The following is a 144,179-nucleotide window of genomic DNA, read 5'->3' on the forward strand; positions in this document are numbered from 1 at the left end:
CATACATACACACACACATATATATACATATATATATATGTATATATGTATATATATATATATATGAGGTTGGGTTCTTTGCATTTTGTGAGACAGGATATCACAATGGCCTGGAATTCACTATATTGTACACTCTGGCCTCTAACAGCAATCCCTCTACACAGACTCCTGAGTACAAGGATTGGAATATGATTCACAAGTGTGGCTTTCCTTAGGTATTTTAGTATTCTTTCCAAAGCTTCATTTGCCCTTTGCTTGGTCCTGTCTCTACCTTGTTCTCTCCATCTTAGATATGTTATGTACACCAGTTTCATATTCAAAATTATTTATCATGGCCCTTACTTTCTTTGTTGGCCAATTCTGTTGTTTGAGAAAAATAACTCATTTTGAATTAATCATGAGGGTATTAAGAGCAGCACAGCTCTCGTGTTTGTGTATGAAGTGGGCACTGCACGCACTCATCAGCTGTCCGTACTGAGAAAAGGGTGACACTGTTGCCACTCATAATATCTGTCTCTCATGGCCTCTGTGATCTCTTAACAGGAGGGTTCTGTACAGCTTGCATTTCATGAAAATCTTTATTGTTCTTACACCATTATGATTATAATTTGAGCTGAGTATCAGAAGGCTAAAATCATTTTACAGAAAAGAATATTTTACTGGCATTTGGAAGCCTTCCTCTTTTACCAAACCATGAGACTGATAGAAAGTTAGGAATGCCAGCTGAACAAAGAAGATATTGGATTCTTTTAAAAATCAATTAATTAATTTGATTTATGTATTATGATGTTTGTGATGTGAATGTGCACAAGAATCCCTCAGCATGTGCGTGGGCAAGAGTCTGTTTTTTCCAAACTCCTTGTGGGATCTGGATACGTATGTAGCTCAGGATGTCAAATTGCAGGACTATGCACCTCTAACCATTGAACCTCCAAAGTAATAGCACTTAATACTTCTATGCACAGATAAATGCTAAGTTAAAATAAGAGTGGTATTTTCAAATTAGTGATAAAATCATATCCTTGTCAAGAAATAATGCTGAGAGAATCAGCTTCATATGGATACAGTAAACCATTATTTGAAAAAGATCTGCATAAAGAAAAATAAGAACAACCAGCATAAGACCAAACCAGGCTCCCTGAATGTGGTGTCAGTTGGGGGACTGGGCACTCTATTGGGCCTCTGGCAGTGGAACCAGTATTTAGCCCCAGTCCACCAAAGGGCTGTGGGAGCCCATTTCCTATGGAGAGATACTCTCTCAGCCTAGACACAGTGGGCAGGGTCTAAATCCTGTCACAAATGATGACAGAATTTGATGATTCACCATGGTAAGCCTCACCCTCCCTGAGGAGGGGATGGAGGTATTTTGAGGGGAATGCCAGGATGGGAAGGAGAAGAAACTGCAATTGGTATGTAAAATAAGAGTGTTTTTAAGTTAAATAAAAATTAATTAAAACAAGAGAAGTAAGAACATAAAAATGAAATGCTTCTGAAAAAATTATAAAAAACTTTCTGTGATTTTGAAAAGAAAATGGTGTTAATAACTAAAAAGCAAAATATTGAACAACACAATTATCTAGAAAATAATGTTTAATGGTAAATCATATTGTTATTTCCTTCTGACATTCTGTAAGTATGGACAAAAGACAGGGTGGAAGCATTCACTGACTGTTAATATTGAAAATGTTATTAATAACAATAGATCTAGGGAATAGGGAGGAACCACTCCTATCTCCATAATGTGCAATGGTCACAAGAAATCTATGGAAAAATAAATGCAGATGGCTAATTAATCTCTGATTAAATGCATAAATCACAAAAAAATCTAATTAAAAGAACCAAATTTATTCACTGGCACAACCCAAAGGGGAAGATTAATAATTACGTTTTCACAGGAAGTGCAGATATTGACATTCTCACACTCTGCTCAGTGAGAGTATGAATTCATGAACCTCCACTTTAATTTGTTTGGCATCTGAGTTTATTACGTTCACACTTAGTGCTTGTTATTTCAGCTCCTAAGTTCCGCCTCCCCTTCTCTATATGATGATCTGCTAGGAGAACAACTCAGAAACCTTTCTTCCTTCAACTATTCCTACTGTGCATAGGCAGCTTCTCTTGTGGCCAGGTGAAGATCACATACCCTGATAGACACATATTATTGGCTATTATTCATTCCCTCGATTTCAGAAGAAATAAATAAAATAGCTAATGTAACTGAAGTGTAAATCACCTAAAACTTCTCACAAGATGTGTAATGTTAAAGCCAACTTAGAAATAAAAATTCATTAATTTTACAAGTTCTCTGACATATGGCAGAAGAGTGAATTAAATTAAATTGCATTTGTAAATGTATTTGCCACATTTAAACAACAAATAACATATAGGAAAAGTGTCTATTTTATTGCCTTTCATTTCTGATACTAGTTTCCTGAAGATCTCTAATAATTATGTTTTCTCCTCTCAATCATAAACTCTACATGTATGGCATTAATCTTCAGAATACCAATCTGTCTAAAGTCACTTGGCATTTAGTAATAATGTATCCCCCTAATAAAGGCCAATTTACATAACAGAACAAGGAAATGCAGAAGAATATGTAAGAAAAGACCTTGCTTTCATGGGATTTGAATAAAATTGTGAGTGTTTAGAGAAATCATGATAATTAAGATTACTGTAAAAGATTATCTCCTGTTTTACCAGTACCAGTGTTCACATATTCCCTGCTGATGGTTGATAAAAATCTTTGACATAATTTGAACACTTTCAGAATAAAAATCACTTAGGCCAGTAAGTTTATTTTCATATGTGACTCAGGAAATGGACCATTCAAGAGGACTTTGATTGACTCAGTTCTCACTACATTGATATGTTTTTGGAAGTGCTGCTCAGTCACACCCAGTATTGTGCTTTCAGTTTCATGACACAGAACATTCTGTGAAAGATGCTGATTCTTCCCACAAAAAGAAGTAGTACTATCACTTTTCCACTGTCTACATGGATGTGCCAATTAGATTCTGCTCAGCCATGCTTAGAGCATGTTACAGTTTTAACTCTTGCCCCTTTAGACACATCATTGTTTAGCAAGACAGTTTAACGTTCCTGTACTGAGTTGCTAATCATAATTTATAGGAAATTACTCCTTGAAAGCAGTGAGGATATTCATTGCTCTAAACCTCAATGGTGAAGACAAGCCATCAAGACTTAACAGCAGGTAACTAGCTTTCAAAGGCACTAAGAATAGGATTGTTAACTTGACCCAAGGTGAAATTAAGCACTCTCTGCCTCCATTAAGCACATGCAGCCTGTAGCTTGATAGTAATAATTCCTTCAAAACAGTTATCATGCAGAGGATAAAAAGAAATATTTTAGAAGAATATATCCCAAGGATATAAAAATGCAGTGACAAAATGACTGATTAGTACACAAAATAGATTTTAATGAGTTGGAAAGGATTAAGCAGCAGATATCGTATGACTGGAGAATAGAGAACAGATACTGTGCTCTGGCAGATGGATCATGGAGTATCTATAAGAGGTCTAAATTCAGCTAGTTTGTACTTGTAACTTGTAACTAACCAACAAAGTTAGCTTCAGTAGAACATTGCAGAATCAGTTGATGGGTGCACGGACACAACAATGTCATAAATCTAGGCCAGTGTACCTAGTTGGCTAGCTGGGTATGGGAAGATGGACAAGGATAGAAGCTCTTAAAAGGTACACATCTCACCACTTCTTTCTTTTTTTCTGGCTCTTTTTAAAAATATATACATTTAATTTATACTAGAAACAATCTTGTTTTACATATCAATCCCAGTTCCCTCTCCCTCCCCTCCTCCCATCCTCCCATGCCCCCACCCCATCCCATCCTCCATCCACTCCCCGGGGAGGGTGAGGCCTCCCATGAGGATCATCAAAATCTGTCAAGTCATTTGGAGTAGGGACTAGGCCCTACCCCCCCCCCCAGTCACTAGGTTAAGCGAATGTCCCTCCATGGAAATGTGCTCCCAAAGTCCACTCTTGCACTAGGGATATATCCTGGTTCCACTGCCAGACTCCCCATAGACAGCTGAATCCTCCTAGGTGACACTGATGTTCTTTCTTACAGCACTGGACTATGGGAGAATCCCTTGACTGACATCTGTCATGATTCAGTCATATGCTTCTCTCTGACCACAAAATAATTACTTTAATGGTATGATGGGTGTGTGGTTATAAAGGGCTTAATCATTACATGTTGAGATATTTTAAAGTAGGATCATTTGTAGCATTAAAAGAACAGCACTGAACATTTCTGTCACTACCTCCAGTAATAATTGCAGAGTTAATGCAGATTCCCTTCTCTCTGATAGAACCCAATCTTTTCCAGCATCAGCAGTGTTAAGGATATTTCCCCAAACTGTCATCACCCAAGGGTAGTGATGCTGGGCAAATACATAAAGCCATAAGTCATTACTGGGTGTTCATTGGAAGCAGATGTAGATGGATGCTCCTTGACCACTGTTCATTTTGGCTGGAATTCCCACAGCCTTGCTGTGAACACACAAGGCCATGCTGTTATCTTTAAATTGTCTCACCTCCAACTAAAATTAATGCAGCCTGCAAATGACATTACCAAACCATTGCAGCAGCGTTAGGCTGTCACATTCCAAATTTCTGCGTGTACCGTTCTTTCCTAGTTGCTGTTTTTGCAGACAAAGTATCATGAAATCCTACTCCACTAAGTATGGAGTCAACTACCACTGGAACTGGTGTAGAATAGGTTGAATGTGGGGATGTTTAAAATAAGAAACTGTCTACTATGCTATTTTCATGAATGATTCAGAACACTGTTGGAGCTGTGATTTTCCTTCTGCATTCAAACCTTCAAACTCCACCTCCATTCTGAATGTAACCCTATTTCCTATCTTATTGCCTAATTGCCACTGAGATTGACTCATGGTACACAGCACTGTATTTGGGGAAAGCATAGTAAAAGCTGCCTAATTCCTCAGCTCTATACTCTTGTTCAGGCTTTGTAAAAATCATCCCATTTTGTCTGAACAGCAGGTGGTCCAGCCAGTCAGAGCTATCTTTCTGTACTTAGGAGGAGATTTCTTTTCCCAGTTTCCTGTCAGGTGAGGTTTGCCTTCTTTGTCATGCAGCTTCTGCCAATAGATGATTAGAAGAAGTCCGTGTGAAGCTTCCTGCAAACGTTTGCTTTCATTGATAAAGGTAGAGTCCCTGTGCATAGAATAAACTTTCTTGTAACTTGTTGCCTTCACTTTGAAATGAGTTCTGGCTACTGTAAGTGCCAACTGCCACCTTGGGCCCATGAGACAGTAAACCCAAACAAGAAATGTCAGCATGTCACTGGTGTAGAAATTCTGGGTCATGCTTGGTGAATCAGAGCTTGAAAGTATCTTTTTAGGATTTAAAGTGGTCTGCTAAATGACATTCCTTGGCTGATAAAATTCTGAGAGTTCACAAAGCAACTATTTATTAGGTTTTCACTGGAAAATTTTGTTTTCTATACTATGTTATCTAATATTCACAAATGTAATTGAGGTACAAAGTACTAAAAGAATCAAAACCCGTTTCTTTTCTCAACCAGAGGGTGATGCTATTACTCTGGTGCAGCTAACTGGATTCTTGTGACCATTGTTGACATCTGTGTGGCCAGTAGTGGCTCAAGTTTTCTTTTAACTTAACTCTTTAGAAATAATTGATGGATGAATATTGTCAGTAAAGAGAAATAACTCATTTCATCATACTTCTATGGGAAAGATCCAAGGCCTTCACCTGTCAATTTAAATCACTAGTTCCCAGTGGTATCAGAAGCAGAGTGGAGTCATAGGGAGTTGAGGAAGTCCTTCCAAGTGTCCTTAAGTGGACATGTGATACTGTGTTAGGAAGTTCTCCCTTCACAGAGTTGCCTTTTCTGATAAGCTAATCATAAAAATAGGGAGACAAAAGGAATTGGTTCTCCTCACCAGTGTCCTAAGTTCAAATATCTTTTTTTTTTTTTTTTATTGTGGTTTGTAGGGACTACAAAGCTATAGCATATAGAATAGTCCTGCCAATTTTTTTTCTGGTAATAGTTCTCTTTTTAATTTTTCCTTGAATGTGTCCTTGCATACCAAAAAAAAAAAAAAAAAAAAAAAAAAAACAGCTGTGAGACATTTGCTAGAATACAGTTCATTTGACTTAATTTGAGGAAAATACAGAAGACATTGTGTTCTGAACCCATTTCTTGTTTTGCCTTGATTTTAGTCGTAGTAAGTGGGATGAGTTTTGTTCATTAGAATCATAGCAATATTGTATTCATTGAACATATTTAACCCTCTTTCGACTTATATTAAATAAATAATATTTGTTGATTTTTAAACTTGCTGTTTGTCAGATTAAGTTCAATGAATTGCCAATACTTTAGGCTCTGTATCACGGCAGATACTTAATTGCATTATAGTCTACAAACTTGTTAATGTATTGTTTATGTAAAGATTATCTATGTATTGAAGAATAAACTAAAATAGTCTTTGCATAGTCTAAAATATTCTAGTAATTAGAAAAGAATAAAAGTTTCAGAATTTAATCCTCTCCATTGAAATTAGTAAACACAACACACCATTAAAATGTGTAGAGATCATAACCTGATTATATGGAGCAGTAGACGTTAACCTACTTTTGATCTCTCTGAAGATTTGTTTTCTATTTGTATAAAAAGTGATGCAGTATGTGAGTAGCTCCATGCGAAGGCGAAAACAAGGCAAAGGTGTGGGAGCAGGTGTAAATCAGGTCGCAGTTACTGATAGTTTCCTTTAGTCTTATGTAACAAATTAGTTTGACTTTTAAAAATGCAGTTTGTTTTTCAGACCAATACGTAAAATACGAAATTACATTTAGCCTTAATGTACAGTAGAACCTTAAAAATAATATGTTCAGAAGTGTACATGGCCTGATTTTAAGAGTAAACAGCACACAACTGATTGAGATTAAGAATAAAGTGTGAGAGGAGTTAGCTTTCAGCTAATTGGTGGTTCTTTTAAAAGCCCCTTCGTCTTATGGGTATTTAAATGACACAATTTTTGTTTTGGGATTGAAATCTTTACTGTTATGCTTGTTTCCTTCAAGGCTGGAGTTATTTAAAGAAATAAATGATCTAAGCTCATGCCTTGTGTGTATACAGTAGGTGGGAACTGCTGGAATATTCTTCCTGATTTCACAAAAATTTAAATTTACAGATGCAAATAAGATAATTATCTTTAATGTAAAATATTAATCTTTCAGTATGGAAGGATATGTGTGTGTGTGTGTGTGTGTGTGTGTGTGTGTGTATGTATGTATGTATGTATGTATGTGTGTGTGTGTGTGTGTGTGTATCTGAGCTATTGATGAAAAAATACAGATATTGAATGCCTGATACATATTTGGTGTATAGTAGTAGTATGAATATAAATGACTATAAAGTTAGAAATGTGTGTGAGTGTTTCTCTAACCAGAAGCATATTTGTTTATATATAAGAGCATCATTAGGTTTATAGAGAACACCAGTCTCTCTTTGAAAAACTCCCATAGGTTCCTGAACATTATATGTTTCAGTTTTTCAATATTTCTTTGCATAGTTGGAGAGTAATACATTGACAAATATTCTTCAAAGGATCTCATTTACATTAATGGTTTAATGAATGTGTTTTGGGTACTAGATTAAAATTTACTATAGCACACAAATTAGCATTTATTTACCAATCAGTGGTTAATGGGGTTGTAAATCTGATATTTTGTGATTGTTTCCCATCTTGTTAAGACATTAATAAGGATTTGTGAAATGCAGATGAAAGTTAAGCTCTTTTGTTTATGGTGGCTATCATTATGAAAACAATAAACCATTAAATAAGCAATATTTCAGACACAATTTAATACATCCTAGTTGTTAGTCATCATTAAATATTGCTACAATTTGATGAATAATATACAAGAGCCCACATCCGTTTGTAATACCCTAGTTAGCATAGTATTCCTTGGCCAACGACTAGTTGATTTTACATAGGGACTCGAGTAGTTCTTATTGTAGTCTGTAGAGGTGAATGAATGTGTTAAAATAACATTTACTTTTATGTTCAGGGTGTTAGAGGAACAAAGGAGAAAGCTTTCATTCATTGTACTTCATTGCTACACATAATAAGAAATGGGTTGATTCTCAACTATGCAAAACATTACAGAGAGTATATACTGCAGACAACCTTGTTCCCCAATTCCATGGTCTTGGAGAGCCAAGGGATTATGCATTTTCCTACTCTGATCAAGTGTTATCTTGTCTATATGTGGCATCTTCAATATTTTCATATTGGTAAAACTAAATCTAATGCTGATGAGGTGTTCCAAGAATAAAAGTGTCTGCTATCAGGCCTGCGTTCAGTCCCTACCCACATGTAAAAAGAGGAAAAACATTCTTATGAATTGTCCTCTGACAATCCCAAGGCCATGATACATGCATACCCACATGCATGCATATGTAAACACACTTAACAAATTAAAAATCTAATTTAAAATTAGAGTCATGAACACTCTTATTTAAAAAAAAAATATTTTATGAATGTTTTTAATTTTAGTTTTAAGCATGGCACCCATGTGTAGACATTTAGACATAATCCTATCTATGCTTTAAAGGACTGTGACAAGAAAATAACTAATATTTTCCATGTAATATCAAACCACATAGAATGAGACTGGCACTAAACAAATGCATTGGAAAACTTGAATAGAAGCTGGTAGAATATTATGCTATTAATGCTTAAGGAACATCAAGTCATTATTGGATGAGGACCACATTGAGAAAGGCATCTAGAGTGAATCTGAAAGTCTTTCCTTGTGAACACTGCACTGACACCAAATGAACCACTATGCCTCCAATATGAATGCATGTTTCTGAGCTCATGGCCTCTGTTGAAGTAACTGAAGCCTGACTCTTTGAGGCCAGCCTCTCCTGCAGCATGGTGTTCCCCAATTGATTACCAAATTGAAAGACTTGGCAAGCAGTCATACCTCAGAATTTTATTAGTTTGAAGCTGTCAATACTGTATCCCATGGCACATTCTTCTCATTGTTGCTTGGGAGTACTCTGATTTGTAAAGGTTGTGTGTAATTCAACACTGGAGTATTGGCTGAGACTGGGTGTTCTGTAACCACTAAACCTAGTTTAAGCCATAGAAAGAGAGAAAAGGTGCAAATACATGGTAGAAGTTAATAAGTCATATGAGGGCTGGTGTACGTTTTAGTAAATACATACATATGTGTGGGGTCCTCATAGCTGCATATGTAACTTCATTAAAACAGTCCAATAGAAAATATAATGGAAACAAAGCAGGCATATGGAAATCTATATACTTGTATTGTAAAAATAAAATGAAGAATATTATATTCTAGATAGACATTGCTGATAACTACGCAAGCACCATATAAATTCTACAGTCAAATATTTTTATAATTTTTCAGTAAACATAAGCTGCATAACATGACAAAATTACTACTCAATAATTTTCATATTCGAAGAAAAACAATCCTTTCTTATTTTATACAATAATCACTAATATCTATATACTTTTTATATGTTTTTTACATATTAATCATGCATATTTTATATTATAATAGGGTTTGTGTATTCATATTATAATTTGTTACCTTTAAGTAGTCCTTCTGTGTATATATAACTAATACAAATCAATATGTTAATGGAGTTTAACACTGACCTCTGGAGGGATACTCCCTTAATCTACAGGCAGGAGCAAGAGCCTAGTGTCTACTCCAAATGACTTGACAGATTTTGTTGACCCCTTCTGGAAGGAACCACCCTCCCTGTGGAGTGGAGGGAAATGGGATGGGAGGGTGGCCCAGGGACATAGAAGGGAGGGAGTGAGGGAGAGGGAACTGGGATGGATATGTAAAATAAAAAAATAAATAATTTAATTTAAAAAATAAATAATAAACACTAACCCCTACATAAATCTTTTTATTTTTCTTTATTATCCCATGAAACATTTTCTAATATTATTCTCATGTTTTTATATGTAGAAATAAGACTCATCTGGTATAACCATGCACAAATAAACAGAGGTTTTGGCTGTAAAGTTTTGTTCTTAAATCCTGTGAACAAAGTGATTCAAAAGCAGATAAAATCAATAAGGAGACAGGAGAACTCAGGGGGAGAGCCTAAATAATGAGGTCAGCATAGCAGCAAAAGTATGAGGTCATCACTGCAGCAGAAGGATGAGGTCATCATTGCAGCAGACTGATGAGGTCATCATTGCAGCAGAATGAGGTCATCATTGCAGCAGAAGAATGAGGTTATCACTGCAGCGGAAGGAAGGATGAGGTCATTACTGCAGCAGACTGATGAGGTAATGACTGCAGCAGAAGGATGAAATCATCACTGCAGCAGAAAGATGAGGTCATCACTGCAACGGAAGGATGAGGTCATCACTGCAGCGGAAGTATGAGGTCATCACTGCAGCAGACTGATGAGGTCATCATTGCAGCAGAAGAATGAGGTCATCACTGCAGCGGAAGGAAGGATGAGGTCATCACTGCAAAGGAAGGATGAGGTCATCACTGCAGCAGAAGAATGAGGTCATCACTGTAACGGTAAGATGAGGTCATCAATGAAGTGCAAGGATGAAGTCATCACTGCAGCAGAAGGATGAGGTCATCACAGCAGTAGAATGATGAGGTCATCGCTGTCTCAGAAGAGAGTATGTTTCTAGTTTGCATCCTAATGTGGGTAATTGATGCAAAAGTGGCCCTGAGCAACCGAACAGCTTGTGTAGAAGGGTATATATTTTATTCATATATATATATATATATACACATACATATATATATATATATACACATACATACATATATATATATATATCAGAACATACCAGATACAGAAGAAGAAAGGATCTCATGAACTGGTTGAAGATGTGTCTTGCTGATATTCCATAAACATGTGCAAAGGTAATATTTTTACATGGCTCTTAAAATGAATTGATTTGAAATCATTATTCATATTGGAACTCAGGTGGGCTGCTGTGCATTTTCTAGGAGGTACTGTCAAATCAATAATCAAAGGAAGGTACCTGGAATAGTGGTGAGAGCCACACCTCTGTGAACTACAAAACATCCAATTAGAAATGTAAGGATGAACAATTTGAGCAGCTTCAGTTTCTTAAAGAATGAAGTGGGTGACATTTGCAATAGGATTGGACTTTAAAAAAAAAAAGCAGCAACCCAATAAAAAGCAACCATGGAATGTGCAGAAATATAACAGTAAAGCTAAACAGTAGAGATTGGTGTATATAAAATTAAATGTGACAACAGTTCTTATTTATCTAAGATTTTCCCATTGTTCAGGGATTTTTGGTTAATGAACTGAAGACTTTTGACACAGGACCATTGTGGCAGGTTGATGTGAACTTGCTTTGGAACTCTAGAGATGTATGTCCTTGGACATATCACATTTTCCCCCAAAGCCATAGCTTCAAAATGTGTAAGTCATTTGTTTAGAATTATCTGTAAGATTGCTTCCTCTCAATTGTATAGCTCTGCTTTGGGATTCTCAATACTACAAAAGCTATAATGAACCTCTTTATTGAGAGAAGTTGAGACAGAGCAAAAGATATCATTAAAAAGTATGTAATTCCAGGCTGCAAAGGAGAACAGGCCAGTTCTTGTTTTCTATTACAAGTGATTTATGAGTCATTAAGTCAGGCTGAGAAGATTCTCATTCAATTTGATTTTGTTCCTTAATCCAAAGAAGGCTGCAGGCTCCTAGCAGCTGCCAACAAAGCATTTTGCAGGTGCACACACGTGAGTCAACCTAATTTAAAACCCCATCTTCTCAGGACTTATAGTCAGTCTTAATGGCAGCATCATGCAGAAGCAACAGCATGTCACCATCAAACCCTTAAAAAGATGCTGTAAAATCAAATGTAAACGCATATACTAACACTGAAACTTCAAAATAGAGAAGTAAAGCACCATAAAGGGAAGTTAGGCTTCTGTGACTCTCATGTACATAATGCATCATACTCTGTAATCTATAGTTTTCAACTTAATTTATGCAATTATTGGATTTTAATTTAAAATTCTTGGGTTTATGTATGCATCTTTCACCTTCCTTAAAAATTTACTTCACAGATATAAATGACATTGCTTATTAATAAAAAGATAATATAGTTAATTACATGATGCATTAAAAGTACACCGAGTACTGTCTAAGTATATGAGGGTGTTGACTCTACGAAATGAGTTTTATCTAATTTAATTTAGCAAATAGCTTATTTTTTGTTTTTAAATTATTGTCTTTGCCTCTCTCATTGGATCAAGTTCCCTTTCCTTCATTTCTGGTCACTAAACTCATTCCCCAGTTTACTGTTTAAATTAACCTGTCTCACAAAGACTTATCTATTCTGTGTCTCAATTTGATATTGATGTTTGGTAGTGAATTTCTGAGTGTGTGGATGTTGAATGTCTAATTCAAACAAGGTGCTTGGACCAAACATAGATACAAATATTGGCTTATAGATATCTTTACAGCCACTGTTGAGTATTGTTATGCCAGACAATGAGTTTTACTCAAACAAATAACATGGGAAAATACCTGAAATTCATGTGACCCTATAACAATATATGTCTCCAACTGAAGTGAATTATCTCATTTTATGAATAATCTTTCTTATAGGTTTCTCTCTTTTAAGTCATCTCTTGCCTCTTTCCTACTAAGCCACATGTGCATTTATGATGGACATGGGCTTAAATTGCCCATGCTACTAATTTGACAACACACAAAACAGAGAAAACTTGGAAATTATAGCCATAAGGAATCCTGACATAGTAGAAGTGGCCAGCAGTTCAGATAAAACGAGCAGCCATTTTAAATTCTAGAAAGACATCCACAAATAAGATAATTAGGAAGACTTGATTCAAAGCCCACTCCTTAATGTCCCAGATGGCAAATCCCATAGCAACTGGAGTTTCCACATACCGTGACCTAACTGAAGATAAACTGACCAGATGGCAGTGATGGTGGGAAAATTACATGAAAAACCTTAAGCCGGACGGCTGAGAAAACTCAATGAATTTCAAAGATATGAGAAATGGCTGAATATTCCAACATACCAATATAGTAAAGATGTGAAAGCAATATTTAAAAAAAAACACACAGTTATATTTGAGCTGACAGTTTAATGGTTTATCAAGTTTGAGAAAGAGTAATGGCATCAAGCAGAAGATATTTAAACTATAGAAATGATCTCTCGAAGCAAAGACCAGAAAATATTTGAAACTACACACAGATGTGAAAAGTCATGTGGAAAATTTGCATAGTATCAACACTAAATTTTCAGGTGGCTTAAGTACATAATACTAGAAACGTTTCAAACACAGAGGATACATATATTCAATGACAGGAAGGTGAAATGTTAACAGTCAGATTTACTCAAGTGAATCGACACTGAAACATCTTAAAATTACACTCTCAAAGGGAAACAATAAAGAGGAAAATTTTCACAGCTGCAGGGGAAAAACAACACATAACACATAGATGTGCCCCAACTCACCTGAGGGAAAAAAAAAATCTCACAAAAAATTCTCTATCTGGGAGAGACTTGTAAGATTTTCATTTAATGAAGAAAAAGTTATCTGTCTCTCAGAAATACTCTACCTGGTAAATTTATCCTTCATAAATAAAGAAGGTATAAAGATATTCTCAGACAAAGACAGAAATTATTTCCACTATATTTGTTCTAGAATAAAAGTAACAGTCAAATTGAAATCTATAATACTGAAATATCAAGGAGTTTTAGATATGCACTCTCCTCCAGAATACTCCATCATTAAAGGCACCCTTTATAGTCATTCATATCTTTAAATATGAATGTAAAAATTAATGTCACATAATAATTCTACATTAGTTTGTTATATGACAGGCAGAACAAAAATATTAAAGAATGGGATGAGAGACAAACATGTTACATACTCACTCATAAGTGGATATTAGATATACAGCAAAGGATCACCAGCCTACAATACACAACCCCTATAGAAGCCAGGAAACAAGGAAGAACCTAAGAGAGACATGCATTGTCCCCCAGTGAAGGGGAAAGGGAGGAAATGGGAGGAGGAGAGAGGAGGCTAGGACAAAGAGAGGAGGGGAAGGGGAGGGGAAGGGGAACATGAGGGCTCAGGAAGGCCAAGTTGGGGGAAGAACAGAGAAGGAGAGCAAGGAAAGAGGTAGATTGATAAGGGAGCCATTATGGGCTCAACGAGAAAACTGGCCCTAGGAAAATTCTCTGGAATCCACAAAGATGACCCCCAACTAAGAATCTAAGCAATAGCGGAGAATCTACCTGAAATGCCCTTCCCCTATACTGAGATTGATGATTACCTTAAATGTCATCCTAGAACCTTCATCCAGCAGCTGATGGAAACAGAAGCAGACATCACAGCTAAGCACTGAGCCATACTTCTGGATCCAGTTGAAGTTAGGGAGGGTGATGAGCAAACTGGTCAAGACCATGCTGGTGAAACCAACAGAAACAGCTGTCCTGAGCAAGTGGGAGCTCATGAACCCCAGTTTGTCAGCAAGGAACCAGCATAAGATAGAACCAGGGCCCGTGAACCTGGGTGTCCTTTGGTGGACTGGGCAGTCTTGGGCCTCTGGCAGAAAAACCAGTATTTATCCCCAGTGTTCCCAATAGGCTTTGGGAGCACATTACCTATGGAGGGATTCTCCCTCAGCCTAGATCCAGTGTGAGGGACCATGCCTGCCCCAAATGGTGTGACAGACTTTGATGATCCCCCATGGGATCATCACCCTCCCTGAGGACTTGATGGGGAATAGGATGGGGAAATGATGGGAGAGTGAGAGGACAGGAGGGAAAAGCTGGGATTGGTATGCAAAATAAGATTGTTTGTAATTTGAATTTTAAAAGAATATTGATAAACAAAAAATATGGTTACAAAAATTTGTTGGAAGAAATGGAGAGAAAGTATGAAATTTTGTTTGCAAATGTCCCTTTGCTATTTTATTTTTGGTCAGGTGTTGTCATTGACATTACTTTATCATCATTTAGAATGATGACATTAGAATTTTGGATAAATGTACAAAATTCATCAAAGGTGCATTTTCTCCATAGATTTAAGAGATACACAGGAGGTACATTTCAGAGCTCACTCTAAAGAATACCAAGAAACAAAATGTTAGTAGTACCAAGAATGAATGATTGTGCCCTCCCCCTCTCCTTTCCTCTCTCTCTCTCATTCTGTCTCTCTCTCTCTCCCTCTCTCCCTCTCTCTCTCTCTCTCTCTCTTTCTCTCTCTCTGTGTGTGTGTGTGTGTGTGTGTGCATGCGGTGAGGTTCTATGGTCATGTAATTTTAATGTAATGATTTCTATATGGTGTTGTTGGTCACATGCATGTCATATTACTCTCCATCCACATTGATTCATTTGCTTTTCAGGTGACTTGAATTTCATTTTCCTCTTTGCCTTGTGTACATAGTTTATCAGAATATACAAAGTACATATATACTTTCTGTGAAAGACCAAACTGTTTCTTTCCTTATGGCAATATCATTCCACCTGTCCATAATTAAGCCCTCATCATTCGAAGATGAGTTTATGGTAAAGAAAGCACTGAATAATCCTTCAATCACATCCCAAATATAAAATACTATGATGGGAATAATTTAATAGACTTTCCAAAATCTTTCCATTGCCTTTCCTGTATTAGTAACTTTAATTTCCAATATAATGTGAAATTATATACTTAATTAACTCATTAATTCCAGTCACTGCATAATTTCTTGACTGTTATATTTTGTTATAATGACATCATTGTGTTATGCCTGATGTCCATTTGGAAGTTAAAATTTCTTTTGTTAAATATAGTTATTAGAAGAAATTTGTGTAAAATATGAGTTTTTAAATAATGGTGAACATTATGCTCTTACATCACATTACAGTGTAAGGGGGTGCTATTAAACATAATAATTGCATTGGTATGAAAAAGAACAACATAATTTGCTGAAGATGTGGAGCGATGGGAAGATGAAGGCATAGGGAGGGGTCAGACACACAAAACTGAAGGTGAAGTCATTCCATCAGCAGACCAATTCTAGCTCTTGCAGGCTTTAGAATTTACTGGCAGAAGGACATAGGAAGATTTTGTTTGTTTGTTTGGAGGAATCCTTTGTAGGAAGGCAGGTATGATGTAGAAACAAACTATAGATGAAGTCCGTAGTGTGCTATAGCGGCTCAGACCACAGGCGACAAGGAAGCCTTCCAGCACATTCTGTTTCTATCTAATAAAAGCTGGAAGCCCAAACCTCTCACATGCAGACAGAGTGGGCTCTATACTGTTTGATAAACTAAGAGGTTTTTATAATGGCCCAACTGAGTTCTAAAAAGGACTAAGTACTCTTTCCTAACAATTCCAAATATTTCAGGAAAAGATGGGAATAATTGCAAGGTGGAGTTATTTCATGATATCATGGTGACATCACATGGCACCTTGTTCACAACTATAATCAAGCTGTGTGGAAATTATTGGAAGATGTAAAAAGTTTTATCAGCTCGGTTTAAGCGACCCTTGACAGTCACCCATTCATTGTTCACTTGCATCTACCACTCTAACCCTTCTGTCTTCATTACAAAACAATGACTGGCAGACAATTTAAAATGTGTGAGTGCTGTGTATGTTTGAGTGCACAATGGCTCACATGTGACATGTGAGTGTGTTGGACTGAACTCAGGTCCTCAGGCCTGTTGGCAAGTGTCTATAGGATGGTTTCTTGACTCTGGAAGTATCTCAATAGTTTACATTGGTTCGCCAGCATTCTACATAATTTTCCTCTAATCTCTTCATGTGCTCTTTCTGTTAGAACACGTTGTGACAGATTTTTTTCCTCTTTAGTCCAGGAATTTGCTTTCCCTCCCCATTTTTCTTCAAATTCCTTTTAGTATTTATCTCTCTGTGTTTAAATGTCTCTAAATTCCTTTGTTTAATCTGTTTCTGGATTAAACCATCATCAAAAATGACTCCAAAATACATCATTTCTTAAAGATTGCTGGGGTCCAGCCTCAGCTAGAGTTCAGGTCCTGAGACAGGGGAGGAGCCATGGAGAAAAGAAGAAATATGTCCATCAGGTGGATTGCACTCAAGTGGCCCTGAGTATCTCAAGCCATCTTTATTTATACTTTAACATGTAACATGCAACAATAACATGAAAAAGTGAATAGCTTTATTATTGTCTTCTATTTTTTACTATTAAGAAATATATCATATTTTAAGAAATGTGTCATAATCATTGTAAAGACCCCCATTGTTTCCCTTTATTCCCTGTATAACCTTATTCTAGGCATATAGTTCAGCACTTTTGCAGGCTTAACTAAATATCAAGCCAGACATATTATACTCTTGCATCACTTTCGTCAGCTGGCAGCTACCTGCTGTTATAAAGTTAACAAGTAATGGACATGGGCACAATGCTTTTAGGACAGCAATATTCAAATCCAAACAATTCTCCATGACTACAAGATATGCTATTAGATAGTTCCCTTTTCCACAACAGGGGCATGTTTCGATCTCTCTATATAAACAGCAAACTTTGAGGAGGCACTCTTTTTCTATCCCTCTATACATACTTTTCTTCACCAATGTAAATTCCTGTGAACGGTAAAGATGAATCTATCCATCCCGCATTTTGTATTAAATTTTATCCTTTTAGAACATATCTGATCCTACCATTGATGGTATATGCATGGTATCCAGGGTACTTACTATCAATAGTAGGCACTCTGTGTATTCTTGAGGCATTTTTCCTGTTCTGTGTACCCATGCCTTACTACTTTTTCCAGAACTGTGAGACAAGGTTAATATTCTAAGTGTTTTTGTTTTTCTCATATGTCCCTAATTGTCTCTATTGAGTCAGAAAAGTTCCTAGGATTAGGAGTTGCAGTTAGTAATTCCAGTAAGAGATTTGAGATGCATTAGCTCCCTGCTGAATCTTATGGGAAAACATTTGAGAAAGAACAGAATTGCCAAAGAAAATTACAGCTGTTGCATGTGTGACTGACGAAGTAAAACTAAAAACCACCCAAAGAATCAACAATAAAATAAAAAGAAAAGAGCCTGCATGCTGTACAAATTTTGCAAATTACTTTTCTGTCCTATGGACTTCTGATATTTGCCAAGTGAGAGTCTGTGTCCACAGGTGCCTTGCTCCAGAAAACCCAGTGGACAGGTTTTGCTGATCTGAGACTAGGCTGCATGGCTGCTGACAAATATATATGTGTGTGTGTGTGTGTGTGTGTGTGTGTGTGTGTGTGTGTGTGTGTGTGCTTGTGTGTGTATGTGTGCTTGTGTGTGTGTGTTTGTGTGTGTGTGAGTGTGTGTGTGTGTGTTTGTGTGTGTGTGTACATATTCAATTTCAGTATTATCTCACCATTTCCATGCTAGATAGGAATCTGGAATTGATGTATTCACATTTAACCTAATGTTTTTTGTTTCTTCTTGGTTTCATCTCTTACTGTCTTCCTCATCATTAGGGATGCATACTGCAATCTGACTACTGAGAATTCTTCATCCCCCAACATTTATAGTGATTATTGACTTATTCTTTTCCTATACATTGTTCTAGCCTACAAATTGTTACTTTCCTACATTAAAATACATTCTAATCTTGGAGATGAAGAGAATGTTCTGAATTTTAGAACAGAAGGAAACCTAGTTTGGATCCTAGGACCTACATAGTAGTTCACAGTCACATATGTCTCCTGTACCATGGTAAGCAGTGTCGTAATCAGCACTCCTGACTGGCACAGATGTACTCATAATAAGCCTTAAATATTTATCCAATATATACAGTCCTGTTTCTTGCCACTTTCACTACAATGAATCTTGGCTGGGTCCCACTATTTCTCTAGTTTTCAATTAATTTCTAATTGGTCTTACATCTCCCACTTCTAACCAACATGTCACCACCCTGGATATTTTAATCACAGTCATATTGTATCAGATTGTTACTCTGTTCAAATTCCCCAACTCTTCCAGTTTATCTAAGAGTTGCATCATTCATAGTTGTCAGAATTTAACCTTTATTTGTTGTCAATTTACTCTAATCATTTTCTTTCTTTCCTTTCTTTCTTTCTTATTCTGCTTTCTGTATCTAACCGTATTTTATTAACTTCCCACTGTAAATCAATCCAAGATTGGCCAAAGACAATTCTCACTTCTCTGTGTCCAAGAATTAGTTCTGTTCTTTCTCACCAGTGATAACAACACAGCCTTTTTAAAATTAGCGTCTTCTCTGCCCATATCTTCATTTCACGTCTTGTTTACAGCAAGTAAACATATTGTCATTGACCCCTATTTATATAATTTCTTCCCTCCACTGAGAAGTCCTCTAGAGTGTCAATAGTTGAAATAGTTTCTAATACATGATAGAACAACCTAATAAGTATCTTTAGGATGGACAAATGAAAGAAGAAATTATCCAATAAGAAACAACAGTCCCTGAAATAGGAAAAGTGCAAATACTACCAAATGGTGTGGCCTATCTGTCCCTTTAGAATCAAATCCACTTCAAACAGTTTTCTGTGTGTTAGGAAATAAATGAGTGATGGTGATGATTGCATTTTGTATGTGGTGTTGAAAACATGGAAGCATTATCAGAGAGAAGAAAACAATAAAAGAGAACAGTTGTTAAACAGGCATCAGGAGACAAGACCTGTTCTTAAAGAGAAAGAGATTTATTTTACATATACATTGTCAAGTGTTTGGATAAAATATTCTTTGGAGCAGAAAATATCTCACTCAGTATTGTATATCTTAATGTTAAAATTGTGCTAGTCACTAGAATATAAGGGGAAAACAATTTTACGTTATCTCTGTAGATAATGAGGGGCAGGGCAGAGGAAAACAAGCCCCTGGAATTATACAGCAATTCTGTCATGAATTTGCTTAACTTCCTACACACACATGCATGTCTGTACCATCACTGAACTAATGTATTGCAATAATTAAATAATTTAAAATATATATTGAAATGAAGCCAGGTTTACTAACTTTCTAAAGATGTTCCTATAAAGTTGATGTAATTTTTTAAAATTAAGTTTGGGTCTGCATATCTATGTGAATGTATGAGCACATGCATGTGGAAGCCAGTACAGCTTACATGAGTTTGTACCTGGAATTACAAACAGTACTGAGAGGTTGGACTTGGGTGCTAGGTTGGACTTGGGGCTTGAACTCTTGTCCTCATTTAGCTACTGAACCATTCCCTAGTTGATGTAACTTAACAATAATGTTCCCCATACCTCTGCACCTCAGGAATATTCTTTATATTAATGACTGTAGCAGAAGAGTAACAGTCACAATATGTCTCACTGCTTAGACCCAATCATATCCTTAAATCATAAAAACCCTGCATTTGCTTCTTGTGTGGTACCAGTCACATTGGGATTTATCTCCATGTCACTGTACTGTTTTGAGACTCAGCTAAAGACTTTATCTTTTATACTGAATCAACCTGTTAGGATATTATGGAGTTGGCAGTTTGTGTATGTGTGTCACTAAATATGCAGTTTTAGAATGGGATTGGAAATGAATTTAGATAGTACCCAAAATTCTTACAGCTTTGGAAAGTCAAGCTCATTTCAATTACATTTAGGTTATTTATGAGTATAATGTAGTAAGAACTATGGTTCCTGTAGTGAGAGAATAAAATTCTTTGTCTCAACTGCACCTTTTACTAAAGATCTTTACCTTTAGGTTATATTGGTGACTGTATTTAGTGATAGACAGAAGGAACGTACATATCTTTTGAAATATGAGCACATTTTTTTCTCCCATTAATTTTTCAATATTTTTCATACTACAATTTTAAAAGTGAACATTTGAAATGCCATACTATACAGAGTGTCAAATTTCCATGAGTGTCACTTTCATTATTATGTCATGAAGCGACTTGGTAATGAAGAGGAATGGTGTACTGCTCAATCCTGTACAGTGCATTTATGCTGCACAAGACTCCTTTGTTCACTAAAGTAATAGTTCTTCGTAAAGACTCCTCTGGGGATTAGCTGGCAGAGTGGCTTCTCACACAGAGGCCTCTTTTTCAATAACAATTCACTAATAAATTATGTATAAAAATACAGCTGCTCAAACAGATTAGCATTTTACAGGTGCAGGAGTACGATAGCAAGCCACGCACCCAGGGCCTTCAGTCATGGTTTCTCTGTTGTAGTTGTATAGAGCACCCTCAAGCCCTGGTGCCCTCCAAAAGGTATAGGCACAACAGACATAAAATTAGAAACCAAAGCTACCGTGCTTGCTCTCCAGTGCGTTTCACAGTTATTTTGTTTTGTTTGTTTGTTTTTAGGTGAGTTCTTCTATTAAGTTATCAAGACTTTTTTATGACAATTCACATTACATTTCATTTCAGTAATGTAAAACTATTTTTTGGATATGTGTGTTCTCATTCCTTGAGGTTAATTAAAAACTAAGAGAATTTTTCAGGCTCATTGAATGTCTCAACTATTAAGAGTTCTTTCTGCTCTTCCAGGGGAATCATACTCAATTCCTGTTATCCAGTTAAGAAGTTCATAAATACCTTAAATACCTGTAATCTTGCCTCCTACCTTGTTTCTTTCCTAGGCTTTTTATTTATTTATTTTATTTTGCTTACATTATTTGTTATTGTTTTCTTCTTGTCCCAGGCCAGCTTGTGGGAATTCTTTTGTCTTTTGTCTCTGCCTCCTATCTCCCTTGGTAAGGCAGAGATGAAGGCATGGGCTATTGTGGCCAGCTTTATGTAGTCCTGAATATTTTAATATATATACATCCTTATACTGGTAATATAAGCACTTTACCCACTCTGCTAACTCCCAAGAACCCATACAAGAGCTTTAAAAATATCTGAATTAACGGTGTTCAGAAGATACTGCACTTAGTATAATAGAGAAAAATACATTTTCAACATGCTCACAGATAAAAGCCTACTTATTGGGTTTCAAATTCTGATTTATAGTCTATAGCTATAATAATCAAACTCTCAGTGAGTATTATGAAATAGAGACAGCTCTGAAACAAAAAAAAAAATAGACACTTGTACATTTACCTAAGAATACATAAGACTAAGGAAGGAAGGAAGTGTAAATAGAGAAACTAGGTTGCCCCACACTTGGAGACACAAAATAGTGCACTGGTATTGTAAAAGAGAAACCTCAAGAGCAGGAGTTAAAGGATATCTGTCCCCTTCAAGCATGAGAGGGAACATCAGGGAGCGGTTGGGCATGGGAAGGGTTGAGGTGTGTGAGACTAACAAAAATCACACTGAGGAGAAGCAGCCAACAACCTGAGACTCCTGGGCTCATTCCTATAACAATTGCTTATTTATTACTGACCATGAGAGCTGATGAAACCCTCAAATAAACCCAAATGTGATGGTAAAGATGTTGAACTCCATAAGATGAACCAATGACAGTCATGTAAATGACTTGAAAAGGAGCCTAATTTTGTAAAATGAATAAATAAATAAATAAATAAAATGGCTTAAACCATTTGAACTCAAAGGTAATAGTCAAATTTTCCTCATAGAAGATCCCCTTTCTGCACAAAACCAGTCAGTGAATTAAAAAAAAAAAAAAAACGGTTCTTCTCCTATGCCCTTAATTAAGATCATTGTGAAATGCATTAAATGGCATTTCTCCTACTCTCATCTATTAGAATACATGTTAAGGATCTGAAAGCATTAATTCTAAAATGAACACGTCTGTGTCCAGATGTTAGGGCAAATGATATAAACTTCATTTTTAGTTGAAGCTTGGGAGCTCAAAGGATGTGTTTGGCTTAGTTAATAACTAGGGAAGAGAGAATAAGTCGATAAATAGGGTTATTTATAAAATAACTCATGAAGGCATAGGTTTATTAATGCATCAAAAGACAGGGTCTCTGATCAATGTAGACAGTGCCTCATACTATAAAAAAACAGAGGGGAAAATAGATTACTTCTTTAGAATTAATTGCACAACTATGAAATCTAATTTGCAGCTTAAATTTCTACCAGCATATCCTATAAGGTGTACTTCATCATATGCTTCCCTTTATGAATTTCTTCCATTATGAGCTACCCATGGAAATGGTCTGGTACTCCTGGTTCTTCTAAACAAAATAGAGGCTTTTTATGCTTCAATTTCCTTTCCCATCATAGCACTCATGTGTGCTAGATTTCAGTATCACTTCAGAGAAGGTTTTACATTTATCCTCAGTTGATCTTCCTCTTTAGTGGAAATCTGCTTATTAATAAAGTGATTTTATTTATCTGTACTCTGTCCCCAATAACTACTATTATTTTAATGATATTTTTTATCCAATGAAAAATATCACGCATGTATACAAAGTATTTTGGTCATATTCACCCGTTTCTTTCCTTCAGTCTCTTCATACTTCCCCCAATTCCCCCCAACTTCATGTTCATTTTCTTTTATAATTCATTAAGTCCAATTAGTGCTACCCACATATCTGTGGATGTTGGTATATTCACCAATATTTGTCCAGCCTGTCTAAGTTCAGACCCCTAAAGAAAGATAAAGTTCCCCTCCCGCAGAAGCTATCAGTTTCTAAGTTTCTCAGGTAGTGCAGGAGCCTCCAAAACCTCTTTTAAATGTATAATAACACTTAGAATGGCTTGGTTGTTCAAATATTTTGCAAATAATCACAATTGCTGTGACTTCATGTGTGCAAAAGTCATGTTATGTGTGAAAGACAACATTTTATTACATTCTTTCCACTTGAGTATTGAGTAAGGGAAGGTTGATACAGATGGCCCGTGTATGACTAAGCACTCATTGTCACTTATTCTAATGTACTTTGAACAGTATGAGTCTTTTCATTGATCAATGCCCACTGATAAAACAAGCTTTTCTGATCAATGTTGAGAACATAAATATATAGATGAAATATTAATATTTAGAAAACTATTTGACAACATGAACATTTAGCAAAACAAAAATAGAAGGTCACCTCCTAAACCACTTGATCTCCCCACTCATGGTTTTTTGATCAAGCATGGATGCCATCCTGTGGCGAAAGCCTCAAATCAGAAAGCAGCCATGTATCCCAATAACATTCATGGCAGTATTCCCCCTGACGGGGCATCTTTCCTGGCAGACTGCAGGATCCAGTGCTGTGAAGGATTAATAGTGACTTTTCTCCCCTAGTATACTTCATACTACCTTCCAGCACTATGAATATTACAAAGCAGACAAAATATTTACTGGTCAAATTGAGGATGATTTCGCTATTGTTTGCAGTCAAACTATGGTGTCTTGAGCAATAGGATCTTAACATCTAGTTTTTGTGAATAACCAAGAGCAATGGTGGTAGACTGTGCTATGCTGGGTGCCCCCCTCAACACCGTATAGGAAAATGGCTGTGCCCGGCCTTGGATATTTATGTAATAACTGAAAAACTGATGTCTTACTAAATTAACTCTAATCACTAGAATTCTCAGTGGTTATATTCAAATTTTAAAAAAAATCATTTTTTCTTCCTTTCTTTTATTGTATCTTTCTTTCCTCCTTTCTTGCTTTTTCCTTTACCATTTTAAGAGAATGTGAAATGGGACTTTGCCTCCTTTTCCCAAATTATGTTGAGAAACAAAAGGTAAAAAACAATGCACTATTCAGTGGCCACATTCCTTAAAGAGATACATTAACAATGTAAACAGATACTCTCCTTAGAAAAATGAAAGCTTTATCAACCATATATGATCACACGGAAGACCACAAAATCAATAATGCAGAGATTTAGGAGACAGTGAATAGAGAGGGTGGCTGGAAGAGAAGATGCCTGGGTTCTTAATCACTAATTCCTGTGTTTGCATCCCTGACAAGAATAGAAGATACTGAGAGAAAGGGCCGGGGGGAGACTTGGAGGCTGGTCGAAATTCTCAAATATTTCCTCTGTATTGAATAGATAATTTTATTTGAATCCCACCTCACAGAAAAAAAATGATAATTGAAGAATCATGAAGAGAAAAGGTGAAGGGGGCATGCGCCTAAAAGGCTGGGGCCAGTAAGCTGAAGGAGAGCTTCTCCCAAGCCAAGTAGTAATCGCAGGCAAAGATGAGGCTTAGTTTTGCTCCTACCTGTTCCAGTAGGCACATAGCCAAAACACAAAGTGGCAGAAAGAACTGCAACCAAAGCAGATTCAATAAACACAAAAACAATAGACGTTCTCTTTTACTGGTCAAGTAGCTTCTGCCTTGAGTAGTAGAATACGTAAGTCAGGGTGTCTAGGACGTAAGTCCTAGAAATCTCCTCACCAGTGTACTCAGACACTCTGGTGAAGGACATGATCACAAACCAACCCTACTGTTCCGCACTCTCCAGGCTTCTGGAGTGCCAAGCGTGACTGGACAAGGAAGAATGACGACGAAAAAGCCAATCGAGAGTTAAGATGTGTGCTCGCAACTGACCTGAAATGGACTTCTAATTAGGTAGGAGAGGAGCTGTGGGCATGTCCATATATCTAGAATAGTTACAATATTCTGAGTGCTTTAACACAATTAAATATCATAGGCCTTTTAATTTATTAAATTTTGTGTTGAATATCTTGAGGTTTACTTATTTTCTCAATTTTATACTCAACTAATAGATACTGCTAACAGTAAAAAAAAAGTTCAGAAAACCTATTCAAATTTTGGTTTCCTTTTTCTTAAAATATGATACTGCAAAGCCACTTGAAATGATTCACTCAACATGATACTTCTTGCACTGCACTGATTTTAAATAGGTAGATTCCAAATATTTTTTATGGAATTATCTGTTTAAAAACTTTTGCATGGGATTCCTGAATATAGAACTTTTTTTTATTTATGAAGTTGATGTTTCTGATTAGTAAGACTAGAATCAATACTAAGGGCCCTATCTCCAATATGGCCATAAAATTGGGATGAAAATGAAATTTCTACCAGGTAGCAAAGAGGGAACATAAGCAAATACAATCAAAGGCAAGATGAGTGAGCTAGATTGACAGAAATCAGAGCAGAAAAGAAGCAGAAGGATCAGCAGGGCAGGGGCTGTCAGTCTTGACATGTGAGGTTGAAAGCAAAAGATTCGTAGTTTTGAAACGATCTATGCTAGCTACACAAGACTCAGTTTCAAAGCAAGAGGGACCCAAAGAACCAAAAGCCAAGGACCAAAGTAATAATGGTGTTGTACATTGTATGACGTTTGGTTGTAGAATGTGGGAACTGTGTAGTAACACTAATAAAGAAAACAGTCATTGCCAACCAAGAAGTTAACCCTGATTTTCATTGGGAATTCAGAAATGATGACCAATGTATAAACATGGTAGCAGAAATGACATAGCAGAAGGAATACTACCCATTATTTGAGAATGCACCTGCCATTAAGCCCATCATCTGAACACTGATATAAAAGCCATGGCTAAAAATGGAAAGCCAGGCCTTTTCTGAGTATGTGTATGAAAAATCATATATTCCCTTGCAAAGTAAAAGAACAAGCCTGGGGTGATTATATTATTTATGATTTACTAAAGCTTGCCTGAGAGTTGCGTTTGAATGCAAACCTAGACACAAACCATACAGGTCAGGTAATGATGATGCACAACTTTAATCCCATCAGACATCGGACCATGCATCCATGTCACACATCTTTAATCCCAGGATGCAAGAGACAGGCAGATGGATCTCTCTTGAGTTTGGTGTCTGAATCAAGTTCCTTAACTATTACATATCACAGAGACAAATACCACTCAATTCATCCATACTTTTCTTTCTCTAAAGTGGGAATAAGTATGAATTCACTGTATAAGAGAAACAACCAGCTGGTGAAAACTGTCACCACATCTTTCCATCATCTTTCTAAGTTCCATGGCAGAATCATCCTCAAATGGAAGTTCAGGTGAGCACCTCTGGTAAACCTCCCCATGTCTGCCTTTGTTTCTCTTTACATTCAAGTAAGCATTCACTGAAGGAAACATCTCTTCCCAGGACCTTACAGACCGCATGCATTCGTTTGCCCCCTGCCTATCTTGCACGAATGCAATGATCTACTTTATTTTCAACTTCAAACTTCCCCTGAATGAATGGAAACTTGAAGCATCCACTCTGTCTTTTATTGGCAGAAGATACAGCACTATAAAAAGTAATCCAGTCACGTGAAGTGCATTCACAGGGAAGGTCCCTGACCTTATCAGGTTAAGTATTAGGCAATTGTGTGTGACTACTGTGATGAGTAAGACCTTTTCAGTCAAACAAAAGAAGAGAGAAGGGGTGGGGTGTGTTACCAAATGTTTTCAGTACCACGACCCAGAGGGCATAGAAAAACAAGAGCACTATTACAGGGCAATTCTGAAGGGCAAAACTCTTTTTTTTTTAAATTTTTTTTTCCTTTTTTTTTTTTCTTTTTTTATTTAATTTTATATAACAAAGTCCAATTAAATGAAAACAAACATTTATACACAATATTTGGGAATTTGGGCGTCGTTCTTTCCAAACTACTTCCTGCTGGTAAGGGGCGCTGTCTTGGGGGATTCGAAGAAGATTCAGATATCCTAGCTGTAGTCTGTAGGGCTGTTTTGTCCAGCTGTTTGGAAGGTAGGATCAGCTTGTACTCTGTTTCAGGCGGTCTGGCGTGATCAAACCACATTAGTCTGGAAGGAATCCACATCTTTTCATTTTCTGTGGAAACAAAAATAGAAATCCTTTTCCCCAGCAACTTGTCCTTGAACTTAAATTTTGGAGTCAAAGCGGTTTTTTTTTTTTTTTTTTTTGTATTGTTTTTTAATTTATTATTTTACATGTCTATCCCAGTTCCCTCTCCCTCCCTATCTCTTAAGTGACAAAATTATAGATGCTTGGCTCATGCTAAACACTGTTCTGTTGATGTAGTAACAATGACTGATTCAAAGAAAGGAATGAAATGAAACAAAACACTGGAAAAGAAGTATCTTGTTTTTCAAAGCTTTACAAAAACTAAGTTACAATTATTCTAGTGTTTTAGTCAAGTGCAACATTTTCCTTGTTAAAGAAAAATACAGTCTTTGAACAGAGAAGAAGCAATGGTAGAGACAATTTATTTTATTTTTTAGGTGCTACATTTTCATGGAATTACTTTTTTAAATATTATTTCTAAAGTTTTATTAATTTACAAATTGATCCCAGTTCCCTCTCCCACTTGTCCTCCCATGCCCCTCACCAACCCCTCCATCCCATCCCCTGTCCACTCCCCAGGGAGGGAGAGGCCTTCTAGGAGGGATCTTCAAAGTCATTCAAGTCATTCAGGGCCTAGGCCCTCCCCCATGTCTCCATTTTATTTTTCAACTAATTCCCCATTAAGCATATCAGTATTTTCTTGTTGAGAAAAGTATGTGTCCCTCTGACAGTTTTATTTTGTTGAACCATCACCGAAGGGCATGAAAAGTTAAAAATAATGTGACTAAGCCAGACAGGCAATATACCCCAGTAAGTTCACTAATGATGATGCTGAGGTAGGAGGCTTGCCAACTCCAAATCATTCTAGGGGACATTGTAAGATGCTACTTGAAAATAAATTGAAAGGAGGCTCATGTCTCCTTAAGTACAATTTAAATTACACCACCTTTTATTCGGAATACCTTCCACAATATCTTTGTGTTCAGTAAATGTCCCTAAAAGTATAAATTAACATGATGATGAGACAATGGTGACATTTTGATAAGAATCACATTGGTAAGGATTCTAAGGAGAGGTATGATGCAGTCAGGAGCATCAAAATGGCTGCATTTTCCGTCATACATAATTTTTATGAGACCTTAGATCTAAAATATTGGTTATGGAGCCTGAGCAGGAAACAACACAGCACAGTTTTCTTCAGGAAATTCTATATAGTGATTCTAGTTAGTAAGTAAAGGAAAATGCATCCAAATTAAAGGTCTAATGTGTGGAGACAGTTATTCTCTGACTGACACATTAATCTCAGCTCAAGTTCAATCCTCCCATATATGTGGGGGGGGCAGGGATTTTCTTTGGGCTTCTAACTCACACACACACATAAAAAATCCATGAAGACTTATTATTAATTATGACATTTTAGACTTTACTTAGACTTATTTCTAACTAACTCTTACAACTTAAATTAACCCATATTTGTAAATCTACATTCTTTCACACACTCATTACCTCATTTCCATTTACCCATCCTGACTCTTCTGCATCTGGCTGGTAATTCCTCCTTCTTTCTTCCCAAGTAGTCCCATCTAATCTCTTTATCCCCATCTGATGCCATTCAGCTCTTTAGTAAATAAATCACAGTGACACATCTTCATACAGATCTTCATACAGTACAAAGGGATATTACTATATATATATATATATATATATATATATATATATATAGTGTGTGTGTGTATAAACATATATATGTATGTATGTATGTGTGTAAGTACAATTTATATAATATTTTTATTATTATATTTGACAGGTTGCAGACAAATATTTATTTCGATTTAGAATTTCAGTCAAAGTGAAATTATGAGAGAAAAATGTGCAACACTGCTTATAACTAGAGAATTGTGTGAAGCCTCTACATTTATTTCTAGTGATCTGTAGAACCCATGTCTTACTACAGCAATGGGTCCCCCTCCTATCTTCTCGTGTCCATGTCAGCTGCATATGAATTGCTAATAAGGTGATTTCGTCTAGGATGGGCTTATGTCCAGCATGGTGATAAGCATCACTCCATGTGATCTCACTTTTAAGATTGTTTGCTCAGCCTAAACTCCCCCAATGAAGTGAGAATCACACTGTAACTTTGTAGTAATGGGCTCTTGGGTCACACAATATCCTCTCCCATACTTTCATCTGAAAAGGTGTTTCCTAATATTTGCTGCACACTCTGACGTGGGGATAATCACTTTAGCTAGACAGTCTATAGAGTTATGCTGGAAACAGTGTACAGGTGGATGAGGAGAGGTGAGTTTCAACTTGATCCATCTTGAATTTTGACTATAGGTTTTAGTTAAGTCCAACTTGAAAGGCAGAGTTGCTAACAAAAAATAAGTAAAACCAGTATGATCATGACTGTCAGCTTTATCAGTGTTATGTGGTACAGACATCACAGCTCATGCTTCTTGTTAACTCCATGTTCATTCCAGTGGCTGGGCTTACTTCATTCTGCTGTGGCTAAAAGTTCCCTATCTGAAGACAGACCCTCTTCTCTATAACAGGGCTGAAACTGACTACAAAATCATATTGTCATGGAAACTCTGAGTTTAAGTATTGTAACTACCATACAATTTCTCAGGTGCATTTTGCTGTGTAACCACATGTTTTTGTGAGATCAACATGTGTGAAGTACAACTTGGATTCATTTAGCTTTAATGGCTCTTCACAGATACTGCTGTTACATCTCTCTTTGGGAGAAAAACATGAGAGCTGGATAGTCCATCACTTGTTGGCCTTCTGAATATTTTGTTCGGGTTCATTGTGCTGGAAATCAAGCCTACAGGAATCTTGTGCTTTCTGAGCAAGGATTCTCCAGCAAGTTCCATCCAGGACTTTTAATGAGTGCTGTAACTGTATGTGTGTACTATGATGACAATTAATTCCAGCTGCCTCGTGTGCAGAGTGTGTGAGAGAGTCTGCTCAGCTAGCAGGAGCAAACCTGAAAATCCAAGTCAACATGAACTCCAAGCAGGGACAACCAGTAAAATAATTGCTTTGCATAGACACCAACGTCATTCCTTATAGGCCTCCCGATTCTTGACCTTGGAATGATGTCCCTGTTGTAAAAAATCCAAAATAAAGTTATCAAATGAAAGTTTATCTTAGTATGATAGCCAGAACATATATCCTAACTGAAACAAAACAAAACAAACAAACAAACAAACAAAAAACAAGTGAATATATTTCCTACACATATACACAAAGAGAATTGAAGATTGTAGATGGAGTTGGGGTTGCCAATCATCTGCCTATTGTTAGGGTTAAGATAGATCTGATAGAGTCAGTTTTACAGCTAAAAATGAGAGGAGAAAACAGAAAAACAGATATCCAGAGGAAGATGTAGACCCAGAAGAAAGGCACAGAGAATTCATCATGCTGAAAAAGTAGCATGAAACAAAACATAGATGGCCACTGGAAGAGGGGAAAGCAAGGGAACAAGTTCATTGAATACCTAGAAAGAAACACAAGCCTCAAGAACAGACACCTTGATTTGATTCCAAAGAGGTTGAGCCCAATGAACAATAAAGAACCACATTTATTTGGGCTTGTTTGCAAGAACAATAATGAGAAATTAATGTCACACAAGAACATTGTTTACAATTAGAAATGCCAAATTAACCGAACAAGTCCACTAATTCATACTATGTTCAAGATTATCTTTGGAATATTTATATGGATTTAAAGGAAGTGTTTTATTATTTTATCAGTAGATTTTGTTTACTCATCCACTTGGACAAAGTGGACTACACCAAATTCTCAGAGCTTGTGTAGGAGCCTGGGATTTTTTGAGTCAGCTATTAAAGTTCAGTGTAATTAGCCTTTATTCATGCCTGGCAGTTTCATAGAAAATGTAAGTTAAAACGACTTTGAAATCAATTCATTTTAACAATGGGGATATAAAAGTCCTTTAAAAACATAGGTCACAGAAAATTGGCAAGTAGCTCTAAGTGCACATAATGATGAAGATAAGATTTCATACACAAGAGAATTAGCTTTTGTCTTGGATTCTGTCACCAAAAGTGATGAAAATACTTTAAAATATAAGAAAAAATGCAAATAAAATCAGCTACATTCTTTATTATGTAACAAATTAGTAAATTAATCTAATTCTTAGTTAAATTTTAGAATTAAGTATTTTGTGATCTTAGATCCATTTTAAGTCAAAATATTTTTAATAAAATATAAAAATAAAGTTAAAAATAATACATCTTAGTAGCTATATACTTGTGGTATTTATTTCAATCATAATGGCATAGGCACCATTGACTATTGTATGGAGATTAGATATCTAGCTTTCTTCTAATTGCCCTTCTTTTTGGAAATAGCCACAAAGGTTAAGTTGTGAATCATATTTAAGGCATCTTAGAAATACAAAGATAGAAAGGTTAGAAGAAATGGAAAAAAAGATAAAGGAAAAGATGGATGATATAAGGAAGAATAGAGTCTAATATTTATGTAATAATAGTTGTGTTCAGGAAATATTGATAGGTTATATAGTTCCCTTCAATGCTCATGGTAAGGTTAGACCTTACTTTTCTTGATAGTCTTGCCTAGTTTGAGCACAGACTGTGATGAGGTTAGGGAGACACTGGTGAGGTTTTCTCTTGTGTTGTTATGCTACGATGTCAGGAGTTGAGCCATCTATCCTCTGGCCTTGGCACTGAAGCAGTTCTTAGGATTTAGATCACGCTCCTCCTCCTGCTCCCCACCACAGGCTTCCTGTTCTGAACATGGTTTTGCTACAGTTCCAACCTACTGGCAGGACAATTGAACATGTTCTCCAAGGAAATTTAGCGTTACAGGAAAAGAGATAATCGTACTCTTGCTCTTGCCATTTACTCAAAAAAATCACGAGTAAATTCTGTCCTATCTACATCTCTGTGCACAGCCTTGATGGAGTGTGAAATGGAAGAGTGTTAAAAAATAACCAAACTTGTACAGAGATCAGTATGGCGGCCCTCAGGCAAAAGGGAATCAGTTTACCACAGGCCCCGGCAATCCCCCTCTTAGGCATATACCAAAACGATCCTCATCCATGCAACAAAGACATCTGTTCAACTATGTTCATAGAAGCACTATTTGTAATAGCAAGAACCTGGAAGCAACCTAGATGCCCTTCAATTGAAGAATGGTTAATGAAGATGTGGCACAATTACACAATGGAATACTACTCTGCAGAAAAAAAAAAGGGAATCTTGAGATTCTCAGGCAAGTGGATGGAACTAGAAAAAACCATCCTGAATGAGGTAACCCAGTCACAAAAAGAGGAACATGGTATATAGTAACTCATATATGGATTTTAGACATAGAACAAAGGATCAGCAGCCTATAATTCACACCACCAGAGAAACTAGGGTACAAGGAGGATTCTAAGGGATTCATATAAGATCTCTCACAGAAGGGGGAAGGAACAAGTTTTCCAGAGCACATGGGGAGTGGGGCTGTTCAGTGAGTGGAAAAAGAGAAGGGGAGAAGAGGAAAGCATGTGGGTCTAAGAAGATTGGGTCGGGGTAGGAATAGAAGACAGAAGAGGGACAGAGAGGGTGAAAGAGAGAGAGACAGAGAGAGAGAAGAGAACATAAAAGAGGGAGCCATAAAAGAAGGATTGAAGAGAAAACTGAACCTAGAGAAATGTCCAGAGACCTACAAGACTGACTCCAACTAATAATTTGAGCAACAGTGGAAAGGCTACCATAAATGCCCTTCCCTGATAGTGAGATCAACAACTAATTTATCCACCATCACAGAGCACTCATTTAGTACCTGTTGGAAACAGAATCAAACACCCACAGCTAAACACTGAGCCGAACTAGAATCCAGATGCAGAGAGGGAGGACAAGACCAAACTGCAGAAACACATAGAGACAGCAAGGAGGAGCTAACGGACCCCCAGATTGATAGCTGGACATTCAGCATGGGACTGACTCAGACCCCCTGAACATGGGCCTCAGTTAGAATGCCTGAGCAGTCTAAGGGTCCTCATACAATGGGACAAGGATGTATTCCTGGAGCACAAAAGGACTTTGGAGGCACATCCCCTATGGAGGGATACTCCCTTAACATAGAGACAGGAGAAAAGGCCTAGTCCCTACTTCAAATGACTTGTCAGATTTAGATGACTCCTCCTGGATGGCATCACCCTACATATGGAGTGGGGGGATGAGAGGGAAGGGTGGTCAGGGTGCATGTGGGGGGGGAGAGGGAAGGAGGAAGGGAGGGAAGGATGAAGGAAGGGAGGGAGAGGGAACTGGGATCTGTATGAAAAAATAAAAAAATAAAGCTGAGTTTATAAGACAACATTTCTCTACAGCCTTCAGTGTGTGGTTCAATTCCCTGAAAAAGAACAAATGCCCCACAGTGAGATCTGCTCAGAGGTGACTGTAGTAGCAGCAGAGTTCAGGCCTATGCCCATACTGCACACTGCCTTCTTTCTGGGTGGTACCCAGCTTTGCTGGCTGCTATAGTGTGGTGCATTTTCTAGCTCATTGTGCTAGATGCAACTACTTTCTCAGCTGAGGACTTTCTGGAAAACGCTGATCCTTGAATCAGGTGAATTCACTTTTATTAAAAGACGTGCTCATCAAATACTAATTGCCTCAGGCACTCCAAATTTTAATAGCTTATTTTAAAGAAAAAGTTGTTCATCTTAAAAACAAATGAAATTTAAACTCAGAATGCCCAAGTATAGGCTGACATTTCTGCAGCTTTAAGTTAGTGTAGAATTATATGTTACCCTCAGCTATCAAACTGAAATGGAGAATCAGCTCTAAGACAGTCAGGTTGTTCTCATTACTTAAGAGAGTCTAACTCCCCACAAAAGAGCCACTTCTTGGTACTGTATTTTTCTTTTGTTCTATAGAATTCATGTCTACTTGGGAGTGGGGTTTGCATCATTTATCCATCTACTTTCCATAGACTCTAGAGTATAGAGAAAGCTGTTCATTCTGATAATAGAGTCAGACTAATGCTTCCTTTAGCTGCTAGGATTGGATCTGGTTCAATAGTCTATGTCTTCCTCTACATTTTCTTATCTGCTTTGCAGAATCACTCTTAGATTCCTTCCACTGAAAATTGTCATTGTCATGAGAACAAAATTTCCATTGTGTACACGGGCACACATGGCTCTAGACATCTATACAGCATGGTTAAGAGAGAGGCTTAAAGGACTACCCTCTTACCTGAGAAGTTTCTGGAAGGCATAGCTACTAGGGGAAGTAGATTCCTTTTTCTTCAAGAGTATAGATCCTGGTAGGTTACCCATCCCACTGATTAACATATAGTATAAGCAAAGGGTAGTGTGAAGTTGGAAGAACCATGACAGGAGTTGCTGGGAGAATCAAAGAAGGAGAGAAGAATCAATGGTCAAGATTCATTGTATTTATCTATGAAATTCTCAAAACTAAAAATATGCACAAAAATACGTGCAGTGTGATAAGTAAAGTTAATACATCTTATCATTTTTAGACTGAATTTCACAATGTTGTTCTATGGAAGTTGCAGTTTCATAACATTCTTAAATAAGGGAAAGAAATACTAAGCTTGTGAACAACATAAATCACATTAGTCAATGTCCTTATCTACCTATATTGTAGAACAATAACTGTCTGACACAAGATTGTGTAATTTATGTTAATAACTTTCATTTATAATAAATATCAATTTAATATAATGGATCTTAAAATTTAGAGTATGTTTACCATGTAGAACAGTGAGCCATCTCATATGGAACTACTAGTTTAGCATGCTTGTCCAAAGACAAAAAAAGCAAACAATAAACATAAACTTTAGTTGAAGAAATATTTCTAAAATGTGCACCTTGAGTGTAATTCCTAAGTGCCAAAACACTGTTGTTCTCTACTTCTAAATTCTTCTTGCATTTGCCTTCCATTTACAAATTCAGTCTCTCAAATCTAACTGCTAAATCTGAACCTCCATGTTGTTTTACTGAGTAAAGGTTCTGTGAACTTGAGCACAGCATCTATGAGGATGTTCATGGTACAGAACAAGCCCATATTTGCTTGACAGGATTTAATATTTCTGAGGTTAGAGTCTAATGCTTCTATACTGTGTGTCATCACCCTGACACACAGCCCTTTTACTGAAGAAGTCTGAGAGTTAATGTGTCTTGGCTACTGATTGATCCCTGAAACTACAATACACTTGTTATACCCAAGAATTTATAATTCTATGATAACATAACTTATAAGAAATGGTAGCACATTGCATAGGAAAGATTTGGTGACAGATCTACGTAGGTTCAAATCCTAACCAACATACAAACACTTCCTGTTATATATTGGTATGACACAAATTACTCCAAATTTCGAAGCATGTATGAGTTATTTCATCCAATTCTTGATAGTTGAGCACAGATAGTTTCTGGTCAGGGTATCTCATTCAGGAATAGTTAGTGATGGAGGTCAGAGACATCTGAAGCTCATCGGTGCTGTATGTCAATGTGGCAGGTCCATATGGTTAGGAACTGATATTGACAGTGATGTCGGTGGGTCAGTTAAACAGAGCACCTAATCACACCAGGCAGTCAGAGAGCAAGGTTCCAGCGGAAGCATTTAAGGGTGAGTCCTGTAAGGAACCCAAACAGAGGCATCAAATTTGTTTTAAACATCTTTGGAAGCCACAGCCTTAACTCTTCCAGACTTTCTTGGTCCAAGAGAATCAGAACCATGGGGAAGGAAAAGGAAACAGTGTTTGTCTACAATCATTTGTGATAAGAGTCAAATGAGAGATTTAGTTTTGAATTCTACAGTTGAGTTGTTATTATTCAACTTTGAGATAATTATTGTAAATTGTATTGCTCAGCTTTCAAAATAGTTTTTACTAAATGTATTTCCATTGTGTTAGTTTTATATATATATATATATATATATATATATATATATATATATATATATTTATGCAGCCAAAGAGGACTATTGTCATAAAATGTATCCACAATGAAGCAACCATCGCTGAGAGACATTGGAGAGCTATTTTATTGTTAACTTAAAATATCTTTATTTATTAATATGTTTTACTTAACATATAGATAATATTAGAATGAAACACTTTTGTTTTTTCTTTTATCTAAGAAATCAGATTTTTCCACCTACAATGGGAATCCAGTTCAATGCCTTGAATTACGTCCTACCCCTCATAGTATCCCAAAGGAAGCTTTTAATATACTTCCTTATTACTAATTTCAGAATTATTATCTTAGACTCTCTGGAGATAACCTGGGTATAGTATTGCTCTCAGCAACACTGATAACAAAAAACAATTTTTTTCTCCAACTATCCTTTCATTTTACTTTTTTACAATGTTGTTTTACAATGTTTTCCAGTTCCCTTAATTTATTTTACTTATTAAGTATAACACTCTGTAGCCTTTGTATATAGATATGGTATTATTTTATTTTAATAATAGTTTTTGAAATCTGTTGCTGTACCTTTTCAGATTACAAATTAATTCTTTTAAATTCAGCATATGGGGCACTATCATTCTATTTTCATATAATTTAAAATGGCTTCATTCATTTCAACTTTTCCACCTTCTTCAATTATTTTTATTACCTCTTAAGTGTGTTTACCTGAAGATTATGCTAACGATGCTCTGTAGTGTCTGCTTCTCTCCCCTCTCCCATGACTGTTACCATGTGCTCATTAATGCTCACGTACTTCTTGAGCTTTTCCTCTGATATCATTCTGTTCATTTCAGAAATATATCTCTCTCTGTGGAGATGGAAACTGGATCAGAAGTTTTTGAACATATGCTGGATCTATATATCTTGTTATCACTTTATAATATACAGAAAAATATGAAAAATATATTTAAGAATATAGTGGCTAGTAACATATAATATTGTATAAAATATGTAAGATACAGATGTCTTGGCCACAAACACTGATTCGTTCTGTAAAAAGAAAGAGAAAACTGTGCTAGAGTGGGGGATGTGCAAGCACTCTCAACTTCACCCTGCCCAGGCAGAAAGACCACTAAAACTCCTTTCCCACCACTGTCAACGCCAGGAATTTGTATTGAATGCGTTTAATAAAAGTCGTTTAAAACAAGTCAAAAATTAAAAAAAAAAGAAAAAGAAAGGTATGACTTAAGTTTGTGCCAACAACTGCAGAATGAATTCTTTCTCCCTGGCCCCTCTGTTTCTTTTTACTTTTTCTTTTTCTTTTTTATTTAAATGTGAAACAAGGTTGTTTTACATGTCAATCCCAGTTCCCTCACCCTCCCATCCTCCCCTATTGCCCCCACCAAACCCCAGCCAGCCTCCCTGTCTGGCAGTGTGAGTCATTTACTCTGTTATACAGGACTATGTTTTGTTCTGATAATTGTTCAATTAATAATGTAAATGAATGAAACTTTATAGTTTTATTTTTAAATATGAGGTTAAATATAGACCATAAATTTTGTCCTTTTCTACCTTGATTTTTATTTCTTTGTGTGTGTTTCTGTTTATATTAGATGTCTTCCATCCTTTGAGAATAATTCCTGAAGAATAATGACATTACTAGCACTAGGAAATCATTTGTAGTACTCTTCCAAGGGATCATTCACAACCTTCCAGATTTGTGTATCCCAATGACTGAAGGAATCCTTTGTATGAAAATATCTTAAATTAAATTGAAATCAACAATCAACTTGGAATAGCAACTTCCAACATTTAATTTTTATATATAATTTCAACCTTTCTATATAATTCAGTGTAATGATAGCATTTAATGCATTCCAAAAATTTTATTTCTATTTCAAACAGAGCTCCAAAGCACTACTAGGAAATGCAACATCAGCCTGATACCTGATTGTATTTTATAGAAGCAAAGTAGTTGCCATTTATGAAAAAATTCTTTAGAATTGTAGAATATGTAAAATAATTTGTTATAATAGATATAATGACTTGAAAAAGTTTAAAGACTAAAAGCAATGTGTATTTGTTTAGTGTCATTTGATGCCATATTTGATATGCAGATAGTAAACATCACGTATTTATTGTATTTTATACTTTAAAATTCTTTTTATGACTACTAGTCTAACAATGAAAGTCATAAATGAATATGCAAAGGCTTTATTATTAACCTAGTTAGCATGAATTAACTAAACTTGAGACAAACACAAATTAGTAATACTGTTGAAGAAGAATGTACATGCTAACAGTTCAGTGATTAAAACAGCAGCTTGTAGAGGACTGGAGCACTTAAAACCACTAACCAACCTGACATCAGGTAGTGAATCCTCAGAGGTCAATACCACATCGGAACCAACTATGTTTTAATGCAGAAGAACACTTCAACTGCTCCAGCTTGCTGGCCTTTGGAAACAACCTGCATCACCTAAATTTTCTGAACTCTGCAGATCTTCAGATTCACATTCAATGGAAATCCAAGAGGCCAGCAAACCCCAGGATATCAGTAACATCTCTTTAATATGTTTTCCTTTATTTTTCTTCTGCTTTAAATATGTCATCTTTAAATTAGATGAGTTTGCAATATATTTGTATTTACAATAAGCAAATAGAATATATTTGTATTTACTCTAGTAATAATATTTTGAATTGTTTAAAAGCTTCAACCCAGAATTCTGCTGCCAACACAAGAGAAACAAGTATTTTCAACAGAAGAATTTACTTATTACACAACATTCTCTGAACCTGATAAAAACAGTTTATATGCATGCAGTCTATGATATGGCTGTGTAAATCTTAGCATTTTGTGGCACATATTTAAAAATACAATAAAATACATGAAAACTAAAGATACCTTCCAGGCAGCAACTCGGAGGCCTTGGGTCAATGCATTAGGTCTGGTTTGATTTGTTTCAAATATATTTTTGGCAATAATAATGTCCTTCCCCAAATCATCTAGGAATGTTAATTAAATCTCTGCTTAATTTCACAGTTGTGTTTAATTAGCTCAATCACATTTTAAAATGTAACAAGCTATAAAAAGAACAATCTATTGACAGAATGTTTAATGGCAAATTGTTAGCTGACAGATTTGATCCCTGAATGATCCGTGTGTGTGAAGAAAAGAGGCAAGGCATCAGAAGTGAGGCATGTGCAAGCAGGCTTTACAACCTGAGGGCTGGCACAAACTGTTGCCTTTTATGTGGGAGGGAGGTAGTACCAGATGCATTTAGCGGTGTGTGTGTTGTATGCTGAAGCTTTCCAATAGAAACATAAAAAATTTGCAGAATGCTTACTGTGGTTATTTGAAATATGCTTCTCTTACAACGACCTTATGCTTTTACAATAGAAAAGTGTCCTGAGGTGGGTGTGGGCATTTTTCTGCTTAGGGCACGTTAATTAATACCCTAAAGATATATCCTTTCTGAAAAGCAATTACAGTGTGCTCCCAGAATAGGAGAAACTATGCTGCTTCCAATGCACTGCTTGTGAAACCCTACTGAGTCTCACATGCATCTACTTTTAATAGCTAGCAGGTCTTGTGTCATCTTGATTTGGCTAATACAGGAAATGTGCAACTTACAAACTGACAGTTGGAACATCATGTGGAAAATGGAATACAAGCCTATGGACCTTATAAAGACATCAATCAAATAGAATTCGTTGGAACAATAAATTCTTTAAGCAATGGCAATGAAAAATATGAGATATAATTAAAAGAAGTTGATTGAAAGAAAATTTGGGATTGCTGCGTGGTGGTGGCACACACCTTTTATTCCAGAACTCGGGAGGCAGAGGCAGGCATATCTCTGTGAATTTGAGGCCAGCCTGGTCTATAAGAGCTTGTTCCAGGGCAGCCTCCATAGCCACAGAGAAATCCTGTCTCAAAAAACCAAAAAAGAAAAGAAAAAGAAAGGAAGGAAGAAGGGAAGTAATGAAGGAAAGAAGGAAGGGAGAGAGGAAGGAAAGAAAAGAAAATTGGGGATAAAATATTGTAACTCTTCACAAATTAAGGGGGGAAAGCTATGTTGAAACAATGTAAATCATATTTTTGAAGGATTTTTTTTTTATTAAAATGACACCATTTTAAGGGCAATTTGCTTGGCCTAAGGTCCTAAGGTGCTAGGCATTCAATTGGGACAATGGCTCTAACCTCATTGTCTAAGGACAGTGACATAAGAAACCAGGACTGTTACAAGTGAAAGGAAGTGTTACAAGTGAAAGGATTTTAAGATTTATAGAAAAGTGAAAAATTGATGAAAACATGCAAAACTATGGAGATTGACAGAAATAGCATAAGTTTCCCAAGAGAAGAAAAATCTGTCTAACGCCTTTCTTTTTGTTTTTTATAAGGCCATGGCAGAAAGTGGATAAAATCTGAGAAAATCTCTGTAAAGACTGATTAATTCTTTGAGATGTCATGGACAGAGCCAGTGGAGGGCCACATGCCTTGTGTGTGCTCAGTTGTACCAACCATGGATGTGACTCACCCTGGTTACGTGCTGAGCACCCAGTAAGAGGCAGTTGGTTGAAATCCCACTCTTTTAAACCTGAGGTTTGAAGTTACTGACCATAGCTGGCACACTAGTCTCTATGGCCCCTGGGTGACTTTCAGGTTCTCTAGTGACTTGAGTGCAACTAGGCTGTCTTTGTTTACACATCGGCATGGCCACCCTGTAGCTCTATGATTACAGAGTTAGCTCTGTCACCTCTACCCAGATGTGGCTGCAGTGTCTTATCTTTGGTTCCTTTCCTAAGGGATGCCTGTTGAGAATATCCATCCTTAGTCTCCCACAGCAGCTGCATTAGAAGCAAAGATAAAGTAAAGGACACTAGAGCCTTGCATATACTCCTGAAAGACTGTAGGAGGGAAAGCTAGCCTGCTGTCACAGGCTCGGAGCCCTGTCTGTATCCTTATTCATCTAACTTGCTTATTTCAAACCCAACCCCAAGCATTCTTCTCAGGGCTCTATAATGCTTTATCTTCCCTTTAAGCCCCAGCCTCTGCTCTTACTGCAACACGCGTGAATAATTTCTGTATTCATTGTGGTCCTTCTCAGATACTACCTACCTGGTGTCCTAGTTCTATGACTAGGTACTTTACATAGGAACCCTGCATTGCTAGTCATATTGTAGAACAGAAGCCTGTGTTTTAAATTGATTCAAATTATAAAATGCCTTAACTTTCCATTAGTGGATGCTATATACAATATTAACTATATAAGACATTGGAAGTCCAACATAAATGTGGAAGAAAATTAGATGAAACAATGTTAATTAAATAGATTTAAAGATAAGGGAAAACACATGCTATTTCTGACATTATTCTATGGCTGTGATTAATGTCCTTATTTATCATTAATCATATACTTCAAAACACTAAATTCTCTATCACATTCAATGTTAAGACTTACTGATTTGAAAGAGAGTATTTTTGGCATTATAATATGAGACAAACTAAGGAACATATTCAATGTTTTACATCACAGATATATGTAGATAATGATAAATAACTGAAGACACAACTATTATAGTAAAATATATCCTAATAATATACGTTCTATAGTTTTTAGTAATAAGACCATAGCTTCATATGCTCAACTCTCAAGTTGACTGGAGACTTCTTTAATAAGTGACAGATATTGTTTTGAGGAGTTTTAAATTTATTCTTTATCATCCTAAACTTTTTTGAGCTGAGAGAGACCACCTGATTTAAAGGCTGCTAACAAATACTATTTTTTTGCACTAGGTCTTCTTAGCGATAACAATCAAGAAAGAGAATTACAGACAAGATTCCTTCATGAACTCAGATGCAAAAATACTCCATAAAATATCTGCAAACCAAATCTAAGACCATATTAAAGAGATTTGCAACTATGATCAAGTAGGCTTCATTCCAGATACGTAGAGTCAGCTCAGTATACGAAAATCAGTCAATGTAATTTATCATATAAACAAACTGAACGAAGCACTGATCATTTAATTAGATGCTGAAAAGGCCTTTGACAAAATACAACACCCTTAATGAAAAGAAAATTCGTGGAGGGATTAGGGATACAAAGTATATGCGAGAACATGATAAAGGCAGTTTATAAAGGGCTTATAGCTAACATCAAGTTAAAGGGAGAGAAAACTCAAAGCAATTCCCCTGACAAGAAACAACAAAATTAAACAAACATTCTAACAGATTAGAATTCAAAGATGTACTAACATGAGTGTACAATAAATGCAATTCATAATACTTTTGACGCCAGGTCTGAAAAAAATATTTCCCTTTACAAGATAAGGAATTTCCAACCTTCCATCATAGTTTCTTCTTTTTTCTCGTTTTTTCCACCTTTGTCTTAATTTCTGTAACTTTTCTATTGTTACTCACTAAAGTAGCTAATAACACCCGGAACAGTAAACTCATCATTTGTGAGTTTAGAAATATTCATACCCTAAACTCTAATGTAACCGCAATTCATTTGTCAACAGTTGACTTAGAAACTTCTATAGCTGACTTAGCCGCTGACCCTTCAGCTCTACTTGAGTCCTTACAGGCACACCCCATAACTTGCACCCACCCTCTGCTCCTCTGCTCAGACTGCCAAGTTTTCCCTTAGTCCATCACACAGATCTGAGAGCCTTGTGCTGTGATACCCATCTGCTGTTTTCCTGGGATTTCATTTGTTTTTACTTTTTCCTATGTGAAAACTGCCCTTCATTGGGCTCTATTTTCTCTTAGTCCCTTTTTTCTCATTTATTGTGGTGAACACCTGTTTTAGGAACAATTTCCTGTGGAAGATTATTTGTATGGAAATGGTTCTTTCATTTGTTCTAAATAATGTTGTGTGTTTAAAGCTAGGTTTCATCGCAGAGTGAGGACAGGCTGAGTGCTACTTTAGAAGATACACCCACACACCATTTTTTGACATTTATCACATACTTTCATGACTTTCAGAGAGTGTGACATTAGTGTGACATGTGTGTCATTTGGGGGTATGTGATACTGGTCTAAACATCTTGTTTAAGAATTTCTACTTTACAATTCTGAGAAAATTGTCATTTATAGTTATAAATAGTTTTATTTTATAATGTTTTTCTGTAGTAGTTTTATTTTGATGTTATAGTTTCATATTCTGCATTTTCATATATTTTATTTCTGTTCTTAGATTTTGGTTTCTTCATACAACTTTGTTGTAATTTTATTTCCATATTCAGGTATTGATTACAGATTATGTATTCCTTTTAATATTATTTTAATATCTACCTTATGCCATCATGCATTCTCTATAGGTTTATTTCTGGTGATTACATATATATATAGTTTATGTTTTCTTTAAGTTATCCTCTACACAATCAATTATTTCTCATTTTTATTAACTGAGATCTGTATTCATTTCTTTTATTATTCCGAATCTTCTAGTAATGGCAAGTTCCACATTGTAAAATGATGTATTTGAAACAATGCCCACTAGAGCACTATGCATTTCCATATGACTTACCAACTATTATCACTGTGAATTATTCATGGTCACCATAGTGCTAATATGCCCATTGGTTCCCAAAGGCTGCTTTCTTGTGACTTGAGGGAACACACATTTTCCTGGTACAATTTGAGTTGTCTTGAAAATTCTGGGAATCTTCCTAAAAAGATTGCAGGAATTGCTCCTTTATATATAAAAATTACTCTTAATTTCAGTGTTGTATTATGCCTCATTTCTGTATCGAACTATGCTACTTTGCATGATCCCAGGCTGTATTAATTTTCTTTTTCAGAGAATGTCCCTCTGCTCTGAATACAGTCTTCAGGATTGACAAAGAAATCTTACTTACTTAACATTATGGACTGTGGGAAAAGTTTAAATGGAAGATTCTGGATGCTTTTCCATTCGTCCCTTTCTAGTCTCAGAAAAGGTAGTATCAGCCAGTGAACTTCCAGAGCCTCTAAGCATCATGTTATTGTGATATCTAAACTAATTGACTTGTTAGCCTCCCATCTTCTGCTGAATCTTAAGATTTGTCAGTCTGATTTCAGTTTCCCACTTGTCTGGAAATCTTCTGTCTTCCAACTGTGTTGACATCTTGTCGTTTTCCACTATCCATTGTTCCTGCTCTTTTAAAAGTGCATTTATGCCATATGGAAGATATTGGAGAGGGAGATATGTAAGCAGTCTATCAATTTAATAAAAGTCTTAGCACATTATATTTAAAAACTAGTAATACTGCATTGGAAAAAGATTGTGTTGTGGATCTGGCTAAATAACTAAACTAGTAAATATTAAACATCCATGGTATTTAGAAATTATGTGAATTCCTTTCAGTTAGTCTATTGATCATTAATACTAACTACATAAAATATTTTCCTTAAGGGATAGCTGTTTCTCAAGTAGAAATATTCCTTGATAAAAAGAATAATTGTACTCTGAATCAACCAGGGACAATAAATGATAAAGAATAATCAAATGCTAAACCTCTGGATTTAGTCAATACCTACAAAACAGTTCCAAAAAAATCCAAAGGAAAGCATTTTAAGATTGTGGGATGATTGTCTGAGATTCTCAGTGATATTTCCTTGTGGCTTATGATGTACTTTGAAATATCCTTTGGATTTTACCATGGATTTTACAATAACTAAATTCTATCCAATTAAGGATTATTTTTCTATAATATGAGGCAAAAAGTTATGTAAATCTCCTGTTAACATAATCCCAAACATTCCTTGAACATTTTCTTTGAGTGCTGAGAATCAGTAAGTCCTGTGATTTCATTTTCCAAACAAATCTGGAAGCCTGGGCTGATATAAAGATGGATTTGTCATCGGTAATTTATTCACCAACCACTTTTGTATCGCTCTCTGTGTCAGCCTCTCCGCTGGTGTTTACTGATTATGAAAATGGAAATTCAGGGAACTGGGCATCGCTGAGCAGAGAAACTGGCAATTAAACAGGCTCCCTACACCTGTAATAAGCCTGCAGTAGAGAGGCTTGCACCCCAAAGTGACAGAGAAAGAAAGGACTGTCAGAGCAGAGATTAGTCTAAGCTATGCAAGCTGAGGGAATCCTGAAATAAAAAAGTAGGACCCATACAAAGAAAAGTAAATCTACAAAGGAAAACTTTTAAGAAAGACTTTAAGCTGCTCATGGTAGCACACACCATTGCCCCATCATTGTGGACATAGATTATAATGCGGTGGAAATTCATGGCTAGTGTTAGTTGCTGGGAAAGTTTGAGGTCAGCCCGGGCTTGAAAAAACAAACATCAGGAAATAAAGCAGTGTCCATCTCTCTGCCTGACAACTCAACATAATGAGATAGCAAGCCCATACTTTGAATTTAATCTTGAATCATTCTTTTGGTTATAACTCCAGTATCCAGAGCTTCAGAGTTTATGATTAACTGGAAGAAATCATGAATGTTATTTTTTTTTTAATGGAGCTAACAGACTTCCAATGCCTACCCCTGTAGGTGCTCCATGGGGATCTCAAAATCTTAGTTATTATTTTTGCTTCAAGTATTTACATGTGGATTTCCAATCCTCCTCCTACAAACTCCTGTCTGAACTTCTCAGTGTGAAACATCCTAAATTCATGTAGTTATATCTCAGCCATGTGGATAGTGAGGCCATTGAATGGTCCACTTAGTACTTCCCGAGTCTTAGATTATGGAGGAGACAGCACTATAGAGATAATGAAGAGAAGGAGCAGGGAGGCTCTCAAAAGCACCTAGGTGACAATGGAGGTTTGTCTAGGGTCCAGATGAGAAAGACCTGCTGAGGTATATAGGATAGATGTCAGTGGAAACAACCACGCGACACCATGAAAGATTTCACTGGAGTCAGAGAAACTGAAAGTAATGAAGCCTGGCAGGGAATTGACGTTCCATTCACTGGCAGGAGGACACCCACTGGAGAAGCACAGATGATTTGAAGCTGAGACAGTCAGATAAATTATTATTAATGAGATGCCTTGGGAGGATGTACGCAATTAATGTCTCAGTAAAATCATGGCCCCACCTCATTTGCATAGTCCCATCACAGCCTACCCTGTGAATTTGTTCTCTGCACTTTGGCTAGTGCCTCTGAGAGCTGGGAGGTCCACAGGCCACTTGGAGGTCTTGGGAAAACGTAAGGTACAAAAATCTAATGAGATATCTGACCATCTACATTTCTAATAAGCTCTCTCATGTAATGCTAATAGTTTTACCATCAGATGTACTTTGAGTAAGACTGTTCTATCCTACCCAAACACCTGCCTCCTACACTCATTTGTTTCTATACACTGAAGGCATTTCGTTATTCCCCAATGAAGATATTGCTGATATTAGGAGAAAAAACCCAGCCCATTGGGGGATTTTCTGTGGAATTTTATGATAAAATATACTCTCCCTTGTTCTAGAATTACTCCTCTTACAAAGAGCCTGCTCAGAGCCATGCCCATGTTTCTGCAGCACAGGCCATATTGAACAAAGGGAACCATCACACATAAAATAGAAGTTATTTAGTCCAGGAATATTGATAGGACTCTATCGTTCTTAATATTGCAGATGGAACTGGAGATGATCTAAATGTCATGATCCACACACAGTGTGTAAACCTTTTTCAATTTAAATGTACATTCAAAAGGAAGTTTACCTACTAAGAATTCAGAGTAGGATGGTGGTGGCCAGAGGCTAGAAAGCAGGAGTTAGAGATCAGATTAATTAAATGAAAATAGTAAGGAAGTCCCACTTTGCTCTCCAAAATAGAGTAAGTACTGACAACAGTTAGGTAGTGTTTATTATAAAAGGTAGAAGAAAATTTTGAATGTCTTCATCACAAACACACATCTTTGTCAGTGTTCTATTGCTGTGAAGACATATTATAATGAGGCAAATTCTCATGAAAGAGAACCTTTAAATGGAAGCTTGCTTATAGTTTCAAAGGCTTAGTCCATTATCACATGGCAGAGATAGAGACACACAGGGATAAAGACAGACTGGGCCTAGCATGGGTTTTTGTAACCTCAAATCCCACCACCAGTGGCACACTTCCTCCAGAATAGTTCTACTCCCTGGTGACCAAGCTTTCAACATATGACCCAATGGGGGCCATTCGTATTCAAACCTCCACTATACATATGTATATATGTATGAATGTATGTGTGTATGTGTGTATGCATGTAATATACATATGTATTCATATCCCATTGATGTTAGATAAATTGTATAGTACCGACAATTCTGTACATTCATTAGTCTTTATGTATAAGGTTAAAATTAATTCTTTGAATGTCAGAAAGAAAACCCACAAGCTTCTCGACAAATTCAATCTCTGTTAATTCCCTTCCTCCCCTTTCCCTAGGCATCAATCCTATAGTTCCTGCCTCCTTTCTAAGCATCGTGTATTGTCACATTTTATTGAATCACTCGCTTCAGCACTTGCATGCTGAGACTTAACCTGGCTTAAAAGACTTGTGTTGGCAACCCCTTACAGCCCTATTCCTTTGCAACCTTTCAGAGTGAAGCTCTTAGGAACACACCTTTCTTTTCCGCAGCTGCATCCTTTCCATTTGCTATGGCTCCTGCAGTAGACCTATTGTTAATGTCAGTAATGATCTTTCTCTTGCCGCATAGGCTGGCAAATCCTCTGTCTTCATTTCCCCTTTGCTACCAGGATCATTTATGGAGTCCTTTGAAACATGCTCTTCCCTTGGCCTCTGTGACACCGACTTTGCTTTGATTTCCTCTGACTTAATTGGTTTGTCTTTTCTGCCTTTTGGCTGGCTTTTAAGACTCTTTGACCTTTAAATTTCAAAGTATTTTAGAAACAGGTCGTAGAGTGTCTCATGTCCAGGTCAGTTCATACAGGGTCTGGCTGTAGCAACTACACCTTCTGCAGATCTTCCCACTGACCTTTAGATTTGTGTCTGAATAACTGTAATTTACTATCCCAAGGTGAATATTTTGAATATGGAGAGAAAGTATTGATCAATCTACACCAGCGATAGGATAAGCCGTTATGTTAACACCTATATACTATTAAAACACTGTAAACACCTAGAGTTTGGGACAATGATTTTGACACCCACAAAGGTCCATTTTATTACTCTTCTTTAATGATGGGCACCTAGATGTCAACTCATGAGATTCTTCAGAATAAGAAATCACGTCTAAACTGCATTTACAGTTGTATACACCAAACATTTGAATAGTAATATATAGGATGAATTGGTGGTGCATATAACTTTTAAAACATGGCTTCTTAAATACAATACATATTCATTTCCTTTATTTTTTGTTTCCTTCATAGATTGTGAACTTCTTAGACATGTAAAATTATTCATTGGAAACCAAATGCATTATTGAAACATGATGCACTGGTTAGTAAGTTAGTATGCTAGCTTTGTTCAGAGAGTCAGCAAAGAAGTCTCCAGAATGTTTTTGTTTGTGTGAAAAATGTCATGTGATTTTACTCTCCATTGTTAATAGACTAAACACTGCTTCTGTACCCAGACCCCTCAGTTCACTGTCACTGACATTCATCTATCTTTCAAAGAATATTTATTGGATAGATAGTTGGCCTTGTTAAGGGTGTGACTGTACACAGAAAATGGGCCTCTTGATATGTCATGCTGATATATGTTCATCAATATCATTAGTAACTACACCATGATAATAACCAATACAACAAACCCAAGGGAGGAAGTAGACAATACAACAAGACCTTGGAAATTCCAATAAAGCATTTCATCCATGAATAGATCTGGACAAATGTCCTCCCAGCAAATGAGATATCATACAGTCCCTAGGACATAAGTTTGCTTTTCCTAATCAGCTTAAGACACTGTATTATGGCTTTACTGTAGAGAGAATGTATTCTAAAATGTCCTGCTAATTGAGCTCTCACAGGGTAAGATTAAGATGGGGAGCCCATCCCACATAGAGGGATACTTTCTCATCCTAGACACATGGGGGAGTGCTCCAAATGATATGACAGACTTTGAAGACTCCCCATGGAAGGCCCCACCCTCCCTGGGGAGCAGAAAGGGGATGGGCTGGGGTTTGGTGGGGGGGGAGGATAGGAGAGGATGGGAGGGTGAGGGAATTGGGATTGACATGTCAGACAAGCTTGTTTCAAATTTAAATAGAAAAAGGAAAAAAAAATAGATGGATTCCTCTTCAGGGTGACACAATGATGAATGGATTTCAGTAGAATATGGTATGACACGATTTGACTGTGTTTGGTATTAAGTATAATTGACTTTTTAAGATTGACTTTTTCTGTTCATTATATGTGTGTTTGTACGGAGGATGTGGGCAAATGAATGCAGCTGCTGGCAGAAGACTGATGGGAGGGGCGTCAGAGTCCATGGAGTTGAAATTACAGAGGCAGCAGTCTCTGCACATGGGTGCTGAAAACTGAAGTTGGATCCTCTAGCCCAGGGATCTGATGATCCATCTCCTAGCTCCACACATTGGGTTTAAAGAGATACCACGTAAAGTGGTATACATGTAAAGTGATACACGTAAAGTAAAGAATGCTGTGGAATAGAGTATAGAACACTAAGCTCAGAGGCAGGAGAACAGTTGAGCAGTTGCTATGGAAATCAAGAGGAAGAAGGTGTTAAGAGCCCAAGCTAACCTAAGTCCACTGCTTGCCCTCTAGCTCACCACCACCTTCCGACAGTCACTGTCTTCTCTGCTCCTGTAGCTCAGCAAAGCACATTTTTCTGTGAGTTTCTCTAGAATCTCTGAGAGTAGAGAACACAGGTGTTTTCCATGTGCAGATTTTTACATCTCTTTCTCCTGAGGCTCGGTCCAATTCCTGCCCTGTAAGACACTGATAGTTTGGACATTAATTGTGTAGGATAATGCAACATGATCCCCCAAATTTCTTGCACATGATTTCCCATTATTATCACATTTTTGTTAGCAAATATCTTTAATTCCATATAATGACAGGGTGCTATTATTAATTAGAGAATATATGTAAGATGTATCAATGATTATTTCCAACCTCTGCTAATTACCATGGCTACTTAAATGGGAAATGTTTGTGTCATTTAATCCATACATTAACAGCAAAACTACCAGCTCAACTTTCCTGTTAGCCAGTAAAAAAACAAATAAAAAGTCAATCACAACTTTTGATAATTTGAGAACAAAAAAAATGTCTGCATTGGACCCCCTTGCCTAGGGAGCAGAGTGAAATGCATAATAAGCATTAAATCACTGCATTTTATATATTTTATTATAAATCATCTTATTTTACATATCAATCCCAGTCTCCTCTTCCTCCTATCCTCCCATGTCTCCCTACTAACCTGCCCCATCCCATCCCACATCCACTCCCCAGGAAGGGTGAGGCCTTCCAGGAGGGATCATCCATCCTCGTGTGTCTAGGCAGAAAGAATATCCCTCCATAGTGAATGTGCTCCCAATGTCCCTTGGTGCACTAGGGATACATACTGGTTCCATTGCCAGAGGCCCCATAAAGTGCCCAGTCCTCCTTGCTGACACCCATGGTCATGGTGTCTGGTTTGGTCCTACATGATTTAAAGGCACAGTTTCTCATTTGCTGTGCCATAACTCCATTGGGGAAATAGACATTAGGCCAGACAGCCTGACTACACAGTGAGTTCAAGGCATGCCTAGGCCACATGGTGAGATTCGGACTACAAAAGGGGAGTTTGAGAAGAGACTTGATTAATTTTAAAAACAGGGAACTAATATCTAGAATTATCCTTGGGTGCAGACAAACAGCTTTTAGGCTATAGTCTTTATTAGACTAAATGTCACTGCAATTCCATAGTCCAAATAAGTTTTCATATCAACTTTGCTGGTAATTTCTCATTCACAGACAACTTTTTAATCTTCCAAGCTTTTTAATGCAGCTTTTGAGGGATATCTTTCTTACTTAAAAATGGATAATTAATATGAGTTAATAATTGGAATTTCTTGTGTTGTCTCTAGTACACAGACAACAAACAGAGGAATTAAGTTTTCTCTGAAATTTAATTCTTACTAAAGGATGTGCTTGGTTGCTGTGTAAAAGCTGAGAAAGAAAATCTGCTTACACATACTAGTACTGTTACATGAATCTGGTTTGGTGTCTCAATGGTAAAATAAATGTCACATACATGCCAACAAAGATTAATATCTTAGATGTTCATAAAAATGAGAAGTCTCTGCAGGTTGTGATGTTTTACTTTTGTTCTTTTATAAAGACTAGCGGTTTAGGAACAAGTTGGGAGGTGTGAGGGAGGGGTTGAAATGGTGTAAATGTAGTGTTAATGTACACAATCACAATTACCAGCCTACAATCCACACCACCAGAAAAGCTAGGAAAGAAGGAGGACCCTAAGAGAAACATACATGGTCCTCCACAGAATCAGCTGACCCAAACAAGGGGAAGTTCATAGACTCCAGTCTGATAGCTGGGAAACCAGCATAGGACCAACCCAGACCCTCTGAATGTGGTGTTAGTTAGGAGGCCTGGGTAATCTATGGGGCCTCTGGTAGTGGATCAGTATTTATCCACAGTATATGAATGGACTTTGGGAACCCATTCCACATAGAGGGATACTCCCTCAGCCTAGACACATGGAGAAGGGCCTAGGCCCTGCTCCAAATAATATAACAGACTTTGAAGACTCCCCATGGAAGGCCTCACCCTCCCTAAAGAGCAGAAAGGGGATGGGTTGGGTTAATGGGGACAACAGGGGAGGGTGGAGGGTGCAGGAACTGGGATTGATATGTAAAACAACCTTGTTCAAATTTAAATTTAAAAATTGTATAAGAAAAGAAAAAATTAAAACAATAAAAAAGGATATTAAATGAATCTTATGGCTTGGGGCTGGACAGATGGCTCAGTGGTTAAGAACATTTGCTGCTCATAATACGGCGTAACCACCTGTAGTCCTACTCTGCTTTCCTACTCTGAATTCTGTGGACATTGCATGTACACATTACATATACAAGCATGCAGACCCAGCATTCACACACATAAAACTAAAATTAATAATTTTTTAAAGTAATGGCCATTGGATTTTTATCATCCCATGGCCAAGGATTGCAGGTTAGGTTTAAGTAGTCTTTAAAATTTTTTAAATGAAATAAACGCCATTTATTTCAACACATTTTTCCCATATCATGAACTAATGTTCATAATTTATAAATCCTATTGGAAATTACCATATGCCCTTATTTTGTCAGTTGCTATAAAAACATACTTCATATTATGTATTCATTATTTTCCTTTTATAGAAATTAGAAATTGTGGTTATGCTTTAATGAAATATATGATCCATAAATGTGTAGTAATTATCTAAAAATACTATTAAATGAGCACATTCCTCTAAGGCATTAAGGAAAACATTTTAAATTTCACCTTTAGTTCCTATAATTCAATGACAATACATTTACCTAGATTTACAAAAATTGAAATTAAAACAAAAAATTGATAACCAAAGTTTTAAATGTATGATGAATGCTTGTAATCATATAAATCATTGAGACTAAAAGATAATGTAGATCATACACATTTATTAAAATGTTGCAATTTGGGACTACAGAGATGGCTTAGAGACTGATGATTAATGTTCTTGCAGAGAGCTAAGGGTCTGTCCTAGCAACCACATAGTGGCTCACGAACACCTGTAACTCCAGCTTCAGAGTAGCCGACAGTTTCTAGCCCACATATACATACAGGCAAAATAATTCTGCACAGAAAAAAATAATTAAAAAAAATAAAAAAGATGCAGGCTATGTAAAAATTAAGGGATGTGTTTTCAGAAAAGAAGGAAAGGAGGGAGGGAGAGAGGGGGACGAAAGGAGGGAGGGAAGGAGGGAAGAAAGGATGAAGGGAGTGAGGGAAGGAGAATGAAATATACTAATATTAATTAATCCAAAGGGGTAATATAACTTTCAACTCAGACTCCACTTACCTCCTCTAAAAACTGCTCAGTACAGTAGTTTCATTCATATAATTATATATATATATATACATAATATATATATATATATAGTCTACTACTTTGTTCTCTTTCACTATTTCACTATTCATATAATTATTTTTCAAATTATTTTTCAAATAGATTTTAGGAAGCATTTTAAAGCTTAACATTAACCTCTTGTATTATAAGCCAATATTGCATATTATTGCTATGTTTGGGCATTAATTTATGCTGGGGTTCCAAAGGTTTGTCAGACTTATTTCATTAAGTATATACTTATTTCTTGATATTATATTTAAATGATAAATGTTTGTATTCCAGGTTATGGAATAAGGTTTCTAGTCAGTTTCTTTTTTATTTTGTTTTTTGTTTGTTTGCTTTTAGTGTTTGGGTAGTTTTGTTTTGTTTTTGTTTGGTTTTTTGAGACAGTTACTCTGTGTAACCCTGACTGTCCTGGAACCAACTCTGTAGACCAAACTGGCCTCAAACTCACTGAGATCTGCCTGCCTTTTTCCCACATGTTGGTATTAAAGGATTGTGCCACCATCACCACCTGGATCTAGTCAGTTTATGTGTTTGTATTCTGTCTTGACTGCTCTTAATTACTAATACTTCGATTGATCTATTTGATGAATGCAAATATTCTTTAACAGCAGTAATCTCAATAAAACTAAGAATTGATAAGTAGATGCTTATTGTGAAGAAGGGAAAATCTTCCCACTCCAGGTTTCGTCCTGGTAGGTAGCTAAGACTCAGTTGCCTTACTGCATGTGGGTGAAGGTCATGGTTTCCCTGAAATTCAAATTCCTTTTATATTTGCCTTCCTTTTCCACGGAAGCCCCAAATCCAGTGAAGAGCCTTCAATGATTGCCCTTAAGTCCATGACAAGGACTGCAGGGATGCATCCCAGCATTAGTGAACACTGTGTCCACACAGCCTGCTTTGTCCCGTCATGTCTTATCCGAGTCTAGCTTCACCATTGTGTCTGTCAAGTAGGAAAGTGAAGTAGCTGACCCTTCTCCACAGTTATCATTTCAGAGATAGAGGAATTCAAGTCCAGAACATCAGCCTTTTAAAAATAGGCAAGTTCAGCCAATTGCAAGTCATTACTGACTTCACATAATACTGTATGAAATCATCTTTGGGTTTGCTTTAATCGATGCACATATTCCTTAAACTTTAGAAATCAGCACACAAGCAACCTGTGAAACCTTTCTAACTCCCAGCTCCACAATCTCATTTTACATACAAATCCCAGTTCCCCTCCTACACATCTTTCTGTCTCTGTGTCTGTCCCTGTCTCTCTCTCTCTCATCCTCCCTTTCCACCCACTAACATACCATTCCAACACCCCCATCCACTCCTCAGGGTGGGTGAGGCCTCCCATGGGGTATTATCATAGTCTGTCACATCATTTGGGGTAGGACCTAGAGCCTCCCCCCATGTATCTAGGCTAAGAGAATATGACTTCATAGGGAAGGGGCTCCCAAATTCCATTTGTGCACTAGGGATAAATACTGGTTCAACTGACAGAGGCCCCAGACTCCCTCCACAACTGACACCCACATTCATGGGATCTCCTTTGGTCCTATTTAGACTCCCCGGGTGTCAGTCTGGGGTCTGTGAGCTCCACTTGCTAAGGTCAGATGACTCTGTGCGTTTCCCCAGCATGGTCTTGACACCTTTGCTTATCACTCCTACCTCTCTACAACTGGATTCTAGGAGTTCGGCTCAGTGCTTAGCTGTGAATCTCTGTTTCTGCTTCCATCAGCTACTGGATATAGGCTCCATGATGGCATTTAATGTAGTCAACAATCTCATTATTGGGGAAGGGCATTTAAGGTATCCTCTCTACTATGGCTTAGATGCTTAATTGGGGTCATCCTTGTGGATTCCTGGACATTCCCCCAGTGCCAGATTTCTCCTTCAACACATAATGACTCCCTCTATTAATGTATCTCTTTCCTTGTTCTTCTTCTCTGTTCTTTCCCCAAATCGACCTTCCTGATCCCTCAAGTTCTCCTCCCCACTCCCCTTCTCCCCTCTTCTTTATCCTTCCTCCTTTTCTTCCCGTGCTCCCAGTTTACTCAGAAGATCTTGTCCTTCAGGGGTCCATGTATGTCTCTCTTAGGTTCTTCCTTGTTTCCTAGTTTCTCTTGAGTTGTGCATTAGCTAAAATACCCTTAAGAGAACATTGGGAAGTTTAAGCAGAGTCCCACAATTGGAGATGTAGAACGAACTTAATGTGCATTTCTAGAAAGTAAGCACAGCCTGATCTTTCCTTGAAGAATTCCAACACAATGTTGTGCTTTCTTTATCAAATCTCTATTTGTCTTTTATTAGTAATGAGAACATTCAAACGTCTGTCTTTCCACTTTATTGAAAATATGACACATTGTTGCTGAGTGCCTGTGCCCCCTCCCCTACATAAGGGAGAAACCCTGGGACTCGCTCTTTAATCTATTGACTAACTTCTCCCATGTTCTCATCATCAGTGTACCCTTCCTCTGGTAACCATCTGTGAAACAGAGTCAAGTGCCAATCAGGAGAGTATTAGTTACATGAACTACCATAGAACTGTGGAAGATATGCTGGGTGGTGATGTTACCTGTCTCTTATCCCAGCACTCTGGAGGCAGAAGCAGGCAGATCACTGTGAGTGTTTCAGGCCAGCCTTCTCTAAACAACTAGTTCTTGGACAGCCAGGACTACACAAAGAAAACATGTCTGGCAAAACAAATGAACAGAAAAGATAGGACTGTAGAAGAAAAAGTAAAAAAGAAGAAAACCTTAAATTATGCTGGTTAGTTCTATGTCAACTTGATCCAAGCTAGAGTCATTTTGAAAGCAGGAATTCAACTGAGAAAACATCCCCATCAAATAGGCTTGTGTGCAAGCTTGTGGTGCAATTTCTTGATTGATGATTGATGTGGGAGGACCCACTCTATTGCAAACACCACTTATATTTGGAGCAGCTATTTATGACTTCCCTGAATTCGCAGCTCAGTGACTAAATAGTTTCAGTTCCCTCAAACATCTATTACAAGACAGTATTTCTAAGTGCATTGATTCATTATAGCCTACAAAAACGTCTCTTCATCAAATGAATTCCAAGTAGAAAAATGATCAGAATGTCAGTATCCCTGTCATCTTGACCTCAGGGAATGCAAAGTAATAAGCTCATTGCAACCAGGACTTTATGTTTTAAATAATCCAAGTAATATTAAATAAAGGGTTTTAGAAAATATGAATCAACATCAAATTACATTGTTTGGTAAAATTTAAGTGAGAATTACTGAAACTGCTTTGCAGAACTTACGAAGAAAAATTGTGCTATGTCTTTTTTTATTTTCTTGTGGTTTCTTCATTCCTAAAATTATGATGATTTTAAAACTATGCAATTAGCTAATGATGCTTTGGCACTTGTGCTGCTGTGCACATCTTGTATTTAGATTGTTGTACAGTGAAATTGCAAAGCACTGGATATAACTCTAAATGCGAAGCTTCAATAATTCTTGCTTACACATGACATTATAAAGCTAATCAAACGACTCTTGGCAGGAAAACCGCACTTGCTCCAAGATAGTGTCTGTATGAGATGCCATGAGATAGCACAGGTCCCATATATTTTCAGTGGGACCTACTCATTGTCCAACTGGTTAGTGATGGTGACTGACAGTTGATAACTGTTGGCTGTACAGAGTCACAAGACATCAGGCTATTATCATCCAATCTGGACATGTTCCTCAGGTGCCAGATGGCTTGTCTAGCATTCATTAAGCTCTGGATTGGATCTCCATCACTGTATAATCCAGATGTGGTAATGGGTGCATACATTCCCAGAACTAGGGAAGTAGATTTATTAAGTTCGGAAGTTCAAGGTCATCCTTGGCTACATGGTGAGCACATTGCCAACATAGGATACACAAAACCCTCCAAAAGAAAATATTCCATATGCTTTATCTAGCCTTTGCGTCTATTTTGCATCAACTATTGCTTTCATACATTTATGTATCTCATGTTTCTACATTTTTAGTAAAGTTTATAGTTTTGATAACTCATACATGATTTTCAAATAGTATATTTGTGACAAATGTGTGTCAATATTTAATTTTTAATTATTTTATTTACATGTATGGATATTTAACCTGTATAGACTTCTGCACATGCATGTATTGCCTTCAGAGTCCAGAAGGGGAATCAGACCTCGGCAAGATCAGCCAGTGCTTTTACCTGCTAGGCCATCTCTCTACCCTGACATTTCAATTTTTAAATCATGGGATTTGGGTTTGTATGCAAATTTGAATTTACTTATTGCTATTGGTTGATTCTATTTCCTTATAATTGCTTGTATTTTACAGTATAGTTTTATGTTATTTTATATGTCTTCTTCAAATGTATTGTGATATCACTTGGATCTCTCTTTTAGTACATGCTACAAAAGACACATAATTTCATACAACTGGTATTCTATCAGTGTTATTTGGGGGCTGCCATGATGGTTCACTGGGAGAAGGTCATGACTTCCAGGAGATGAGCTCAGCCCAATTCCAGGGATCTACAAGGGGAAGTTAAAAGCGTTGTCCATTACTTTGTCCTCTGAGCTCCACTTTTGCCCTATGGCCACACATGTGTACACAGCTAAAACTAACACAATAAGTATTGTATAATTTTTCAATTATAAAGTGGCCCTTTTGTCCTGCCATTAAATACCTGAGCTAATTTGATGTCATTTTCATGTGATATTTAGTAAATAAGTGCATGAAGATCATAATTTAGTATGGGCTATTTTATCTAAAGGCTTCACTGAATTCTTAATAGCACATTTAAAATAATGCTGCAATTTATTCAGTTTAACAAAAGCTTACAGGATAAATGGAAGACTAATGAAATATGACACTTGCCAATTTCTAAGTGATACCACAATCACAACTTTAATATGAATTATTATCGTTCATTACTCCATTCTTTCATCTATTTCAATACTTAATTCATAGTTTTTTTTACCTCGATAAAAGGTTCAAAAACACACTAAAATTACTTTTACCAATTGAAAGATAAAGCTAAGTTACAAATTATAACGAAAGCAGGAGACAGCATGGGGTCAATAAAAAGGGAATTGGCGTAAGGCATATTTTATTTCCTGGAAAGAAACCAATAATTGTTAGTCAGAATGTGTAAGCAGGACATGAATTTAAACATTTAGAGGGAATCATAAAAGCTTGAAGGGTTTCCACTAGGGTGTGTTGAAATAAGTTGTTTTTCCAAAAATAGAGACATTCTCCACGGCTTGGGTCCAGGGCTAGTTTCAACCACAGTGTCAACAAAAGTTCTGCTCACTACCCTTTCCATCACCACAGCCATGGTCACTCTGTGTCACTGTGGCCTGCATTAATAGAAGAAAAGTACACATTCAAATTGAATGCTCCAATTTCGTTGAAAATGAGAAAAAAAATATGAGTCATGATTTTTACAATTGTCAGAAGGTAAATTTAAGTAAATGGCGCTGTTATTGAAAGATGTCCAAAAGTAGAACTTTTAGGTGAGCAGAGTAGTGATTTTCAGAGACGTGAAGAGTCAGGGGACGGGGTGAGAGTGGCTGATCATTGTCTTAGGAGTTACATTCAAACAGGAAGAACTCTGCTGCCCTGCTGTGTAGAGACTGACAGCAACTGTCGCATGATTATGCCAGAGATTAAACGGGGTATGAGATGCACACACACAAGCATGAGAACGTTTTTCTAGAAAGTCTTGAAATTTAAAAACATTTTATACATTTTCGTGTAATTAACCTGGATCAGTCAGTGTTCACAAACAATGAAACGGAAAGTTAGTTCAAATACATCCGAACTGTACAGGGCCTTAGTAAAACATTATTCATTTACATTTCAATCATAGGTAGCATAACTTATTTCAATTGGAATAAAATTACATATTACAATTGTCGGTATTTGCCAAGGTGTGCAGAGTCACACTAGAAAAGACCTATAATGCTGTAAACTCCGCTTAGCATCAGGGTCCACTGGGAAAGACCAGAAGTCCCGTAAGAACGCTGATTGTGAATACTCTTCTCAAAATGTTCCAAAAAGAAGGGAGGGTTCTAGAAAATACACAAGACCACATTCATACAACAGCCTTGCAAAGAATGTATCTGCAGTTTTGAGAATAATCATGGAAGAGTGCTCTACAAGGAAGAGAGAACTTAAAAATAAGAACTTGGGGAGAGGCATAGCACATCCACAAGCAAGGGCAGAAAGGTGTGGACACTGCTTTTGTTATTGCCACTATGGAGTAACTGGGAGTTTCGCTCTGAGACAGTGGGGGAAATGCCATGGAAACTTCCACACACTGGCCTGTCCCCACCCAACACAGTGCAGCATTATGTGGGTGTGAGCTCATTTGAAGTCTTGGCTAGAGCTTCAGACAGGTAGTGGTGGCACACGCCTTTAATCCCAGCACTAGGTAGGCTGAGGCAGGCAGATCTCTGTGAGTTTGAAGCCAGCCTGGTCGACAAACCTAGTTCCAGGACAGGTTCCAAAGTATAAAACTAGAGCTCGCGTTTGCCCTAGGTCTGTGTAGCTACAAAGATAAACAATTTCAGAATTCAGATGCCTTGACATTCATTCGCCATTCTAACCCACATTCGCAGGAATCTGCTCAGAGCTTCATCTTGTCCACTGTGTGACAGGACCAGGATATTTTCAGACAAACTCTGAAACTATAAAGGGGAGGCCATTATGTGATGGGGGCAGCGGGGGCAGCGGGGGCTGCGGGGGCTGCAGGAGTGTCAGCCAGTGACAGCCACAGATGATCAGCATACGGAGAAGCGACATGCACTGAGAGTTTAATGGGCAGAAGGAACTCTATTTAGTCTTCAGAGTTAACTTGCTTTTAAACTAGTGATCAAAATATCTAAACAGAACAAATTTATATGCAGTGGGGTCAAAATGTATTCTCAACCATCACAAAGAAAGAAGTATTGGGCAATAGTATGCTCTGATGTATGCCCCAAGTCTAAAATATCAGAATTAATTTCCAGCTGAAATATTCCCACTTCCCTTTACCTGCTCTCTCCGACTTCCTCCACTTTTTCTCCTCATTTCTTTCCATTGCGTGTTTTTATTTTCCTCCTCACTTGTCTCTTTCATAACTATTTTTCTCTCTATTTTGAGTGAAAATAGTTAATTTTCTATTCAGATCATAGGTATAAGTTGTATTTTTCCCAGTTATCTATATCTAGAAGAATACACCAAAATGTTTTAAAGATTTGTCCATTTATCTGATAGGAAAACCATGAACACTAATGGGTAGATATTGATGTTGTCTTTTTTTTTTTAAATAACAGTTTTTGATATTTCAAAATAGTATGTCTTGAAAGTATCTCCTTAAAGAAACAGGGAAAAGCAAGAAAATATGCCTGGACCATGAAAGCTCATATTTTGGGTTAGCTTTTCATTATATAGCTCTCTTAAAGTATTTATTAGCAGACTTTAACCTCTCCTTGATGAAGTATATAGGTTAACAGTATTATTATTATTATTATTATTATTATTATTATTATTATTATTTTGGAATTTGTGTGACAGTTACTTAGTACTCTCCAAAAAAAATGCTTAGATTTTTTTTAATGCCATACAGTATGATTTCACCTTTATCATGTGACTACTGATACAAAAATGAAACCCTCTGTGTGTGTACCCCGAAGGGTTTAGTACACACACTGACAGCCTGCTGTGATACTCAGACATGTAGTGGAGAGAATCCCCCTCAGTACACTCACTGTTTCTACACCCCACCTTTGTTGTGATACTTTAATTTAGTCATTATTGTGGATATTGACACAGATCATTAGCATGCATTGTTAATGTGCTGTTTAATAGTATAATCATTTTCCATTATACTGGTCTTTAATGACATTCATTTTTCCAAGTGATCTGTGCCAAACAATGATGCAATATTCATATAATGTCTAAAATTGATGGAGATTTTTAAGTGTCTTGATAAAAAATCATTTTTATAATTGTGACAAGTTAATCACAATTTAGGCACATTTAAAAATATATTTTAAACTAATATTAATATTCAAGCAGAAATTGGTGTGTGTGTGTGTGTGTGTGTGTGTGTGTGTTGAATGGAGATGGTCTATGGAATCCTGGGATCTCAAAGTGGCTTTAAATATATATAATTAGTGATGGTGTTGGGGCTTCCTGTTCCATAATCTCAGACTCAAGGGGGCTTCATTATGCTGTGATTGCAATAAGATGTTAGACTGCGTGACAGTGACCGTAAGCATTGATGTTGTTACATAGTGAGATGATTGATAGTTTTCAGTGCTCTCACATAGTGATATTGGCAGTTTTAGCACTGAGTTTAGAGGGCTTATGTAAAACAAAACTTACCTACATTTGCTCCCAGTTTTATTCTATCCCCATGTACAAGGTGCATACATATTAACATGCACTTATGCATGCACACACACACACACACACACACACACACACACACACACCACATAAAACAAATATTTTAAAAATTAATCATTAGCTAAAGAGATTATTTTGTTTTTAAACTCTTTGATTTAACAATAGTTCCAATTTTGTAAGTAGAAGCAACTATTATTCTTATTTTATGTTATATCTCACTCTTTATCACTATCCTAGAAACTAGCTAAGCTATAAATCAGCATTGTTCCTGAAGCATTTTGCCTGAGGTAGTTTATTATGATAGTAACATCTTTATGGCAGAATAATTATACCGAACTTCCAAATCACATTTGTAAAACTTGTAAAAGTGTTGTCGTAGAAGGTTGCAATGTTTTCTAAAGTAATTTGTAAATGGAGAATCACACAAAAACGACATAATGGGGAATGGTGAGCAGGCATTATGCTACGTATCCATTAAGTGGGATCCTGTGATAATTGAGAGTAGCATGATACGAATTTCTCCAGGCATCTGGAAGAGGTGCCCAGTTTGGCTTAATATCTGTGGTGCAACTAGTAGGAACCTTAGGGAAAGAACTGGGTTCTGAGAAAAACAAGGGAGTTTGGCCCTGACTTTTTAAACCATGAGGAATTTGTTGTCAAGTATTGCTTAAGAAATACACTCGAACATAGTTCAGAAGTACAATTAAGTTAAGTCGCACCTTAAAGAATTGGTGCGACATGTACTGATATTACCATTTTCATCTCCTTGGCTTTCTCGGACTCCATGGTCTTCTTGGACTGTGGACTTCATTGCTACTGTTGGCTTGTGTCGCACCCTGCTTTATCATCTACTATATGACTGTTCTCAATTCAACATATTCTCCTTCATCCTCATAGCCTCTGGAAGTTGCACAATTAAAAAAAAATAATAGCTGACCAAGTATAAAACAGAAGTTAAGCCTATATTGCTCCAACAACCATATTTATTGAAGTCATGTTATAGAATCATCTGGTCTTACTTGGTATGGGATTCCAGGTTTGAGACTCTTACATAGTTGCAGTCTGAGGAAAAGATTTTGAATGAATACCGTGATAAATCCATGTCTTTTTAAGTGAAAATTGTATAATCACACCACAGAATGTGGAAGCCTTGTGGTTTTTGGAATGTTGCCTAACTTGGCAAGAGAACAGTTTGTGACTAAAGAGTCTAATTATCTTGTTACTATGCTAAAATATATTTTTGCATTTTTCATTGCTTTCCCAAATAAGAATAATGTATTTCTTGGAAACGTTATAATTGATCATAAATATATTCTAACAAGTGAGTAGTGTGGACATCAAATGAAATATCGTTATATTCAGAAAACTGATTAAAATAAAAAGAAGAAAAATTATAGTTTGCATGCAGACTTTATTGAAAGTGTATAATTTACCGTTCTTTATTTCTTGGGATTATAGATCACTTACATAACTCAGCAGCATGACAGGTATACCAGAGTTACCATGATCTTACACTTGAACAGAGACTTTAAAAGTCAATAATTCAAGGGACCTCTGTATCCATGGTTCACAAAAGGACTTTGGGAGCACATACTCCACTAACCTAGAGGCAGGAGAGAGGGCCTACTTTCTATTCCAAATGACTTGACAGATTTTGTTGATCCCTTCAGGAAGGCCTTACCCTCCCTGAATAGTGTGTGTGTGTGTGTGTGTGTGTGTGTGTGTGTGTGAGTGTGTGTGTGTGTGTGTGTGTGTGTTGGGGGGGAATGGGATGGGAGGTTGGTCAGGGGCATGGGAGGGAGGGAGGGAGAAAGGGAGGGTAGACGGGAGGAAGACGGAACTGGGATCAATATGTAAAAAAGTCAATATTTTAATAAAGGATTTTGAAGTAATATATTTCACTATTTTCCCTATGGGGCTTATTTCTAACCTTTAAATCATATATATAGTTTGTTTTTTTTTTTTTTTTTTTTTTTATTATTGTTTGGAGCCTGTCCTGGAACTCTTTCTGTAGACCATGATGGCCTGGAACTCACAGAGATCTGCCTGCCTCTGCCTCCCAAGTGCTGGGACTAAAGGCATGTGCCACCAACTGCCAGCTTACCTGTAAATTTTTGTAGAAACATTTTTATCATCAATAAATTTAAGATAATTTTTGCTTTCAAAGTGAGAAGGTGATTCAGTGGGTGAAGTGCTCACTGTGCAAGCTTGGGGACCAGAGTTCAAGTCCCTACTTCCAATGTGCATGCAAGGCAATGCAACTTAGACCTTTAACAACAATCATGGACAGTGTGAGGATACAGACACTGGCTCAGCCAGGCTAGACAATCAATGAACCCCATTCCCATGAGAGATGCTATCTCAAAACTAAGGTGGACAGAAGCAGAGGAAGGAAGTCTGTGTTGGCTCTCCACACACTGGCTCATATGGGGTGTACACTTTCATGCACCCACACTGTTTTCTCAGTTTTCAAAAACACTCAACCCATTGGTGTTGACATAGCAGGATTGGCAGGAGCTGGGCTAGCTCGAGGTTTAGTCAGTGTTAATTAACTGGAAAAGATTATTTTCTGTCTTGTAGTTTCAAATGATCATGTATTTGTTAAAACATGAGTGCACTGTGGTCAGAGTTGTTATAAAGGTTTCCTCCCTAACCAAGAAACAGATTATGTTCTGACAATCATAACATTTTGTGTACGTAAAGTTACTTGTAGTTTTACATATAACTTTCTTTTATATTGATGATGGATGGAAAATTCCTAGAGTCAAGTAATTTTGTTTCTTTTTTAAATTTAAATTGTAAACAAGCTAGTATTACATGCCAATCCCAGTTCCCTCTCACTCCCCTCCTCTCCTGCCCCTCACCAACCCTCTATCCAGTCCCCTTTCTGCACCACAGCAGGGGGTGAGGCCTTCCATGGGGAATCTTCAAAGTCTGTCATCCTTTGGAGCATGGACTAGGTTGAGATGACAGACTACCCCTCTATGTGGAATAAGTTCCAAAAGTCCCTACTATACTAGGGATAAATACTGATCCACTACCAGAGGTCCCTAACTGCCTCCCACTTTCAGTGGTTCTGGGTCAGTCCTATGCTGGTTTCCCAACTATCAGACTGAGGTTCATGAGCTCCCCCTTGTTCAGGTCAGCTGTCTCTGTGGGTTTCTCCAGCCTGGTCTTGACCCATTTGCTCATCACTCCTCCTCTGCAGCTGGATTCCAGGAATTCAGCTCAGTGCTTAGCAGTAGGTCTCTGCTTCAGCTTCTATCAGCTACTGGATGAAGGCTCTTGAATGGCCTATAAAGTAATCACCAGTCTCATTACCAGAAGGGCATTTAAGGTTACCTCTCCACTACTGCTTACATTGTTAGTTGGGGTCATTCTTGTAGATCTCTGGACATTTCCCTATTGCTAGATTTCTCTTTAAACCTATAATGGTTCCTTCTATTATGGTATCTCTTTTCTTGCTCTCCTGTGTTAATCCCCTGACTCAATCTTCCTGCTCCCTTCTCTCCCTGTCCCCTTTTCTTTCTCTTAACTCCCTCTCCCATCCCCCCATGCTCCCAATTTGCTCAGGAGGTCTTGTCCCTTTTCCCTTCTCCAGGGAACCATTTTTGTCTCTCTTAGGATCTTTCTTGTTTCCTAGCTTTTCTGGAAGTGTGTAGAGTAGGCTAATAATCTTTTGCTCTATGTCTAAAATCCACATATGAGTGAGTACATAGCAGGTATGTATTTTTGTGACTGGGTTACCCCAGGATGGTTTCTTCTAGTTCCATCCATTTGCCTACGAATTTCAAGACTTTTTTTTTTTTTTTTTTTTTTTTTTTTTTTTTTTGCTGAACAGTACTCCATTTTGTAAATGTACCACATTTAATTTTCTTTATCCATTCTTCAGTTGAAGGGCATCTAGCTTGCTTTCAGGTTTGGCTATTACAAACAATGCTACTATGAACATAGTTGAACAGAAGTCCTTGTTGCATGAATGTGCATCTTTTGGGTATATGCATAAGAGTGGGATTTCTGGATCTTGAGGCGGACAGATTCCCATTTTTCTGAGGAACTGCCATACTGATTTCCAAAGTGGCTATACAAGTTTGCATTTCTCCACTCTCCATATCCTCTCTAGCAAAAACTGTCATTTATAGGTTTTTTTGGTTTTGTTTTTTTTTTGTTTGTTTGTTTGTTTTTGTTTTTTTTGTTTTTGTTTTGTTTTGTTTTGTTTTTGTTTTTGTTTTTTGTTTTTTGCCATTCTGAAAGGAGTAAGATGCTATCTCAGAGTTGTTTTGATTTACAATTCCCTGGTGGCTAAGAGTGTTGAGAATTTTGTACCCCACTATTTTTTCCTGTTTTTATTTAAATTTAAACAAGGTTATTTTACATGTCAATCCCAGTTCCCTCAGCCTCCCATTCTCCCCTATTTCCCCCAACAAACCCCAAAACCCCAGCTCATCTCCTTTCTGCTCCCCAGGGAGAGTGAGGCCTTTCATGGAGAGTCTTCAAGGGCTGTCATATCATTTGGGACAGGACCTATGCCCTCCCCCATGTGCTAGGCTGAGAATGTATCCCTCTATGTGGGATGGGCTCCCAAAGTCCACTCATATACTAAGGATAAAAACTGATTCATTACTAGAGGTCTCAGAGACTGCCCAGTCCTCCTAACTAACACCCACATTCAGGTGGTCTGGTTCAGTCCTACGCTGGTTTTCTACCTATTAGGCTGGGTGCATGAGCTCCCCCTTGTTCAATTCAGGTCAGCTGATGCTGTGGGTTTCTCTAAACTGATTTTGACCCCTTTGCTCATCACTCCTCCCTCTCTGTAACTGGATTTCAGGAGTTTGTCTAGTGTTTAGCTGTGAGTGTCTGCTTTTGCTTCCATCAGCTACCAGATGAAGGCTCTGGGGCGGCATATAAGGTAGTCATCAATCTCACTTCATGGAAAGGACTCTCTACTATTGCTTAGATTGTTAGTTGGGGTCATCCTTGTAGATCTCTGGGCATTTCCCTAAAGCTCCCTCTATTATTGTTCTTCTCTATTCTTTCCCTGTCTAAGTCTTCCTGCTCCCTCATTCAACTCTCCCCTTCTCTTCTCCCTTTTTCTTTCTCCTAACTCGCTCTCCACTCCCTCCGTGCTCCCAATTTGCTCAGGAGTCCTCATCCCTTTCTTCTTCTCAAGGGAATTATATATGTCCTTGTTTCCTAGCTTTTCTGACAGTGTGAATTATAGGCTGGTGATCTTTTTATTCTACTTCTAAAATCCATATATGAATGAGTACATACTGTGTTTGTCTTTTTGTGACTCAGTCAGGATGGTTTCTTCTAGTCCCAACCATTTTCCTGTGACTTTCAAGATTCCATTGTGTTTTTCAGCTGAGTAGTACTCCATTATGTAAATGTACCACGTTTCTCAATCCATTCTTCAGTTGTGGAACATCTTGGTTGCTTCCATTAAAAAGTGTTACAGAACAAAATGGAGTATTCTCAATAGAGGATTCTAAAATGGCTGAAAGACAAGAAAGTGCTCAACATCCTTAGCCATCAGGGAAATGCAAATTAAAATCATTCTGAGATACCATTTTACTCCTGTCAGAATGGCTAAAATAAAAAACAACAAAAACAGTTTATGCTAGAGAGGATGTGGAGAAGGGGGGACAGTCTTCCACTGCTGGTGGGAGTGCAAATTCATGCAGCCACTTTGGAAATCAGTATGGCAGCTCCTCAGAAAAAAGGAAATTATTCTACCTCAAGACCCAGTAATTCCAATCTTAAGCATATACAGAAAACATGCACATCCATGCACCAAGGACATCTGTTCAATTATGTCCATAGCAGCATTATTTGTAATAGCCAGAACCTATGACACGGGTTTTAATTGTATTATTTGGAACTTTGTTAACTAACTTCTTGAGTTCCTTGTATATTTTGGAAATCAGTCCTCTGTCAGATGTGGGATTGCTGAAGATCTTTTCACATTCTGTGGGCTGCTGATTTGTCTTGTTGACTGTATCTTTTGCCTTATAGTAGCTTCTCAGTTTCAGAAGGTTCCATGTTTTTAATTGATCTCAGTTTCTATATCATTGGTATTATGTTCTGGAAGCAGTCTCCTATACCAATTAGTTCAAGGTTACCTCCCATTTTCTCTTCTAAGAGGTTCAGTGTGGCTGGATTTATATTAAGGTCTTTGACCATTTTGGACTTAAGTTTTGTGTGTGGCAATAGATATGGATCTATCTGTAGTTTTCTACATGTCAGCATTCAGTTATGTCAGCACCATTTGTTGAAGAAATTTTCTTTTTTCCATTGTATACTTTTAGCTTCTGTGTCAAAAATCAGATGTGTGGCTGATTGCAGGTGTGTGGGCTAATATCAGGATTTTCAGTATGATTCCATTGGTCTTCCTGCCTATTTTTGTGCCATTACCAAGCTCTTTTCAGCACTATAGCCCCATAATAAAGTTTGAAGTCAAGGATGCTGATCCTCCAGAATTTCCTGTATTGTAAAGGGCTGATTTGGCAAACGTGGGTCTTTTGTTTTTCAATATTAAGTTGAATATTATCCTTTCAAGATCTGTAAGGAATTGTGCTGGGATTTTTATGGGGATTGCATTGAATCTGTAGATTGCTTTTGGCAAGATTGCCATTTTTACTATGTTGATCCTACCTTTCCAAGAGCATGTGAGATCTTTCCATTTTAGTTAATGTTGTATCCTGCCTTTGCTGAAGGTGATTATCAGTTGTAGGTTTTTACTGGCCGCGTTTTTTTTTTTTTTTTTTTTTTTTGGGGGAGGTCACCTATGTAAACTATGGTATCATATAGTTTAAATAGTGAATGTTTGTCCTCTGCTTTTCCAATTTATATCCCCTTGATCTCCTTTTGTTTTCTTATTTCTCTAGTTAGAACTTCAAGTACAATATTGAAGAGATATGGAGAGAGTGGACAGTCTTGTCTTGTTGCTGGTTTTAGAGGAATTACATTGAGTTTCTCTCCATTTAGTTTGATGTTGGCTTTTGGTTTGCTCTATATTGCTTTTATTAGGTTTAGATATGTTCTTGTTTATCACTGATCTCTCCAAGACGTTTATCATGAAGGGTTGTTGGATTTTATCAAAGGCCTTTGCAGCATCTAGTGAGATGTTCATGTGGTTTTCCTTTTTCAGTTTGTTTATATGGTGGATTACATTGATGGATGAGCAAAGTAATTTTGTATACCAATCATGACTTTCTAAACAGTAAGATATTCATCTAATAACCATGACTAACTGTTTTCACAACTCTTAGCAGTTTAACCAATTTAAGTCAACTGCTATGAAATTAGAAGCCTGAACAGTTATATTAGAGACTAGGGAAAAGAAAAAAACCACCATATTTATGTCTTAGACCTTAGGTTCATTAGTAAATCTTCTGTAAATTATTTCAATCTGGAATTCTTATCCCTATAGGAATCATGTTTAATATCATGCCATATGCATACCCCACTAAGTGCAGTATTTGTTTTCAATCACAAATTAAAGTGTAAGGAGTGCATTATACACAGTTCCTTTTTATTACATCAATTTATTTATCAGTATATGGTGGCATAGGTTATAAACACGCTTGCTGAGTTCAAAGGACTACTTGTAGGTGTCAGTTCTGTTTTCCACTTCATGGGTACTGGCAATGAAACCTGTGAAGAGTTTGTTCTCTCTATCCAGATCACTGGATTGTAAGGAGTATGTTTTCCTCCCACCACTGGTCTTGTCCCGCCACCACGCCTGCCCCAATTAACACAGTGAGACTCTGTATTAGATATAATGCTGTTGGCCAGGTACTAGTTTCTTATCAGCTAGCTATGTCTTAATTATTAACCCATTTCTATGTATTTCAACATGGTCTTACCGAGAGAGGAGGAATGGCGGTTCTGTTCTCTCCAGACTCTCCATCTTGACTCCTCCTTCCTACTTCCTCTTTTCTCCTTGTCTCCTAGTCCCTCCTATCTTCCTTTTCTATTGGCCAATAGTGGTTTATTCACATGAGAAACATATTCATATGAGAAACATATATGCATAATTGCATCTCCCATCACTGATGACTGACTTACATCCCATCTTAAAACATTCTGCCTAAATCACTAGGAAAAATGCATGTCCTTTCTCCCTTCACTCTCTTCCTCCCTCACCCCCATCAATACATTTTAGGGGAAAAAATGACATTAGATCTTAGACTTAGCGTTGGTAATATTCTCTAAGGATTACTGTTACTTATTTTGTGAATCTCTATCCTAAACTGTAAAATCACTTCAATAAGATTTGAATATCAGGGCTAAAGAGATGACTCAGAATTTACACTCCCAGCGTCCACACAGAGGTAACTCAACATCACCTGCCACACCAGTTGCAGGGCATTGGGTGATCTGTTCTGGCTTCTGTTGTCACCAGGTGTGCATGTACACACACACGCACACTCACATGCACACATACACACTTTTATTATTTTAAAAAATCATTAAGTGTATTCAGTTTAAATATTTTCACTTCTGTTTCACTAAATACTTAAAAGCAATTGACAAGCAGAATCTTTAACCAGTGGACCTATGGGACCCAATATTTCTGTCTATATCCCATATATGGCTGAATCTCAGCACACAAACGGTTGGCTTATGAACTTTACTGTCAGCACCTTGCCCTTGCAGCCACACATACAGCGTTAGGGGCAGAGTTTGTGTTCAACATGACTGAAATCAAACTCCTTTTAAGTATGGAAATGGGGTAAAAATAAATGTTAAGGTGTTTTTAAGTTAATACTTACTCTTTTTACTCTTAACTGTCAATATATGAATAAACAGAGTGCCAGATTTGCTGAATTTTCCATTTTCTTGTATCCTAGAACCCTCGTTTGTCAATTAGAGAATTCACCCGTCTTTGTTCTACCCCTTTGCTTAGTTTCATTCCATTCCATACCCTGTTGCTCCACACCTTCAGGAGTTGATTTCCTTTCTTGAACTTCCTCCATATCTTACACAAAATGCCAGGCATTGTTTGCAGACCCACAGAGATAAGTACTCACCCTCTGATCGGGCCACGTCTTCCTTCTGGTGTGATGTCCTTAGAGAGCCCTATAGAAACCAGACTTTGTGCTTTGACTGTGACAACTCTGTTCTGCTTCACTGGAATTGCTGAACCACACAAGGACTAGGGATGAGCCACTCAATGACTGGGAATCAGTCTAAAAATTAGTTCTCTAGGATTGAAATATAAGGAGCCAAATCACTAAAATTTAACACAAAGCAGAATGATAGTATTTCTGCTTTTGATGTTAACACTAACTGAAATGTCGAACTATATAGTCTTGCAATTATGTTTAATATCGTGAATAAAATGGTGTTGCTCATAATGCGATTTTTCAAGTTTGTTTTTCTATTTTCCAATTTCTTTCACAATTATGAGAAGGAATTTGTGAATAAATACAGTCAGGTTGTTTTATGATTTCTTTAAACACCATTTACAAACAAGTACAAATATTTTCAAGAAAGTATGTATTAAATATATCTTCTGTTGCTTTCAAATCCTTATAATACTTCATTTAATTCATTTTATTTTAGTCATGCTTATGAACTCTTTCAGTCTAAAGTCCTATACTTGAAACAAACAAAAAATAGTATTAATGTAGACTCCTTACATCTTATCTTCAACACTGAAACAGATGAAGTTAAATTAAGTACTGAAAGGTAGGAGTAAAGTTTCAAGAAACATTACAAAATTATAAATAATTCTGAAGGTGTATGTGATTTTACAGGGAACTATGAATTAAAATTAAAATATATATGTATTTAGAGACAAGTATATGAAATTATTTCATGCAAAACACTGGGCTCATTAGTCTGGTGTCCATTAACATTTCAATACTTTATGACAGAGTCATGAGTCCTCAGAGAGACATAGGTTGAACAACATTTCACTATAAGAAATTCTTAAATCATATTAAATAAATCTTGAGTTTCACCATTCACTTTCACAACTACTATTACACATTCTACATGGTATTAATAGTATATTGTTTGTCTTTTCCAGAAGTTTAATAGTTTCTCTGTTTTATTTATAACTGTGACCTTAATGCCACCACTCTTGGCATATATGTGTTGAAATAACAAGTGAACATGCTTTGTATAATACCTAAGCTTTCAGCCTTTCCATCTTGAGTCATTTGTGAATTACACTTAGGGAACACTAAAAGTAAGCCGATATTTCTGAAACTGTTGTGGAAGCCAGTTAGATTATCCTACGGTTTGTTTAAAAACATGTACTTGAGGGTCCTATTCACTCATCTTAAACTTAAATCTTTGATACTCATCATTTTACAAGATGTACCTTCAAGTGATGGATGGGCACATAAATTTTTAGAATTGTTGGCCTGATGCAGTCTGGTGGAGCTTACATGAACCTCACTGTAGTGTCAAGCACATCCCTCCCACTGATCTGCGATTCTTCATTTTCAACACAGGCTTTTAGAGAAGAGGGAAGCAAGGGTTGAGCTCTTAGGTCACATTCATCAAACACTGATTGAATGACTAACTGTGAATCAGAAATGAGTCACCTAGGTAACTTCCATTAAAACATCATCATTACATAATATTTGCGAAATTGTTTTTAAAGTTTATGGTTTTGTTATTCAAATATTAGTTTTAATACACACACTCACATTTTTAACTGTTTCACATCTATGTTTTAGTTAAAAGTACATACCTTTAATTTTAGTGCTGATCTTTAAATAGCTATTAACCCTGATAGAAACTTGAATAAGACTCATGCCCTAAGGTGCATCTATAATTATGTTCCTTTCTGTATGTGTGTAATTTTTATTGTAATTGCATAAATATTTATGTAAGGTTTGGGCAGCAGTGATGAGAAGACATCTTTGAACAAAAGAAAGAAGAAAATAGCCTGACTTTATTCCACTGAAGTTCATTAGCTGAAGTTCAAATTTCATTTTATGTGTGTATTATGGGGAGGGAAATATGTGCCACCATGATCGTGTAGAGCACAGAGGATAACTTCCACTGTTCTGCTTTCTTTCACACCCTGCCTGTCCTAAGCACTGAACTGTGGACGTCAGTACAGGTAGCAAGTGCCTTTACCCACTGAGCCATTTTAGTAGACAAAGTGAAACTTTATTTGCTCATATAAACTGGGTTACCACCATCCATATTATCAACATTTTGGGTCAGATAAGTCTTTGTAGGAGAATATATAGGAAGATGTAGTCTTGAAAGATATTTAGAAGAATTCTAACTCTGTTCATAATGTTCCTATAGTATGGCATAATTTATACAAGTGGAAAATATTCTCTGGGGAATAAACTTGACCAGGTTGAGAACTCTCTGATCTTAAGGGAGGGACTGTTGTTTCTGGATCCATGACAAAGAGTAGTGTGGCTCTAAGTCATCTCTGCTCTCATCAACATGATAAATTGAACACATATTATTATTGTATGGTCCAAGAGCTGTGCTGATTATGCATTAACTTGACTCTAGGTCATCTCTTTTCACCATAGTCTTAGCTAGGAAAGTGGTACCATCCAGGGAACACGATTTACATTTTATTCAAAGCAGTTGATTCTGCCAAAACTAGTTATTCATCATCCTTATAGACATCCCAGTGATATTGATTACACTCTCCACACATCATTTACTTTCATTATACAATATTTGGCAGAGACTGGGCAGGTTATGGCTGTCGGTCACCAGACTCTTCTGGAACTGTCAGGCTGACTGCATGATCAAGTTGGCTCTAGTGACTGAGATTTACAGGTTAATGGCAGAAGGCTTACAGTTTAATAGTAAGTTCAGATTTATATCGTCATAGGACAGTTAGCTATTATTAAATAGAATGGCAGTGCAGGCAATGCCAGTTACAGGTTCTTGAGAAGTAGACATGATATCAAAATAGAAGCCTTTTATGTCCCTAAAGTTGTCTTCAAAGGCATGGTACACAGTGATGATGGCAATGCATCCCAACAGGTAGTGGGTTGGATACAAAGGTCTCTATGGAAAAAGACTCAGCACAGAAATGGTACTGAAGAGACTGTTCCCTACATCTGATGTTAGAAAATGGACTTTGATAAAAGGAAGGTAGTATTTGATAAAAGCAAGAGTTTTCACCAATAAGTGGCTGCACTCTTCATGGATAAGATATTGAGAGATAAAGTAACAACAGTTTAGAATTTATTGAATAATATTTTAAATCCTGAATATTTTTAGAACTACTCTAAAGAATTAGAACATTTCTGTATTAGAGTATAAACACCACATGATGTTAATTTCTGTTAAACTTGAGGCTAAATGATAATTTATTTCTTAATGCTTTATTGTATTTTAAGGTGTGTGTGTGTGTGTGTGTGTGTGTGTGTGTGTGTGTGTGTGTGAATTATTTTCAGTGGGTACGGATGCACCTAGAGACCAGAAGCTCTCAGATCCTGCTGGAGCTATATAGGTGGCCAAGAGCTGTCCCATATAAGTGTCAGGAAGTGAGACAGTGTGTTCTGCATAGGCAGCTCATGCTCTTACTGGCATAGCTGTCTTTCCAGTCCCCTGGAAGTTGTTTCAAATATGCTTTCAATAGGTCTAAAAAAATCAGAATGCCAAAATGACACATTTCAGTAGTGTACTCAAGTATTTAAATATAATTTTCTGAATTCTTGATCCTCTTTCATAACCTAGGAAGAGCCTTTCAAAGGCTCTTTTGATCACTTCACGGAGCTATCAACATTCCCTGACACTGTGTGTGAGCAGTGAGAGTATGTAGCAGCAGACAACAAAGGCATAAAATGTAGATTTCAGTTGTAAGTATACATATTCTGTCCTCTGTTTGGTGGTGTCTTTTCAGTGTTCTGAGCTCCATTTCTTTGTTAATGAAAGTGACTTGTGGGATAGGGAATAGCAGTGTTAATGGCAAGAGGAAAGAACCAAAATGACTTTCCAAAAAGGGTAGTTTATTTAACTCTGTCCCTCCTTATCCTCAGATAAGAGGATGCAGGTGTTTGTAAATGATATATCAAGACCTTGATGTTCTCAGTATAATAATTAACAAAAAGAAAGCATAGTAAGCATTTAATTACTGTGACCAATTAATTGGCAAAGGAAGACAAACTTTATTAAACAAAAGCACTGAAAGATGCAACATTGTAATTATTATGACAAGTCACTGAGAATGAATTACATGCCAGGAATGTTCTAACTCTTTAGAGATTACTGGATTCTTCAAAATTTGAAGTATTTCTCAGTATTGGAAAATTTGGGTTTTTTTTTTACATGTGAAATAGCTATGTAAACAATCTAATATATCATATCTAATATTTACAACAGTAGTATTCAACCCAAGAGAAAATAATGCATTACCAATCATCAGAAACCTCTGCTCTATTCAAGATTTTAGAGTTGTGATAAAAAGAATTTTTTAAGCATGGACAGTATAACCTGAACCTCTATATATAGAAAACCCCAGATAAGTGTAGCTACCAAGGCACAGTTATTTACTCTGCATTTAGATAGGTTGTAATAATGTATGACCCAAGAAAAGGTGTTTCATGTAGCAGAGAAGCATGCTAATGCAGCCATCTTCATTGTAGACTGTGGGGACCAAATTCCTCTAGAGGCCTCAATAGTTTCTCAGTGTTGGAGCACAGTGTGGTCTTGCATCACTGTGATGTTTTCATTGAGAAGGACGATTGACATTGACTTGGAGTGAATATAGTAGATGGAGCTGCAAATATTAATGGTTCTATTTCCATAATCAATCTCCGAACTTCACTGACTGTGTGGCAGACTACTAAACTCTACAGGGAATTGGAATAGTTCTGTAATGCTGAGTTCACTTAGTCATTATTCTGTTTGATAAATTCATTGGATGATGATTAATGTCCAGTGCCAGTGCAATACCAGGAGATAAATAAAGATATTAAATACTAACTGTAATATTACATCAATTTCATTTTTCAAAACTTAAAAATTGGGAAATGTTTGTTATTTCTTTCTGTCAGTTACTTTTTACTTTCAATTCTGATATGCTTCTGATAAAATTTATCAAAGTTTGACAGTTTATTGCTATGATATACTTCTATTGGATTTTGTCTGTGTGTAGTAGAGTTCACTGTTCCTATAGAACTTACATATTCAAATCTGAGACCACTATCTATGGGAGGCATGATATTATGATAGCAGAAATGTATTCATTCTGATTTGCTTTGGCTATATTAATATCTCTGATACCATATCATTACTGATACAACACAAACCATTTGTCCTTCCTAAGATCCAAATTCCTCATCTTACAATAATACCAATCTCATTACATATCTGATATTTTGTATTGGCAGTTTAGTTTAGTTGAGAGGAACATCAAGTAAAATTTGATAAAATTTACAGTGTTCTAGAATTCCATTTAAAGTTTTAAAATTTATATTAATAATAAAAAAGCTACTCTAAATTTGAATTTTACTGAAATATATATGTCATGATAATTTTGTTGATGTTTCAGTATACAAAGAATGAAGATAAACTTTTCCAGAAGATGAATTTAAATACTATTCGGTTCTGTGTTTTATTTACACATTATATGTCAGGTTGTATCAGCTACCTTGGGTCTTTAAAAATGATTCAATAAGAGGATAGAGCTGGCTGATAATAACACAGCTTAGTGTGAAATATGCTTACATGGTCTTCAAGCCTGGAAGGGTATATGGGTGGCCAAAAGGAAATATTAACTTATGCTGTTTTTGATGCCAGCAAGAGAGAGATAAAATCTCAATGAAACTAGTACATTATATATAATGACATCCTCAACATTTTAAATTGCAAAGTCCTGGCAATCTGCAGAGTTGAGAAACCTGGTCTCCTATTGGAACCCATTCTGTTAGTGTAAAACTGGAAGAAATTAACTTGTACTAGTAAATTTTTTTCTGAATTATTTTTCTGAAAATATTTTGGGAGTAACAATTTGTTTTCATTTGTACCCTGTCTTTCAATACCACCAAGAGGTAATTTTTTTCTGTTTCTATTCAACCAATTTTAACTCCACAGAAATTACCTCAGTCAAAATATAACTTATTTCTATATATGAGATATCATTACAGGGCTGACAAGATGAATCAGTGGGTAAAAGGTACATGCCACAAAAACTGAAAACCTGACTTAATTCTGTAACACAAATGTAAAATCTAGAGTCAGATATTGGAATTCAAGCTGAAGATAGAGAAGCAAATCAGCCAAACACTTGAGAGTCCTCACCTCTACTCAAGCCAAAGGGGTGATCCTGCCCTCTGATTGTCCATGCTCCTTAGACTGCCTAGACTGTAATGCTCTCCACCCAAAATCCAGGCTGCTCTCAGTGACTGCACTGAGCTCCTTATATCCTGTCTAGTGCTGGGATTAAAGGCCTGAGCTGTTTCTCTTTTAGACTGATTCACTGTCATGTAGCCCTGGATGGCATTGAATTCACAGAGATCCTTCTGCCTCGGCCTCCTGAGTCCTGGATTAAAGGTGTGTTCCACCACTGCCCAGCTTCTATGGCTGTGGCTAGCTTTGCATTCTGATCTTTAGTAGCCTAATTACATTGTAAACAATATATCACAACATAAATCCTCAAGACCCACAAGGTAGAACATCAGCACTGATGCCTTTCATGTCGTCTTCTGACCTCCATACCTGTGCTGTGATTTCTTGACCCACCAGATCCTGACACCCTTCTCAGCCCCAAATAAGAATACAGAAGCTATATTAGTTAAAAAAAAATTATTGTCCTATGGCTAGGGCTTCTTATTGGCTATCTGTCTTAATTCATAACATATAACTACTAATCTATGTATATCTACATGGCCTTATCTTACCAGAGAACTCCTGGTGCATTCTATCCTCCAAGTCTATACATGCATCTCTCTCTGCCTACCTTTCCCAGAATTCTCCTTGCCTCCTAGTTCCACCTATCTTCTTGCTTCTATTGGCAAGAAGTATTTTATTCATCACCCAATAAGAGAAACATACTTACAGAAGGATATCTCCCATCAAGTGTACAAATGTGCACACATGTACACACATGAATATATATAAATACATACATACACATATGCACATAAACAAATACATCCACATATGCACACAAAATTGCACATATGCAAGTACACAAGCATTCACAAGTATGTATTCACATGTACACATGCACATACCCAAATAAGTATTTCAAATGATTTAAAGAAATAGATAACCTTAAAAATCTCCAAGGGATTTTAGGTCTATTTAAATTGTTTGTGATTTTGATTTAACTTTGATAAGTTGTACCTATCAAGAAAATTGTCCATTGTGTTTTGATTTGCCAATTTTGTGGAATATGTGTATTTGAAATATAACTTTGGATGATTCTTTGGATTTTCTCTGTGTCTCTCATGTCCCCCTTTTCATTTCTAGTTGTGTTAACTTGAATATTCGCTTTGTGTCAGTTAATTAGTTTGGATAAGGGTTTATATATCTGTGTTTCCTTGATTCTTTGTATTGTTATCTCTGTTTCTACTCCATTCCCTTCAGCTCTCAGTTTGATGATTTCCTGCTATCTACTCCTATTAGGTCTGTTCTTTTTGCTGTAGAGCTTTCAGGATTGCCATTAAGTTGCTTCTGCCTTGATAGTAGTCGTTCAGTAGAGAGTAACTCAGTTGCTCTGAGCTTGTAGGCTTGTTGTTGCTTTTGTTGTTGTTAATATCCAGCTTTAATCCCTGGTGGTCTAATAGGACACAGAGTGTTATTTCAATTTCCTTGTATCTCTTGAGATTTGCTTTGTGACTGAGCATGTGATCTGTTTTGAAGAAAGTTCCATGTGGTTCTGAGAAGAACGTATATTCTTTTATGTTGAGGTGAAATGTTCTACTATTGTCTGTTAGGTTCATGTGAGTCACAGTGTCTGTTAGCTCCATTATTTCTGTTTTGTTTTGATCTGGATGAAAGTGGAGAGTTGAAGCCTCTCATTATTAATGTGTAGGGCCCCATATGTGAATTGAGCTCTTTCTCTCTCTCTCTCTCTCTCTCTCTCTCTCTCTCTCTCTCTCTCTTTTTTTTTTAACAAATGTGAGTACCCTTTATTTGGGACATAGATGTTAAGACATGAGATATCATCTTGGTAGATGTTTCCATTGATGAGCACAAAGTGTTCTTCCCTATCTTGTTTGATTAATGTCAGTTTGAAGCCTATTTGTTTGATATTAGGAAAGCTAAACCAGCTTGCTTCATGGTTCCATTTGCTTAGAAAATATTTCTCCACTTCTTTACTCTGAGGTAATGTCTATCATTGATGTTGAGGTGTGTTTCTTGTTTATAGTAGAAGGGATGGATCCTGTTTCCTTATACATTCTGCTACTCTGTATCATTTTATTGGGGAATTGAGTCAATTGATATTGAGTGATAGTAATGACCAGTGATTGTTATGCAATGAAATATTATTAAGCTGTTAAAAAAATCTGGAAATTTGAAAGTAAATATATGGATCTAGAAAAAAATCAGCCTGAGTGAGGAAATCCAGACCTAGAAAGACAAACATGGTATGTACTCACTCAGAAGTAGATAGAGGTTAGGTAACAAGGAAATCCATAAAAATCCCTGGAAGGGAAATAATTTAGATGTCACAGTTTGACTGGGGGTGAGTGGGGACAGGAACAGGAGGGATCAGGTATGGAGAGGATGGAAAGAGTGATAATTTGAATTGGGGAGCATGTCACGAACAAGATAGAAACCTAGCTCAATGGCAATCCCCATTAATGTTAAATAGTGATCCTAGCTAAGACTACTAACAACAGAGAATAAGGAGCCTGAACTTGCCATCTCCTATAACCAGGAAAGCCTTCCAGTGGAGGGACAGGGACCAACCTAGCCTCAACGTTTGACATATAATCTTCCAGTCTGCAAGATGCATTGGTGTAAATAAAGGTGGTACAGAAACTGTGAACTGCACAAGCAATGGCTGGCCCAGCTTGAGACCCATGTCATGAGAGGGAGTACATTCATAACTCTGCCTGGAAGACCAGGAAAAAGAGTCAGGATAGTCCAGAGACCTATCATAGAACCAAGCACAACCAGCAAAAACATACAAAATTCAATGAAATGGTATTCTGCTGAATTAATAGAGATAAACCTCACATAATTGTGGTCAGAGAGGCTTCGTCAAGCAACTGATGGAAACAGATGCAGACACCCATACCCAAACATTAGGTAGAGCTCAGAGGAAGGCAGAGAGGAAGGAGTCAGAGGGGTCAAAGACACCACAAGAAAACCCACAGTTTCAAATAGCCTGAACTCATATGGGCTCACAGAAACTGAACAATTAGGGAGCTTGCATGATACTGACCTAGGCGCTCTGCATGCATTTGAAGGTGGGTAGTTTGTTTCTCTTGTGGGACGCCTAATAGTGGGAGAGGAGGTTGTCCCTGACCGTTTGGCTTGCTTTTGGAATAATTTTCCTTCTCCTGGGTTGCCTTGTCTAGCCTTAATATGAGGGGAGATGCCTACTCTTACTACAATTTGATATTGCATGTTTAGTTTGCACCTATAGGAGGCCTGCCTTTCTATGAAGGGAAATAAAAAGGGGTTAATGGGGAAGTATCAATATTTTGAGTGAAAAATTATTTTCAGAATGAGGTTTAGCAATGGTTAAAACTGTGACAGAAAATGGTAAAACATTGACTCAAGGAGAAAGAGAATTAAAAAGAATCAATCAGAATGTTTGGCAAGAAGCATTTTTCTATAATGTATTTGCATTCGGCAACATTTATGAGATCAGTCACCTGTTCACAGCAAGAATGAAACTGTAATTTGGACATGGATGAACGATGTAGATAACAGATCTTCTGGAGGTTTGTGTAAAAAAATATTCAGGTAATTATTTTAGAAAAGAAAGGCCAGACAAAATTTGCACAGTTAATGAGGGTCATTCAGTAACTATAGACAATTTTGAATGAGGAAGAGGCCACAGAAAAAGAATAAAGAGATCTGCATGAAATAGGTTGTATAATATACAAATCAAAGAATGCTTTTCCACAATGGGAATTTTTTCAAATATTTTAGACTGCATAATATAAATTCACTGATATATAGAAGTAATAAATGCACCAGACACAATTGTGCAGACAGGTATACAAATCTAGAACGGCTTTAATTTTGCCAAGTGGCATTAAATATTTGGGAAATCAGCAAAGAACAGAAAAATGAATATTAACTTTATTAACAGCAAAATAGAGAGTTGCTGATTAGTAATTTGATAAGTACATAATCAGCACTCAAAATATTATGTATTTTGGCAAGATAAAATCATGTAGACAGTAATTTTTATTTCTGTATGACTTAGTTGGGTTTTCCTATATTTCTCCAATGTTTCTTTCCAAACATAATAAATTTTACAATGATGCTGAGTTTTTTATAATAAGTAAATCTCTGTATTAGTTTTGGAACAAATTAAATAAATATATATTTTAGTTATAATTTCATATTTTCATAAAGACAAATGATAATTGCTTTTTGTTTTTACAAATTTTGTACAGAATATAAACTATCAAACTTATTACATGCTGCTTCTGCAAAAAAATTATAAAGCAAGAGATACAATGCAAAGTAGGTTGAACAATGGCTGCACCCAGTCTATACACAGTATCAGTGGATTATGTTCTTTCATTAAGTAGACATACAGATGATTTAACATCATGCAAATGTCAAGAATTTGGATTTTTAAAGTATTTCTTTGTTCTCAATGTAATAAATACTTGAAAATACTTAGTTACTAAATTTTCCAGTTGCAATGAAGAGAATGAAGAACTTTTGTTTGGGGGGAAATTCTAAGAAGTTAGTTTACATTATAAACAGCTTATTTGCACTATGAACAGTTAGTTTAGGTTATAAACTGCTAGCTTGCATTATAAACAGTAGGAATTACAGCTAGTTTTCTTTATGAGAAGCTAGTTTGAGTTTAACCATCACTGCCATCTGGACAATAAAAGCTCTGCAGTTTTTTAATTACAATTATTTCACAAGTCTTAGTGATAACATAAAATATATTATCAAAATTAAGGTACTAAACAACTGATTCTACAAGCATATCATGTGTGTGTATTAATGGCAAAGAATTGTGTATGCCATCAAAAATATATTCACTCAAAATGTCCTGAAATCAGATGATTTACCTCAATGGTTACTGTTATTATTGAATAATTAATATAAGACTATAAATTTATATAAATAATATAGTTAACATGGATTTTATAATCTAAACACAAGCTAACATTATTTAGAATTCCTTTGAGTGCTACTGTAGTTTTCTAATAACATTTTCACCATAATTATTCACAGATGTATAGAATACACTTCACTTAAAGCAAGTGAAATGTATATGTTGAGCACCATATCACCTCGGCAATCATATATACATACTTGGACAAAATATAATGTTATTACCAGCATATTTTTGATAAACGTTGAACAGTCTATCTTCTGAGAGCAGAGTAACTGTTTTCTTACCTGAGATATTCTTGTATGGAGAAGGAGGAATCTTACACCTATTAGTTTTCATAATCTCCACAACACAAATCAACATTAAAAAAACTTTTCATGGAAAGATAGCATTTTAAATAACCTCTAATTTGATATGTTATGCTACAACTGGGGATGGAATATGAAACACTAAATTATTGTAATTTAGATTCTCCATTGGCCAAATCACAACAGTTGAGTTCAGCACTGTTGAGCAGTTTGCATCAGGGTTGTTTAAATTATGTTAAGCAGTCCCATTTTAGCATTGCTTGACAAAATACCTGAAGAAGCAACGTAAGGAAGAAAGGTGTATTTCAGCTTGTGGATTAAGAGTACAATCCATTATATCGGAGAAATTATGTTGGCAAGTTAGACAGTCATGGAGACAGGATTAGATCTGGTGTGGCAATTGGAGCTTGAGGGTGGTGAGTTCCTGGTATCTGTAGGGGAGGTAAAGGGGAGTGAATAGTGAAGTTTTATTTTTCACATTTCCCATTTATACTCAGCCTGTGGGATGGTGCCACACATGTTAATCTTGGTCTAGAAACATCCTCACATTCATGCTCAGAAGTGTATCTCCTGGGTAATTTCAATACAATCAAGTTGTCCTTAAACATGAACATTCCTCTTCTCCCTGTGCTTTGGGGATCTTCCTTTTTGTTCATCTTTACTCAGTTTTGGATTAAACCTAAAACCAGAGACATGCTACTCAAACTTTTTACCAGTGAACATAGCCCTCGACCTTGATGACTTCTCTTAATTAACAAAATCGGAAGAAACTATATCATTAAAATTGTCAAATGATTGCTGTACACGTTTGTTATGAAATAAGTGAAGTTAACAGATTTCTTAGATTCTTTTTTTGCTTTCTGAAGCGCGCCACAAAAACTGATAGCTTTTAAATGGATTTTTTTCCCTGCCTGATCACACTTTCTCCTCCCTTTGAACCTCCCTCTCTTGCTGCGTAGTCCCTCCCTTCCTCCCTCCCTTCCTCTATCCCTCCTTTCCTCTCATTCTCTCTCCCTCCTTCCCTCCCTCCCTTTTTCCTTCCCTCCCTCCTTCCCTCCCTCCCTCCCCTTTTCCTTTCCTCCCTCCTTCCTTCCCCTCATGTCCCTCCACCCAAACTCCCCTCTTCTATCCCCACAATTATATATCCTTTCTCTTCATAAAAGGGGCTGGAGAGATGGCTCAGCCATTAAAAGCTGGGTTTATAACCGTAACTGATAAGGGTAAACAAACACTTACTGGAAAGGAAAGGGGATGTGGATGAGGGACTGTATGGTTCTCAGGAGAGTTGCCTGGTAATTGAGTCCTATCTCCCATGCCAAGCATATATATATATGCTTGGAAATTTGGGGATGGGCAAGTTTGTTAAGTGAGTCCATGTATTTTCTGTTCACTTTCTTTAGGTACACTTTTCTGTGGCTTATCACCATGAACAAGCTTCCTTTTAAGGAGAGAAATAGAGAAGTTACTTATACTTAAAATTAGGTCTGTTGGAAATCTTTTCTCACGACTAAGGTACCCTGAACAAAGAACTTGTATTTTAGGAACAAAGCAAGCATGTGATTTGAGGACAATTTCTGCAGTCAGATAAAATTTACTCTTCTTGATTCTTTTCTTGTACAATGAGTATTATTTTATGCTAATTTATCGTATTAAATTTAATGCATCAGCGTTGGTAAGAACAGTTATTTCCACAGGTTTCTAGAAACTAAAATGTAGCAATGATTACTTGTTACCTAACTTTGGTGGCTATTTTTATACATGCACACACACATATACATGAATGCATACATTATATATAATCTGTATCTAGATATCAATCAATCAGTTTACCTATCAATCTAGATATCATCTTCACTCTATGCATGAATTAGAATTTAATCTACTCCTTTACTAGTTGAGTGCCTGTGCTCCACTGCTGAATTTTACAACAGCCTCTATTGAAAAGACTCATATTTCTAGGATCAACATATACAGTGATATAATAATCTTACACAATGAAAATGTGGGATTTCCCAGTTCATGGAAATCATATACTAGCTCTACCATTTATAATCAAATTCATAATGAAATTCTTAATTTGAAAGGAACATGAAAATTTAAAGTAATGGGGGGGAAATGGAACAAGAGAAATATTGGAGAAAAATAATTCTGCCTCATATAGGTCTGCGATGACAAGAAATATGGTGCATATTTTAGAAATGAATCTGGAAATGATTCTAATGAAATCATTTTTAGTAAGTGATTAGCAAGGAAGCATGGTGATTTGTCATTATCCTTACTTTTTCCCACTGGGAACAACAGCACAACAACATTGATTTTTAACCTAGAATTATGTCATTAATGACAGGAACTGAGGACAGAAAAAGTTAGACAACAAATCAAGAGATTAAATCTCCCAGCAAAATTAATTAATGTATTGTAGCTTACAGTAGGAAGGTAACATATTTGGTGTCTCCTGGAAGGACTTCCTTCCCTAATGTCTAAAATTATTTGTTGGTTCACTTTGGCTTGTTATTGTGAGCAATTCAGGAAAAACTTAGTTATTCATATTTGAAATTCAACTATTTATATCTTGTAAAATTACTAGTAAGAGAGTAATGTTTTCTACCTTCCCCCAAGTACAATTTACTATCAATTTGAATGAAATAAATATTAAAATAGAATTCCTAGAAGAATGAGGAGATGGTGTTTTGTGTACAATATGCAGTAACCATGAGAACCTGAGCTCAGATCCCCAGAATCCTGGCTGAAGCTCCTCATGTCTGTCTTCTTGGTCGTGTGGAGAGAAACAGGTGGGATTTAAGAGTCTGTTAGTCATCTAGTCTGGCTGAAACAACAATCGTTATGCTCAGTGAAGAAAATTTTAAATGGAGAGTTATAGAGTAGGATACATTAAAATCGATACCCAGGCCGTGTTACACACACACACACACACACACACACACACACACACACACACACACACACGGGGAGAGAAAATTCAGATCCAATTGCTCCATTAAGCAAGTGTTGGGTAACTACTCTGTCTTACCCTAAATTTGGTACCCATTGTATAGTGATGAATAAAATTACTTTTAAATTGTTGGATTTCAATTTTACCAAAGTAAACTAAAATATGAACATTTTGACAGAATGTGATATGTTATGTGTTTAATTTTTTTAAATAATTATTTAGCTTTTATGTTTCATTTTACATTGCAAGTTCAGTTCTCCCTCCTACCCCTTCTCCTATGCTCCCTGCCTCCCCAAAAAACAGCCCCCCATCCACTCCTCCTAATGGGTCAGGGCTCCAATGAGGCAGAACCAAGCCCCTCTACAGTGCATTAAGACTGAACATAGCATCCCACCATAGGGAATGAGCTCCAACAAGCTAGCTCATGTACTAGGTTTGTACCATGGCTCTATTGCCAGGGCCCCTCAGGTAGTCCAATCTTCACAACTGTCTCCCACATATGGAGGGCCTAGTTTGGTCCCATGGAGTCCCCTCAGCTGTCGATATAGGGTTCATGAGTTCTCATGAGCTTTGTTCAAATGTCTCTGTAGATTTCCGCATCATGATCTTGATCTTGCTCATATATCTTCCCTCCTCCCAGTCTTTGACTGGATTCTCAGAGCTTGACCTGATGCTTGGTTGTGGATCTCTGTATCTGGTTCCATCAATTACTAGATGAAGGTTCATTGATGGTAGTTGGGGGTTTTAATCAATCTGATTACAGGGAAGGCTAGTTCTGGCATCTTCTCCACTGTTTCTAGGAGTCGTAGCTGGGGTCATCCTTGAGGATTCCTGGCAATTACACTATCACTCGGTTTCTCCCCAACTGCATAAGTGGCTCTCTCTATTTAGATATGTCTTTCAGTGCTCATCCAGTCTGCCTCTTTCCTCCTCAACCTCCCATTCCTGCATGTTCTCATTCCCCATCGCCTCCCCTTTACCACCACCTTCATCTAACTTCCCTTCCCAGGAGGATCCATGTGTATCCAGCTTCTCGGGAGCCGTGAATTGTAGACTGGTTATCTTTTGCTTTACACCCAATATCCACATATGAGTGAGTACATACCATGTTTGTCTTTCTGAATCTAGTTACCTCACTGAGGATGTTTTTATTTCCTGCAAATTTCATGATGTCATTTTTTTCTTAAAGCTGAGTAATAATGCTGCTAAGAACATTGTTGAGCAACTGTCTTAGTGATAAGTATCAGCGTCCTTTGGGTATATAACCAAGTGTCTTATTTCTGGGTCTTGAGGTAGATTGATTCACAGTTCTCTGAGAAACTTCTATGCTGATTTCCAAAGTGGCTGTACAAGTTTGCAGTCCCACCAACATCCTCTCCAACATATGCTGTCCTCAGTATTTTGTTTAGCCATTCTGGCATGTGTAAGATGGTATCTCAGAGTTGTTTTGATTTGAATTTCCCTGATGATTAAGGATGCTGAGCAATTCCTTATATGTCCTTTGTGCAATTTGAGATTTTTCTGGTGAGAATTCTTTGTTTAGCACTGTACCCCAATTTTCAGTTGTATTATTTTGTATTTTGATGTCTAACTTCTCAATTTCTCTATTTACTTTGGAGATCAGCCCTCTGTCAGATGTGGGATTGGTGAAGATCTTTTCACATTTTGTAGGCTGACATTTTGTCCTATTGACAGTGTCCTTTTTCATACATAAGCCTTTCAGTTTCAGGAGGTTTCATTTATTGATTGTTGCTCTCAGAGCATGTCTACTGATGTTATATTTAGGAAGTAGTCTCTTGTGCCAATGCATTCAAGGCTACTTCTTACTTTCTCTTCTATCAGGTTCAATGCAGCTGGACTTATTTTGAGGTCATTGATCCACCTGAACTTCAGTTTGGGGCATGGCAATAAATATGGATCTATTTGCAATCTTCTACATGTTGACATGCAGTTCCGCCAGCAGCATTTATGATGATGCTTTCCTTTTTCCATTGTACCATTTTGACTTCGTTAACAAAAATTAGGTTTTCATAAGTATAGATTAATTTCACAGTCTTGATTCAATTGTCAATCCAAGCTGTTTTTATTATTATAGCTCTGTAGTAGAGCTTGAAGTCCAGGAAGGTGATGCCGTCAGAAGTTCCTTTATTGTACAGGGTTTTTTAGCTATTCTGTTTCATTTTGTTTACATATGAAGTTGAGTATTATTCTTTCAAGGTCTGTAAAGAATTGTGTTCTGATTTAATGGGCATTACATTGAATCTGTAAATTGATTTTGGTAAGATTGTCATTTTTATTAGTTAATTCTAACAATCAAAGATCATGGGGGAAATCTTTCCATTTTCTGATATCTTTTTCAATTTCTTTCTTTAGGCACTTAAAGTTCTTATCATAAAGGTCTTTCACTTGTTTGGTAAGAGTTACCCCAAGTTATTTTATATTTGTGGCTATTGTATAGGTTGATATTTCTCTGATTCCTTTCTCAGCCAGTTTATCACTTATATACAAGAGAGTTATGTGGCATAAAAAAAAAACAAAACAAAAACAAAAAAACAGACACAAATACTGGGGTTCAAATTTCAAGCTGAAGATCAGAGAAACAAAGCAGCCAAGCCAGTAGATCTTACTCCTACCCAACTGAAATGGCAACCCTGTCTCTACAAATCCTCAGAGGCAAAAAGACTCTTAATTCCTGTCTACTCCTCATATTCTTTTCTCTGCCCAGTCATATCCTCCTGTCTCAAGCTTCCTTGAGCTGGGATTAAAGGCCTTTGATTCAAGGTGCTAGATCGTCTTTGTGTGAGCTATTTCTTTTAGGACTAGATCAATTTTGTGTAACCAGTGTGGCCTTGAAATAACAGAGATCTGTCTACCTCTAAATCTTGAGTCCTGAAATTAAAGGTGTGTGCCTGGCTTTTGTGGCTAACTAGTATGGCTGTTTTGCTATTTTAATATCCAGTGGCTTTAATAAATCATAAGCAATACATCACCAGAGGCTGCTGGTGTTTTTGAGTTAATCTTTTATCTTGCCACATTACTGAAGGTGTTTATCATCTGTAAGAGTTCCCAGGTAGAGCTTTTTGTGGTCACTTAGGTACACTATCATATCATCTGAGAATAACAGTAGTTTGACCTCTTCTTTTCAGTTTTGTATCCCCTTGATCTATGTTCTTTGTCTTATTGCTCTAGCTAGAACTTCAAGTATAATATTGAATAGATATAGAGAGAGTGGACAGCCTTGACATGTTCCTGATTTTAATGGAATCGATTTGAGTTTCTCTCCATTTAATTTGATGTTGGCTGTTGGCTTGCTGTAAATTTATATTTATTATATTTAGATATGTTCCTTGTATCCCCAATCTCTCCAAGATCTTTATCATAAAGGGGTGTTGAATTTGTCAAGGATTTTACAGCATATAATGAGAGGCTCATGTGATTTTTTTCGTGCAGTTTGTTTATATAATAGATTACATTGCAGATTACATTGACCGGTTTTCATATATTGAACCAACCCTGCATCTGTTCTTGGATTCGCTTTGCCAGTATTTTATTGAGTATTGAGTATTTTGCATCAACGTTCATAAGGGAGATTGATCTGTAGTTCTCTTTCTTTGCTGCATGATTGTGTGACTTGGGTATCAGAGTTACTGTAGCCTCATCTAAGGAGCCTGGCACTGTTCTTTCCTTTTCCATCGTGTGGAACAATTTGAGGAATATTGGAGTTAGCTCTTTTTTGAAATTTTGATAGAATTCTGTGTTAAAGCTATCTGGACCTTGCCTACTCTTGGTTGAGAGATTTTTAATAACATTTTCTGTTTCCTTAGGGATTATAGGTTTACTTTAATTGTTTATCTGATCTTGATTTAATTTTGATATGTGGAACTATATCCATTTCTTTTAAATTTTCCAATTTTGTGGAGTACAAGTTTTTGAAGTATGATTTGATAATTCTCTGGGTCTCCTCAAATGTTCTTTTTTGTTGTTGTTGTTGTTATGTTCCCCTTTTCATAGTGTTCCATAAGTTTAGGTATGTTGTATATTCATTGAATTCGAGCAAGTCCTTAATTTCTTTCTTATGTTTTCCTTGGCTCGGGGGTGATTCAGTTGAACATTAATTAGTATCATGAGTTTGCAGGCTTTCTACAATTTGTGTTGTTGAATTCTAACTTTAAGCAATATAATCTGATAACATACAGGGGTTTACTCCTTTACTCCTTTTTATTTTTTAATGTGTTGAGATTTGCTTTGTAACCAAGTACGTAGTCATTTTTAGAGAAAGTTCCATGAGGTGCTGAAAAGAAGGAATATTCTCTTGTGTTTGGAAGGATGTCTGTAGACATCTATAGATGTCTGTTAAACACATTTTAGTTATAGAATCTGTGAGATCTCTTATTTATCTGTTAATTTTCTGTCTGGCAGATCTATCCATTGGTGAGAGTGGGGTGTTGAAGTCTCTCACTATTAGTGGGTCAGGTTTGATGTACATTATAAATGTTAGAATTATTTCTTTTATGAATATGTATGCTCATGCATTTGGGTCATTTATGGTCAGGATTGAGACTTCATGCTGATGGAATTTTCCTAGGATGAACATGAAATGTCTTTCATTGTCTCTTTTGATTATGTTTAGTTTGATCTATTTTGTTAGATATTTATATAGCTAAACCAGCTTGGTTCATAGGTCCATTGGAAATCTTTTCCTAACCCTTTACTTTGAGGTAATATTTGTCTTTGAAGTTGAAGAGGGTTTCTTATATGCAGAAAAGGAACAGATCCTGTTCCCTATTCATTCTTGGCTAGCTTGTGTCTTCTTATAGGGGTTTTGAATTCATTGACTTTAGGGGATATTAATGAACAGTGATTGTTGATTCCTGCGATTTTTTGGTGGTGTTAAGTGTGTGTTTCCCTTTTTAAAGTTTTGCTGGCCTGTGCTTTTGTGGGTACAGCTAATATCCTTGAGTTGGAGATTTCCTTCTAGTGCTTTTAGGTTGGATTTGTGGACAGGTATTGTGTAAATCTGGTTTTGTCATGAAATACCTTGTTTTCTCCATGTATGGTGACTGAAAGTTTTTCTGGGTATATTAGTCTGCACTGGAATCCATGGTCTCTTAGTTTCTTCATAATAATGTCTGACAAGGACCTTATGACTTTAAGAGTCTTGAGAGTCTCCATTGAGAATTCGGGTGTTATTCTTGTGGTTCTGCCTTTATGTATTACTTGAACTTTTTCCTTGCAGCTCTTAATATTTTTCCTTTATTCTATATATTCTGTGCTTTGATTATTATGTGGCAAGGGTCCAGTCTATTTGGTGTTCTGTAAACGTGTTGTATCTTCGTTGACATTTCCTTACTTAGGTTCGGAAAGTTTTCTTCTATAATTTTGTTGAATATATTTTCTGTGCCTTTGAGCTGCATTCTTCTCCTATTCATGTTATTCTTAGGTTTGGTATTTTCATGGAGTCCCAGATTTCCTGTATGTTTTGTGCTATGACTTTGTTGGTTTTGATATTCTCTTTCATCAATGAATCTATTTCCTCTGTCATATCTCCCATGTCTGAAAATCGGTCTTTCATCTCTTACATTATGTTGGTTATGATTGCATCTGTATTTCCATTTCCAGTAGTTTCTTGGTTTGTGTTTTCTTTATTGTCACTCTTTCAAATTTCAAGTTTTAGACTGTTTCCTTCACTTGTTGGATTTTTTTGTTGTTATTTTCTTGGCTTTCTTTAAGAGATTTATTGGGTTTTTTCCCCCAATTTTTGTTTGTCTTTTCATCTATTTCTTTAATAGAATTTTGCATTTCCTCCTTAAGGGTTTCTATCATCTTCATAAAGTGATTGCTTTTTAAGGTCGTTTTCTTCTGTTTTGGGGTGCGCAGGTCTTTCTGTTGCAGAACCACTGGGTTCTGGTGGTGCCCTATTGGTCTTTCAGTTGCTAAATGTATCCTTGCATTGGCATCTACCCATTTCTTCCTCTGTGTTTGCCTCTGTGTCACATCCATGCAGTCAGTGTCTGTGTTTCAGAAAGCCTCTCTTGGACTCATCAGTAAGGTAGCTGTCAATGTCTCAGGGAGCTGCTCTTGGTAAGCTCTGTGCATTCCCTGTCAGTGCCACAGGGAGCCTCTGAGTTCTCTGGTGTTCTGTAAATTTTGAGGGAGGAGTAGGATTTGTAGGTGGGGAATGGGGAGGGTTAGGGTAGCCCCCTTTCCTGCTGACTGGTTAGTGTGCCTGAGATGCTTTAAGGAGGAGCCTGGGGTTTTGTCCTGGGGCCTATGACCTAGAGACTATTGGCTGGTCACTCACCTCTTGGTCTTCTCTGTTCAGACAATGTCTGTGTCTCCATAATGTGCTTTGTTATACAAATATACAACAACAGGGAGAGTAGTGAATCTATCCCTTACAAGGAAACTAAATGGAGGACAAATGTGATTTCAGAAACCAGCTAGTGTTGAGACGTGAGTATCTGTGATGAACTGTCAAAGGCAATGGAAAATCCCATCTCATCAGAACCTCATTAAAGTGTAGGTAGCCTTAACATAGCTAAATAAGAGCCCTGTGGTATTTGCAGAGCATCTGCAATTATCCCAGTGCATGGCTATGATGAACAAAGGACATATTTTAAAGTGTGTGTTAAATGTTCTAAGCAGCATTCTATGAGTTATGAAAGGAAAAGAAGGTGGAAAGTACAAATCCTAAGAACTAGAAACAAGAAACTTGAGAGTTAAGACCCATTTAGCAAACCTCTATCTCAAAAAATGTTTGCATTATGAGTCAAAACATTACCAAAATCATAATGACGAAGTATGAATGAAAACAATTTTAAGTTGGGGGGGTCATCACAACATAAGACACTGTATTAAAGGGTCACAGCATTGGGAATGTTGAGAGGCAGTGTCCTAGATTAACATAAAAGAAAATGAAGAGAAAGGAACGCCAATAATAAGCTTTTGAAGCAGGAGTGAACATCCTTGAGGGTATAAATGTTGAAGTAGTTTTAGAATATTTATTTCAAACAAGAAGAAGCAGAGCCCACTTTACAATGTGTTCCTCTTATGTAAGTGCCACTCTGTCTGAAGTCTTGGATTTTCAGACCTAAGTCACATCCTATTTGCAGTTAGTTCAGAAATACTGCAAACACTGATTCTGTCATTATGAAAGCTAGAGAATGGGATTTAATTAAAGCCCTTCCTTTATTCAATAGCAGGAGCCTTCTTAGCTTAATTGATACTTGGTCAAAGTAATATTGATCAGATAAAAGCAAATCAGCTCCTAACCCCAACAATTAAACCTTTAAGAGGGATGCATCTTCTTTTCGATGAAAGGGCACCAAAGCCACCATTGCTGCCTATTAAGTCAGTGGAAAACGATAGAAATGGATTAACATTTCTGTCCATGGATTCATTTATTTAACTTTCAAATGAATTCTTGGATTCAAGATACAGTTTCGTCTGTGAACTCTGGGTTTTCAGGAAGAGCTTTATGTTGCTCTATCAGGTGTACTGTCTTGGGTTTCTTTGAAACTCTTGTTTCATTCACACATACACAAACAGGGTCAAGAGTCCAGTGCTACATGAGGGCAAGTTTGAACAACAGCATAGGAGTTCACAAACTAGACCTATTTCTCGTGTATCTTCAGATACAATCTTCTGAATACTATTCTTTTTTCCTTTAGCTGTTTGGTTTTATGTAATGTACTTATTGTCTCTGAATTGCAAATTTTTTTTTCAAGTAAGAGTTGGTATGGGACCAAAGGGGCTAATTCATATCATGTATTTAGTACATTGGACTTCTAATATCTTTCCAAGCAACATTTGACAAGAAACGACTTAAAGAGGGCAAGATTGATTTTTTTTTTTCTGAGTCTCAGGATGTGAAGGCATAGTGGTGTGGATCATTCTGCTTAAGGTGTGATCTCTGACATCTACCTAGACCAACTAACAGAAGAGAGGCCAGCCTGGATGGCACTGAGTTCTGAGATGACCTTGGCTATCCCAAATGCCAAAATAAATAAAAATGAAGAAATTCGTAAGGCAGCATATGTGTAGATGTGGAGTGGCACTTATTTATACCTACGTTTTGCATGGATACATTTTAAGAGAAACTGAGGTTGTGAAAAGAGTAATCCCCAAGCACCTAGGACTGGAGTAGACTCTTGAACTATCTAATCAATCACTCAATGTAAGCAGTGGACTGGCTTCATGGTGAAGAGCTGTATCACAGCAATTACAGGCTTGTGTTTCCTGGCAGAGATACTCACAAAGATAGATTTCCTCTGTTTTAGGTTCGTGTTAATTTAACCTGTCAGAGTTAATTATCCATCCAAGTGCTAAAACCCCAAGATGCTGGCTGCGAGAGAGGATGGGCTATTTTTCCTCTCTCCCATTTTCTTAGAAACTCACTAAGTGCTCTTACTTAAGCCCAGTTCTATTTTCTTTGTTTTTTTACCTGAATAATTAATGATTACCTCCTGCATTATATTCATGCTGGTCTATCAATTGGAGTAATAATTTAAGATGTGTAATCCTAAAATATTGATATGGCTCCCCTCACTCCTCTTACTGCAGGTAAGAATAATGACAGACATCTTTGAAAAGCAGTGGGCTCATTAGAGCTGAACAATTTGCTCATGCTTCATATTTGACTCTGACTTTCTTAAAGGACCGTTGCAAACATGTACACATTTGCAAGAGAGAGAGAGAGAGAGAGAAAGAGAGAGAGAGAGAGAGAGAGAGAGAGAGAGAGAGAGAAGCTTGCATTGTGTGAGTCACAAAGTAGGTCCACTATAAACTCATTGGTCATCATTAGAATTTGATCATTCCATACTATTTGTAGATATCATCTTATTGATAGAAGTATTGATTGAACTGACATTGAACACAGTTCCTTTGATACATCTGGAAGATGATTTGATTTGAGAAGTACATATATAATGGCATGGTTATAAACTTACTCTTATAGGAGGATTATTTTGATGACCATTATGTTTTATAGGCAAGAACAATTCATGAAAATCAGACATAGTTCCCAATTTGCTTTTCTTGGATGGTTATGTTTTATAAAGTTGATGCTGCTTAGATTTTTTATGAAATATCCTAAAGATGAAAAATAGAGTAGGTATTTGAGAACTCTAGTCTAGTGCCATACATGGCTAGTTGATGGTAACCTTGTGAGCCCCTCTCAACCTCTTTCCAGCCAGGCTTCTGTTTTAACATCCCTTCTCTCTACTCCATCTCCTACAAGCCTCCAAGAGAACAGTCTGAAGATTTATGTGATGTCCTGAAATGTGTTTAATAAACATATATGTGAAGAATTTTAAAGACATACTCCATCAGTGATCTGGAATAATTTGCAAATTGTGTATGTGTTAAAGAAATCCTTAAAGGTTAATCTATACAGCTTGAAATCTCTCTTCACAAGGACATCCCTATTGTTATTCCATGACTCTGACATAGGATAAAACTAGCTTTTCTAGAGCTTTCTCTCCTTACAGGAAAAAAAATCAGTGAACATCTATTTTATATCATTTCACAGAAGAACTATTTAATTTTAAATGACCTATACCTCGAATTTCCTAGCTAATACTCTGGATACTTGCATCAGTAGTTTGTCTTGAACACAGATATTTCTATGTATGATTTCTCTTCAAATTTGTCAAGATTCATCTTCAGTCTGAGAACACAGGGCTTTATTTCTGTGAAAAAACAGTTTATAAGTTCCAAAATAAGTAACACGATAATTTGATGCAGGAAGATTTTCTTGTTCCTAATATTGTGCTGTTAGGAGTAACAAATTCATATGAATAATTTTCACGTCAAATCTGAAACATAGTGGGAATACCATTTTGGTAGCTCCTGTGTGAGTCAATAGTGTTAACATGTCTATAGAAGAGGCCATTGCAGAGTGGACATTCTTTTTATTATTATTATTATTATTTTTTAATTACATTATTCATTTGTTGTATTTTCAGTGCTATAGTCCACAAAGGTCAAAGTTAAAGTTAAATACACAGGAACCAGTTCTTTTCTCCTAACATATTGGTTCTGAAGTTGATCTCCCAGCGTGACAGGTCAAATGCCTTTACCCAGTGAGCCATCTATCAGGCCCTGTGTTTTCACATTAAGCATGATCAGCATAATGTGAAGACAGTTTCCTCTGTGTCATAATGCACACAGGTGTTGTTGTCAACCTACCTGGACCTGTGGTAGGACCCAGCCCATGTCCCTCATCTTCATTCTCACACTTCCCTTGTACACATCTGTGTATGGAACATGAAATGTGCTTGACAATGGATTAATGACCATGGATACTAGAAGTGACAGCTTTAGTTTCTCCATTTCATAAATTACTTAAGTGATACAAAAATATCTCCCGTGGCAATACATGTTTTGCTATGAGATATAAAATATATAATTAAACTTGCAGAGATTGGACTAAGTGATTTTGGTACTTTTAGAAGTAATGGAAAACATTTGTAGAAATATACTTTTTCTTTTGCTTTAACTGGTTGAGAAAAGAGCTTAGCACAGGGCAGTACATTTTAATCACTGTCTTAGGATAACTTCTATCATGAATGTGTTAGTAGAAATTTTGTAAGTATTGTTGCATGACTGAAGTGGTTTCATTTATATTATGGGAAAAGAATCAGCAATAAATTCTATCCATCTTCAGAATAGTACTTAATAGCCAATAAAGCTATTTAAGTATCATCAATTCTTTTGTAGCCATTAGCTGCTCACTATCATGTCTTCTAAAGTCCACAGCCTTAACCCTATATATTCTTGTTCTTTTTCTAAATGGCACAAATATGAGACAATGTAGGTGGGTATTGTAGTTTGAAAGAAAATGGCGCCTATAGAAGTGGCACTATTTTGACATGGGTCTTATTGAAGTAAATATGGCCTTGTTGGAGGAAAGGTGTCACCTTGGGGGTAAGTTTGAGGTCTCCTATGCTTAAGCTATGTCCAGTATCACAGGTCACTTCCTGTTTCCTATGGATTAAGATGTGGAACTCACAGCTTCCTCTCCAGCACCGTGTCTGCCTGCACGTTGGCATGTCTCCACCAAGATGATAATGGATTAAATCTCTGAAACTGTAAGCCAGCCTAATTAAATGATTTCCTTTATGAGTTGCCATGGTCATGGTATCTTCACAGCAATAGAAACCCTAACTAAGATAGTGGGTATTGCAGTAAATATATATGTACTTGAGCATATAAAAATCCAAAGTCTTAAATTTAGTTGTTCCTTTAAATCATACTAGTTTTAGAATGTTCTTTTTGCTAACAAGTCCTAATATAATAGACTTCTCTTCTGTGATTGCATCTCATTTAAATATGAATTTGATCTCTTTCAAATGAAAGGAACAACAGGAAAAAAATCAGAACTTTGGACGGGATATTGAATGAAAGTGAAGGATTCCAGGAAGAAGCCTCATGCTAAAATTACGAATCTCAAAATATGGCATCTTGGCTATTTTGTTCCTTTATGTTTTCCCTCAGTGGCATTCTATCTCTGCTATATTTAATTTTTCCATTCAATCTATTTCAGTGTGTCCTTTGCGTTGTTTTCATGGTATTCCTGTTGTCACTAAAATCAATAGTAAAAACTGTAACAAAATGCCCGTGTCTCTGTTAATGAGCCTCCGTGTGCACATTGGCTGAGACATTCCCTGGTGACTGTTAAAATCTGCATGGTTGCAAATGTTCCAATAACCCACCAGAGAAAAAGCTGTTGGAAAATCTAGGCTGCACTGAGTTTTAAGGTGGACTACTCAATCTAATTCCGTCTAAACCTATTTACCCTGTCCAGGAGATCTGCTAATGAGCAATGCCAGTAACTCCTGTTTCTTGACACAGCTTTCCAAAAATGAGTTAATGAACCAATTTAAAGGGACATGTTTGACATTTGCAAATTGGCTTAACTCATTTGTTGGGGCAGCTTTGAACTGCATGGAGCTGATGGGGCTGCCATTAAATCATTCTTTCGTGTGAGATTCTTAAACTTCAGTGAACTTTAGAAGGTATATTAATAATTGAGTAAGTTCATGTTATCATCTACTCTCCTAAAGCCCCTCGCTTATTTATGAGGATGCATTTGAGAATTTCCAATGTTATTCCTTCAGTCTTCACGACAATGTCATGCTGCTTTGTTACAGTGTCTCTGCACAATTGCAAGCAATGTACTCACTGTGTGCATTGTCAGTAATTACAGGTGGCTCAACACTTTCAGCAGATTCCAGAGGGGATTTGATGACTTAAATATCTGTCTCACAGGTTTCTAGGCAACAAAGCATAATATGTCTGTTTTTAAACAATCTCCTTACAGAGGGCAAAAATATCAAATCAGCTTTTTTTTTTAATTAATACTGCTTTCCTTAATTATAAAAAAATTCTGTTGATTTGAAAATAGGCTGAGTTTACTAATGGTTTCAACCATCTATTCACGTAACATATTTTCAGACTCTACTTTATGCTCCCAGCCAAACAATGGCTCTATTACAATGAACAAAAAAAAAATAAAAGTTTTGTTTCCTCATGAGATTTACATGAATATGAAAAATTGGACCCCAGTAAACGAAATTAATTTTAAAAATTCTGAAAAAAATTCACATATAGTAAATAATTAATCTACAATGAGGAGGTCCAAGGAGAAAGAGAAGCTCATTACATCTAAATTAAATAATTTTAGTAACAAAAGAATGACTCACAGCATCATGGAGAAAGGATGTTTGCAAGTGCAGATCTTATATTAATTACTGTTCTTATTGCTATGACAAAATGCCTGACGAAAGAGCTGAAAGTTAGCTTGGGCTCACTGACTGAAGGTGGGGTTGATTTTGTAAAACAGTGCAGTGGCTGGGTGGCAGGGGCTTGAGGTAGTGGCTCACATTATGTCCCCAGGTGGGAGGCAGGAAGAGATGAGCCAAGGTCAGTTCACCTGATGCAAATAAACCTTTACAGACATGACCAGAGGTTTCTCTGCTGCACAAGTCTAGATCCTGCCAAGGAAAGGGTCAGTACTGATCAATGGAGCAAAAACACAGCCCCAGAAAACAGAGAAGACTGTGACGTCCATTTGGTGAGAATTAAGAGGGAAAGGCTGTTCAGGGACAGCAATATTGAGGGATATCTGGTAGATGAGATTAAAGCAAAAATTATTATGCCCTGAAATTTATGCTCAATGAATATCCTTGATGATTTTGAGTGCCTGTGACATTTTTATTGTCTATGTCTTCTAAGAAATATGCTACCAAATAAAGCAAAAATTATTTGAGATTGCAGTTCCTTCTCAGATGAAGATATCCTCAACATAAGCTCTGCAGAATTTCCATGACTACTAACCAGTATTCAGCCAATGAAAAGTTTACAATGTAAAATTACTAGTAATTTTTAAAGTGCCAGAAAGGAGATAACATCAACAGAAATAATATGTGAATAAATTAAGTCCAGAACTAATTAATGAAAATTAGTTAAAATTATATCAAATAGTAGAGATCTGGAATATGTGTAATGAAAGAATGAAAAAGAAAGAGAAAAGGGGATATTTGAAAACAGAATCTAATGAAAATTTTACTTTCATATTAACATTGAAGTCATCAGATAAATTGATCACTAGATTAATAACCAAGGAATACAACCTATAAAGCTGAAGACTGACCAAAGAGGAAACATATACAAATGAAGACATCAAAATCAATTTAGAAGGTAATAACTGCAATCAGATTTGGGAACACAAATCCAAACAAGAAACAAGAAGATTACAAAGAAATCTCATTTGCACATAAAGAACATGAACTATATATATGTATTTACATATATATATATGTATATATATATATATATATATATATATATACATACATACAGATGGATTTAGCCATATATACTTATATTACACACACACACACACACACACACACACACAATAACCATTTAGTGTTGCTAGTGTGAGAATTAGGGCCGACCTATTTATATTGGGTACCCAATTAGGGCCTCAGGTTAATATCAGCATTTCTTAGTTGCCTGTAGTTCTTCCTTTATGGATGGAGCCCTGTGAGATGTCTGCCGTCCTTGTTAGCACATCTATTGGTGTTGTACGTGCTCAGGTCTTGCTTAGACATCCATTTTATTAATGTAGCATGGTCATTTCTGGGAGACATGAACTCACAGCATGTTTTCTTGTCCTCTGGCTCTTATAACAATTCTGTCTGTCTTCTAAAATATTGGTTATTGGTTCTTTGAGCCTTAGTTGTGGGCTTTGTGTTGTAAATGTAGTCACAAGATTTTTTTTTCTGCATTTGACCAGTGTGCAGTCTGTTACATGGAGCACTTTCTTTCCTTCCTTTCTTTCTTCCTTCTTTCATTCCTTCCTTCCTTTCTTTCCTTCCTATCTTTCCTTTCTTTCTTTCTTTCTTTCTTCCTTCCTTTCTTCCTTTCTTTCCTTTCTTCCTTTCTTTCTTTCTTTGATATTTTTTAATTTAAATTTGAAACAAGCTTGTTTTACATGTCAATCCCAGTTCACACACCCTCCCATCCTCCCTTGTTCCCCCCACCAACCCCCATCCCATTCAGAGTCTTCCAAGTCTGTCCTATCATTTAGAGCAGGGCCTAGGCCCTCCCAGCATAGAGCACTTTCTTTGATGAGGAATGTAGCTACACTTACCCGCTGCTTGAAAGGTAGCTATTTAGAATGTGATTAGAAATGACATTGTTTTGTGAAAGATCCATTACCTCAGTACACTTGACCAGTTTGGTAGGTTTGTAGTGCCAGGCCTGAAGTCTTATAAATTTAAGTCACTCTAAGAGGACTGAGTTGATTGTATTTGTATATTTATTCCATTTTACATTCAGATGTAATGACAAAAATTAAAGAACAAGATGGCATGAATTTGAGATGGAGCAAAAAACCCAAAATGACGTGGAAGGGAGATAAGGGAAGAGGGAAATACTTTAATAATTTAATTGTACTTTAATTAAAAACCTTTGACTAATTTAATCAACATAAATTGCATTTGTCACACATGGGTAAAACAAATATTAAAGGCATTATGGTGTGCCTTTTGAAATCTGACAAAGTACCAAATAATTATGTACCTTTTCCAAAAATATATATAACATGCTAAAATAAAAACATGGTGACCAAATTTCAATATAGCAATGAAAACACATTCTCAGTAATAGTTTAAATATAGTTTTCTTTGTATTTTATGCATATGAATGTTTTCCCTGCTTGTATGGATTTGCGCCCTATGTGTGCAGCAAATGTAGGGGCCAGAAAGGGGTTTGGACCCACTAGATTAGACTACAGTTCCAGGTCTTTGTGAGCTGGGTGCTGGGAACTGGGCCCAGGTCCTCTGCGGGAGCAGCAGGAGCCCTTGGTATTGAGCCATCTCCAGACCCTTCCTCAGTGATACCCTGTGAATATAGTCTAGGACTCACATGAAGCAAACGATGCCTCAGAACTAAATTGATTGCTACAGTATGTAACCTGTGCAAAATCAGCAGCAAGCAAGTGGTACCCTATTGCTGTACTGAGTATACATTATTTTAGTGTTTCACACTCAGATTTCCCTGTAACCAGTCTCACCCTAGGCAAGAGAATAAAAGTTCCTGCAATTGTTCTATGTGATCTGACCAGATTTCATAAATTTCATTTTTACAACCCACTCTATTTGGATACATTTTGTCATCCATACCTCCTGTAAGTTGTGTACTTGATTTCCCTTGAGTTGCTTGTGATAATTTAATATTAAAACCATGTATTTATTACAATACCAAATTTTCCTGAGTGTAGTTTTGTCTGCACTTATAAATTGGTCTACCTAGTGTGTTGGCATTTCAAAATGCTTCTTATGAAAGGACTATGGCTTCATTTAGCTATGATTGTTTTAATCACGTCTTGCACTGATTAAAGATTGGAAGGTTATTCTTATGTAGAGATTGTAAAAGACTAAATTAACTTCTTAGGCTTATGATTTCTTGTTTTCCTGAAACACTTCTAGCTATTTATAGTGTACATGTTCTCTACAGAATACCTTACTGGATTTGCCTCTATGGGGAAATACAGAGATTGGACCTAAGTAAAATACAAAATAGATTTTTGCTGCCCACATATGGTATTTACAAGTGGAAAAATGTAATCATTGTCTATAAAAAATAAATATGTAAACTCATAAGCATTCCCTAACAATGAGGAAAAAGGACTATCCTGGATGATGAAATACTGACAAAGAAATAAAGCGTACTGAACAGTATAAGCATAGATTGGTTGCTGTTAGATCACAAAGATAATTTAATACTGTGTCACACATTAGTGATTCTTACTTAAGCAGGACATGGTCTGCTAGGAAGTAGAAATGATGTTTTGAACATCTCCAAAACTACTGAGAAAAACCAGAGAGTACATGTATGCCAGAAGAGTTAATACTAATGGGTGTAGGTTTGCCATTCCAAGCCAAACTAGATCAAGGCTAAGGCAGGAGAAGGAAGACTGCACAGAGATGAGAGAAGAACAAGATCTTCATGAAATTTGCAGATGAAAATAGAAAAGGAGAAGAAAACATAAAATACTTTATCATCTTTTACTTGAGGTTCATTTACATATTGTTTGAGAACTAAGTGGAAAATCATTTTCTCATCAAAGAAGTAATGTGATATATAAGACATGCGTGCACACACACACACACACACACACACACACGCACACAATTTAGCTGCTTCAATAGGGGCACAAAGTTGAAATGAGGCAATTATAAAAGAAAGGTAAGAACATAAAGGCTCTAGTATGAACTCAGTTGAAAGGAACTGGAACCTTTACTAGAACAGTAGCTCTGGAGAGAAAGATAATTTCATACTTACTCATCAGTTCAGCGTGTTGACATTTGCTACTCTGAAAATGCCAATGCCAGATGAATAAATGCTAGGAGGTTACTACACATCACACATCACACTCAAGTCAAATAAAAGATATTTCGACATTAAGATATGAAATATGTGCCACTCTTTTCTTCTTGATATAATAATATCCCTACGAGTTTATGTGTTTGCATTCTCCAAACCCCATACCCTATATCTCTCCCTGTCCCCTTGTTTGTCACCTTTGTACCCTGAAGAGTTTCACTTGTAATTTCTTGCCATATATAAATACTTTATGTATCTATATAAAATCTAGGAAGCACAAATGGGAAAGAACATACTATTTGTATTTCTGAGACTAACTCAACTGCCTCAATGACATGACCTCCATTTTCACCTGTTTCTTCATTCTTCTTGATGGTGCAAATGTCCCATTGTGTATGTAAACCAGATATCGAATTTTTTAAATTACATGCATTTTCCTAATCTTATCGATATATATACTTGAGAAATCAAGCTTATTAAATGGAATGTCCTCTTGTGTTTCCACACAATTTCCATCTTAAACTTTGCCAACACAAATGTTTGTTAAGTATGCCTTATTTCTTAGCTTAGGGACTTGCTAATATTTTGGTCATGCTTTCTTCTTTGACAGGAATAAAAGTAATAGTGACAGCTTGGCATTGGTGGTGCATACCTTTAATCCCAGCACTCAGGAGGCCGAGGTAGGCAGATCTTTGTGAGTTTGAGGCCAGCCTGTTCTATAGAGCAAGTTCCAGGACAGACTCCAAAGCAATACAGAGAAACCCTACCTCAAAAATAAAATAAAATAAAATAATATTAACAATAACACAATCCTTGATTTTCTTTCATTAGTTGAGATGATCACTTTTAGTACTTTTGTAATGAGGTTAAAAATTGTGAGGTGGGTCATACTTTCAATAGATGTGTACAATTTCCAATTACAATCTGCTGAATCTTATTATAACATTTATGTTTGAGGTCCATCTTTTCTTTCTCTACTAAAGATAATGTGTAAGGAGTAGGTTTTTCGGCCCGCCGCTGCTGGTCTGTCCAGCCACCGAGCCAGCCCCAATTAATACACTGAGACTCTGTATTTGATATGATGCTGTTGGCCAGGTACTAGTTTCTTATTGGCTAGCTCTGTCTTAAGTATTAACCCATTTCTGTTAATATAAATATTTCCAAGTGGTTTCATCTTACCAGGTAGTGGGGCCGGCGTCTGGTCTCCCCAGTCTCTCCATCTTGACTCCTCCTTACTACTTCCTCTTTCCTCCTTGTCTCCTAGTCCCTCCTATCTTCCTTTCCTATTGGCCAACAGTGCTTTATTCATTAACCAGTATGAGAAACATATATACAAAATGACATCTCCCATCAACAATGGACTTTCTTAAAATAAAATTCTATAATTTCTTTATAAAAATATTTATTTAAATTTAAAAAATCTTATTTTACTACCAGTCTCAGTTCCCTCTTGCTCCTGTCCTCTCATTTCCCCCACCAACCCCCCCATCCCACCCCCATCCACTCCTTAGGGAGGGTGAGGCCTCCCATGGGGGATCATTGAACTCTGTCACATCATTTGGGGCAGGACCTAGGCCCTCCCCTGTGTATTAAGGCTGAGAAAGTATCCCTTCAAAGAGAATGGGGTCCCAAAGCCAATTGTTGCACTAGGGATAAATACTGGTTCCATTGCTAGAGGCCCCATCAACAGCCCAGATTCCCCATCTGACACCCACTTTCAGGGTTCCTGGTTTGATCTTAAGCTGGTTCTCCACCTGTCAGACTGGGGTCCATGAGCTCCCATTTGCTTAGTTCAACTGTTTCTGTGAGTTTCCCCAGCATGGTCTTGACCCTTTGCTCATCATCCTCTCTCTCTATAACTGGATTACAGGAGTTCAGCTCAGTGTTTAGCTGTGGATCTCTGCTTCTGCTTCTATCAGCTCCTGGATGAAGGGCTCTATGACGGCATTTAAGGTAGTCATTGCTCATTATAGGGGAAGGACATTTAAGGGGTATAGATCTAAATAGAGAATTCTCAATAGAAGAATCTAAAATCGCTGAAAGACACTTAAGAAATTGCTCAACATCCTTAGCCATCAGGGAAAATGTAAATAAAAGCAACTATGAAATACCATTTTATACCTGTCAAATTGGTTAAAATCGGAAACACTAATGACAGTTTACACTGGAGAGGATGTGGAGAAAGGGAACACTCCTCTATTGCTGGTGCAATGTAAACTTGTACAGCCACTTTGGACATCAGTATGGTGGTTTCTCAGTCTACCTCAAGATCCAGCAATTCTACTCTCAGGCATATACCCAAAGGATGCACATTCATACCACAAGACATCTTTTCATCTATTTTCACAGCAGCATTGTTTGTAATAGCCAGAACCTTGAAGCAACCTAGATGACCCTCAGCCAAAATAAATAAATAAATAAATAAATAAATAAATAAGTCAATAAATGCTTAAAGAATATGTGGTACATTTACACAATGGAGTACTACTCAGAAAAATAAAACTAAAGAAAGAAAAGGAAAGGAAAATGCACCAAAATCTTGAAATTAGATGGCAAATGGATGAAACTAGAAGAAACCAACCTGAGTAAGGTAACCTTCACACAGAAAGAAAAATATGGCATGTACTCACTCATAAGTGGATTTTAGACAAAGAGCAAAAGATCACCAGCCTATAATTCATAACTCCAGAGAAGCTAGAGAACAAGGAGGACCCTAAGAGAGACATGTATGGACCCCTTCTCAAAAGGGACAAGATCTCCTGAACAAATTGGGAGCACGGATGGAGGGAGAGAGTGAGAAAAGAGGAGGGGGAAATATGAGGGATCAGGAAGGTTGAGTTGCAGGAAGAAAGAGAAGGAAAGTAAAGAGATACCTTAATAGAGGGAGCCATTGTGGGCTTAACAACAAGTCTGGCACTGGGAAATCATCAGGGATCCATAAGGAAGACCCCAACTAAGAATATAAGCAATAGTGGAGAGGCTGCTTTAAATGCTGTATGTTTCATTTTAAAAAAGGTTTTATTGAAGATATAAATATCATGCCTTATAGACATCAACATGATTAAAACAAATTACCACACATAGTGTTTGTTTAAATGTATAAGGAAAACTTATGATGAAAATATCTTTACTCATTTATAGCATATATTTCCATAAAAATAGTCCCACTGCTATTTTTATTATATTAGCAAGCACTATGGTTTCAATAAAACAGCTCTAGATATAATTTAGTATAAGTTGGCAGTTCTATTATATTTTTATTATTATTTTTTCTTATTTTACTAATCGATCCCAGTTCCCTATCCCTCCCATCCTCCCATGCCCCTGATCCCCCCTTCCCATCCCATTCCCCACCCATTCTACAGTGAGGGTGAGGCCTTGCAGGAGGGATCATCAAAATCTGTCGAGTCATTTAGAGTAGGGCCTAGGCCCTCCCTCCTGTCTCTAGGTTAAGGGAGTATCCCTCCATGGTAATGTGCTCCCAAAGTCCTTTAATACACTAAGGATACATCCTGGTTCCACTGTCAGAGGTTCTGTAGACTGCCCAGGCCTTCTAACTGTTATATTTTATAATGTGTAAACATAGCCATTGGCTCACCAACTTGGTGCACAGAAGTTCTAAATACCTGTAGACATGTATCAAATTTAGGAAATGTGGATGTGATGCAATTAAATCCAACATCAACATGAATCTTATACGTTGTGATAAGGCACCACCCCATTTCTCAGCTGAATACTGTTTACTCTGTGAGTTTATTACATTTTCAGGGTCTGAAAAATTATTGCATACTTTGGGCATATTATGGTGTATACAGGATTGGAGACTATAGTGGAAGAAGTAACTGCAGATGTAATAGAAAAAGTATTAACATTAGATTTATGAGTAGAGTCTGAAATATTATTTTTATATTCAGACATCCCTTGAAGATAGTGTTGGATTGGTTTTATGCCTCTGTGGGGTCCGGTGAAATTGTCCACGTGCTTATGAATTTAAACTTCTACTAAATTGTCATCTTATCCATGTACAGCAGCCTTATGTCTAATGCATGCAGCTGGATATGAAGTCTCATCATGAGAAATTCTACTGTTATCTAAACTCTCAACAAAGAAATATCTTTCTGGTAGAGGATTTCACATCTATGCCAATGGCTGCTTACTTGCAGAGTACTGGATACTAAAGATTGGCTACTGTGGCAAGCTACATAACTTTGTTTACCCTGAGGCAGCTAGCTGTGTATTCCAAAATTGAAAGTGAATTGTCATTTTCTTATCAATACATCAAGGACCATGGAGCCAGCATACAGTACCAACCCAATGCAAAGAAACTTGACCAGGCCTTGATGGTACTCACTTTTAATCCCAGCTCTCCAGAGGAAGAGGTGGGCAGAAGCAGTTGGATCGCCATGAGTTTAAGGTCAACCTACTCTACAGAGTGGGTTACAGGACAGCCATGGAAGCTACACAGACTAATCCTGTCACATTAAAATTTTAATTTAAAAAAAAATTGAAGAAGTCTCCTCCTACATCTCCAAGCATCCCAGTAAGGGAACATTACTTTTGCTTTGAGGGGTCCATAAACATGAGATGCAGTTGAGGTTTCCTCATGGTGAAAACTGGTGCTCCACAGTATCTTGTTGCCTCCAATTTCCAAGGTTTGTACAAAGCCTGAACCTTTCATTAGGTGGTTTACTTCCTCTACATCCCTCCTCCATTATCAGGAAGTGTAGAAGCCAACATGCCTCCACCTACTTGGGAGCTGGCTACAAAGCTAACTTGAGGATTGGACTTAGAGTTTATTATTCTAGTAGAATAGTAGTTTATTATTCTTGTAGAAACTAGAAGCTCTATGTAAAGACCATACATCAAAGATAACCTAGACCACCTTACACACACCTCAGGGGGAGATAAGCTTACAGCAGTTTGTACTCCTCCCTTCACAAAAGTTTATCACTTCTACATAGGAAGTAGAAAATAGGGAAGCCAGGCACACTGTGTGGGCACGCTACCTGGTTTTATGTCTTCTTGATACAAGCTAGAGCTATTTGAGCGAGAGGAACCTCAAGTGAGGCAGTGCCTCCATAAGCTCAGGCTGTAGATAGGCCTGTAGGGCATTTTCTTAATCAGTGATTGACAATAAAGGTCCAAGCCCATTGTGATTGATCCCATGCCTGGTTTGGTAGGCCAAGATTCTGTAAGAAAGCCACTGAGCAAGCTGGGAAAATCAAGCTAGTAAGCAGGAATTCTGCATAGCCTGTGCATTAGCTCTTGCCTCCAGTTTCCTGCTTGAATTTGTGCATTCCTTTGTTGCATGGCCTATGAGACAAAAGCTTAAACAAAATTAACTCTTTGCTCCCCAAGCTGTTTAGGTAATATATCCACAGCAACAATTGCCTTACCTAAGGCAGTGGGAAAGTGCATCCATGTAGAGAATAGTATGGACTCACCCACACACACCCACAAATTAAGTACAAAACTAAGCTATAGTGCATCAATCCAGAATAGACATGTACACCTCATGTCCATTGTAATACTAAGTGTGATAGTCAAGAAATGAAAGCAATTCATGAACCCCTTGAATGATAAATAGATAAAGAAAACATAAACATGCTCTCTATATAGACCATGTAATGCTGTTCATCTCCAAATATTTGTGGCAAAGAGTATAAGTGGATATTATTATATTAAAGTTAGGCCAAATACAAAGACATGTATCATATGCTCTGATGAGTATCTGTTACAAACTAGTCTGTCTCATAGAACTTAGAATGGAAAGATGATGGCCAGAGCCTGGAGTGAGCTTGGTAGTGTTGATAAGGAAATGTGGTTCAGAGAGCACTGTGATTGGCAGATTGGAACAAGATCTATCATGCTACAACACCATGGGGTAGCACAGTTGAAAATAGCAGTAAACTGCTAAAAGCTAGAGAATGCATTTTTTAATATCCTCATAATATAAAATTGATGCTATTTGTAACGATACAGTTGAATAAGCTGATTAAGACTTTATGTAATTCATATAAGCCTGAAACCTTTGCCTGGCACCTCATGGATATGTACAACTCTTAAGTTTTTATGTATCAGTTTAAATAGGATACAATGATACATGTTTATAATTTCAACACTAAGGAGTCTACGGTAAAAGGGTTTTGAGTTTAAGGCAAGCCCAAGTTACATAGATATTCTCCAAATAAATATATACACCCATTAATTCTTTAATTTTTACACTTGTATTTTTATTTTGAAAATAATACCTTGATTTTTCTAAATAAAGCAAATGATAAATTACATGTATCCATTTCAAGAGGATACTTTAAATTATATATGCTACAATGCTATTGAATTCTCTGGAATTGAAGGTCAATAGTTATGAAACACAGCAACACATGAATCCTAGACTTTACCCACCTTTCCATGAATACCTAAGCTACACTTGATAGTACATTTCAGTTCACCTGTTCAGGAAGTGTAATATAAACCCTTTTGAGAGAAAATACCTCACAACATGCTCTGTGATATGTCAGATGATTTAAACAAACTTCAAGTAAAAATGTGAATTTTCTCTTGGACTATTTGAAAGACTACATCTCATTATAAAATTGCAAAGTCCCCTGCATGAGATTTGCTGCTGTTTTGACAATTCAGCAGAGTCTGCAATAGTGTTGCCCGTGATGTTCTCTAGATTTGAAATATGTCAAAGACATCTCTTTCAATGACAATTTTGAACTTTTGAGAGAATTGTGTGTGTGTTGTAAGGGAAGAAAAGCTTTGTGGAAATATGAAAACTGTCTTTAAATATTTAAAAGACTGTCATGTGGAGAGACAGTGAAGTAATGAGTTCTTTTCCCTAGAACATTTAAAGAACATTTGTGGAAATTTAGAATATTGTCTGCAGAACACCAAGATCTGTGGTGGGACATGTTGACATTTCTGTTACATTGTGTTTTATGCCTCTGATTAGAGAGTGCATTTTATTCCACAATGTTAAAATACTGATGTTATGTCTATTTGTAGAGAGAAAGCATGAAGTATAAGGAAGGTATTGGGAGAGATAAAACTTTTGAGAAGAGTTTGTTCACCTTTGTTCTTATCTGCATTAGTTCGAATAGCCAAAATGTAGAAGCCACACAAGTGGCTACAAACGAGCAGCTCAACCATGGTGTGTGCACGGGGAGATTTTATGTTACCTTTGAAACAATTTTGGAAGCATGTCACTATATGGATGAGCCTTTTGGACATCATACTAAGCGAAATAACCTAGTCACAAAATCAAACAAGGAAAAGAGAGAGAGAGAGAGAGAGAGAGAGAGAGAGAGAGAGAGAGAGAGAGAGAAAGATCCCCTGGATGAAGTTCTACTTACCAAGTTCTTTCACAGAGATTCCCTCCCAAGTCTTGTCAAAGACAAAGTACAGAGAAGATGGGAAACCAGTTACTTTAGAGTCATTGTCTATTCAAATTACAATTTCATCATTTCTTTCCCTCACCAAGTGGATGCAAAGACTCTACACAAGGGAGCATAGATACAGTTACACAAGTCATATTTTTGAAGATTTAGTTCCTTTTTAATCATATGTTCCTATTAGTGTATGTGCTTATGTGTATGTGTGTGAGGGTACCCACATAAGCCAAAAGTACTGGATCTCCTGGGACTGTAGTTACAGGTGGTTGTGTAGTGACAGGTGATTATTCAGGGTTGCTAGTAACATAAGTTGGGGGCTCTGCAGGAGCAGTAAAACATATAAACCCTGAGCCATCTCTCCAGCTTCATGCCCAATGCTAAACCACTTCTTATTCTGCGTTTGCCCACATGTACATTGGGAATGTGTGCACAGTACCAATTAGTGAAAATATAGCCATGCCATATGACCTCGCAGCATCATTACTCTTTTGAAACTGATTTTAATGTTACCAACCCACATGATGAAGTGAGACGTGATAGTAATTATATTCATGAAGGAGAAGGAAAGGGCTATTTCTCCTGATAGTCACCATGCTCTGAGCCCCTTTATCCTCCTTTTTGCTTTGGTCTGTGTCCTCTCAGCGATGTGCAGCTTATGACAAAGCTTGCATGGGAAAATGAACAGGAAAATTCTATTTCCTTTGTCTCTGTGCCATATAAGCAAAAATGAGCCAAATGATGATGGGCAATTAACTGGTGGAATAAATGAAAGTAAATTGTTATAGAAACTGTTCCCCCCACTTTTAAAACAACACTATGTTACCATTAAAGCATAGCTGAAGTGAGCCAATTAGTACAGCTCACTGATATTCACCAAATTAGACAGTCAACTATGTCAACATTTCTGCAAGAAACTTTCTAGAATGGGCAAACTGCATTATGGGTTTGAAAATTGTGTCATTTCAGCACAAGGTTCATCTGTTGATGTTGAGAGAACCCTGTGGTTTAATCTCTTGTCAGCAAGCCCTTTATCTCCGTCCTGTATCCCTCCATTTGATTCCACCTTGAGCTTCACAATCAGGTGGCATCTCTAACTGCTCTGTGTCAATTTCAAGATACATAATTTGCTTGACTGGCATTTGTCAGGCTGCATAATCACCAAGGGCGATGGCTACAGCTTTAATGTAGCTCTGATTTTGATTAGTGCAGTGCTATTTCTAAGTTTCATTATCTATGGAAGATTAGAAGAACACCAGCCTCCGTGCTTGTCACATCTCACGCTTAACATGAAAACCAATTTCACTTTAAAGGATTTAGTAAAACAACTTTCATTAAGGTGTCTTTGCTTAAAATAGGGTGTTATTTGGAAGAAAATATCACATAGCATGATTTCTTTACTTGATATTTGAAAGCTAAATATCCAGATCAGGACTCCCTAACTGGTGACTTTGTCTTAATCTATCATCTCCAGAAGATACTCCCATTCTCCCTGGGACCTGGAACTCCTTGAACAGTCCTCTGAACACTGGATTTAATATTATAGAAAGTGTAGATCATGTATCTCACATTCTGTTTATAGATGTTTGGATAGAAGGGGGATGTGTAGATGGATAGATCTATTGATGATTAATAGGTTGATTACAGATGGATACACACATACACACATAGAAGAACTCTAATCAGTGTATTTGACTTCTCAGTTCCATTGCTGACTACTCTTTTATTCTTTCCTTGAAAACTTGATCACTTTCAGATTTTGAATCCTACACAGTTGAGGTAATAACAACACTAAGTAAGTGGTTCTCAACCTGTGAGTCTCAACCCATTTTGGGGTTGCATATCAGGTATTTGCATCATTATTCATAACAGTAGCAAAATTACAGTTATGAAGTTGCAATGGAAACAATTTTATACTTGGAGGCCATTGCAACATGAGGAACTGTATTAAAGAGTCACATTGTTAGGAAGGGTGAGAATCACTGCTCTAAGTGGTCTTTGGATATGACAGCATATATGAGCATGCCTTTACACACTGACTGAATATTTCATTTTCTTCCCACCTCTGGATATATATATCCACACCCCTATGGCTCATTAATGTTTTCTGTATTTATTGGAACTGGTTTAATATTCAAAAATTTCTGCTCATTAGAAAGAACCAATAATCTGTTTCCTTAATAAATAAGGCTCCAGGGTGGAGAAATGGCTCAGCAGCTAAGAGCACTGGCTGCTCTTCCAGAGGTCCTAAATTCAATTCCCAGCAACCACATGGTGGCTCACAACCAACCATAATGTGATCTGGTGCCCTCTTCTGGTTTTCAGGCATATGTGTAGGCAGAACACTGGATCCATAATCACTGGATACATAATGAATTAATACATTTTTAAAAAAGTGAGTTTCCAGCTCTTTTTCTCATAATATAATTAAGACCAGTAGCATGTGTGAAAGCTTGAACTGTGGGTTGCTGGACCAGAACGCAATGATGAAGCCAGGGTTCGGCCCCATGAGAGCACCTTTGGTGACAGAGGAGGCTTTGGTGAGACAGGCAGGAGAGGAGGAGGAGTCCTAGGAGGCTTTGCTCAAGGTGGAGACTAAGCAAAGGCTCGGGCGTACAGGAGGTGGAGGGAGAAGCAGACCAAGTGGAGGCTTCCAGACTTGGGACAACCAAGGTGGAGGTGGTGCGCGCAGAGGCAAAAGAGGAATCCAGCCAAGGAAGAATGTGGTGGTGGGACCGCATGAGAACGGAGGCGTAATTCCTGTCTTGGAAAGAAGAATGCACTTGTAACAAAGAATTTGGTCCCTAGAGAATCTGTGTATGAGGAACAGATTTTATTTCAGAAGATAACACAATTGAGTACCAAGCTTGGAACCCCCTTGATTCCGACCTGGTAGCAGCAGTCCTGGGTGATGAGGACCAAGTCATATCAAAAAGAATGTTGGGGGTCCTAGGAGCTCTACGTTGGTACGGCTTCCGTGTGTGTGTGTGTGTGTGTGTGTGTGTGTGTGTGTGTGTGTGTGTGTGAGTGAGAGAGAGAGAGAGAGAGAGAGAGAGAGAGCATGTGCGTGTGCGTGTGCGTGTGTGTGTGTTATCTGCCCGGATGATCTGGCCTATGTATTTGAGTTCTCCCACCACTCTGACAGTGACCTCATCAACTTGGCCAAGAACAGAAGCAACTTTATTTCTGTGATTAACGATGCTCTGCATCCATCTAACATCGCGGTGGTACATATGCTCTTACCTATGTGGCCAAACCCAGACTGTGGCCCTGAATGGCCACACCTTCCTGCAGAATGGAGGACATTTTGTGATTTCCTTTAAAGCCAATTGCATCGGTCCACAGTCTCGGCAGAAGCTGTGTTTCCATCCGAAGTGCAGAAGATGAGCTGGAGAACATGAAGCCCCCGGAGCAGGTAACAGCAGAGCCCCGAAGGGAAAACACTTGGTGCTGTGCAGAGGCAGCCTCAAAGCAAAGGGCTGAAACGCAGAGCTGTCTGGATTGGAAGAAATGTGTGTTAACTGCCGCCGTTGGTGTTTGCTGATTGTTTTTGTTTTTTGTTTTTTTCTTTCTACTAAAAGACTCATCTGTTAAAATAGAAATAAAATAAATAATCATTTGCAGCACACACTGGAGCACTGTTAGGTCAGTGCAGGAAGAAAACTTTTATTAACAGGTTAATTTACACGCTTTGGGGATTTTCTACTTAATTTCCTTCCTTCCTTCCTTCTTTCCTTCCTTCTCATGAGGAAATTTTTATCCAAAATTGGTGTTGTAATTTTTTCCTTTTTTATTTAAATATGAAACAAGGTTGTTTTACATGCCAATCCCAGTTCTCTCACCCTCCCCTCCTCCCCTATCAACCCCACCAAACCCCAGCCCATCTCTTTCTGCTTCCCAGGGACGGTGGGGCCTTCCACTGGGGAGTCTTCAAGGTGTGTCATATCATTTGGGGCAGCACCTAGGCCCTCCCCCATGTATCTCTGCTGAGAAAGTCCATCTATGTGGGATGGGCTCCCAAAGTCCATTCCTACACTAGGGATAAATACTGATGTACTACCAGAGGCCCCATAGACTGTCCTGCACTCCTAACTACCATCCACATTCAGTGAGTCTAGTTAAGTCCTATGCTGGTTTCCCAGCTATCAGATTGGGATCCCCTTTGCTCAGGTCAGCTGTTTCTATAGGTTTCTCTAGGCTGGTCTTGACCCTTTTGCTCATCACTCCTCCCTCTCTGCAACTTAATTCTAGGAGTTCTGCTCAGTGTCTAGCTTTGGGTCTCTGCTTCTATTTCCATCAGCTACTGGATGAGGGCTCTAGAATGGCATATAAGGTAGTGGTCAATCTCACTATCGTGGAAAGGCATTTAAAGTAGCCTCTCCACTATTGCTTAGATTGTTAGTTGGGTTCATCCTTGTAGGCCACCGGGCATTTCCTTAGGGAAATGGTGTTATAATTTTTCAAACATGGCTCCAGAGAGAAACATCATGTGATGGAGTTAAAACGAAGGGTTTGTTGTTGTTGTTGTTGTTGTTATTATTATTATTATTATTGGGAAAAGATCATAAAAGGGGAAAGGGGAGAGGGGAGCCTGGCTTGCAGGGATAGAGCAGTGAGAAAGAGGAGAGAGACAGACAGAGAGAGAGAGAGAGGGACAGACAGAGAGACAGAGACAGAGGGAACAGACAGAAAGGGAGAGAAAGAGAGAGAGGGATAGGATGTGGGCAGGGCCCTTTTAAAAGGGGACATATTTAGTAGGCATAAGAGGTGCTCTTAGTGGCAGTAGCTGAGGGCATATCTTGTCAGAACTCCAAAGACAGGACAGTACAAAGGCTAAATAAGAACAATCTTAAATATTTGAGTTTTTTCAATTTCTTAATTCAAGTCATTTGAAATAGTTCAGCCTTATTGAATGTATTCACGCTCATGTTCATTGTGAATGTAACTGTTGCACTAAAAACCATCAAATTATATACTGAGAAATTTGTCTCCAAATTGCATCTCGATTAAGGAAGATTTCCTCTTCACAAATGTCGCCTACTCCACCACAGCACTTTGGTATGTTGTGCTGGTTTGGATGACAAGCGTCGGTCATACACTTGGAGCCCAGTTGGTGCTGTTTGGGGTGGTTTGGTTTGTACAACCTTGATGCAGGAAGCACATCACTTTGAGTGTAAAAGCTTTAAGTCACATCCGGGTCATTCTCTCTGCTTTGTCTTTCTAGCAGGGGATGGGAGTTTCTAGAGTCCTGGTCAACTTTTGTGGCTACTGCCTTCTACCATGCTTCTCTGACATGAAAATCCTAATGCTCTGGAACTTGAAGCAAAAATAGACTCACTCTTCTTTAAGTTACCTAAATCACAGTGTTTTATCACAGAATAGAAAAGTGAATAGCAAATTTGTCTTGTCTTTTTCAGTAATAGATTGAATTTTATTTAGTACCTTGATGAGCCATGCAGGGTAGCTAAGAAGATGTTCTTTATGTAAAATGCTATGGAAAAAATTTATGTGATGTTTGCATTTTATTAAAATAACAGGATTATAGCATTTAAACAAGATTTTACTAATGTTTAGCATGTACTGGGTTTTCCTCTTAGGCCACCAACCAGATGCTAAATTATGACACTGAGACTTATTAATTTTGAGTGCTCAGCCTAGCTTAGCTCTTTTAACTCAAATTAACCTGTTTCTCTTTATTGATGTTTTGACTCATAGCTGTTTATCTTTTCTTTGTTGTTGTTATGATGTCTGCTGGCTGACTGCTGCCTGGCTTCTTGTCCTGGCATGACTTTCACTCTATCCTCTCTCTTCTCTCGATCATTCTTTTTTTTTTTTTTTTTTTTTTTTTTTTGAGCCTAAATTTTTTTCCTTCTACTCTTTGTCTCTTACCTGCTGTTAACCCTGCCTATCCCTCTCTGCTATTCAGTTCTTTATTAAACCAATCAGGTGCCTTAAGCAGGCAAAGTGAAACACACCATTACATAATTAACAGAGGCAGCATAAATAAAATGTAAGACATCCCTAACATCATTAAACAAATGTTGCATACATTTACACAGATAAGGTAATATGCTACAAATGTAACATATCTTTGCCTAGTTAAAATAATATTCCACAACATAGTAATTTACTGTGCTACTCAGCATGGTGGCACACACCTGTCATTACAATACTAAGGAGCTGAGGACATCAAGAAAATAAGATTATAAATTTGTAGGCAGCCTAGATTATATCTATTGTGATACTTTGTTTCACTAAACGAAATCCATGAGCTAGAGAGATGGCTCAACACATACAGGAACTCACTCTGAAGACCTGAGCTGGATCCTAGGAACACAAAGTGGTTGGTACTGACTGAGGCCCAAAAGATGTCCTGTGAGCTCCACCCGCATGTCATAACACACATACACATAAAATAATAAGTAAAAAATAAATTTAAAATGTGATTTTAAAAAGAGTGGATATAAATTTTGGCAGCATATTTCTCAAATCAAATATTAATGAATTCTATATAGTTTTCCATCCATACAAGATTCTATTTCTTCACCAAATGTGCCAATTTCCAAGTCTTCCCATTCAAAATATTCATTGGTTTTCCTTTTCAGCATCAAATTTCATGTCATGTGTATATTCTGTGCTACCTCTGAGTGTTTTACTCAGTTTCAGGACAACTTCATTGTCTTTCTGTGAAACTCCATGGTAACATTTCACATTATCCCCAACAGAGCCTTCCATTTTCTGACTTTTCTCTAATTCTGAATTGATGTGTTTGCTTTAATCCCATGACCAGTTGCTTCTTTGCTGTCTCCAAGGCCTCTATTGCCACGATATTCTGATAGAGTAACATGCTCTTGGATCCTTTCTTATTTCTGATTCACCCTAGAACTCATTAAGCCAGCAAAACACAGTGGATCCATGGGATTATTGCATTCTCCTAGGAAGTGTGAGTAGCTCATTTTTGGCCCTGCAATCACGGGGTTGACTTGTCCTTCAGGCACACGTCCTAAATGTTTAAGGACAGCACTTAACAAATGTCAACAACTTAGGAAAAATCTTTTAGTAATCCTTAGCGTTTCTATCAAATGGGTAAATGCATAATTGAAAGAATGTATTTTCTTACCCTGCCCTCCACTAATCTCCCCATAATTTTGAATGGAACGCCGGCCCTCATGCAATGGTCTTCATTTGGTGAGTAATGCCTGTTCACATGTGTGACTACAGGCTTTTGAAGTTTCCCTTCTGACAGGTGCTCTTCTAGTAGCCAACTTGGTTTTCAACATTCCTTTGTTTATACTAGTATAATGGAATTCAGCTACATTTAAATTAATGAGGAGCTAACACTGGGTTTCTTTAAAATATTATTGAATACTTTGCCTTTCAAATTATATTTAGCTCCCTTCCTTCCTGATATGCACTACAGATATACATTAGTGTGTGTGTGTGTGTGTGTGTGTGTGTGTGTGTGCATGTCCATTAGACATATCAAAATATAAGAGGGACTGAGATAGAGAAAGATGTGGCCTGCCAGAGGGTGAGGGTGGTCCAATCGAGAGCAATGGAATGCAGATGTCTTGAAAGCATACGAGAATATGCCTGGAGGAAGACCACCACCAAGACAGCAAGTGGGGGCTATGGGGTGTGACAGGAGAGGAGGAGAGAATAAGAACAATTAACAATCTGAACATCACAAGACACAGAAAATACCTTTTAAGAAAAATTGTAGCTCTCATTACAGGCCACCTTACCAAATGTTTGACAAAATACTAAATGCGCTTAGTTCAGAAAATTGCAGGAGAGGTGAGCATTGTTTTCCTTGTTTCTAAATGGAAAACAAAAAGACTTCCTTGGTTTAAGAAACGTGAATAGCAGTGACTGGACACAAATTCTGCTCTTGTGACCATGAAACAGGTGTGGTGGGCCTTCTTCTGTTACTGCAAAAGCTTAATGTTCTTGTGTGACTAAAAAACAAATTGGCCACACACTCCCAAGATGCTCACTGTCTGTGGTTAAATGGATAAACACAAGGATACCACAAAGCCACCAAGTGTTCCTTGGATGAGTGCCACAGAGATCTCTGAGACAGCATAATGAATGAGCAAGAGCTTTAAATGTAAGGGATTTCAAAGTTCATGCTGAATTATTCTTTTGGAGAAATGTTGGGTGAGAAGGAAGTAGAGACCTTACTGAGTTTTCACCTGTCCCCTGTAGTAAATAGACACACCATTCAGAAGGATCACATGGTACAGTCCCAATCTGGCCATGGAGAGAGAGAACACCAACAATCTCCCAAAGAAGGTCTCTCTTACTACAAAAATAGTTTATATTACCAATTTTTATATTTAACTATTTCCCGTCTTAGTAATTGAACATTAGCTTTGTGAAGGTTTTCTAGTTTTGATTAGACTAATTAAAGTTATGCTATCAGTAATATATATCTTTTTCTTTTGTACCAACAACCAGCTCCCAACTCATGACACAGAGACTTACTAGCTTTGGATGCACATTTCTAGCCAGTTCATTTTAACTTAAATTAACCTGTTTCTTTTTATGCACTGTTTGCCTCAGGACTTTACTTTCTTCCTTCTGTATACCTTATTCTCACTACGCCTTGTGACTGCTAGCTAGTGGATGCCAGGCTTCTGGCCCTGTGTTGTCTCTCTCCTGGCTCCTGGCCCTGGGTTGTCTCTCTCCTTCTCCTCATTTTTTTCTTTCTTTCCTCTAGAAAGAAAGATCTCTCCTATTTATTCTCTTCTCAGGCTAGCTCCACCTATTTTTCCCTTCCCAGGTACTGGATGTTATTAGACCAATCAGGTGCAACACATCTCTTTACATCATTAAACAAACACTTCATGAACAAAAGCAACAAATCTTTATACTGTTAAGGTAGTATTCCTCAGTATTAATAAATGTAACATATCTATACATGGTAAAATAATATTTTAACATATATAAAGATAGATAGGTCAATATAGATAGATATATAGATTATCTTCTTCCATACATTAACTTCTTTTTTGGCATTCCAGGTAAGATGTTCTATTTGGTCTTAGAATATATACCACTAAACACCTGCTTACTAACTTTTATAAATACAGATATTCATAGCTCTCTGACAAACGTATAACTAATTTTTCACTTTAATATTATAAAAACTAAATTTGAAAAATGTAACTATTTGATGCGATATAATCATACCTTTATATAAAAAACTGTTTATTAAAACAGAGTGTTTTTCCATGAAGAAATATTTGCATTATTCTACAAGTTACATTAACATTTCTGATTCTGAATTTCTTAATTTATTTAATGCAGGATTTAAAGGATAAACTTTTAAAGGATTTTCCCTTAATAATTTATCAATTATAGTAATACCAGATTGACCCAAATGATGTTGTTAGTACATTGAAGTAATAACATCTGGTGGTGAAAACGTTACTCAAAAAAATTCAATGTTTAAAGTAACTTTTAATATTGTGATTTTTCATACAGAATTTGTGTATTTTTTAACTACCTCAGGTTCATTGAGGTAGGAGTAAATTTCTGGTTTTTCTCAAAATTTTCTGTGTAAACATGAAAGCCAAAGCTGGGGAAAATAATAAGATATTATTAAAAATAAAATTCATGATTTACACATACTACATAACCTGCTGCTGCATCAACAGCATAAAAAACACTTTTATTTTTCACTCCACAAGAAAGGAAGAATTTTACTGTTTTTTTTTTCTGAAAGGTTGTTTAAAATGTAATAAATGAGCAGGTGGTTAGACAGTGGTGTTGACTGAAGATAGTGAATTCACACTGAGGCTAACAACGCCTTTTATTGATAATCTTCTACCATCTGCTCTGAAGACTTACTCAGACCAAGAAAGCAGCAGGTGGGAAGGAGTGCAAATAGATGGTGTGTAAATCCCCAGCCATGCTGTGAGTTTGCAAAATGGATCAATGCTACTGTTGCTATCTGAACATTTACAGGGGTTGGGCTCAGAGATGATGGGTTAACTTCCTTTGCCCCTTTATTTCTTGGTAAGGACAGGAAGCTGTATCCTGAAAGGTCAAATTTAGAAACTTAGAAGTGTGATGGAAACGACCCTCAGGAATAACATTTATGTGTGGCTGTTGCTTTCAGACCATTCAAAGTAAACAGTCTATACAGCCATGGCCATCTCAGCTAGTATACGTGAATGATCAGAGTAGAAGAGGAAATGGAAAAATGCTGCAGCTTTCTAAATCAAAATACAGTCCTGTGGGCTGGGGAGATGGATCAGTGGGTAAAAGCCCTTGCTGCCAACCCTGGCACTGTAAGTGGCTGAAGGAGAGACCCGATCTTGTAAACTGTCCCCTGAACTCCACATCTGTGCCATGGAACACGCTCCCACACACAGAGACAGACACATGCATATACACTCTTGCACACACTGATAGACACAAACACACATACATACATTCACACACACACATAAAACAGACACACATACACAGATATAGGCACATAAACAAACGTGTACATTCATACACACACAAACACATACACATGGATACCTCACATGAGCAGACATGCATGCACACACAGACACACACAGACATGCATATATACACACAAGAATACACATACACACATGTACAAACAAACATGCATATACATACAGTCACACACATATCCACAAAAAAAAATAAATACTATAAAAATAGTATTCCTATGTCAGTTTATACTTTCTATGTGTTGAAAGATAAGGAGTCAGTAAAATGTGGAAATGTGTTTGATCAAAGGCAGATGAAATCTGGGGGAAACAATTCATTGAGATTTAAAACACAGAGCAAAATACTCCTGGAGTCTCATAACTGTAATCCTTAAACTCTAGTGACTATTGCCAGGGGTTCAAAGACACCCTGAGTTACTGCCTCAACCCCTCCTGACATAGAATAGAATACTTGTGTGTTATATCTCCAAGGTTAAGACCACTGGCTGCTCTTGCAGACATCCTGAGTTCAATTCTCAGCAACCAGATGGTGGCTCACAACCATTTGTAGTGAGATCTGGTGCCCTCTTCTGGCCTGCAGGCTTACATGCAGACCGAACACTGAACATAAAATAAATAAATAAATTTAAAAAAAAAAAATAAATAAAAGATGGTGTGGTGCCCAAACTGAGGTAGAAAAACTGTTTCAAATGGGGAATTGTTTATGGAATACAACATAGATACACATTCAGAGCAAAAGAAAGAAAGCATTACTCAAGAGAATCATTTGAGATAGGAGGAATAAATTTTAGAGTGATAGTTTAACACACAGATGTTGACACGGAGAGTGGGACTTTCTGGGCGCTGCCTCCATTCTTGCGGGATTTTTCATGGCCTGGTCTTTGCAGGTCTAGTGCAAGCAGTCACAAGGCTGTGAGTTTGTGTGTGTGATAGCCCTGTCGTGACTGGCAAATACTGTGTGGCTGGATGCTGCCTTTAATTAGCGTTATCCCTGCCCTACTTCTCTCCATCTTGTTGGTACACTAACCAAACACCAGCAGGAAGCCGGGCAGGAAGAAAATGAGCCAGAAAAGTAGATCTACGAGAAGCAAGATTATAACTGACATATTTTCTTTTTTCTTTAATCCAGTTTTTTTTCCATTTTGTCTTCTAACCCCTAGTCCACCTCCTATCCCTTCTCCTGCCTCCCTACATTCACCCATCCCACCCCCATCCACTCCTTAGAGGGGATAAGGCCTCCCTTGAGAAGTCAATAAAGTCTGGTATATAAAGTTGAGGTGGGACCACAACCTTAACCCCTGTATCAAGGTCAGACAAAGTACCCACCACGGGGAAGACAAAAATCCAGTTCATGCACCCGGGGTAGCTCCCGGTGCCACTGCCAGGGCTTCCCCCCCATACACGTCAAGTCACCTAATCATCACCCACATTCAGAGTGCCTGCCTCAATCCATGCAGGTACCCCAGGTGTTAATCAACAGTCCAGGAGCTCGCACTATCTCTCAGGTTTTCCCTATCATGATCTTGACTTCCCTTGCAACATATTTTCTTAACTTGCAACATTTTGGTACAGCTGTAGTTTCAGAAAATGGTGGCCTTTTGATTGAGGAAGCTATTTGCTAGTGACAACAGCCAGGGTCTATAACATTTGCACTGATTATAACACCCCCATCGCTCGAGGCTATATGATATCATGAGCTGAGTTAAGCTCAGTGCTTCTTCAAAAGTTTAAGGAAAGCACGGGAAGCTGGCCACCACAGAGGAGTGTGACAAAATCTGCTTTATCTTGAGAGTGGACCCCACGAATACTCCTGGGGAAGAAGATTGCCTCAGTTATTAACCACCAGCTGACATGCTGTGTCTTGAGCAAGCCAGAGGTGCAAAAGGGAAGCTCCTTTGTAAACTGGAGTTCCTAGAAAAGAGTGGTACATAGACATAAGTTGCTTAATGGAGATTTCTGAGTTATTGCTGACTCAGAATGAAACTGTGCTGACTCATATGTGCCTACTATGAAGTGCATTTAAGGAATACATTCAGTAACTTGGGTGGGGGAAGGAAAAATGCAATGCTTTGACTCAGAGGGAAAAAACATTAAAAAAATTCCCCAGGGGAATGCTAACCACAGAAATAGCACACACACACACACATACACACACACACACACACACACACACACACACACACACAAATAAATAAAGCAAGAAGAAAAAAGAAGAAGGAGATCACAGACACTAGGAACAACGGTGAATTTTCAGGTTAGGAGCAGAGAAACAAATGATGAAAATGGTCATGAGAAGTTCATTAAAGGTCCATATTCCACACAAATGGCAAAACTACAAGACACAGATATGCATTGCATACACAGAAAGGGGGTCCGGAACACAGGTAGTGAACCCAGGCACTGAAAATCAATTTAGAAAACAAAATACTTCAAGTACCAGAAATGTTCCCAAGGAACAAGGAAACAATGGCTAACTGCTGAAAGGTAAAGGAGTATGTGATACAGAGTCTCCAAATTGAGGCAGTCAGTGAAGAGTTTGAATTGGATAACTTAGCAATTAGATTACTAAAGCCAAAATACTTTCTCTTTAAAATGAGACATTCCCAAAATTAGTTGGCGGTAGCATTTAACTCCAAGAACATGTTGACAATGGCTGAACACTATAAGTCAAAATGGCTAGTATTCTTGTATGTGAAAGTCATCTCTATCAATTACCATTAATAATCTTGCATTTGTGAAGTGCATCCAAACAAAAAAAAGGAAAGAAGAAGGAAAGAAAGGAAATAAGGGAGGAAGGAAGATACAAAGGAAGGAAGGAAGGGAAAGAGGGATGGAGGGAGGGAGGGACAGAGGGAGAGAGGCAGGAAGGAAGGAAGGAGGGAAGGAAAATGACTGAATACATGATAGATAGATATATAGTTAGGTAAGTATATAAACAGACAGATATAAAGAAATAAAGAAAGGTTTGATTCAATTGATTGCTGTTGAGGTTTTCAAAATGAAATGGACATATGGACATTGCTCTATAGACATAGAACTATACTCTAGTTTAAAAAAAATAGGAAGTTTTTTTTAATGAAGTAAAGAATAAATATCCTTGAGGATACTATCAAAATTCACATGTATGCTATTTGCCTAGTGTTTTCTGTAATGTAGCATATGCAATATCTGTTTACCTTTGAGAATAAGCTATGTTGTGCTCCATATACTTCTATGTTTATATTAAAGTACATACAATATATATCATAAGTACAAATGTCTTAAGTACAAATAATTTCTATAGAAAGCAGAGAATTTTTTCAGAAAAATTTTAAATATAAAATTATATAAATATGTTATTGTTAATAGTGATAAGTCAATTTTTTTCATTGATGTGAAACACACTATTTCTTTGTATCCAATATTATTTAAATATATGTATTTTTTCCATGTGTGCATAAACTTGGACTCTGCTCAAGGCACCCCAAAACCAAGTTCTTAGCACAATAGTGAGACACAGGAAAGAGATGAGGGACAAAGACAGGAAATAGAGGACCAGAGAGAAGGGGAAGAGGACAAGGAAGAGGGAACAGGGATATTAGTCCCAAAGGGACAAAGGACTGCTTCGGAATAGAGAGGAGACAGACATGGCCCATAGACTAATGGTAGTTTATAAAGGTAAAAGGGGGAACCCCATGTTAGGGAGAGCTGTTTGATGTTGATCTGGCATGTTAACTGACGGGGACTTCCGTACTTAGGTAGCTGGACCTGGTAGTCAGCCTTGGAGGACGAAGTAACTACATAGGGGAATGAACATGGAGGCTGGTTTTAGGGCAAAACCAGTGTTTGCCATGCTGGGGCCTGTGTTTGCCATGATTGGGCCTGGTAGAGCACCTTCGGTGTCTTTCAGATTCTTCCTTCTCTCAGCAGGGATTGAGTGTTAAAATGCTAAGGGTTCATTTCACAAAGGCATTGTTGTTGAAGTAGTCTGGAATCTTTATCAGCTCCTAAGCACACAGACTCTAAATCTGTGTCAGAAGGCACTCTGAACACACAGTACGTTACAATATAATGTGCTAAACTTAGACACAAAGCACGTGACTTGAAGCAGAAGATCACTGTACAATTATTAATTAGTATTACAAATTTGAGATACATTCATCTTCAAAGCAATTTAATGCAAATTAGAGAAAATGATTAAGGAACAACATAATTATACCCAGCTTGTGACCTACCAAAGATAGGACATGACATGCATTAAAGCAGAGGAGGAGTAAATATGTTAACCCAAACCATCCTCCAAGTTCAGAGAAGCAGCATTAAGCATCACCTGGCTCCGCCCTGTCTTTGGATTAATAATTCAAAGGTTACAGTGGGTGCTCACAGTGCTTGAGCAGTGCTCCTCAGGGCTCCTGAATCTTACACTGGTGGTGAGCCGCATCCTGCCTGCATCCTAATTTGCAGAGGGTGTGAAAATAGGAGCCCAGCTTTAGGCTGGTGTTGAAGAACCAGCACATCTCCACCTTCTTTCGTGTGTTCTATGCATCCACCCTCCAATAACAGCAGTTTCTAACAAACACACCATGGAACTTGCATGTGCTGGCTCAGTTTATTCTGTCAGTTAAGTCAAGCCTTCAGGTAGATCTTCAGGATACTCTTGTATGTGAATGCATGTCTCCACACAAAACCATTTCTCTGTCCTTCTTCTGTGATGAATATTATAGCACATAAGACAACTTAAAACTAATTGGCAGCTTTTCTGAGCATTAAAAAGGACAGAGACTCAACTCAGCATAGGAAATTTGTTTTATAGGTTATTTGAAGTGCCCTAACTTTCCTTACATACAATCCCATCAGTCTCTGTCTCTACGTCAGTATTCACAGACATCTAGGAGAGACGGTCTCCAGTGTGTTTTCCCATACATCTGTCTCTCTCTTTACCACCTTCATCAATATGCATGGCCTCTGTATACTATGCAAGAAAATGAATCTGATCAAAATTAAATATATGTGTATATAATTTTTATAAATGTACATATATTATTGAAGAGTACAGGTTTCTTTCTTTAAATGAATTAATAAAAAATAATTTCATGCCCCATGAAAATCAGTCTTTATGCTGAGGTTGATTAATATTTTCTAGTTATTTTTCCAGACCTGACTATAGTGAATTCCATGAAATTCTAAAGTCAGGCTTTGAGTTTGGAAAATAGATTGACAATATGCTTTGATACAAATTTTAGTTCATGGTAGGAGGTTTTCCTAAACCTTTTGTGCTGTGTGTGTGTGCGTGAGTGTGTATGTGTGTGTTTGTCTGTGTGTGTGTGTGCATGCATGCGTACGTGTGTGTGCATGTGTGTCTGTGTTTGTGTGTCTGTGTGTGTGTGTGAGTGATGTGTGAGTTTGTGTGTGTGTGAGATATGGTGTGTGTGATGTGTGGTGTGTTTGTGTGGTATGTAGTGTGTGTATATGTGTGTGTGTGCGTGTGTGTCTGTCTGTGAGTGTGTGTTGTGAGAGAGAGAGAGAGAGAGAGAGAGAGAGAGTGTGTGTGTGTGTGTGTGTGTGTGTGTACATGCACTACAAACCATGCACTCACCACGGTGTTCATAGAACTCAGAGGAAAGCTTACACGAGTAAGATCTCCCATTCTGTCATTGGTGTAGTTGTAGCTCGGCCTGTGGCTATGCCTTATTCCACTGCTATCTCAGCCAGGAATTGCATCTCCTCTGTTACCAGTCTGCTTACATAGCAGCAACCTGGCCATTCAAGCAGAAGCCTGGGGGAATTCTGCTCCTGCAGGCAGCAGCCATGCCACTGCTGCTAAAGATGGCTTTGACTAAATCACTATCCTTCTAATTATGAATAAGACGGGAGGTCCGAAGGCTGGGGTAAAAACCTATGAGCTCAGAAAGGCTGAGCAGCAACTAGCTGACAGCTGACGCTCTGTCTTTACTAGTGCCAGGAAGACGACTCCTTCCACTCTGCCAAACCAGAAAAGGCTGTGCCACTCCAAACCCCGCCTTACTGTTTCCTGTGTCTGTCTATCAATCTGGGGTGCCCTCTGGCAATCTGTGATTACTTTCTGTCAATTAGTTGCCTGAAGCCTCCTGACCTAAAGTTAATTTTATTTAACTAATGCAAATGCAGACTTGGGGTTCAGTGTGATGAAATATCCCCCATCACACTGGTCTGGCGATTTAACCCAGGTTGCCAGGCTTAGCTGCAATCCCTCTACCCACTGAGTGCCCTGCTGCCTCGCCTCTCTTTTGTGGTTCCCATTTTGGTGCTGAAACTTTAAATGAGATTTCCTGCCATCCAATGAGAGCTGTCCTGCTGAGGGAGCATCACTAAGCTGCTTCAGAAAGGTGGCTGTCTCCTTTCTGGCAGCGATGGTCACATTCCCCAAAGATTCTACCTCAGATGATGTAACTACATATGCTCAAACCCTGAGAGGTCAAATCCCCAATGTCTACAATCCTGAAAGTGCTAATGTCTTCATAATTACAGTATAGTATTAAAAATAAAAACCCTGAATGACAATACTTGATGCCAAAATCTCCCAGATTTTAATTTCCACGAAGGAAAAGCAGTGTGAGCGTGTTGACAATTGAACTCCAGGGAAATGACCTGACAGACACAAAATCATGATGACAGTGACAGTTTCAAAGTGATTTATTTGTCTTCCCTGCTCCTCTCCTAGCCGATGTGGTTACCAGCCCTTTTAATGAACAAAGTCACATTTGCCTGATGATGCCTGCACAGTAGCTGGCTGCTTGCAGGGAAGAGAGACAGATATGCGATGGGATTGATGCTCTGTCTCCAGGTCTTTCATGCAGATTTGTGCCTGTATATGGGTGCATGCTGGTTGTTTTTCCACTTACGCATCAACATAGAGATCCTAGAGATCTTGCTCATATTTCCTAATTAATAGGGACACTCACAGTGGTATATATTATGTGTCTATCCCAATGGAGGAAAGAAAAGTGAGTTTGTTTGTTTTCTCTGTGAGAGGCTCCATGCTCTAAAAGAAATAAAATAAAACCACTGTGAATCATAAGACTCCATAAAACATTAGTTAACTACCAAGAGAGTTGGCTAATTCTGAGGGTTCCAAAAGTGAACCCTAGAGTAAATTTTTACATGTTGTATTCCTTTATTATTCATTTGTTTACTTTTCTTTCTCTTTTTGATTCTTCTTTAGTTGTTTTTTAATCTTGGGCATAGTTTCTGTATTGTACATTTCAGCATTTAAATTATTTCATTAACTATTATTAATATTAGTGTCTGTATAAACATGGTGCTCTCTACTGTGTGTGTATGTGTGTGTGTGTGTGTGTGTGTGTGTGTGTGTGTGTGTGTGCACATGTGTGATATTTGATAGAGTTAGCACTGGCACAAGTGGAGGTCAGAGGCCAACTTTGTGAAGTAGCTTGTCTCCTACTTTGACTTGAGTTCTAGGACAACAATCAGGTTTAGTGGATTGCATAGCAAGCATCTTTACCAGTTGGGCCATTTCCTGTCTTAAATTTCAACATTTTTCTTTTAAAAACTTTGTCTTCTATGCATTCATTTAACTTCCTTGGAGGTATGAACTGCAGACAGACTTCAGAAAGCCATTTTTGCTCTCAGCATTTTGCAAATTTGAGCCCTAAATATGATTTACTCAAACCTTGATCATCTGTCCACTTATAGAAAAATAATTTCCTCTGTATATTGAGAGATATCATATTTGTACAACTCCATGGATGAAGAGAGAAATCTCTGGGTATCTGAGTGTTTTGGAGAATACATATATGACAGAGACCTGGATGAGTTTTAGAGTGATAGCCTCAAACATAGTTTGTCTTTCATAATGTTTCATATAACCACATTTAAAAATGTGAGCACAATTAATTCCTAACAATAGTGACATACATTTATGTACCTTTGTTTCTGATTTTGTTTGAAATATTATACTCATGAAATTGTTAAAAAATACAACAGGCTATATTTGCTTACAAAAATACATGTTACTACTATTCTATTATTAAAATAGCCTAGAAAGTGTTGTATTCTGGTTTTGTCTTTTACCAATTGTTCCTACAGTGAAAACCCAAGTATATTTCTTCTAAGTATCTTAAAATTTGGATTTTGCCTGTTCACATATTCAGCTTCATGCAGTTTAGATGTTAAGGATTTTGATGCTTTCGCATTTTCAGACTGTTGAGTGTGGTTGAATTGTGTCTTTGGGGGTTATAGAGTGAACACTGTCTGTTGTATGGTATTGAAAGCCTTGCAGGTCACTTTTTGACCACCACTGTAGTAGTATTCTACTTGACTAAGTAGAAGAGGTAGGCTAGTAAGAAGGAGCAACAGAAAAATGGATTCCTCAACAGTGGTCGTTTCAGAGACATCAACCCAAAGATCTGAGCTAAAGTCCTTTAGTTTTTTTGACTTTTATTTTCCTACCCAGTTACCTACTAAGTTCTTTTGTTAATGGATTCATTGGAAGACCGGATTCAGGTGATCCACCATTCCTGTAAGACATTGACACACATACCCTCAGCATCAAACTGTTTCCCTCCCCCTGGAAGCAAAATAAATCACAATAAGCAATACAGTGGTCCTGTCAGGCTATATCTATTTCACTGAATTATGTATATAGAACTACATATACAAATAAATCAGTCTGTAACACTGAAAGCATTGGGGGAAATATTATCTTTTCCAGTATTTCTCTGAACAGAAGATTGTTCAACAGCATATGTCACAGCAAAACTAGCAAGGAAAGTTGGTGGTCTGTAAAATTTTAATTGAATGAAGAGAAAGGATTTGAAACTTAGGAAAGTTTCTGGGTTATTGGTGCTTCAAATTTATGAAAATAGGAAAGGAATTCCAAGTCTGCTTCACTGATATGTTGTACTAAAAAATGGCTCAAATTTCAGCTTGTCCTGCAAGATAAAGGAGAACAAAAACTACTTCTTCCTTGTAAATTCGCAATGTAAAGGCTCCACAGTAACACAAATGGTTTTAGCCAGTTTATCTACCTCAGTAGGCTAGAGAAAGCTTGCCAATTCTGCTTGCTCTCAATGGCTTATAACCTTTGACAGCTACCTGTAAAAACAGTAATGTGTTTTAAAAGTCGAAAGTTCATAAACTTCCTGGAAATTTTAAAATTTCATTCATTATTTGACTTAGGAGCACATGGGTCAGTAATAAAGCTCTTCCCTTCTTTCTCTAAGACAAGAAAAACTGTATATAGTGCAGAAGCCAAGTAGGAAAATGGCATTTATGTGGCTGATTATAAAACATTAAGTTTCTATGCACATTGGGTTGGAGAATTAACTTGTCAAATACTAGATTCATGTCTTTTCTTTATAGAATCATTCAGTCTGGCTTGGTCTTCATTCGTAAAACAAATATACCCACAGTTCAAATAGTGCACATAAATACAGAGCAATTATAGAGCACAATCATACATACCACAACAGGGCCTAACACCACAGGTGATAACTAGACACTAGGTGGATTTTTAACTGCAGAAGCAAACACCCATAATTTACTGTAACTTGTTTACAAGTTAACACAGAACATGGTTTGTTGGGAATAAAAATCTCCCCGTTGACCACTCTAAATATTCTTTTCAGTGATGGTAAGTACCCGATATTTAAGTTTTTAAAAGGGTAGTTGAGTTCTTATTTTTCATCTGTTTTGATTCTGTAGACAATGCACTTTGTGGACCCAGATTCATTTTTCCATTCTCTTTAGTTTGACATACACTCCCCCCCCCCCGTTAGTATTTATGCTACAAGTAAAGGTGAGGCGACCATGATTCTAGCCTCAAGCCCCGATGAAGTGCTATTGAGGGACAAATGGGTCTTCTGTCCTTAGAGTTAGATAAATGCCTTGAGATAGAGAGCAGCCTAATTTTCAAACAGCTGAGGAAGAAAATCAAGGCCTGTGCAAGTTTAATCGCCAAGGCAGCAGTGTGCTCCTTCAGCATTGAATAAGAAGAAAAAATTCCTGTATTTTTTCCCCTTCTTTTGTAGTAGATTTTATTGTTGAATAGCAGTGAGAAAACTTTGCAGAGAAATTTCAGTGCTTTGACTTAGTCTCAACAGCACAAAGTTGACATTTTTGATGTATTCTTTGCACATTGAAAATTATTTTTTTTAAAACAGGGACATTAGGGAAGGTATTGGTGGAAGAGAGGTGTTGGAGTTCTAGTGAATTGGGGTTAACAAAATGAAAAGGAAAAATCATATGATCATCTCACTAGATATTGAAAAAGCCTTTGACAAAATACAACAACTCTTCATGATAAAGGCCTTGGAGAGATCAGGGATAACAGGAACATACCTAAACAAAATAAGAGCAATATACAGTAAACCAACTGCCTACATCAAACTGAATGGAGAGAAACTTAATGTGATTTCTCTAAAATCAGGAACAAGACAAGGTTGTCCACTATTTCCACATCTCTTCAATATTCTACTTGAAGTTCTAGCTAGAGCAATAAGAAAACTAAAGGAGACCAAGGGGATAAAAATTGAAAAGGAAGAAGTCAAACTTTCACTATTTGTAGATGATATGATAGTTTATATAAATGACCTGAAAAACTCTACCAGGAAACTCCTACAGCTGATAAATACCTTCAGGAAAGTGGCAGAATACAAGATTAACTAAAAAAAAAAAAAATACCTGTAGCCATAATGTATACAGATGACAAAGAGGCTAAAAACGAAATCAGAGAAACATCACCCTTTACAATAGCCACAAAAAAAAAATAAATAAAAATAAAAGTATCTTGGGGTAATGTTAACCAAACAAGTCAAAGACCTGCATACCAAAACCTTTACTCTTTAAATAAAGAAATTAGAAGACACCAGAAAATGCAAAGTAGGTTAATATTAGTATTTTCAGTTCGACTCCATTCGTCTACCTGTCTATTGTAGAGCCAGTGCCAAGATGTTTTTAGGACTATACCTCTATAGTGGAGCTTGAAGTCAGGGATGGTGATGCCTCCTGAAGTTCCTTTATTGTACTTGTAGGTTTTAGCTATCCTAGGTCTTTTTTTTTCATATAAAGTTGATTATTATCCTTTCCAATTCAGTGAAGAATTGTGCTGGGATTTTGATGGGGATTGCATTGAATATGTAGATTGCCTTTGGAAATATTGCTGTTTATAATATATTGATCCTATCCACCCAAGAGCATGGGAAATCTTTGCATTTTCTGACAAAACAGCTAAAATTATACAATGGAAATAGGAAAGCATACAACAAATGGTGCTGGTCCAAGGGGAAGATTGTGTGTAGAAGAGTGCAGATACATCTGTATCTATTACCATGCACAAAACTTAAGTCCAAATGGACCAAAGATCTCAAAATAAATCTAGCCACACTGAACTCCTTAGAAGATAAAGTGGGAGGTACCCTTGAAGGAATTGGTACAGGAGATCACTTCCTGAACACAACACCATTAGCACAGACACTGAGATAAGAAATTAGTAAATGGGACCTCCTGAAACTGAGAAGCTTCTATAGGACAAAGGACACAGTCAACATGACAAAATGACAGCCCGCCCACCGAGTGGGAAAAGATCTTCACCAACCTCACATCTGACAGAGGGAAAATCTACAATATATACAAAGAACTCAAGAAACTAGAAACCAAAACACCAAATAACCCTATTAAAAAGTGGAGTACAGAACTGAATAGAGAATTCTCAATAGAGGAATCCAAAATGGCTGAAAGACACATAAGAAAGTGCTCAACATCCTTAGCCATCAGGGAAATGAAAAACAAGGCAACTCTTACTCCTGTCAGAATGTGTAAAATCAGAAACATCAATGACAATTTATGCTAGAGAGGATGTGGGATAGGGAAACACTTTTCCACTGCTGGTGGGAGTGCAACTTGTACAGCCACTTTGGAGATCAATATGGTGGTTTCTCATGAAAGTCTCAATCAGTCTACCAAGGGATCCAGCAATTCCACTCTTATGCCTATACCCAAAAGATGCACAACTATGCAACAAAGACGTGTTCAACTATGGTCATAGCAGCATTGTTTTGTAATAGCTAGAACCTGAAATCAACCAAGATGCCCCACAACTGAAGAACCGATAGAGAAAATGTGTTACATTTACACAATGGCATACTCAGCAGGAAAAAACAAACAAATAAAACAAACAAATAAGAAATCAATGGAATCTTGAAATTTGCAAGCAAATGGAAAGAACTAGAAGAACATTCTAAGTGAGATAACCCAGTCACAAAAAGAGGAACATGGTATGTACTCACTCTATATGGATTTTAGACATAGACCAAAGGATCACCAACCCACAATTCACACTGCCAGAGAAGCTAGGATACAAGGAAGACCCTAAGAGAGACATACAAGGTCCCCACAGAAAGAGAAAGGGACAAGATCTCCCAACCAAATAGGGAGCATGGGTGGAGGGGAGAAGGAGTTAGCAGGAAGAGGATGAGAGAGGTGGGCATGAGGGAGCAGGAATATCGAGTAAGGAAAATAATAGAGGAGAGCAAGAAAAGAGATACCCTAATAGAGGAAGCCATGGTAGGTTTGAAGAGAAAACTGACGCTAGAGATCTACAAGGATGACCCCAACTAACAATCTGAGGAATAGTGGAGAGGTTACCTTAAATACTCTTCCCTGATGATGAGACTGATTACTACCTTACATGCCATCCTAGAGCCCTTATGTAGTAGCTGATGAAAACAGAAGCAGACACCCACAGCTAAACACCGAGTTACAGAGAGGGAGGAGTGATGACCAAAGTGGTCAAGACCTGGCTGCAGAAACCCACAGAGACAGCTGACCTGAACAAGGGGGAGCTCATGCACCCCAGACAGATATCTGGAACACCAGCATTATATAGATCCAGAGCCCCTGAACATCGGTCTCAGTTAGAAGGCCTGAGCAGTCTATTGGATGTATTCCCTGGTGCTCAAAAGGACTTTGGGAGCACATTCCCCTAGAGCCTAGAGACAGAGAGGGAGGCCTAGGCCCTACCCCAAATGACTTGACAGATTTTGAAGATCCCTCCTGGAAGGCCTCACCCTCCCTATGGAGTGGATGGGGAATGGGATGGGGGGGTCTGGGGAGTATGGGAGGGAGAGAAAACTGGGATGGATATAGGAAATTAATAAAAAACTAATAATAAAAAGAGTGGGGGAGTGAATATGATCAAGAGACAGTATATATAATGAATAAATTTTTCAAATAATAAATATTTGAAAGTTTGCTACAATATGTTTATATTTTCCCTGGACCTCACAGCTTTTACTGCTATTGTCTTGGATTATTTCACTATGCTTGTATCATCTAACCCTATCTATCCTTGCGAACTGAAACTCATGCAAGAGGTTTGTGCTTGTTGGGTCTGAGCACTAACATGTATTCAGTCTGTGAGCAGCTCCCCATTTGAATCAATAAAAGGCTGAGAGGTCTTGACAAGCTATATTTTTTCTGATATTGATCTTGATGACCAAGCTGGTGCCCTAGAGTCTAACCATTGATTTTAAAGGGGAGGCCTGTCAAATTGGAGGCCAATTTTATGCTATTAAACAGATTGGGTCTTGTAATTAAAGAAAATGTCAGGCTGTCATATTTTACAAGAGGGCCATGGGGATATTTTCACGCAATTTTCAAACAAATTAGAGAGCATTTAGACCTGCTGGAGCCAAACAGGCCAGCACCAGTGTAGGCTTCACAGAAACCAAATCAATATTCAAGTGGAATGTCATTCACTGGCTTTCTGTTTTCCCAGGACTCAATGATTTAAGGAATAATTTATGATTCTTAGCTTTAATAACATGCACGGCTGCATCAACTTAAAATGCATCAAAGTCTTCAGAAAGAAAGTAACATTCAAATGAAAAGCTAATTTACTATCAGGATAATGGAGAACAGCGAAGCCACTTTCTTTCCAGACATTGTCTTCTGCTTCCGTTTAGAAGCAACCATAAATCCAAACTTCTTACTCCATTTAAATTACATATTTCCTTTTTTATTCTACAAGTTAAAAATGGCTCATAGCAGCATACAACTAAAGGGTTTTTGAGTAGCTTGCCTTGAAGTAGAAGAAGCAGAGAAACAACTTGACATTTTATTTTCTCACTGTAGATAGAAGACCAGTGTTTTCCACAGGTAAGAATGTAGTTATATTAATCTCAAAAATGAAAGAAAAAGGTGCAAAAATATACACTCTCTTAGTAAGGCTGTTTTGAGAACTTCTTACAAACCATAGTGTGTCCAGTTTTAGACTGACAAAGTAAAATTTTAAGTTCCAAAATCCTGTAAGACCTTGAGAGTGACTCATTTATTTTTATTTTTTTTATTTTGTAATTGAACTCTAAGCCTAGATGTACTACAATTAATAATTATCAACCGTGATCTTGAAGACGTACAAAACAAAAACGTACTACAAGGAAAGGAAGTCGAGAATACAATAATCTTCTGCACAGTGAATAGAAGTAACTACACAGAGAAAACATCCATTCATCATCTCTTTGAGTATTGATTTTGCTCTGAGTATGTCCTTCTGCAGTCTGTGTTTCTGAAAGGACTTGGGCAGTGTGCATGAACTCATTACTCTATTATATTTCTCCCATTTGTAATCTTCATTTCCACCCTTATTTTGTATATTTGCTATGGGTTGTCCTTAATTTCACAAATACTTTTGGCAAAATTGACTTTGATTTTAAACACACTAATAATTTGTTTTCTCAGCCACATATTACACTTTCCCATTATAAAGTACAGATTTGATTTTAAGGCATAATTAATTGTTAGAAACTCCATCATCCATTTGCTATCTAGATTTTTTTCCTTCCTTAATATGCTAGCGCGAGATAAAATGAAGTCTTTTAGAGTAAGATGCATTTCTTCATGCAGAATTGTATGAATTATTGTGTCCCTTTTTGTTAGCCACATCCTCTGATTTCTTTAAATGTTTAGTGGTGGGAAGGCATGATGAGTATTTTGAATCATAAACACAAAGCATTGAGATTCCAGATTCTGTCTCATAACTAAGATGTGTTTTTGTCCTGGTTCACACATCAATGGCATAAGCCTCAGGAGTTTTGTCAGGTGACCCACCACATAGGTTTTGGTTTACTCTTAAAGTATAGTTCATAGTCTCACATCACGGTTTTTACTCCACACTACATATATTTTCTGGCACTAGACAGCCAGTAGCTGTTCTTGGACAGTAGACTCCTACCCCTCCAATGCACCCATGATCTTGCCCATGATGCCTAAGGTACCTCTATAGTTACGTGCTTTTGTAGTCCTGACACTGGCAAAGGTCTAGTATGTAACTATGTGGGACATACTAAACAGGTGTAGTCATCCTTTGTTAAGGTCCCTGGCATGCCTATCAATCACAGTTGGCATGCCACCTCCCTTGTATAGATACAATTGCTTCCTGCTTCCTAACTGTCTACTTAAACCAAGTCCCAGAAAATATCCAAAGGAATAGAGATCAAACTGAGCATTTATCTCAACATTTAGGGTGTTGGTTAAGTGACAGTTCATAATGAAAGCCCAGATTATTCTCAAAAGTTTTTAAATGTTTTCAGTTTAATACATGAGAGTTACACTTTAGAAATTATAAAACAAATCAAGTACATATACGAAGGATCCTACTTTTGAAACTATAGGCAGTTATTATATTAGTAAACAATTGTTTTACCTAATGATACCTGCAAATACTGAGACTTTAAGTGCAAATTCATATATTTTTTCAAAATCTTTGTGATGGATTTCAGAAAAAAAAAAGAATAATGATGGATTCACTTACATAACTAACCAGTAATTGCAAAGTAATCTATAATAGAATCTCAGTTACCTAGTTATGGTATACAGGAAAGAAAAAGAAATAAGTAGAAATTTTCATAGAGTATTAATTCAGGTGATTATTTCATGCATATACAGATACAACCTTCAAATTATGTTCAAATAGTTCAAATGAGCAAGTTGATTAGTGCTAATTATCTTCAGCTATATGACTGCATATGTATGTGTATTTACTAAATGTATCTAGAGAAACACTGCTGCTGATTAATAATTAACAGAAGAATCATAAGGCAACACAGTAATTACCTAAACCAATTTTGGCAATGTGAGCCATAATAATTATAATTTCTCAATTGTTCAGATATCAACCCTCAAGAAAATGTTATAAATGATAAACAGATGTGCTTATGATAAGTGTTGAATCTACTATTTTCATGGTTCAGGTTCTAATTAGCAGGAACAGGCTAGTCCTTCTCAAACGGAGGCCCCTTTCATTTCATTTCTCATCTCCTTGTCCTCGGCCCTGGATACAGACAGTCAGCAGAGGACAAGACCAGGCCATTGGTGAGTGCTGCTCTTCTGAACTATACCCAAGTTGTAATATCTAGCCTCAGCTGGATAACTTTGAATTAAAAAGGGAGAACATGAAGCCTTAAGTGTATGTCCAAGTGTCCAGAATACTATTCAAACTCTTCTAAAATTTGATATAAAATAGATACCCAATAAGACACTCAAAATGCCTAGTCATAGGATTAATTATAATTTATGTCAGTTGTTACAATGGAAGATGTTCGTAATATAGATGACAGTTTCTTTGTCTATTGATTTATATTGAAGTACATTACATACATTTCTATTTATTCATAATAGTTGTATATTTTGATGAGTTTTGAAAATACATACACCTGTGTAACCTCCATAGCAATCAAAATATGTAAAATTTTATAACTTTAACGCCTATTTTAACAAGACAGTCAACAGCTGTCCCATATAATTCAAGTGATTATGTCTGGTTTTGAACTGCTATAAATAGAATAGTAAAACACTAGGGATTGCATCAGACAATTTTCTCTCAAATGCTTTTAAAATTTTTATGGGGTTTATGAATTCCACTGATATTTCCATAGACTGTACTTCTGATTTGTATACATAAATCACAGTTTATATGGTCACTCCCTATGGAGCTATGTCAGTCAGTCATCAGTCATTTTTCTGCATCGATTAAGATGAAGATGAACCGGATTTCCTCTTGTGCTCTAATTATATAACAAGCTGAGTAGACTTAAGTTGCAAATACAATCGGTATCATTCTCGCTAGTCATGATATGTCATGTATCTGAACAGTGAGCCTGTTAAATTTTGTAATTTTATATTCATATAAAGGAAGCTCCCATTCTCTAATCGTGTTTAGTTTTTCTCTAATGTCATTATCACATCCTCTTTCCAGAGATGAACTGTTACCATAAAATGGTTAATATAGAGAGACACTACTTAGTATCATCTAGATCCTGAGGGAAAGTGGGCCCTCCATCCCAGACAAACTGTTGTAAGGATTTATTTTTAACTTTTCATTCATTTTACATACCCACACAAGTGCCCCTCCCTTCCCTCCTCCTGATTTGCCTTCCTTCCTCCAACCCTGCATCCCACCATATGGAACAGGCTTCAAAAAGCCAGCTCATGCATCAGAGATAGATTCTGGTCACACTGCTAGAGGTTCTACGAACAGACCAGGACACGCAACTTTTGTCCAGACCCAGAGGGCCTGGTTGGGTTCCCTGCAGTGTTGCCACTTTCTGTTCTAGAGTCTGTGACCTCCCGCTGGCTCAGGTCAGCTTGCTCTTATGAGTTTCCAAGTTCAGCTTTAGAACCTCCCCCCCAACTCCCTCCCTTTGCTCTTATAATCCCTCCTCTCTCTCTTGGACTAGACCCCAGGAGCTCAGACTGATGCTCTCCTTATGCATCCTCATTAGTTATGGATGCAGGTGATATGGTGGCAGTTAGGGTAGTCACCAATCTGATTACAGGAGAAGGCCTGTTCACGCATCCTCTCCACTAACTAGAGTCATCTTCATGGATTCCTGGGAATTTCCCTAGCACCAGGTTTCTCCCTAACCCCACAATGGCTCCCTAAATCAAGATACCTCTCATTGCTCTCCCTCTCCTCCTCTCCTGCAACTCAACCATCCCATTCCCCCATGTCCTCATCCCCCATCTCCTCCCCTTTACCATCCTTGAGCAGAACACTTGTTTATAAACATGAAATACTCTCGTTTGGCTTTCTACAAGATAAATATAAGTCAGTGTTGGATCTATTTTGAAGTATTTAGTTAATACAGGGTTTTATAAAATGTCTTACTACTTTCCAATAATAGTAAGAAAATTAGATATTTACCTCTGTGCTGGCTGTCATTGTTGTATTTGACATGATCTTCCATGGACTAAGAGGTACAGGCTGATGATCCTAGCACTGGGGAGGAGGTAGCAAGAGGAACCTGGACACACAGCAAGGCCCCTTTCTCAAGAAAACCAAGGGATACAGGTGAACCTCAGTGAAAGTTTGCCTTCTGAGTGTGCACAAGACCCTGGACACAATCTCAGCAACAAATAAGCTGAGCATCTACTTCTCTACAAAGGTCTGAGTACAAGGAGAGGACAAGAAAATGGAACCTTGGTTTGAGAAGTGTTGGGTATGTCTACTAACTAGAACATGGACCAGTGACTCAGTAGATTCTGTCTATGATGTGGTAACTCTCACCAGAAGCTCATTCGTGTATAATGTATAACATTATCTTGGAGGATGATGACATCTGAGCAATCAAGAAATGATAATTATTATGGCACACATTGCCAAATTGGTTTAGGTAATTATTATGTTGCCTTATGATTCTTCTGTTAATTATGAATCAGCAGCAGTATCTTTCCCCAGATAGCTTTAGTTAATACAGTTATAAATGCATTTGTACATTAGATATATAACAATCAACTTTCTCAGGTTTGAGCTATTGAACATAATTTGAGGGTTGTATTCATACATACATGAAGTAAATATCTCAATTTATAGTCCAGATATATTAAACACAACACCTACAACTATCTTATAGCACTAAACACTGCAAAGAATGATTGAAAAAATAATATTATTTATCTCTTATTTCCTAGGCTTATTAGCAATATTAAACACAACTTGCCAAATTCTCTGTAGGCCTTCACAATGCCTAAAGTATCTCTACAGATGTCTACACAAGACATGACTGTTGAATAATACTGTATTTTATCCAGAAGCAAAATGTCGTGTCCACAAATTCAAGCTTTGTGATTGACTACTCCTCACAAGTGAAATGTTATATGAAATCTATCAAATGAAAATGAATCCCAGTGAGATTCAATGGCATGCCTTATATCAAACCTCTAAATAAAAATCAAAATTGCAATTAGATATTATGAAATGGTAGCATACAAACTTTCTCAAAAATTGCAACAGAGTGACATTTTAAAAGGAAAAGCACCAAGGTTAAAGACATTGTGTCTTTAAAAAAAAAAAAAACAAAAAAAAAAACAAAAAAAAAAAAAACAATTCATGCAACTGCTTACTTGTGTATGTGTGTTAGATACTTACCATCATCTTTCTCAAAAATGCATTTATTTATCTATTCACCTGCTTACAGGCTTCTTATTCGTTGTGAGGTTATAAACAACTATAGGTCTATAGAGGTCAGAGGACGAGTTGAAGGGCTTGGCTCTTTTATTCCATCATGTGTATCTGCTAAGCCATCTCACCAGCCATATGTCATTGTTTGAGATTAAATCCCGTCAGTGTTAGCCATCACGGTGTTGTGTTCTCTGTGACCTTCTCATAGACACAGTAGTATTTCATTTCATGTATGAGTCACAGGGAATAATATCTTGCTTCCATGTGATGTAGATGTCTGTCTGCTAGTGTTTTTCCTTCTCATTCAGAATTCCCTTTCTGCCTTGCTTGGTGTTCAGGGTTTTGATCCAGGAACTCTGGAAGCTGAGGAAGGTGAATAAATGTGGGTGTGAGGCCAGCATGTTCTAGAACAGGTTCTTGGATGATCAGATTCTATGACAACCAGAGTCCAGAGAGACCCTGTTGCAAAAGAAAACAGACACCAAAAAGAAAAGTACAGGTGACTGTCAGGTAGCTATGGTGAAGAACACGGGCTCTACTCTGTCTGCTTTAGCAAATTTGATACCAGACACAAAAGTCATGCACTTTGTTTGTGTCTGTCCTGTTTTCGGTTACTGAAAGACACAATTAGGATCCTAACTATGAGATCCTTAGATTATTCAACAAGATTAAGTTAGTTTCCAATGAATGTTACAGACTGTTGCACTCACAGACTCTATGGAAAATAAGGGAAGTGGAATTCAGAACAACCATTGTATCCAGGTTCTCAAAGCAACAAAAGAAGGTTGGAAGCATGGGGCCTTCTGTTTAGAAAGGAGGAAGTAAGACTGCAATGAAAATGGCCACACTTCTACTAGGTTGTACCAAAATTGTCTTCGTATAATAGGCTCAGAACGAATCAGAACAGAGCAGAAGGGCCCGAGGTGACAGCACTCAGCTTTTACACATAACTAGCTGGCTTCTGGGAAGCCACTTGATCAAAAGTCTCCAAGGATTTTGTGTTTGCTTTCTCCTATTGGTACCATTTTAAGAAAATGAGCTAATAGGTGAGAAATCAAATATGAACCAAATGAGCTTTAGCAATAGTAGGTGAAGCCAAGATCTAAGTCAATAGCTAGCTTGGCTATCTACCAGGAAATCTGTGCATAGTTCCACTATTTCCAGTTGAATTGTTATAATCCCACATATTTGTCCATACCCCTTGTTATAATAGTATTTTTATTAACTTTTACTTGAATCTGTAAGTTTTAAGACAAGGGTATAGAAACCCAGAGACAGCTAACCTGAACAAGGGGGAGCTAATGGATCGCCAGAATGATAGCTGGGAAACCAGCATTGGACAAACTCAGCCCCCTGAATATGGGTCTCAGTTAGAAGGCCTGGACAGTCTAAGGGATCTCTGACAGTGGAACCAGAATGTATCCCTGGTGCACAAAATGACTTTTGGAACACATTCCCCATGGAGGGATATTCCCTTAACCTAGAGACAGGAGGGAGGGCCTAGGCTCATTAGAGCCCCATAGAATATTTTCCCCTCAAGTTAGCTCCCATAGAAGACAGGTTGTGGATGAAAGAGCATAGGTAAGATCCTCAACTTCTCTTTCACAAAATGGCTTGTTTTGAACAGAGACAACATTCAGTAATATTGTGTTTCAAAGTCTTAAAGATACTTTATAAAATCTGTGTAGGTGTTGAGAGGTAATCAGTGTTTAAGAGCATTCGCTGCTCTTCTAAAGGACCCAACGGCAAAGTCCAGGCACTGACAGTTTCCTGCAACTCCATCTCTGGGGAAGCCTGATGCCCTTTCAATAGCATTCATACTCATGTGCATGCACCACCACAGAGGTTCATAATTTAAAAAAAAAATTAAAGAAAAGAAAATTTACATACAAATATCAAGAACTTTTAAAAGACCTAGTCTCAAAAATTTTAAGTAGAATGTTATTTACATATTTGGGAGATTTTGCCATCATTTTATAACTTTTCATTTTTATTTGTACCCTGGGCTTGTAAACTAAATAAGGGATTGATCTGCAAAAGCATTCTAGGAGGACATGACAGCTGCGAATGAAAGACTACAGCCAGGAACAAAAGAGTCTGGAACCCTGATGCAGCAGGGAGATCTGAACTCTGATGACTCCCAAAGGGCACTACACAAGTGAAATGGAAGGCCTTTGGGTCATACAATGCATCAGCAAACCTCAAGGTCCAGGTAGTAAAAAGATACAGGAGAAAGTGAACAATGATAGTTTCAAAAGTATACCTAGCCTATCATAACTAATGGAACAAATTAGATTGAGCAGTCAGTCCTTTAATTAATACATTTGATCTTTCCTACTAGCCTAATGTTGTGTGAGCACCTGTATTATGAAATAGTTCAAACCACTGAAATATATCCAGTCTTCTAAAGTGCCTCGAAAAAATGGCTCATGACTATACAAATAGTAACCTCTAGAAGAAAGTAATTCTCTTAAACTTGCCCAGGGGAACACTTCATTTATTTGTTTATTTTATATATTTGATTTTGGTGATTTCTTTTTCTCCATTTTTAAAGTTGTTGCACAGCCATTGTGCAGAGCAGTGCATTTTGTAAAGATGTTTGACCAGCACATTCCTCGTGCCCTGACCTCCCTCTTTCTGTCCCCAGTGCTTTTAGTGCTTTGGTTTCACTGAGGGTTTCTTTTCTATTTTTATGTCATATCCATAAACATGACTTCAGGTATCATGTAAAATCTTGGGCCCACAAATGAGTGAAAACATGTGAAATCAGTCTCTCCTAGCTGAACTAATGTTAATATGATAACCTCCACTCCATTAATTTTCCTGAAAAATGAGATACTTTACCTTTCCCTTGTGGCTATTCAAAATCTCATTGCATATATTTATGTTTTTCTTTGTCTATTCCTCTATCAATGACACATAGTTGATTCTATAACTTAACCTATGTTAAATAATGTCACGGCAATTATCAGTGTGCAGATATCTCTGATATGCTAATTTAGAGTTTTATCCTCAAGAGTGTCACAATGAGGCACATAAGTAGATGTGCTATTAGGTATCTGGAGGCCCTCCATACCAACAGTATTAGTAGTTAGAGTAGCTTACTTTCCCACCATTGGTGTTTGCATCCTTATTATGTGTGTGTGTGTGTGTGTGTGTGTGTGTTTATATTTCTCTTTCCTTTCTATTTTCTTCTTTCTTTCTTCCTTTCTATTGTCTTCCTTCTTTTCTTTTTTCCTGCTTTCTTTCTTTCTGTCATTCTGTCTTCCTTCCTTGAAGGTGGGGATTAATGCATTCACTAGACCCAAGATAAATGATAAGTGGGTGTTTTGTTGGGGAACACATACACAGATAATGGTAAAGAAGTGCTGTAACCTTCCTGCTCCGGAAGACGCAGTCTCTTCTCGTTGGATGGAATCCATGGGCCAAGAGAGAGAGCATAGGAGAGAGAGCTCTCCCCATGCTTCTCTGCCTGAAGCCACACCCAAAGGGGTGTGGCAAGATACTACTACACTCCCTTTCTTCTTTTTTTTTCTTTTATTGAAAATAGATCTCTTTCATACAATATATTCTGATATGATTCCCCTCCCCCAACTCCTCTAAAATCCCCCTACCTTCTCTCCCATTGGAATCCACACCATTTCAGTCTCCTGCTTGAAAATAAATAGTCATCCCAGAGAATGAAATAAAATAAAGCAAAATAAGATAAAAACAAAAGCACATAAACCGGAATAGGACAAAACAAATATAAGAAAAAGAGCCAAAGACAAAGCTTGAGCTACATGTTCATAATGGCTGTCATCCTGATGGGTGAGGTGGAGTCTCGGTGCAGCTTAAATCTGCATTGCTATGATAGCTATAGAGGCACTAAAGTTCTGTTTCATTCCTTCTGTGATTGTAGGCATGTAACTTCACGTCCTGGTCAGGTTATACCATCTCACTTTGATGACTCACATTTGGTCAGGTTTGTAAAGGTCAGTTCCCTTTCATGAAAAAGAAAAAATTAAATTTCAGAAACGAGTGTTACTTATTTCTATGAATGTGTTTCTGGGATGGGGGTATGTACATGTGAGCGCAATTGTCCACGATGTCAGAGGTTCAGTTCCTCCTAGAGCTGTATGAATAGCAGCAGTGAGATGACCATCACTCAGTGAGTTCTGGAATCTAACTCGCATCCTCCAAAAGGGTAGTGCATGATCTTAACTTCAGAACCTAATCTCCAGCCCTTTACCTCATTTTAAATTATTGTATTGTGTGAATATACATTAATGGAGCAAAGGGTGACATCTCAATACATTGCACACAAATCCAGTTAAAAATCTTTAATCTTGCTATGGCCCTATTATCCCTCTGTGTTTAGAGGAGGAGATTTACTGTCTGGTAGAAAGGGAAACATAACTTCTCTGTAGTCAGAGAGCCACAAAATGAAAATTGAAAGCAACTGATTGTCATATCTGAGGACAGAGCCAGCTGGCAGATCAATGGTGTAAAGGGAT

At 37.2% G+C, this 144,179-nt stretch overlaps 1 pseudogene; it reads left to right on the forward strand.

Annotated features, from left to right (window-relative positions):
* Positions 1 to 112,256: 112,256 nt before the first annotated feature.
* On the forward strand, positions 112,257 to 113,314 carry LOC127233170 (rRNA 2'-O-methyltransferase fibrillarin-like; annotated as a pseudogene).
* Positions 113,315 to 144,179: the final 30,865 nt, after the last annotated feature.

This window comes from Phodopus roborovskii, unplaced genomic scaffold (genome assembly GCF_943737965.1).
Source record: "Phodopus roborovskii unplaced genomic scaffold, PHOROB, whole genome shotgun sequence".
NCBI lineage: Eukaryota > Metazoa > Chordata > Mammalia > Rodentia > Cricetidae > Phodopus > Phodopus roborovskii.